General features: G+C 38.0%; 3 protein-coding genes across 10 annotated transcripts; all 3 read right to left on the reverse strand.

The window, feature by feature from the left end:
- Positions 1-18,674: 18,674 nt before the first annotated feature.
- On the reverse strand, positions 18,675-52,384 carry GRK7 (G protein-coupled receptor kinase 7). Of its 2 annotated transcripts, XM_027685949.1 has the most exons (5): positions 51,213-52,384; positions 40,257-40,996; positions 39,092-39,529; positions 24,980-25,251; positions 18,675-20,820 (listed from the first exon to the last, which is right to left on the reverse strand). In XM_027685949.1, the coding sequence occupies exons 2-5, from the start codon at positions 40,857-40,859 to the stop codon at positions 20,478-20,480; spliced, it is 1,656 nt and encodes a 551-aa protein (XP_027541750.1). In that variant the 5' UTR covers positions 40,860-40,996; positions 51,213-52,384; the 3' UTR covers positions 18,675-20,477. The 2 variants fall into 2 exon arrangements, with proteins under 2 accessions (XP_027541750.1, XP_027541749.1); XM_027685948.1 differs by lacking the exon at positions 51,213-52,384 and having other exon boundaries at positions 40,257-42,562.
- Positions 43,656-50,266, reverse strand: RNF7 (ring finger protein 7). 2 transcript variants are annotated; one of them, XM_027685950.1, is made up of 3 exons: positions 50,057-50,259; positions 46,864-46,911; positions 43,656-45,396 (listed from the first exon to the last, which is right to left on the reverse strand). In XM_027685950.1, the coding sequence occupies exons 1-3, from the start codon at positions 50,232-50,234 to the stop codon at positions 45,278-45,280; spliced, it is 345 nt and encodes a 114-aa protein (XP_027541751.1). In that variant the 5' UTR covers positions 50,235-50,259; the 3' UTR covers positions 43,656-45,277. The 2 variants fall into 2 exon arrangements, with proteins under 2 accessions (XP_027541751.1, XP_027541752.1); XM_027685951.1 differs by having other exon boundaries at positions 45,340-45,396; positions 50,064-50,266.
- A 1,485-nt stretch (positions 52,385-53,869) lies between the features above and the next one.
- RASA2 (RAS p21 protein activator 2) lies at positions 53,870-99,658 on the reverse strand. 6 transcript variants are annotated; one of them, XM_027685942.1, is made up of 25 exons: positions 99,556-99,658; positions 94,074-94,177; positions 92,935-93,029; positions 88,099-88,175; positions 80,495-80,578; positions 78,663-78,735; positions 77,512-77,588; positions 76,083-76,181; positions 73,972-74,128; positions 72,647-72,795; positions 71,252-71,366; positions 70,726-70,800; positions 69,879-70,002; positions 68,403-68,509; positions 67,106-67,192; positions 66,941-67,018; positions 66,418-66,491; positions 65,066-65,172; positions 64,699-64,781; positions 63,621-63,829; positions 62,759-62,862; positions 61,968-62,157; positions 59,263-59,348; positions 56,628-56,698; positions 53,870-53,975 (listed from the first exon to the last, which is right to left on the reverse strand). In XM_027685942.1, the coding sequence occupies exons 1-24, from the start codon at positions 99,630-99,632 to the stop codon at positions 56,661-56,663; spliced, it is 2,469 nt and encodes an 822-aa protein (XP_027541743.1). In that variant the 5' UTR covers positions 99,633-99,658; the 3' UTR covers positions 53,870-53,975; positions 56,628-56,660. The 6 variants fall into 6 exon arrangements, with proteins under 6 accessions (XP_027541743.1, XP_027541746.1, XP_027541747.1 ...); XM_027685945.1 differs by lacking the exon at positions 76,083-76,181 and having other exon boundaries at positions 53,955-53,975; XM_027685943.1 differs by lacking the exons at positions 53,870-53,975; positions 56,628-56,698 and having other exon boundaries at positions 58,701-59,348.
- Between the last annotated feature and the right edge of the window lie 5,958 nt (positions 99,659-105,616).

A 105,616-nucleotide genomic window follows, 5' to 3' on the forward strand; every position in this document is an offset into this window, starting at 1 on the left:
AAGACCGCGCCCGCCGTGCGCACGCCCCCCGGCGGCCCTCGCCGCCCGCTGCGGCCGCACGCGGCCCTGCCTCGCGCTCGCCTCGGCCCCGCGCGCGCCGGCCGTGAGGGGAGCCGGGGGGGGATACGGGGTGTCCGCGGGCCCTCGGCGGCGCCGGGTACGGGCAGATCCGAGAGGAACGGAGCGGAGCTGTGGCCACATCGCTTCCCAAACGACACCTCCCCCCCGTCCGCCCGGGGGCCTCTCTCCAGCCCCTCCGGTCCCCTGCCGGCCCGGGCTCCGGGCACTGCGGACCCCCGGCGGTGCAGGACAGGGGTGCTGCACCGCGGGGCGGTTCCTGATGCCTGACCATCTTAGGGAAATACCAGGGGACACGTGTAATACCCATTTCGGCATCCCTGTGATCCTGCACAATCCCGAAACACCGGCAGAAAAATCACGAATATGTCAGGATGCTCTAGAAGGACTATTACTAATACGACTTTTGGAGCGTAAGGCCTCAAAAGCTCACTTGCCTTCCTAAAGGTCCAAGTCAGAACAGCACATAGCCCCATTCCCCATCCCCCGGCTGGTAGCAGAGGAGCAGACTCCATTTACTCCCTGGCGTGGATCAAGATCAAAAGCCCTGAAATTCTCTTTCCCCAGTACCAAGCGCAGCAGTGCCAGCCCCTGTGCACACCCCCAGTCCTGAGGGTCAGCTCTAATGTGTTCTCCCTCATAGGGTCCTCAACCAGCATCAATAAAGGCATTACTTGGAGACTTTGCAAAACTCAAGTGTAACAGGAAAGTTCCTACATCAAAGCAGTTCTTAAAATAGTCAGAGATAAAACCCGAGTGAAAAAGCTACACCAGACTACATTTTAAAATGTAAGAGAAACAATATAAGAGAGAAACATATACATAAACCGTAGATAAACCATAAACAAGAGGACTAATTAATGAAAAGGAAATATATGTTTATCAGCCAGTGTGGCTAGTTTTAATCTTTATGATGGTTGCAGTATAATTCATGCCAGAAAGCAGTAAAGTATAAAACAGAATAAACCTATTTGCCTCCCGACTGTCTGATTCCAATAGCCTCTTCTGTTACAGTACATCATCCAAATCATTCTATTTGCTGTAAAACAACAGCAGAAAATAGCTATCACTCACTAATTACGCTGTGTCACACTGATCAGCTCACAGATTCCATTTCAGGCCAAAAATAAGCTTTCTCCATTTTTATTTTTCTTCTAAATGTCACCAAGCAAAAGACTGTCATTCCATTCTAACAACTGCTTTGCTGAATTATTTTTCCCAGCTAATTCAAATAGGTATCCTACACTATATGTCAGCAAAATGTACCTATAACCATCTTTTGGAATGGGACACCATACTGATTCAATAACATTAAAGTTTGCTAGATGCAAAGACTGGGGGAGTTAATACAGATTAAAAAAACACAGATTGTCTCTAAGGAACAACCAAGCCCTGCATTATGCAATGAAATGTCAACATCTAAATATATTCATATTAAAAAAAAATTAAAGAAAATGTAAAGCAAAGTATTAGAGGAACTAGTATTACCCAGCAACCACTGAAGCTTTTTGGTCTGGACATCATAAAACATAGGAATCTTTTTGTGTTCTGCTCCAGTGAGTTTCAGAGGCTTAGTTTTAGTGTAGTTGCTACTATGCTCATCTTTAAAATCAGTGATCTTACACAGCCCAGCCTGACCTGGATGGAGAGGTGGGTCCTCACCTCCACTGAAAATCAAACTGCTTCCGAGATGCAAAAGGGTCAATGTTCTGACTCATGGACATACAAACTCATTAGCTAGACACTGATCCCAAGTGAAATAATGGAAAGGCCCCTCCATACTCCAGTTAATACAAAGTACTGAATGAGGACAACATGATCTGCTATAGGGTTACCTGCAGGAGCCCTGGAGTTGGGGTCCAGATGGGCAGGGCCCTGGCCAGGTGTGGGCTCAGCCTGGGCTGGGGACCAGCACAACCCTGGCAGTGCAAGGTCATGGGAGATGGAAAAGAACTAATGCAACCAAATGTGCATAAAAAGCTGTCTTCTAGAAAGAAGATATCTGCACACACTGGTGAAGAAACGGTACAAAAACACCTGCAGCCACTTCTGGTATTTACAACAGCAGGAAAATATTAGTGATAGTTCAAAGAGTACTGAAAGATTATCCAGGGAGCAGAAAACATCTAACTTAGAATATGGAGCTTCCACATTTCAGCTTATTTAGCTTCTGAAACAAAAAAACCTGACAAGAGACTGGATTACTTTGAATGGGTACTTAAATATAGAGAAGAAATCTTGATAGTATGACCTTTCCAACCTCGCTGGCAAAGGCAATGATATCCATTTGCTGGAAACTGGAGCTAGACAAACCTAATGTTGACATTTCTTGACTGTGAGGGCAATTAAATATTTAAATACTTTCTATCAGGAGAGATACTGGGTACACATTTGCTTGCATTTTAATAATGAGATTAGATATACTTTTTAAAGACAGCTTTTAACTCAGCTTTGGAAGAAATCCAGTTGTGTGTGTCAGATGGTTACTGAAATATTTGAGTTGGTTCCACAGAGAAATGAGTGAGTGACACTGGTGGGTCTGAACGTGGGTGTCTGACCATTGACAAGTTTGGGCTGACCTCACAGACCATTCAGCACTAGGAATGCTCCTCAGAAACAATTTCCTGTTTCTCTGGAAAGGCCGCTTTATCTGCATGGCGGATCTTTGTGTAATTGGTACAACCAATTGTATTGGTGCTTCCCAAAGCACAGCAGGAAGAAAACCACCTTGACTCACTCTCAAGACAATAAGGTATGATGATGATAAAAATGTAAACCATTTAACACAAAAAAAATCCAAACTTTAAAAATTTTAATTGTCCAAACATACATGCTAAGTTCTTTTAAAAATTGTCATGCAGAACTTTGGGCAAAAAATAAAATATGATAGGAAGCAAGATTGCAGTCGTTTACTGTACAGAAACTCTGCAGAGGGCAGTTCTTCAGCCCAAGTTAATTTTTCTTGTGTTGCTAAAGGGAATTTCACTTTGGCCCATGGGAGAATTCCTGAAGACTAGAAAGCCACCCCCTTCTTTTATAGTTTGGGTCTAGGGTGGACCACAGCATGACACAACTTTGGCACCACTTGGATAGCTCCCTGGGGCTGCTGTAACCTCCACAGGAGCCTGCCCAGTCTCGTTTCAAAGCAGCTTTTGAATTGCAAGAGACGTATGCATCAGGCTCAAATCTGCTGCTTTATCTTCAGCTAAATTTTAAGCTGGAATTAGAAGATACATGATAAACTCAGGAAGGACCAACTTCAAAAATACTATGACTGAGAAATACTTTCCACTTCACTGTACAAAATACCAAGAAACATAAGACACACATTTTCATGAGAAAAAAAAATACAAAGGACTTCCCACTAAAAATGAAAAAGAAAATGTGTGTCATTGTGAGAGTACAGAAACAGTTCTTGTGTTTGGGAGTTTGCCAATGCATCAGAAAGGACTGGTAAAAATGCATTCATTGTGCAGAGCCCCCTCACTCTTGAAAAAACTCCTTTATTCACAGAGACAGGATTCTGCTCTCATATAGCACCATAACTCCTGTGAAGTCAATGGGAGTTGACTTGCATTACACAGAGGAGACTTTTGCCCAGATATTCAGCATTTGTTTACAGTAGGAACAAGAGTCTCTAACTATTGTTGAAAACTATTTCACTGCTTATTTTTAATACAAAGGGTTCAAAGTGAGGAAAGCTCAATTTGTAGAAATTTCCTAACTGTTAGGGTTTTCATCCATTTTATAACACATGCAGTCAGAGTTCAGTTTCAGATTTTTGTTTTCATGGACAAGTAAAAGAGCTTCTTAGTTTAAGCTGGTTTGAGAGAAGTTTATTAAAATGAGGTATCTGTCTTAATTGCTAAACATTTTTCTCTCCTCTTGAGCTAATACTTTGTAAACAGCAATTAAGTGAAGGACCACAGGCAGATACTGGTAAGGTCTGTCTGTGCAGAAAAAAGCAGCTGGGCAAGACAGCTGGCATTAGCTGATGGATGTCTCTGGGAAGAGAGCAGAAAGGGCAGGGGCAAATGGGAACCCATTCGGAAGAGGGGCTAAAGAGAGAAAATGAAGCACAGGAAAGACAGGGTGAGGAGTTTGGGGCTGAAAATTAAGTTTAATGATGAAAAAATCACATTAATTATCAAGTGCTGCTGTAAGAGAATAGTCCCTCCTCCTCTCCCTATTCCACTGTCCCTTCCAACCCTGACTGTGATTTTTAGCATTGGTGTTCATTTCACCCCATGATGACCTGATTTGGAGAGCTGAACTGAAAGAAAAGGATCTATACAAGTTTAGTTCCCTGACTCAGCTCACAGGGGAGATCAGGACAGACAGTAGGAGGAATGGGACGGACTACCCCTTTCAGTAGCAGCCCACAATTAGATTGGCAGAACCACATCCTGAGTTCAGCAGGGGACTTGGGCAGCAAGCCAAGGAGAAAGCCAGCACTGGCTAAGTCAGAAGACTGAGGCTGAAATGAAGAGTGTATGAAGACAAAAAACTGCTGAAAAATTGATGTTAGAGGGAATGAAAGGCCTAGAGAAGGGAGGTCAGGTTTGGAAAGAGGAAGAGGGTAGAAAGCAATTGCAGGAGTCTCTGTCCTTGCTGGAGCGTTATGTTCTGCCCTTCAAGACATATTAGAAAATACTAAATTTCACTATTCCTTTACCACCAAATTTTATGATGCCAATTGTGAGCTAATATGCTAATATGTCATTGCTTTCTGTTATCACAGAAGATGACAACTCCCTAATCTTATCAGTAATCAATGCACGCAGCAGGGAAAAGTCTTTTGCAGTCATCTAATCTTACTGAAAAAAGAAGTGGTATCATACTGACATGATAGTCTCATCATAGTACTGACATGTCTCTAGGTTGTTAAAAAATGGGAAAAGGAAAATATAATTAAACAACAACAACAAAGACAAAGGAACACCTGTAAATTAGAAAAGTCCTGGAAGAGAAACCAGTCTTTAAAGGTTGCCTAGTACATGACTATAGGCAAGCAAGAAAGACTCATTAAAAACTTTTCCTCTGAAAATGATACCTACAAAACCAAAAAGCTTTGGAAGACAAATTTTAATTTAAATTTTTCTTTTCTTTATCTGATGTGTCTATTAAGGTATCTATCACATGAAAGTGTTCATTTTTTTGTTCAGTTTTCCTTCTGCATCTACATTTTCCCACTGATGTAAATTTAGTCTATACAATGCAGCAGTTTGTGCAGATGACTCTGAAATACAATAGGTTGCCCCTTAATTTACTTAAATGCTACTGAGAAACTGTCCCACGATGGGAACTAGTATTTTCAGTTTTCCCAGTCCAACTTTCTTCCCCCAGTCAAGTCACTAATTCCCTTAGTGATCTTGAACAAATCATTTGATTTAATTGTACCCATATCAAGCCAGCTGGATAACTGGAGTAAAAACTGAAACCCAAATGCTGTGTCGGAACTGTGCCTTCTCCAGAAACCAGACACGAGTGAGAGTGACACATTTCCCCTTGGGACCACTGTGAGGGAGTCAAGCATTCCAAATGTGTTTCAAAATCTACAAGATGGGTTCAAGTTTGGTCTTGAAAGATATTCTTGCTAATCCAGTAATTAACGTGCTGGTTTTGCATAGAATAAAGAATCTTAAATATTTAGAAGCGTATTATTACAGTGTTTTTAAAAGAGTCACTATTTCTTAAAACATATTAATTTACTTGTTCACTTCAAACAGACTGGATCTCAACTGTTATGTTTTTTAAACTCTGGTGGCTTACTTAATGAATGCTTGTGACTCACAAGGCCTATTATTAGTCCTTCTGAGCATACATTAGCTAAAAAAAAATTATAGCAAGCCAGCTTTTATGTACTGTTTAGCAGAAAGTTCACGGTATTATATAAAGCATTGAAATGTAGTTCCCCTTTAACTGTTAAAATGTATTGTAATCTACTTGTTTTGGGTATGTTCTGTTTTACTTCCTAATCCAAATAGTGCGTGTTATATACATACACCTTAGTGATGGTGGCATCAAACTGAAGTTATAAAAATATTTAATATTTAATGGTGTATAGGAACAGCTCTTAACCAATGTATTTATCTGAGGTTCTTTATTAAGTCTTTGTAAGTATTTCTGTCCCTCCCTGAGAGCTAGAGTTGTTAAAAAGCTCACCACCTTCCTTCTCTACTTAACCACAAATGATACTGCAGATGCTCAGCATTTTTTCCATGAAGTCCTACGTCCATCTGTTCCTGATAAATTCATTTGTAGGGAGTATCCCTATAGTAAGTACAATTGTGGAATGTCCACAGAGAGTCACAAGGCCTACAAATTGAGATAATGTCCACTTTTTATGTTAGGCAGTCAATCTGTTTATTTATATGATTTTGAAAGAGGAAGTTGAAAAAAGAAGAACTTTTGAAAATGGAAAATGACAGTCAGCGTTTTCTTTCTAGTCTGAATGTTTGGGAATTCCACCATTACTCTATTTTTGGTCTGACTTTTTTACAGCATTTTTGGTAAGATTATACTACCTCCTTTCAGCAAACCATCAAATCCTTTTAAACAAAATTATAAACTCTCAGTAGTTGATTTTGGTTGATTTTTAACTATCTGTGATTTCAAAAGAGCAGTAGATACACTTTGTAGTCTATAACACAGGTTTATAAATAAATATTATAGGAATAATATAAAAGAATCAGAGCTACATTGGATCCATATGCCCATGTCTTTTGATTGTACGGGCTCCTGCATGTTTAATTCCCAGTAAATGCTAGCAGATTTTCCCCAAAGGGCCACCAATAAAGGTTTTAAATTAGTTTTAAAATGTATTTTCCAATTTCTCTCACACTTAAACAAGCAGATGCAAAAGGCCTCCCTTTCCATTGCTTCCTAATCATAATACAATCAAAAAATGTTTTTTCTGCCTCCTACTGCCAGATGCAGTCCTTTAAAAGGAAACTATACTTAAACCAGAAGATTTAGCTGATCTCTATATACTTTAAGGGAAACAGTGGTTATTACAAGATGATGGTAAAATACAAGTTTTTTTAATACATAGTGGCTGGGGAAGGTTTTTTTTCAGATTCATACTGCAGACAAAACCAACAAAAATCCACACTTGAGTGCTCACATAATAAGCAAAACTGCTGTATCTTCTCCACATGCTGGGAGAGATACTTCCCATACACAAATGGAAGTGTTTTGAGTAGAAGAAGCAGGATCTAATTCACTGAAAAATTGAAAGAAAACCCTGTCAAAATCTGTTATAATCACAGATACCTATAATCACAGAGCCTATGAGAAAATAAAATCTTAAACTAGAAACAAATCGTGAGTATTAAAACATAGACTGAAATGTTCTACAGTCTTTTTTATTGCAGTTCTCTGTTGCTGTAATTGTAATGGGCACTTTGTGCTCTAATACCATCAATCTTCATTTTTTATTTATCTGCTAAATTGTTTGCTATCAGAAGAAAGACAAGATAATTTACAATAAAAGCCCATCTGCATAGATGGGCAAACCAAATTGCACATTCTAATGCTCAGACCAAAGACGTATTGATTGTAACTGAGAGATCTATTTGTTAACAAATCTGGGGCCACAGGAATGGATTTTTGAAAATATAATTCCATAACATGAATAAAACAAAGTACAGCCATCCTAAGGAGCAAATCTGGTTGTGATTTCTGGCAGAAATCAGTGCAGTTTCTGTGTGTCAAAGGTGATTTGTGAAGCTGGTGAAGGAACTGTACTTCCCATGTGCTATGGAGACTAACACTGTTCTCAGCATTTCAACACAAACTAAGGTAGCTGGGCACTGCACTGCACACACCTAGAGTTTTAAGGCTGATGTACAGATACTATCCTTGCACTTCATGTCATGCTGCGTTTCTGATATTTGGACACAATAAAGGTTATTAACAAGGTTATTAAAAGTTAGTAACAAATACTTGAAAGGAATGACTGCCCTGTATAACTATAGCAGAAAAATAAGAGTTAATTGCATTTAAAACACTCAAGTGACTGCAGAGAAAACGGTCATTTGTGTAGACTGTAGGCAGTGAATTCATACTCTTAACACAATGTATACTATAGAGCTGATTTCTCAAATCTATTATATAATGCCCCAAACAGTGTTCAAATAAATACCACACCAGGAAATACTAAACATCTGCCTTAAGTTTGACCATGAAATACAATTTGGTCTGTTCCCTCCTCTTTGGTAATTGTCAAGTGGTTGAGATGATCTCAGTGAGAACAGATTTTTTGCTAGATTCTAAGTCATTGTGTCAATACCCACCGTGAAGTCAAGGTAGGGCAGCTAACATGTGTCTTGTAAATATGCATTCTGTATTTTAAAATATTCTTAGAAGGAGGACTAATTTCAAAGCTTTGTATTAAATTAGGTCACTTCATTTAATCATTAATAATTCATATTACCAAGATACAAACCTAGTTCATCTTATCTACACACGCTGCTGTATGTATACATACCCTGAAGTAAACTGGAAGACAAGTAAGCCACAAATTAGAAACTCTGTATTTAGGTGGGAGAGGAATTGTTTATGCAGCATACGAAACTGCCAGCAATTATTGCTAAACATTGTTCTTGAACACAGACCTAAGAAATTCTGGATTTGGGGGAAGCCAGTGGGAATTCAGTTTTCGTGTCTTTCTGCTATAGAAAGGGCGCCAATAGCAAAACCACATTTGCAATCTCAGCTGTTAACTTTGGAAAAGTTCGTATCTCTGTGCAAAAATAATTATAATTTTATGCATTGCATTTTTTTACAAAGCTTTGAGTATTCTACTTTTCTCATCATTGTCCTTCCATTTCAATTACATTTGGGGCAGACTTCTTAACCTGTGATTAATGTGCAGGTGGGAAAGTAACACTGAAGAGTTAATGATGGGGCAAAGATTGTATTTATTGTACTGGCTTTTACTTTGCTTGTGGCTTATGCAGAGATTGTACATGCATGTATTATCTGAATGGCACAGCAAGCTGTACTACCCTGTCCCTTATCCTGCAACCTTCTGGGGAGAGGGGAACAGCCTGGAGAAGCACTGACCTTTCTGGAGCAGCAGCTCTGGAGCAGAGGGTGGGGAGGTCAGAGGCACAGCAGGCAGGAACGCTGCAATGAACAGGGAAAGGACTCAGAACCAACCCTAGAAATAAGGGTGTTTCTCTAACAGGGAGCTGTGTAAACTATGTATGCATTAGGAGGCTGCTGAAAGTTGCCCAAAGGGAAGGCAAAACTGAGGAATTCACCCCATAAGGCACACTGGCCAGGAGGTTACTTGCCAACTTTTTAATCCAACTCCACTGATAAGCCTCAGCTTTCTCTGTAAAGAACTCTTGCTCGTGTTTGTTATTTTGTGTGCTAATATCATCTCACTTCAGAGATAGGAAGCTTTTGGGTTCTTTTAGCAGGTTCACTTTAAAAAAAGACTGAGTTGGTCTGCTTTAAAGCCTTTGGTGACTACAGGGTCTGTCAGTTAAAAGTGATAAATACACAATATATTATATGAAAATTATATTATGAATATGTAAATATAACAATCAGCTAAAAATACTAATGACATGCATTGTGGTCAATATTCCAAACAAGAGTAAATTTAATTTCTGAAATCTATTTAACCATACTTCTTCTACTGCAGATTTTTCTTCTCTATTGTAGTACATTCTCTGTTGAATTGTTCTTCAACAGCAGTTTAGTAGCAGAAGAAACACAGCAAGGTTCATTTAAAAACTAAACCCAGGAGATAAATTTCCAGCAGTGGATGTCTTGAACAGTCACATATGATCTCCATTGTTAATCATACAGACATTTCTCCTGGGTTTAATGCTAGAATTGTAAACTCTGAAACTAAACAGTGTATCTTATTTTCCAACTTGGTTTCTGTAATACCAACGAAGATAAAATCCCATTGTGACTTACATACTCTGCTGTTTCCTAGACATAAGATTTCCACTTCTTTTGGGTCAAATCATACATTATTAATCAATTTCTAGAGAAAATTATCTGATTAAGATTCCTATTAATTAAAAAATTCCTTCTTTCATATTACTCACTTTTCTAAGTTTGTGTGCAGTTTGAGTCAAGTAGTGCTGGGTTCAGTACACTTCTTGTTTTGTTTTTCAACTACTTATTTCAGAATAAATCAATTTGGCATCTAGAAATCTGAAGTGTTCTGTCACTAGAGCTTATGCCTGTTGCTCAAATCAGAACAGAGGGACCATGTTTTTTCAAAAGGGTATGTCCTCCCATATAGTTAAAAATATTTTTTTCTTTAAGACTTTTCCCTGCTCTAAAAAGGCTTAACATTAAGCAAAAAGTATATAAAAATGCTGCTGTCTGAACTCGAAGCAGCAGAATAGCCACAAAAATCCTTAGGGTATCACTTAGAATTACAGATAAGCATCTGTGACCACAGAGACTCTTGTAAAAAAGAAAGTATTTTTTAATTGAGTTCTTCTGAGCACATATACTGTGCTCTCAAGCTGTTTAAGTGCCTCCTTGTGTCTCCCTCCCCATTGCTTTGCTTCTTCAGTGAAATGAAAGCCCTTTAAGTTGACAAAACCATTTGTTTTCACTAGAAACAGAAAATGATACAAATGACTGCAGTAGTCTTTAAATTGTATGTTGAGCAACTGAGAAATGGGTAGGTAAACCAGCCCTCTGGGGATGGATACACAGACAATCATTGCAGTCAGCTGTGTGTGCACCATTAAGTTGGATGTTGCAGTTCTTGCCTGGTAGTTGGAGGCTTCATAAATGTTTTCACTTGGTATTACAAAATAAATTAGTTTCTTCTAAACAGTCCAAATATATTCATATCATTGAAGTGACCCAGAGATATGTGTCAAGGTCTGAAACATTATTTCTACATTCTCTTATCAGCTATATAAAGGAAAAAACAAATTAATAGAGGGTTGTTCACTTGATTTACTATAAGTTAGAAAGTATTTCCAAGGGGAAAAAAAGACTCAGACAGCATATCCTCTCTTGCTATTGGAAAAGAAAAAGAAAAAAAGTCATTGTTCATTTAAAATAATAGCTTTTACAGAATGGGTCTATTTTTTTCCTTACCGGAAGATTGCAGGAACAAAACACAATTAATGCATTTACTGCCACTCCTGATTAAGGTGAAGATTTAAGGTCCTGCATATCCTGTCTTAACTTGATTTTAAATGTCTATTTTTCAGATAATGTCAAGATCATGGTCATTTCAGAACAACAGTTTATAGTCTGGAGCAGTGACTGTTCCATGGATCTCAGAATAACAAATTATCCCTGTGTCCATCCAGACACAAACTGGAAGATGTTTGCTAATACAGCTCACTAATTACAATTTCCTCCCCCTCAAAATTAGTAATTTCCATTATTGTTTCAATTTATAATTTTCCAAATAAAAACTTTCCCTCTATTTAGTAGATATGGGTAGCTGATCAATGCCTTAATTAATTAGCCTTACATTACTATGATTGGGACAACAGGCTGAAGAGGTGCCCAGGATTTATGTTTTATTACTCCCCAGCAGATAATTTGATCACACATATCTGGTCCCAGGCCTGTTAGCATAATAAAACTAAAAACCTTGTGGTATAGTATCCTTGGCCAACCTTTGACTTCAGACCTTACCATCTTCATCTTCTTCTTCTTCTCACTGAAAAAAGATAAGCAAAATATCTAAGAACTTGTGCTCCACATCTGCTTAGAGACTGCTCTGAAATCACTTGTATCAACACCAAGGACATGATGTAACTGCAGTAACTCACCAGTTTTGAGGGAGGCCAAGTTTCAGAACTGATGCATTCACTTCAAATGAGCTCAGTTTCTTAAATTTGGTAAATCTCAACATTTAAAAAAAACCAACAAAAAACAGAATATGTGGAATCCTGAAAATCAGGGTCATATTTTATTCAACAGCAAAAGCAGTTAAATATTTTCTGTGCAGTAAGAGATCAACATTCACAACACCAGTAACTTTCATGTACTTGGAGAAAAAAAGTAAAATTTGGTTAGGGATCACCTGAGGTCACCCCTGCCTGGAACTGCGTGTGTTTTCTGGTACATATCAAAATTTGAAAGTGAATTGGTCCACACATTGACTAGAGCAGATTCTGCCAGCACTGCCATTCTGCAGAGCCTTCTCCTTCCCTGCTGTTAGTTTTATAGACAAAAAGGAGCTCTTTAAGGTGAGGAAACTGCTGGCAGCAAAATCAACCAGCTTGGCAAGAGATCAGGAGGTTTCAATCTCTTGGCAAGAAATCAAAGTTTCCTTCCTTTCTTTGTTTAAAACACTTGATCCACTATTCTCTGTACAAGGCATATGGAAAATTCTGAAGAGATTATCCATTTCTTTACTCTTTTCCCTGCCTGGAACTGGTGTAACATAGAGCCTTTAGAAGGACTGAATATTAGAGTACATACTCAGTTTTAGTTCTCTGGGAGTAGATCCTGCATTAGGGTTATGAGTTCATGAATTATAGGACTTTTCATCCAGCATCTGTCACCACATTTTCATTCACATCAAAAAGAACATAATGTTTTGATTTAGTATTGACACAGAAAGATGGGGAGAGGAGCAAAAATGTGAACTGCAGAAATGGGAAAATCACTTGGAGCACGGAATTTAGGAAAAACAGTATTTGAACATTAATCCATTGCTTGATTTAATGGAGTAGAATTCTCATTATGGGATGTCTTATACTAAGATAAAAGCATGAGAAACTACTGATTCTTAGGTTGTATCAGACAATACATCATTACTGGATTATTTTAAGCAGCGTACAAACTATCCTTACAATTTCATAAGAGCACATTTTCTGATTTCTTCCCCTGTACTTGATGAAAAGATGCCATTGAGCAATAGAGCTATAGAACATAGCTGCCCACATTTCTTCAAAAAGTACTGAGAATGTTGCTGCTTTTACTATTTATTAAAGAAAACCAGATGTGAGTATCGACAGACACAACTACAGAATCATTACACCAACTCTCAGAGAGTTCATCCTTTTTAGTCTGATACCTTAAACTTGAAAGGTTTTATGCAAGAGTGCTCTGACAGCTGATTAGTTTGGTGCTGGGTTCCAGATTCCAGCACTATCATTTCTCAATTTCACTAAGTAAGCGTGGGAAACCAAAAGTTTACATACTTGTACATGCTGCTGCCAGCACAGCTTAGCTGTTGTAATCAAATATCCAGCATTAAGTCTTTGCCTTCACTCTGGGCAGCAAGATATATAGATCAGTCTCTTCAAACCTTACTTAATATTAGGATGAATATTTATTATTATGTGGATGCTGATTAAAATAGCCTGCACCAGTGATACATTTTATTTATAGACATGTACAGTAATTGTACTAAGGAACTGATGTGAGTTAAAATATCTCCTCCTTGCTTTAGAAAATATTTCCTAAATTATAGCCTCATTTTTTATATATGTTGATTTCATATTTTTCATCTTTTTGGACACCAGTTAATTGCTGATGTGTCATTATCTTCTCAACGTAGCTCTGTTTTCACCAACTCCATCAAAGTTTTGGGGCCAAAAATAGCCTCTTATCTGTTCGCAGAATTGCATTAATGTATCAAGTCCTAATGGGGAATAGCATAGAAGTCAGTCTGGAGGAAGGAAGGAAACATACCTTGGAAAGAATAAAAAGAAAAAATTCCTGTATTCATCAGGAAAAACTTCTTTGCTTAATGACTGTTTTCAAATCAGCTTTGTAGTTCCTGCATAATTAGGATAGATTAAAACAGATTTACAAGCCAGATACCATATTTGAGATTACTATTCTGCCAATTGTCCTGTACAACTTCAACAGAGTTTCCTCCTGTTGTTCATTACATCCTGTTGGTATTATGTTTTGGGAATAGAATCAAAATTCTTTTGGGCTTGTTTGTAAATCAGGCATCTTCCTCCAGTTATTACAGAGAAACAGGCTAAATTGGTAATTGGTACTAGTGGTTCTTCTTTATGATCATGATGTTTTTGTTACTAATAATGATAAAAATGATCAATACTTTTTACTATTAATGTAATTCCTTTAGACAAGGAAGGGCACAAACAGGAATGCTTTAGGGTCCTCCCTTTGGTCCTGTTGCTGACATTATCTCACTGGTTCCACTCTGATCACTCCTGTCTTTCAAGAACCAGCTTTACTGCCACTTGATCCAGAGAAGCCATTCCCAACAGTGGGACCAAACTGACTCCATCCATTGGGCAATGGGACTTCTTTTGGTTTGCTTTCATACTCCCAAAGCCACTTCTTGCTTACATGCTGGTGATGTCAGAAGCAACCACTGTGGTGATATGCTCTGCTCTACATCCTTCTGAGAAGTCCAGGCTATGGAAAAAATTTCTGTCTTTGTAGTTCCATCAATGTATTTGCACAGACTGAGCTGTAACTAAGCACTGCAGAGCAGCAATGCAATTAAAAGAAACCTCTCACCGCTGTCCAAAAGGTGTTCAGTGGGAACAGCATGTATTGCTGTAGGAATGCTTGTGGACACGACTGATTAACAAATCTGTTCTTACTTGCAGGAGCTGTTTTACTCCAGCGATCCAAAAGTCACGAGACACGTCTAGCACATCCCATGTCATGCTTGCATGAAGTATTGCAAAGAAAACATGACTGAACATTCCTGTACAATAGCTGTTTTTTTAAACAGTTACTCCACTATTGTTAACTGAACTACAAGTTATGACAAGTGATATATCCATAGTCATCCCTTTGGCATTCTTTATAAAAACATGAATCACGGAAACATTCATCATGAGGAACTCCCATCATAAGGACATGTACACAGTGTGTCGTTCAGCCTCGCTGTATCTTTCCACTCTGTAAAATGTAACTGTCAGAACAACTTCAATGAATTGTATAGGCCAACATGTAGGTTTGGTAAAGAACAACTGATAAAGCACATGTCAGAATTAATTAGTTATGTTTAACTTCACTTAATGCTTGTGCACAAAAGAAAAATGAAAATTTTCTTTCTTTCTAAGTCATTCTACCAAACACCACAATAGCACCATATTGGTGTACATTAACCAGAAAACAAAACACTTGGAAGAACTGACCTACTAACAAAGCTCAGACATTGAAAAGCACGGATAAAGAGCATACACAGGACAAAATAACTACTAAACCAGACTGTGCTTGCACTTGGTCAACAGGAAAGGGAGGAATTAACCACTGCAGCTGCCCTGAAGTTGTCAGAGGGAAAGGAATAGACCTAAGATACCCGGAAGCCCTTCCAAAGAGACTCATGGGGTTTTTTTCCCATGTTTCTCCCTCCAAAAGCCTTTCACCACTTGGAGTAGCACTTGACTGCAATGGTGTTGACAGCTATTGTTTATGGCACCTTTTGTCTGTCCAAGCTACAGAAGTAACCTTAAGTTTCCCTGAAAGTTTAAGGGGCTTCATTCAGAACTGTGCCAGCCTTCAGGAGGTGACAGAAGAGGGCACACAACTGGGGTGAATGTAAGGACCATATGCTATGCCATACAAAAAGAAATGAACTTAAGAGAATGGTGCTACCTACAGACATCACCAGGCATATTTTCCCATGGATGAAGGTACTTGTATTCCAAGAGACACAGTGATACCCCCTGTGTTCTTGCTCTTCTTCTTTTCCAGGCAAGAGATGCCCAAAAGATTTCCACTCCCCTATGAACACTATTTATTCACACTTTTGCAAAGGCAGAGAGGTAAGCGGTAAGAATTTTATACTAGCTCTGCTCAGGTTCAGACAGTTATATAAATGAAATTCAGAGAAACACTGAACGATTTCCTATGAAACATTCATTTTTTGGCTATTTTTTGAAAATGAAATACTAGATTGGGAGTTATTTGCTGTAATAGTGCAGTACCTCATCATAAAAAGTCATATGCTTCATTGTTTTCAGTTCCTGTCCAGGCACTCCCCACTGTGCCTGTACAGCTCCCCAAGGCCACTGTAATGCAAAGCTTCAAATGCACTCCCTAAGCCACACTGACCATAGGGAACCTTTGCCCATCACATTATATGTGTCAGATCTCAGACTATAAAGCACCAGTATTTTCTTCTATCTGCAGATTTCAAAATTGATGTGTTTGTCATTTGGGAAAAATGTATGCTTTGCTTTTAGCAGAAGTCCCAGAACTGGTAGGCTTTTCAGTGCTTCTGTGGTGCTATGAGCCATAGTTGCTAAGATATTAATTCTTAATTGAAATCCTATTATAGAGAAAAAATACTATGCATAATGAAAACACTTTTTTGCAATTCATTACCGCATAAATAAAGGAGTTTAAATATTTTAGTATTAAAAAACTAATAATAAAAAGATAAAAATTATTGTCATAACATCAAAGAAGCAATTTATATTTTTTAAGGTAAATAACACGAACATACTTACTCATTCTAATCATAGATGTGGATATCCAAATGAGAAAAATGTTACATATATATCATTAAATGCTGTAAAAGCAACAGTATTTTAAATACAGTATTATAAGCATGTCATTTCTAAAAACTATGCTGATATTAAAAGTCCATAAAACCATGCATCACTTTATAACTACAACTGCACATTTACAGGCATCTGCTCTAACTGGAGATCTCATCTTACTTCTGTTTTGCATCTGTTTATGGTTGAAGAAATAACTACCTCAAGTATTATGTTTGCTAAGATGCTCTTAGCTGAATGTAAAGTTGCCTTCCCTAACACAGTTGCTACTCCATAGCCTGGAATTTGCCCACAGGTTCCAATCACTAAATCTCTTTCATATTGGAATAGAAAAGTGAATACTTGCTGCAGCACAAGGTATTTATTGACAAAATGAGCCTTTACTGTGAAACAACTGAAGGTACACAGTACCACTGAGAAATAATCTCTGTGAACAATGATTTCATTAGGTTAACATTAATGCCAAACATCATTTTGTCTCTGTGCTCAGTGAAATTAGTGGAATAATGGTAATAGGGATAGTATCAAAGAAAATTTGGACTTGAGATACAAGGGAAAGTTCTTCCTTTTATACCTCTCAGAGCCATCAGCGTTTATTCAGTGTTGTCCAGCTTTAAATGATGTTCTTACAAGAACAGATTTCAAGCTGCTACAAATCTCCCATTTCAGGCTTGTACAGTTCAAATTATCAAGCAGTTCTAAGAGCTGTACTGAGTAAAACTGGGCAGGACAGACAGCACTGGTAGTACAGTCCCTGCAGAGTGGCCAGGGCACTCCGTAACCTTACACAGATGGCATTTAATGCAATAGAGTTTGCAATTTAGTTTTTTAAATTAGATTAACACTTGAATGCATCTTATCTGCTGCAAAAAGAGGCAGCCAAGTGAGACACCACAAAGCTGGCAAAGCAGGAAAAAGAGAGACAGCTAGAAGAAAAAAATCGCAGTTTCAAATTACGTAATTTTCTTTTGCCACAAGAACTCAACTCACAACCACAAGGTTATTTTCCTCCCACAAATTCATCCCTCTTTTTCTACCATAAACATCCAATGTCTCGATCAATATTTTGTCTTGGGCCCTGATCTTGCAACACTTGTATATACATTCAAGTTTACTCACATGAGTAGCATCTTTGGTTGCAGTAAGACAGTTCATTGAACATGTAAATCTTTTGGGATTGCTGGCTTTGTTTTGTTAAGGTGAGGCAGGTTGTTAAGTAACTTTGCTCCTGAAAGTTTACCAAGGAACTCTACAGTGGCAGGAAGAAGAAAAGAACCAAGCATTTCACAGATTCCTTAAAAAGAAGTTGAAATTAATTTTTAAAGACCCACTGAAATTCTAACAGGAATACAGAAATAATCTTTGCCCTGCCCCCCTCTCCACAGTGCAAAGAGAAGTTGTCCATGTTGTGAAGGAGAATTTTAAAAATATTAAAATGAGTATTTCAAACTAACACATTCTTCTCTGTCACACACTGTGCCAAACTGTGCATTATCAGACTTCTGATGTGCTACTTTGAATGATTCATGAGACACTTAACATTATGGTATCTCAGTGATAAACATCCCGGGATTCAGTGACACCGTAACATTTCTAAAGCTAAATAACCTAATGTTATGTGCCCAGAGCATCCTGAATTCACACATCTCAGTACTGCAATACATTTGGAAAAACCCAGACTTGCAACACCTGGTATCACAGGGGATATGTGACTCAAACAAGACATTAAGTTCTGGTTCTGTCTATATATAACCTCTTTCCAAACGGGAACATGTATATAATGAAAAATTAGTTATGCAATGGAAAACCTACAGAGTATTGCTTTCTGGTTCTGGAGGATTTGTGGAACAGCATTTCTATGGATTTGAGGTGTATCAGTTCAGGACAAAAGTTTGATGCCATTAGCACTAACAGGTCTCTCCTAGCTGTAATAAGGTGGTGGGGGTGGTTATAGTTTCTGTGTGGTTTTGTGTTTTGCTTTGTTTTTTAAAAAATGTATGTATGATGAAGTTTTTGGTCTTGATTTCTTAAATATATTAGCCTAATACCACTCTGTGAGAGTTTTCTACAGATGGGAGCAATGAGAAATAAAATCAGTGGATGTCAGCAGTGGAAGTGCTCTCCTAAATCCATGCCAGAACCACATCACTCTCCTTTCAACTTCCTCTGCTTCTCACAATCTTTCAGGATCACCCTTCTCAATTAAAAGACCAAGTCAGAATTCAGCTTATATTGTTTTAAAGTCCCTGCTCAAAAGGCATATATATGCTCATAATTAATGAACAGAATTATCTACTAATCCTAAGTAGCACTGTTCTTCATGATTTTCATTTGAAAATTAAGTATATAAAGCACTGGAAAAGCAAATTTGAAAGGAAAAAAAGAAGAATTATATTTTTTTGCTTAGAACAACACATTGTATTACCAATGTATTTCTTAGCTGTGACTAAATCACTTAAAGTATTTAAAACTAAGGAGTTTTTGCTGCAATGTTTGGGATGAGCTATTAGATTATACATAAATACCAAAGCAATGCACATGACAGACCTGACTATAGAAGACATCGTATATACTGGTTTTCCTCTTCTAAAACAGATGTGTGGGTTCAATCCCAATGTCTCTATAATGGAAGTCTTTGAGTTCAGTAGGGGGTTTGCATATGAAAAATAGAAAACTGGGCATTAGCAGCCTCCAGAATTCCAAGGAATGAAGCAGGTTCAACTTCCACTTTAGTCAATGGAAATTGTGGCTGGATGGATGACATAACCAGCATGCAGGATCAGTTTTAGAAGTTGTGCAAACAACTACTGCCTATTTTCTTACCACAGAAAATCAGCAGGAGGCCTCTCATGAGTAATACACTTCACCAGTAGCAAGTATTCACAGAAATGTTTCCAATTAATTCAATTTAGGTTGTCATAAAATTGAAAAATAAAAACACATCAAAATTTGCATGAGAATCAATAAACATTTGAAGATAGTTTCAACTTGCATACATAACCTTTCCACCATTACAGCACTTAACAGTATAATGCATTTTGCAAGTACTGACTTAAAACCTATATTGCACTGAAATAAATGTCTTGTGAAAAGCCAATAACATATTGCTTTGGTCTATCTGTAGCTTAATTTATCACCAAAATACAGAAAAATTACCAGAAAACCTGATAAAAGTATAAAATTGTCAAAGAGAATGTGTACTTACAAATATATTTTCTTTGTGTATGGTATTATTACTTAAAAGAATACACATAATAATAATAAATAAATGCTTTATTCCATTAGATTTGGTGCAATCTTATCTTCACTTCATTAAAATCAACTTTGAAAATAGTCTGATCCTGTCGTTCTTATTTCCTAATGATATGTAGAGCTTTCTTTATATTTTATGACAACTTGAACATATTACAATCAAACCATCCAAAAACTAACAGAACTTAAGAAAACAACGGACAGACTGGCTAACCAATAAGATTCCAAGTTTGACATGGTACGTGAGCTCCACTGTCTACCTGAGAATATTACTCAAAAATTAAAAAATCCTTCCTGAAAACTGCAGAACAAGGAAATGTTAGTAGAAACAACAAGAACAAAGAAAGAAAACCAACAAATCATTGTATTCAAAACGGTAAACAGTCATTTTCAAAAGCTGCTGCCTCTTCACTCTATCATTGCTTTTTGTATTCCAGAATTTCTATTCTAAGTTTCTTGGAGAAATATGGTTCTTCATTTGATACATCTTCAATAACACAAAAATATTATCTCTTTTGTTAGAACAAAGGCAAATAATACAGTCTATACAGCTGGTCGTCCTACATAGCCTGCCAATGTCACATTACACTGGTTGCTTCTTCTCAAACAGGTGCACTGAGTTTCTGACACAGTGCCAGAACATGGAAAGTTCGGAGGTGGTTTCTACTCTTTTTGATAACGATACGATATTTACAACAACAAACAAACTCCTGACTTAGATTCACCTCCGTTGGCGTAACCTCCGGACTCGACTCTGTTGGGATCGTTCAGTTCGTCAAACAGTCCTGTTTCAATGATCTCCTCCTGCCAGGGTATAGGGACAGCACCTGTCGCAAACCTTTTGAAGAACTTCTTATCTTTGTCATCAAACTCAATTCCTCGTACTTCAGAGAAGTCAGCAATGTCTCCAATATCTTTGGCATAGACAACTGATGGATCTGGCACAAATGGAGGGTCAATAAGGTTTGCCTCTAGCCTGTGGAAATTTATCGTTTTGAAGAAATTATGTTTTCTTGGGTCATCGTCTGCATTTCTGCAACAAAGCAAAAGTTTGTTAATCAGTGGGATGTTTTGCTCTCAGAGAGGTACAGGTGCGTCTGTGTTTTATACATAAGGGTACTTTAAAATAAGGAGATAGATATATATAATACAACACAATTCCTTTTTTCCTAACCAAAGAATGTTGCTTTGCACAATATAAGCAAAGCTGAGAAGCAGAAAACATTCCGATCCCATTACTCACTGCTCCACCTCTCAGGGTAAATCAGTCCGGGCAAGGTGCCATGCAGGAGTTGCAGTGCTGCATCTCAGATACCCCTATCCAAAGATACATTCCCACCAGAACTGAACAGAGAGCAGGATGGGAGGGGGACTCTGGGATTTACTGTCCAAAAATGGCAGTTCAACAACTGCCTCTGTATTAACCAGGATAAGAATATCTATCCTATAATCTAGGGTAAGAATATCTATTAAACTCTAGGCTGGGGTACCTTGGGTTAATATATCAGGAGACTGGCTCAGAGCAACAACAGGAATCTGGTGACAAATGACATTTCTGGTTTCATCTGAATTCAAAGCATAAAACTGTTATGTCACTCAAACACTCCTGCTTTTAGTGACTCTGTTCATGCAAAATAAATACTCTTACAAATGAACAAAGATTTTTTTAGGCAAGAGATTCACAAATTATGACATTAACAAAAGTATGTGTGCCACTGTCACAAACACAATCCTTTATTAATATTGTTAATACCTAATAATAAAAACAAGAAAGGACTAAATAATTGTAAATGCATAAATGCATCTTATGAAAAACACCTGCAGACCTCAGAGAGAACTTTAGCTGTAAAAGAAACACTGAATTTTTTCACTGTAGACCCACAGAGAGACTAGTAGGATATGGTGATGTTAAGAATCATCTGAGCCTCAAATGTGTGCTCACTAAAGTGTGACCGAAGACCACAGCTTTTGAACCGTGCCTCTAGTGTCAAGGTATGCAAAGCCTGAGTTTTGAATTCTAGAGAAAGGAGGAGCAGACAGGAGCACTGTATTTTCCACACCTATGCATTCTTTTTTTAAATGTATTTATGAATGCACCACTCTTGAAAACAGTAATATAGGAAAACCAAATTTGTCTGGGTTTCGGCCTCAGAAAATGGTAGGTCCTAACACATTGCTTTTGCTTTTCCCACTTCCTTACAAAATCATACTGAGCAAAGTGTAAGCCCTCATGTATTTCTATACAATGTTCTATGAACAAAAGGTAATGCAAACATTTGGCAAGTCTTTTTATCTTTGCAAGTGTGCAGAAGCACCATATAGAAGTAGAAGATTTGTGTGACTATGGAAAAATCTTCATTTTTTAAGGCCTCAATACTATGCATGCAGAACAGCTTCTCCAGCTTGCTGCTACTGCCTGTTCCTGCCATGCTGTCCTGCCATGCTTCCAGCCTGCCTTGGTGCTACCCAGGCATGGCCAGGATGAAACCACCAGCTGCCCTTTTCAGCTCCCCTGCTATTGTCACTTTGCACCTCTGGTGCCCAGTTCCTCTGAGCAAGCCACCACCAACCACTACCTACTGTACACCACCACGACTAGGATGCTAAATCACAGCCTGAAGAATGAGAGAAGCTGCCATCCAGGCATGCTGAGCAACGAAAAAATGATATTTTCAACCCAAAAGAAGCATATGAACACAATTATACAGATTAAACCAACAGGGATCATGACCTCTGCATATATACAGTCTTGCAAAATCATCTCCTAACTTACCCAGTTGGTATCTAGTGATACCAAGTACCTGAGCAGCCTGACATGACTTATATATACTTTCACTGGTAGCCTGAAGTGCATTAGAGTTGCTGTTCCAATTAACTAATGTCCTGGGACACTCGTGGGCCAGTAGTACTGACATTCTACTGGGCAGATGCACTCACAGAAATTCCCTTTTATTTCACTTTTCCTTTCTGTAACAGAAACCAAAAAGCACTAGAAGCTGGTGGAGGCTCCAAAATGGATTGCCGCAGTGTTTCTCCTCCTGAAAACATAAAAAGTTAAAAAATGTAAAGCTACATGAATGCCATCTACTGGAACTGAGGCATCTTCCAAGTAGCTGGAGGTGAACTTAAGCTCTTCCTCTGTGAACTGCCTTTTTACGTAACTTTAACAGGAAGAGCAAATGAACTTATAGGAAGTTGGACAATTTTGCATTCTTCCATTAAAAAAAAATTTAAAAATCACTTTACAGGTTTGGGATTTGAGATGTCAATCCCAAAAAGCTTGCGTGGAGAAAAGGGGTTACATCTTTCCTTAGCTGGTGAAATTGAACCTTCAATAAAAGAGTGTTTTAAAAGGTCAGGTGTACAAAGTAAAGCTGTCTTTGAGCAGCTTTAACTTATGCAACAGGCACTTCTGTAGATAACCCAAGCTCTTGTTGTCCTTAGTAGATTTACAGTACTAATCTCTACAAAAGGATGAGCTGTCCTGAATAGTATTGCCCTGTTTAAGAGGTACATGCAGGCTTTTATTCTCTATCATGCCCAGGAAGGGAATACATCCTATTGCTTTCCTTCTCTAATTATGGCACATAAGAGTAAGGGTATCTTAAACAGCAGAAAATTAAAAATAATATGTGCAGTTACCTTTCTGTGTACATTTGTCCCATTGCTGAGAAGGAATGGAACAAAAAGAAGAGAGAATGATGGTAAATGACTCTCTTGGCACAGGGGATGTGGTTACAGGAAGTGAATCATGTGTTGCTGGTTTTGCTTCAGACTTGCTGAATGAACTTGACCAAGTCATTCAGAATCTCTCAATTCATTTTCTCCTACTCTGATATTTGTTTACTTCACAAAATGCTCTAAGTCTAAATGACTGCAAGTATGCTGACTTGTAAGTTAGAATGCTCCACATGTTTTTGTGTTAAATTTACTTTTAAAATAAGCTTTTAAAACAAGCTTTTAAAACATCCTCAAATCATACAGATTTTGTACTAAACATACTCTATGAGCTGGTGAAAATAACTTTTTTCTGCTGCCTGGCGTAGTTGTTGGGAAAAGTCATTAGGCACAAAGAGTAGCTGTCTTCATGTAGCACTAGAATATTAAAGATATATGTATTAATGATATATTATCTTTTATTAGAGTAAATTCTTTCAGATAAATGTTTGCCTAGCATTTTTAAAAACTGTTATGAAATATAAATTTAGAAGTCTACGCATTTTCAGTAAGATCCTTTGTCTATTCCACCATTAGACTGGAAAAGCACCTGATACACATATTTGTATTCATAGATGATTCAAATGTAGAGTACTCTAAAGATAGGTACTATCAGTTTCCTATTAATTTTTTACATTATTATTATATTTTTTATTTTGTCCACAATCTGTCTCATTGGAAATGCACTAAATGATTTACATATATATATACACACCAACACACCTCAAAGGCAGCAGAGATAGACAAGTTACACATTATAATGTTTAGCTTTGCAGTTTTCTTCTTATTGAACAGTTCCTTGAAATTTCTAAGTCAGGGACACATCCATCAGTCTTCATCAACCCAAAGCCACCTGTAAAGTCCCCAGAAATGTTTTGCTTTATAGGCATTTGTGCCAAATATTTTTTTCCTTCTTTTTCTCCCTGGGATGAGTCAGGAAGACCAAAATCTGTCTAAGGTTTTTTTAAAGCAGTTGAGCAAAGCAGAGGGGTTAAGGTCTGTTCAGCAAGAAGCCAATGACGCAGCCTTGCAAGTTAGATATCTGCAGGGAAGAGAATCCACATTGCAGATTTGGATTTCTGCCCACATCATTCCAGTAAGTGATACAGCCTAAGATTGTGTACTCAGTCTGCACTGGCATAGATGCAGGTTTCTACTTGAATATCTTATACCTTTAGGAAAGAATGTGCAACAAAAACGGGTTGCCCCCTTCTCCCCAAACCTATACAGAGTCTAACACAGAAAATGACAGAAGGGAACTCCTATGTCTGAAGTGAGGATAGATAACCACACTATTGCAACATTCCTTATTTCCATATTATCTTCAAAACTTTCCACCTCTCTCTTCCTAGAAATCAAAGGGAAAATTCAGTACTCTGTAGAAAGTGAAGATGTAACCCATTTTGTGTAATATGTAAAATAATGATGCTGTTTGCAGCTTTAATCTGCATTTTACTGAGTCTGAGAAGGCATACCTGCTTCCTAAACGGTCCTCTTTTTTCTTAGCCAAAAACAGTCGGCAAATATCTTTTGCTTCCTCTGTAAAGCTGGCATGTTCAAATTTCACCTCATCTTCCAGAGTTCTTCTTCTAACCTCATCCTTATTGACCTTTTCTTTGAAATCCTTGAATGGTGTTCGCCCAGCAACCATCTCATAAATAGAGCAGCCCATAGCAAACCAGTCCACGGGATAGCTGTAGTCTTCTTCCTTCAGGATTTCAGGAGCCATATAACCATTTGTCCCAGCCTATTGCAGACAGACAGAGGAATTACTATACAATGTCAGGAATGAAATGCATACAGTTAAACAGACTAGTCTATAATTCTTCCAAAATATTAGTAATACTACTGATAGATTTTGTATCTAGAAACTCTGCATAATTGACTTCTTTTTATCTGGAAACTGTAAGGTATAACTGTTTTAGCATATGGACTGTATCTGTCTTTAAACATCTTGGCATATGGGAAAAGATGCTTTTCAAAAGTGAAATGTCTGTGCAATTTCCACCTAAAAGTGGTTTATTTTTAAATTCATGTCTATCTTGCTTTCCTCTTCCATATTATTTTTTTTCTGTTGAAGGTAGTGTTGTTAGCTTTGTCCTGTAAACACAAGTAGCAATCAATTTGAAAAGATTTTTAAAAGAGACAAAAATCAGGCAAAACAATCACTGATTCCCACTCTATTCAGTGGTTATAACTGGTCCAACACAAGGGTCTCCTGCCAGTGAGAAAACTCTCATTGAGCTGTTAGCTGAGCTGCATGAGGAAGTTCTCACCCGCCTCCCTCTTGGTGTTTGGATGGAAGTTCAACCATCAAGGGCCAAGAAAAACTCCTAAAACCACTGTAAGAAAGTAAACCTATACATTATAATTCATAAAGGACACTCATTCGGGTGAAAGACGAGTTTGTATTTCCTGACTAGAACCAGCTGCCTGAATAAAGACTGCACAGCACTAACAGCCCCTTCTCCCAGAGAAGGGACCACTCTCTGGGAGGGGAATCTGCCTGCTTCCTTCCCAGACCAGGCCTGGCACATTCCCCTGGGGTGACAGGCTGCAGTGTCCAAAATAGCTCCTGCTGCCTGTCTCCCTGGAGAGCTGATTCACCTGGGAGGGAGGTGAGGGGATCAGGTTCTCCATGGGCTTTCTGCTGCACCGAGGACGTGAGGCTGCCATCGTACAGCATTCCCTCAGCTGACCCAACATTTACTGCTGCATTTACCAGACTCAGCCAACAATGACAGCTATGTCAGAAGTTGCCTGTTTTAAATACTGGGACTGATGTATTACTAGTATTACAATTTAAAATGAAAAACTGTGTTTATGCAAAATCCCACTAAAGGTTATTCGAGACTGTCATTATTACTGCTACCAGAATACAAGTAGCGACAGAGATTCACTCCAAAGTAAAACAGTTAGAAAAAGGTAACTTAAACTAGAGCTCATTTGGGCAAATTGTATTTAAAAAAAGCACAGCTCAACAGATACATTTTCTTTTATGGGGTTGGGGTAACTCCTCCATTTTGTGCAAATATAGGCACAATATTTCCAAGTCACATCTCCCTATAAACTTTAGCTTGTGTCACTACACATTATGACATATACTCTACTGTAAAAAACATGGGCAGCAGGGAACATGTTAGCATCAATTAAAACATGAGCTTAATGGACAGAAAATTAAATCCAGTTTGTTTTCCCTCTTTGTATTTTTTTTACGTTTAGGGATATAGAGTAAAATCCATTTCATTGAAAAACAGAAATGAGATGAGAAAAACAAAAATATCAGCTAGGTTGAAAGCAAATAAAAGGGTAAAAGAAAACTGGTGCCCTCACTAAAGCCACAGAAGTAGAAGCACTGTAGCAGCTGACATCATCCCCCAGGCAATTTGAACTGCTTACATTGAATTTCTCTAAGAAAAAGTTAATATTGAGAGATACCCTGACAGGATTATATTTTTAGGTATGATTACTGCTCTATTCAGAAAAGGGGACAAGTGCTCAAACACAGAGCACAGAACTCAGATCCCTCTGGCACCAGAAGAACCTGGAAGGGAGAGAAGAGGCTGAAAGCAGTAGAGAAGTTTTGGTACAGAAGGATGCACACAGAGCTCATTGTGGATTGGTGAACACAGCTCTAAAGAGGCTTCTGAAATATTTTTTCTTTTTTTATCCTCCTTCTGGGAAGCAATAAACATTCTTGTTTTTACTGAGGTGAAGCTGGGACACTAATGCCTTGAAGAATTGATGAGTCATATTATTATCAAAATGTGCCCTGACAGCACAGTGTGGTCTTTCTGATAAGACATTACTTTGCTGCAAGTTAGTATCATCATACAGGACCTGGATACATCTGACATGGAAAAGTCAGAAATTTATCACAAATGTGTCTCAAGGCAGCTCCTTCCAGATTGCCTCTCTTTCTTCCACTTGCGTTCTTTCTTCCATAGTTGTTTTTTCAAAAGAAATAGTTTCCAAGTAACCTCAGTCTCTTCCATGCGTGTTTTCCACACACCCTCCAGTAGGACTCACCATACAGAAGAACACTGTGCTTTGACATGGTGCTTGTGTTTCCCAAGGACAGAGAAAGCACGGCCGTTATCACAGACCAAAAAGACTCATGACCACAATTTAATGGAAAATAGAGATGGACCAACAACAGCCTCCCTTCAGACTGAAGTGACGGGCTGTGGATGAGCTGAACTATGAACAAGAACCAAACTTCAGAATTTTAAAGTAGTAGCACTGAAATCTTCTGAGCTCATATTGAGTTGATCCAACTCAACCTGAGGAAGACTAGAAACATATTGTTCCTCTGATATGCCAGACCATTTCAATTCAGAATTTCATGAGAGCTGGTTTTCTCATGGAATTTTATCCAAACTTGAATCTGAAAACAAATCTCCCCCAATCCTGAAGCTTTCCTACTATTCACAATGAAGGAACAGGCTGAGAAGCAGGAATCTAAACCTGATCTCATAACCCCTAAGACTCAAAATCTGCTAAAACACTACAATTTTATAGCAGAAACAAACACATTTCACAAGTAGTCAGCAGTGATGCTTAAGAGGGAAGAAATACAAAACAAGGAGGGGGAAGAAATACAGAAATATCTGCTATCTTTATCAAAACAGGTAGTTGAAGAAAGAAAGAGAATAGCATAAATTTTAGTCTTTTTCATCTATTTCTACATATGTGTAGCTTTGGCAAAATCATTTGGGAAGAACGATGTTGAAGCCATAAGCATTTCCTGTATTAGGGAAGACAGAAAAGGAAATATTCAGCCTCCGGAACTGGAAAAACATCCATCTTTCAAATGAAGATTTAATTCTCCTTTAATCTTTGGAGAATAGATAGCATTAGAGGAAAGCTAAAACCTAACATCCCCACACTAATCATTATGGAGAACAAGGTGTCCAAGATCAGATCACCTTTCAAGGAAAAGAGATCCTATGGCAACAGGAAAGGCAGCCTCAGTGGTTCAGGAGAGGTTCATGTAAGGAGGTAAAACAGCTTTGTGAAGGGAGTTTTTAAAGTGTACTCCTCACTAGCAGCGAGATTTGAGCAGCAAAAAATAGTGTATTAGGTAGAAAACTTATGCACTGATTCCCAGAGCAGAAGTGAATTAAAGTAATGAGTTAAATTACTCTCAGCAGGCCAAGAAATAAATAAGTATATATATACTCAAATGCAAAAAGGAAAAAAAAGACAGAAAGCAAAGGAATTAAATGCTACCAGAAAAGATAAATGCATTATTTTTGAGAATAGGTCTCTTTCCCATGGGCTGGTATTGAATATTTAATTTAGTTAGAATTATCTGACCATGTCTCAGAATGGATATCTCTGAGTACGGGATACTGGTATGTCTATCACACAAAAAATCACTAGGTTTGTATGATTCTACAGATGTTTTAATTCAATGTAATATATAAGTAAATTCAGAAGCTGCATATTAACTGAAACCCACTTTTTCATACTAGATCTTATTTTACATGGATAAATTTCACTCTTTTAATGGAAACAGGAAAAAATAAAAACCCACATTCAATTCCTTTGTTGTCAACTCTACACAACTAGGATGTCCATTGGATTTTGACTGAGACTAAGACCAAGCACATTATTTTCTTCTTTCCTGTAGAATTCCTAGTAAGACAAGGAACCATTTGAACAAATGTGTTGACTGCTCAAGCGATCTCACAGACACAAACACATGGTATTACACCTTCACTGACCTGGAAGCATCTAATGGGACACAGTAAATAAAAATATCACAAAGAAGACAAGGAATGTTATATTATCCCAACTTTTTACAGAAGGCAGAAATCATAAGCCATTGCAGAGGCATACAACTTCTTGAAGCATAGTCAGTATAACACTTGCTATTTTTTGCTTGCTCTCCATTTAATACTGTCTTTTGTGATGATGAGCAGGATGCCTTACTTGCATATGCTGTTTGAAATGTAAAAATAGTCATTGCATTTCAGCCAATTAAATTTTAATTGACTTGCTTTTGAAAAGGGTTCACAAATCTCCTTCTCCTTTTATTTCACTATCTTGAGAACAACACAAAATACAATTTTTCAATAATCCTCTAAAAAGTAATGACCAAATGTTGCCCTTGGATACATTAGTGAAGAAATTCTGTTAAGTGGAATTGTTGCTTTCAGTGTGGTTTGACAGGGCATAGTAGAAATGACTCATCTGAAAGTATACAAATTTTTCTTCTGTGAAATGCGATCCTGCATAAATTTTTAAAAGGTCACAAAATTATAATCTTTTAGTAGTACAAGATGTGATCCTGTGAAACACTAAGTGCACTCAGTTCCCAGTGCAGTCAACGGGTACTGGGCACAGCACAGCTCCGAGCAGAGTGAGGCCCACAGTGCCCACACTCACACATCCTCACACGCTGCTGGCCCAGAAGGGAAAGCCCCTCAAACATCACCATGATCCAGCTTCCAGCAGATGCAGGCAAGAAACAGAACTCTCTGGAGCTTTCAGCAGCACAGAAACAGGCAAATGAAGAGAAACGGGATTTAGATCTCTCTACCTTTTCCCACAGATCTCTGCAAAACAAACTCAATTGATATCATAAACCAAACAGTAAAGCAAATCAGAATGTCTATCTTTTGTTTGCCATGGCACAAGAACTGTTGAACAGAGGAAAAAAAACAAGCTGAGTTTAGCTCTATCAGCTGTTTCCTGGGGCTCAGTCCTTCCTTCCTCCAAGGGGTGCCACTGCCTGCTTTGTTCTCTTGTCCAGCTGTTCCTCCACTCCTTCAGCAATGGCCTTAACAGACCCTGCAGGAATGCAGGAACAGACCACAGAAATCTCTTCTCTGCACACAAGCTAATAGGCCCTAGATGTGGAGAACAACTGATCTGCCTCTGTCACTCACTTTACCATCTAAATTCTTCTCCCAAGAGCCACTGTGAGGAGGAAGGAGCGTAATTTAAATGTCACACAGAATTGCAGCTACTCCACAGTTTCTCACCACATGTTCATATAGTCACAAGAAACCTGCTGATCAAATTAATAGGCAACTATCCTTCAAAAGAAGATAAAAAATCAAATCTAAATAGGACAAAAAGTATTCTGGAAAGTCTCACAGGACAAAGATTTTGGCGTATTGTTAATGCTTAGCAAAGGGAAGGACCTTCCTTGAGGACAGCCATTCCTTTGGGATGGTCCATCATAAACTGATGGGCTACTGAGTCAGAAGAACACAAGGACCAACCATTCAGAATACCAGGAAGAGATAATGAGAAAGACTGTATAGGAGCTTAGTAGCTACTGAATCCCACATGCTTACACAAGGTTTGAAGACCAAACTTTTTTTGCTTTCATATAGGAACATAATTTTCATAGGGAAAGCTGTCTGCTTTAAAAAAAGCCCACACAGAAAAAGCACAAAAGGGACAAAACAAATTTATGTTATATTAGAAAAAAAAGAAAAACAAAATGGGTTCAATGTCACTAAATGGTATAGTAAAAACTCCACCATTGGTTTTTATTCTTTAAATTTGAAGGGAGTTTCACAAACGAAAGGGAAGGCCACTCTGTGCAGGAGGGACAGGCTGCCTCTGTGCTCCTACGCGGGAAGAGAAACAGGCACAGGTACAGCGTGTTTTTCACTTCAGATTCACACTCTATGGGAGTCAAAGGAATAAATGGCTTGAGGAAAGACAGTCCAGTAACTGGGGGCACCAATTTTAATTTTGGATTCTTGAGCATCTCCCCAATTTCTTCTGCATGATCTCACGTAAATCTTAGCCTCAGATCCCTACTGGAGATAGAACCTGCTAACATTCCCACTGTGGGGAAGTGTCATCAGAAGAAATACACATTCATAGATAGGGAAGCAATCAGACATTGTAGAGATGGAGCATTTTGGACAAGCAGAACACTTGGTACAGACTCATAACCACACAATTAGAATTCAATTATAAGGGTTCTCTAGTCTTCCTGTAACGTGATTTTCCCTTTAATTAACTTTTAAATTTCTCCTGACCATTTCCCATTTATAATGTGGGAATAATAATACTTCAGAGATGCTTACGGTTTCATTATTTAATGACGACAGAATATTCCATAAACACTGTTAATAAGGGAGAAAAGTCTTCATCTACTGAGCTCTGTCTATATTTTATGAAGCTCTTCATAATGAATGCAAACACTGTATCATGGCAGCACAAGTAGGCTGCTTTCTCAGAAAGGGGACACCCAAGAGAAATTCTGTGCTCTGTGCCAGGGGACTGCAGGGTGTCCTGGGAAGGAGATGGGCCCTCCAATGTGGGTACAGCCACTGTAGGTTAAGCAGTGAGAATCTCAGTGAGGCTTGGACAGTTCCTGCTGATCACTGAAATCCATGGGATTTCACCCATCTTATCTTTCAGGATTATAACTAATGTTGGAGGTACAATTCTTTAAAAAGTAAATCCAGGAAGATGAGTACTGGCTGCATCAGACCAGAAGCCCATATAGCCAGTTTTCACTGATGGTGAACTGGCCAAAGAATGGATGTATAGGGAGGTCTGTAAGAACCTGGTGTGTCCATTGAGTTACGCCAAGACTTCTCTAACACCTTCCTTAAACTCCAACCACTTGCAGTTTAAGGGCTTCCAGAGACAGAAACGGTTTCTCTCGGCAAAGTTGTTTTCCATCAATTGTCCACTCTCCCCCTGAACTAGATAAATTCTTAGACACTACAAGACCTTTTGCAAGAGAGTCCTGCAGCTTAACTACACTCTGTGCTGAGAACCACCCACCTGCCACCTTTCACTAGTAGATTTTAAACCAAGCCCACAGTTTTCACCTCCATGTGTCTGTAATTCTAGGATTTCGTCTTCAAAAAAAAAAGTAATTACATGTTTGTTAACTGAAATTATTCATGACAGTAAGTGGGATGTCACATGTGGTCCAGTAAGAACAGAAGTGCTACACTATCTCACAGCTTTCTGTTCATGCAATACTGCTTCTGGTCAAAGCTGTCAAATCAAAAGTTCAAAGAATTACATTGTCAGTCAAATGCTGCATTTCTTATCCAATGAAACAAAAACATCTTTGATGATGGTGAGTCAACAAGTGGCACACTAGATGATTTACCAGAAATCATTTCAGAATGTACACTATTTTTATAGAAAATGCTATATAGCATTTATTGTGAGATTAAACTGAATCAAAAACAACGTTAAAAGTCATGAAAAGACACCGCATGCTACATCATGAAGGGCTCCACTGTCTTTCCCAGACAGAAAAAACGTCGCATGAGTGACATGCCACGTGTAGGAAAAGCATTTCATGGGACATATTGCATTCTCAACATTTTAGATGACTACAGTATCCTTTCTGTCATCTCCAAAACTGCAGGAGGCAGAATGGTCCCACAAAATCATTTTTGCTCCCTTCACTTGCATAATCATGGTATTTATAGAATTATTTAGGTTGGAAGAGATCCTAAGATCGTTGAACCCAACCATCACCCCAGCACTGCCAAGCCTACCACTAAACCATGTCCCTAAGTGCCACATCTACATGACTTTTAGTCATGTAGACCTTTAGTGGTGGAATGGTGACTCCACTGCTTCCCTGGGCAGCCTCTTCCAACACTTGGCAATCCTTTTGGGGAAGAAACTTTGCCTAATATCCAACCTAAACCTCCCTTGGCACAACTTTAGGCCATTTCTTGTCCTGTCGCTTGTTGCCTGGGAGAAGAAACCAACCCACCCAGCTACAATCTCCTTTCAGGGAGTTGTAGAGAGCAATAAGGTCCCCCCGAGCCTCCTTTTCTCCAGTTCCCTCAGCTGCTCCTCATCAGACTTGTGCTCCAGACCCTTCCTCAGCTCCATTGCCCTTCTCTGGACACACTCCAGCACTTCAATGTCTTTCTTGCAGTGAGGGGCCCAGAACTGGATGCAGCACTTGAGGTGTAGCCTCACCAGTGCTGAGTACAGGGGGACGGTCACTGCCCCGGTCCTGCTGCCACACTATGGCTGATACAGGCCAGGATAACATTGGCCTTCTTGGCCACCTGGGCACACCGCTGGCTCATGCTCAGCCAGACGTTGACCAACAACTCCCTTTTCCCACTGGGCAGCTTTCCAGCCACTCCTCCCCCAGTCTGTAGCACTGTGGGGGGTTGTTGTGATCCAAGAGCAGGACCCAGCACTTCACCTCACTGAGCCCTGTACAATTGGCCTCAGCCCATCGATCCAGCCTGTCCAGATCCCTCTGCAGAGCCTTCCTCCCCTCCAGCAGATCCACACTCCCACCCAACGTGCTGTCATCTGTGAACTTGCTAAGGGTGCACTCAATCCCCTCATCCAGATCATTGATTGACATATTAAACAGGGCTGGCCCCAGTACTGAGCTCTGGGGAACTCTGCTGGTGACTGGCCCCAGCTGAATGTAATTCCATCCACTACCACTCTTTGGGCCCAGCCACCCAGCCAGTTTTTAACCCAGGGAACAATGCACCCATCCAAGCCATGAGCAGCCAGTTTCTCCAGGAGAATGCTGTGGGAAACAGTGACAAAGAATTTACTACAGTCCAGGCAGACACATCCACAGCCTCTCCCTTGTCCACAGAGTGGGTTACCCTGTCAGAGAAGGAGATCAGGATGGTCAGGCAGGACCTGCCTTTCATAAACCTGTGCTGGCTGGGCCTCATCCCTTAGTTGTCTGGTATGTGGTGCATGACAGCTCTCAAGATGATCTGCTCCATGACCTCCAGTACCGAGGTCAGGCTGACAGGCCTGTAGTTCCCTAGATCCTCTGTCTGGCCCTTCTTGTGGATGGGTGTCACATTTGCTCATGTCCAGCCAAAATGAGTCCCCCAGGGACCTCCCTGGTTTGCCAGAACGGCTGGTAAATGATGGGAAGTGGCTTGGTGAGCACCTCTGCCAGCTCCTAGCTGGCCCCCACAGACTTGTGTGGATAAGGCTACATTCTGTAAAATGTATGTTTCAGAGATGAAAAAAACCCAAAACACCTGTCATGGTGATGCAGTTCAAAACAACTGTGACTGTCAAAATTTTTAAGAACAAAGTTCTGCTAGTAAAAACACCAATCTTACATGTCATACTTAAAAAAGCATAAGCAGAATGGTGGTTTTGAAACTGCAAAACAGCAGCAAGTCCCTCTAATTCTGAACAAAGGAGCTGTCATTTTTCAAAGTGCAAAGGAAGAACAGATTTTTACAGAATCTTATCCAATAAGAATGCCATGTGATAATGAACAAAGGTCAACTGTAGAATAGCTTGCTGAGTTATTTTTTATTTCACAAGTCTAAACCCTCCTCCTGCTTCTCAACTGCCTTGAAATTAAACTGCAAGTTTCAGGAACATCTAAATAGATTTCCTTCTGTTTTCCTAAGAAATAGAATCTTATGATAAACAAACATACAGGAGGGCAAAAGGACATTTTGAGTAAGATTTTAACCAAAACATGTTTTTCCTATAAAAATATTATTATGTCCTTCAAATATATAAAACATAGCACAGGAAAACTGTGAAGAAGCCTGAAACCTCTGAAGACATGAATGCACTTTTATAAATACTACAAAAATATGTTTGTGTTATTTTTCGCAGTTATTATGTCAATATTTCAGCTCTCTGGCTCACACACATCTGCACAAAAGTCCTTCACAATTTACATGCAACGGTTGCTTCGCACAAAAGCCATACTCAGTAAGGGCAGAAAGTTCTTCCCGAAATAAACAGCAAATACACTCTGACTTCTGGAAAAATGGAATTAAGTCCTCTATATTTCAATATGCAGAGGATATGCGGGTACTAAACAGAAGAACACTGACTTTTCTCATAACCATTCTCAGGTTTAATTCAGGACTAATGAAGAAGTATCACTTTTTTGGATAAGGGCAGGAGCACCTGACTCACAAGAAGTGAATTTTGAGTAGTATGAGAAAGAGTTGCAGAGACTTCAAGAAAAAGATGACAGGTCAAACTGTTCAAGTGGAGAAACCTAGGATGAAAGCTTCTCATTTCTGTCATATATGAAAAAAACTAGTTCAAGAATCAATCAGGTACATAACTAGACAAAACACCTGGTCTATGGAAAAGCCACCTGTGCAGGCTCTCAGTTTCTCCTTGTTGTCTATTTCAATTTTGTAAGACAGAGAGAATAGCAACATTTTAAAAGTCATAATTTTAAGATACAAGCTAGTTTTTGCACAGAATGATCCACACATCAGATGAGATGCTACAGGCACATTTGTATGAAATCATGATATTTCTTAAAAGTCCTCAATAACTTTATTACCACTGGAAAAGAGTTTCTGTTTCCAGTGATGTCAGTAAGAGCTCTGCCTGAGGAAGTGTGAATATATACATTTCTTGGGAGATTGCACAGGTACATATATGTATCATGAGAAGATCCCATCTAATCCATGTTTGATGAAGAAAAAATACATTTTAAGTAGCTTTTAATTGCCTTCTACTTTCTTTTTTTTCCAAGACTGTTGTTATTTTAACTTGTGTGGGGTTTTTTTTTGGTGATTTCTCCATTCCAAAGCCAGTTAGCACTTCACAAGGACAAATTAGCACACATAGTGAAATTAAAGTTTCCTAAATTCTGTCATTATTATTGTATCAATTACTTACAACTGCCTGTTCAAAGTAACATTCACATGGAAAGTTGGATGTTTCTACTGGATGCTTTAGCAATTGAGAAGAAGGGGAGAAAACTAAGGCTGGGTATCCAACTCTTTCTAGATCTTTGTAAGGAGCATTGTTTCTGAAAGCAGGGTATTTTTATTTATAATAGTTGCAGGCAATTGGTACAGAGCACACAACTATTTTTCAAAAGAAGTATATGTAATGGCAGTGCTTAAAGAATAGCAAGGTTGTTACTTCAATTACATAAGTATTAAATCACCAGTTGCACAACGCCTTTTCTGCAGCATAAACACACACTACTTTTTAAGAAGACCACACTGAACTCACCCATCTAAAAATCAAAAAACCTTTCTACCCATAAAGAAAATTTGGTTGGTGAACAGTATATAAACATTATAGTTTCATAGACACCTTCACTGAAAACTTAGAAAATGTCTAAAACAGGAACTCATTAACTAGCTCATTACTTGTGCCATGTGACAACCTAATCACCTAATAAGATTTAGAAAAGGGATTAATGGATCCTCCAGGTGATGTGTGGGTGATGTGCATTTATTCATACATGAGGGGCTGGGAATTTTTTAATGCTTTGAAAGCATAAGAAATTTCATCTTTAATAGCTTGTACACCCACAAGAGGTATACAAAACTTTCAGAATTCATCAAAATAGTGTATTTTTTGCAATTTCTAATGAAATGAATACGCAGATAAATCCATATATCACATTCTATAGATCAGTAGTAATATCCCTTAATTAGTGACTGAAAATTGTAAGCCTTAAATTATCAGTTCAGACCATCATCCAAAATCTAGAAACAGCTCTCTGATGTTAGGCACTTCACTCAGACACCAGTACAATACAGATTTGGCCTGGAAGGAATATATTTTCTGCTTTGGCTTATAGAAATGCCTTATAAAACTGTGTCCACAAAATGATGAACTGATTAGATTTCATTTGATAAATCTGTCTTGGAGCCATATATCCATCTGGGTGAAAAAACTGAAACCTATACAAATCACTTTTTTTTAAGTGATAACAGTTTGGTAGTCATACTCAAAAAGCATGCTATGATGTAAATTTTCTGAGTCACAACAGAAGTGTGAACAAAAATTACTTTAACAGCACCATTTTTATTTTATCACAGAGGTACATGGTGAAGCTTAATATAAACTGTGTAAATCTGTTCTTTGGTCTTCCTGTGTATGACATTAGTATAAATAATAACAATATCTAGCCCTTATACAGTGCTTTTTAGGAGGAGCTTTCAAAGGATTAAAATATGACTAGTTTACAGAAAAGCAAAATGACACTGGGAATTATTATTGATTTAACTCACTCATAGTTATGACACAGAAAATGAAAAAATACCTTCTTTTTCTTTCTTCTTATTTCAATGTTCTGAATTAATAAAACTGCATTTAACAGAAATTCCTATAATGCATTACAATCATGTAGTACACTACTCATTGCAGTTTTTACCCTAATAAAAGCACACAATGGTGAATAGAGCTTCTAAAACCAGTGAACAACAGAAGAAGAGTCATTAACAACTTGATGACTGTCATAGGTGACCAATATTGCTTTGAGATTCAACCCTCACACCCACAGAAGTGGTCACACATTGCTAAACACAGTTTCATTTTAGTTTTTTCCCTCTGCCAAACTCCACTTATTTACAAGTAAGAAAAACTGCCCTTCAACAACATTATTTTTTCTGACTGTAGTAACTGCATGGATCTGGAACTTGCACAGCACAGTAAGTTTATAGCTTTGGGTTCACTGATCAAAATGCCATCTTCACAAACAAAACATCATTCCCATTTCATGTAAGTTCTACTTAAACACCTGCCTTAGCTTTCATAGAAACTGCATTTTTGTATCCAAAACACTATGCAGTCCCATTTCATAATTATTTACTATCTATACATTCAGCAGTTTTCATCTTTTCTTTCAGTGAGAACTAAAACCACTCATAATACAAACTTCCTAAATTGCCATAAAAGAAAATTTCCTTCAAAATTACTTTATTTACTGACATCAAAAAATGTGTACTTTAAGCATGATGCAAAAAGCCACTAGAAAGTCCTTTCTTCTACTGAATTTCTAGTGTGAAAGACTTGGGGAGTTTAACATAAGGCAGTTAGACCAAGTTATTATAATGTTGCTTCTGTTTCTTCATATTCTTAGTGTATTTCAGACACATTCTCTCATTATATATATATATCTTTAAGCTCCAGATACCTTGAGAGAAATAGGCCTTTTTCATAGTTAAGCTACCTACATATTTCTTGTGTAAACCTCCCGATGTTATTACTAATCCAGGTGAGTTTGGGCTGACCACAGGCACAGCTAAGTGCTGCACAATCTAATTCACACAGCAAAATGCAGTTGGTCATCCATATTTTTCTTCCTACACATGCAGACAGGCAGGTACATTTGCAAACTGTCAGATGTGCTAACTTTATCAGGATTTAATTTTTGGGGAGGAGAAGGTTGGCAATGGTTTATTGTGCAGCACCACGAATACCTGCAATGCAATCACTTAAGAGTAATGTATAAGAAATTGTATTCTTCTAGGAGCAAAAGTGGAATACAAGGAGTCATATGTTTGACTGCTGCTCATTAAACAAGTAACTGGTTACATCCCTGACTATGCAGGATTGCTCAAGACACAAGGCATCTGCCCCCCTAAAATGATTGGTTCAAGAGCTCAAGAGAAACAACAGGTCAGGTTGATTCTACTCTTTCCGTGCAAAATAAGTTATTTTACTACATGCAGCAGTTAGAGAGTTAATTAACTAAATCTTCTTACAACTCGTCTCTTAGAATGAAATGACTATGTAAGGTCTTTAGCAAAGAATAAATTGCAGGGAATTAAGTCTTGGACTTATCAGGCATTAGAAATAGAACAGCTTCACTTCCCACTTCCCATGTTCAACGAATTTGTACTCACCCTCTGAGTGATGGGTTTTCCCTCTTTGACTTGCACTGCCAATCCAAGATCAGACAGTCTGCAATTCCCATTATCATCCAGGAGGACATTTTCTGGTTTCATATCCCGGTACACAATGTTGATGGAATGGAGATGCAGAATCCCACAGGTGATCTGAGCTGAGTAATAGATGATCCTCTTCATTTCCAAACCCCGTTCTCCCACGTTGTAGATGTGATACTTCAGATCCCCTCCATTCATGAGGCTCATAACAAGACACAGATGGGTTTTGCTCTCATAGGCATAAGCCAGTGTGACTATGAAAGGGCTGTTGACCTTCTCCAGGATCTCTTTCTCCAGCAGTGCCATCTTCTCTCCACTTTTCTTTTTCAACCTTTTTTTATCCAGTTTCTTGCAGGCATACATCTTGCCAGTATTTTTCACCTGGATGGCACAAACCTAGAGAAGATGCATATGGAAAAGTAATGAAGCAATTTTACACAGGGACTGGAATATCAAGGGTAGTAGTAGGCAGAAACTGGGGAATCACTGATGCCTATAAGTAGCTGCTGATGCTAATTTCCATGGAAGAGTGTATTAGCAGAGAAAATAAGGGAAAAAACAAGAGTACAATCTGTTCTGTTCTGAACCAGTATATGGTTGACCTGATGCAAAGTTCTTGAGGACACCATTAGCAGACATGTATTAGCAAATAAAAGGAACAGGGACAAGAACAAAATTCTGTAACCAAGAGAATAAGCAGCGTATACAGATTGCATCTGTACAGTTTAACTCTCTTGCCTCTCAAAAAAGGTAGTCTCACTCATACTGTAATTTGGGAACAGATCATGCTATTCCCTACACTGCAGCTAGGAATTATCTGGGAGCTACCACAGGCTAAAATGGTGCCAAGGAGCATACTTAACTATATGGACAGTCATGCAAGCTTTTGTAAAGAAGCCTGTTTTTTTACTAGCATAGATACAGAATGTAAAAACTTCAAAGCAGCTCTTCACTAACTCTATCACAGTACAAATAACCCAGCCCAATTTTTGGAAAACGGGCAATCTGAAGGGGCAGTTTTGCAAATCTTTACACAATTTCTCAATGCACTGCTCTTTGCAAACCCACCTGCTGGTCTTGAAAGGGAAGGGATGACTCACATCCTTAAAAGTGCAGCTCTTACCTCTCCAAAGCCACCTTTGCCCAGCACTCGGAACTCATAGAAGTATTTATCAGTTACCGGTTGCTTCTCAAAAACTTTCCATTGGATGAATTTGTCATAGAAGGGGCTGGTCTGGAAATCCTGGAAGGGCTTTTCTTTAAGGAAGAGTTTGGTTTCCTCCTTAGCCAGCTGCATGACATTCTCATAGTCTTTTGCAGTAGCTGCCTGGCATTTGCTGACCAAGTCAGAGCTCATGAAAGACAGATAGTTTTTGGAGCCTTCCTTAAGAAAATTGGTGACCATATTTTCCATGGTACTGTTCTTGATGCTGTCCTCTGCCAGCTCCCAGTTTGATACCTCATCCAGGAAGTCCCTAGCTACCAAATATTCTGGCACCGTCTCTAAGAAATCTCTGAAGAATTTCTTGCCAATGGGCTGCTGCTCACAGATGCTTTCATAATCAGCAACAATGGACTCTCTCTGCTCTTTGCATTGGTCAAGTTTGGGCAGTGAAAGGCTCTTACGTCTCTTTTGCATCTCCTTGGTGTCTGCCTCTCCACTCTTCCTGGCCTGGAGGTAGGCCGTGTTGGCAATCAGGTTGTCGAGCCCCCCCATGTCACACATCTTGGCAAGCTCTTGGGGTGGCAGAGCCTGGTTTCACACAAAATGAGTAACTGGCCCAAGTGCTGTACCGGAGCTGCCCTGCACTTCTCCCTGCCAGTGGTGTGCTGAGGTCTTCTGAAAAACACCAGAGAGACCAACTGCTTTTGCATTAAATACCTCTCAAGGATTTTCCCTAAGTACCTTTAGATATATGCACCATTTGTGGAAAGTGACTGGTAAGAGGTTTCTCTGTAAGGAGCTTTGAGTTTGCTATGTATAGCCGAGGGATGACATCCTGGGCAAACCTTCCCAGAAGCACCAAATGCACGTGGTTCAGCTGGTGTTTTTCAGAATGGTCCCTGACAACCTTTAAATGTACTGAGATTCCCCCTACTTGCACTGTCCCCGGCTGCTGGGAACATGCAGAGATTCCTGTCTGCAATACATGCTCTCTCCAACTCAGGGGCATTTTGGCCACTGTCAAGACAGCCCTGGATCTCCCTCGCTCGACAAAGAACCCCAACATAGCCACAGTTCCATATGCTGGGATCTGATTTTATGAAAAGCTTTTATCACAAATATGCCAGGCCTGAAACAGAAGTTGACATAGATGAATATGAGATGTTGAGCTTTAAATTACCACACGATTTGAGCATCCACACTTCCAAAATTCAAGTTATACTCAACATCAGTGATGAGCTCCACAGACAGTTCATGCCAGCCCGGATGCCTGGCGCTGCTCTGTCTGAGCAGATTACGTGCAGGCTAAGGACCAAAAATAGTGATCCCTACATACGAAACAACATACACTTCTGACTTCATCTCCTACCCACAGAAAAAGGAAAAACACTTCACATGACCAGCCAAATCTTGCCAAAACACTTTATGTTTTGGCCTCAGTTTATTTTCTCTGCTGAGCTTTGTGACAGAAAGTGTTGGGATGAGAAGATGGCAACTGCATATAGCTGAGGTGACACCAACAAAGGGACAAAGCTGATTATAATCAAGTGAAGGCAAATTCCACTTGACTTTGTTTGCTGGCTGCCTACCAGGAGGTATTTTTTCCCCTCAAAAGAATAAGAATGATGTGTGGCACTTACTAGGCTAAGCCCCCTTCTGTTGTGGGGTCAGGTGACTTGGCTGTTAAAACTTTCTTTAAATATAAGGAAGGTATTATGGGAACAAGAAAAGAAGTTTCACGATTCTTCCAGTAGCACTGGGGTCAAGCTGAACTCTTGAGGTCAAGGTCAAGTTTCTTTGCTCCTCCCTCCCCCCAGCCTTAGAGCAAGCTGAAGAGCTGAATCACAAAAACTAAACATCAAGAGTAATAACAGGCACCTTTCAGACTCCCTACAGTAAGTGCTAAGCCCTTCTTGGCTGCTTTTTGCCACTCTACAACCATACAGTATTTTGTTTTTACAAGCATTAATCCTATCTTTGTTGAATCCATTTGACATAAAACTCATACTTAATCAAATTACCTTGGAGGTGTGTTTTCCAGGTGGGATTGAGGGGACCATCCATTGCAAACTGCTGTGTGTGCATGTTAACAGGGGTACTCTAAGGCAGAGTATTTGAAAGCCTGGCAAGTTCTGCTAGGTGAGAGCAAGCAGGGCCAGGAGGTGGTTACATAAAGGGCTGAACAGTGCAGTGTGGGTAAAGCTCAAAATAGCCAGAGGAAGGAATGGGGAATTCTCCTGGTGGCTTTCCTGAAAAGGGTGCCTACAGCAACATATTCCTATAATATCCTAGGTAGAGAGGAAAGAAAGGAGGTAACAAAGCTTTCATTTCAGGTCCTAAAATTCAGCAGGGTCTTCTTTACATTTAGCCCGAATGCCACCATAGCTCAAAGAGCAGAGCACAAATGGCAGGTAAGGCTGAACTCAAGCTTACACCAGCTATTGATATATTCAAGTCTAAGCAAATCAAGAGAACAACTAATGTTTATGGAACCTGTGTAAGACAAACATTTACACTCCAAAAACCTTCTATTCTGATAAGCTGACTCTTTCCTAGTTTCTATGGAACGTAAACTTTCACTAAAAGAACTTAATTTCATGAAAAGCAAAATCTAACAATATGATCATTCAACTCATATTAATTACTCCAGTCACTTTTGAGAGAAGACTCTAGCTAGATGTGCTTGCTGACTTATCCAAATCAGTATTTATTAAACACTGGAAAAAAGTAGCTCAGCATTAATTGATAAAAGCACTTTAAGATAGTGTAACCTACTCATAAAACAGTATGTTTGGGTGAGAAGCAAAACTGATTTATTTTGCAGGCACAAGAGGTGAACAATGATAAAACTGAAAATGGAGACTTACTAACAACTATGCTAATGGAATATCACGATATGATTTGGAAAAGAAAATTTCTCTGGTGCAAAGCTTATAGAAAGAGTGGGACCTAAGCTCATCTCTAAATCACAGACAAAATATGCAGGACTTAAAATTAATTACCTTATGTTCTAGCTGAACCTCAATTACTGGTCAACAAGATACTTATAATACACAAACAGATACACAAAAGTATCAGCTGCTTTGATTTCAACATTAACTTTCCTAATACCTCATTTGTTTCAATACCCCTTTGACCCAACACTTTGGAAAAACTTTTCTACAATTGTAATTCTCAGGTACTCTTGCCATGCACATGATGTGAACTAAAAGTAGGGCTTGTTACTCTCCATATTCACCTACAGACCAAAGAAAAATGAAGAAAGAAGTCCTCTGATGGGACTAGATGGCATTAACAGAGGTTACAGGATGGAGCCTGGGACCAAAGTCAGGCAGAGAAAATAGACAGTAGGTAAGATACAGTTCAACTTTGACAAGCTAAAATTTATTTCCACATCCATTCATATTTTTTTTTGCAAAAATTTTGGGAATATTTGTACACAAGCAGAAATACTCCTTAACAATGTAAATGCTATAGGCACTTCATTACTACTGTTGAAAGACAGATATCATCTGGGATAATGACAAGGGACGTGACACAGTGTAACAGTGACACAGAGGATTTGTTTGATCTCAGTGTGTAATGAGACAAAAGCTGTATTTAAAAAATTTAAAACATCTTAAAAACAAGATTACAAGTAATAAACAAAACCAGAGAAAACTCTGCATAAATGTTTGATGACACAAAGATTGCCATTGGAACTACTTTATACAGTGAAGATAAACCTCTTTAAATGTACTTAAACAGAACCAGATAGAAGTACATCTGTGGAGAAACACATTAAACATTTAAGATGATAATTTTGAAGTAAACAATGCATATAATATTGCTTCAATTTCACCCATGTTGATTAACCATTTTATTAATCCTGAATTTGTTACAGACTTAAAGCAGTAATTCTACCTCTCCATTACACATACTAAAAACACCCCACAGTGTATGTTCAGATTAATAGTAATTACTTTGGATATTTAGGGAAAAGACAAAAGTCAGAGGCAAGTACTTAAATATTTGTAAGAAAAAGATCACAATTCATATATAAAAGATGATATATTGAGGATTTCCACAAAAAAGAAACAATGTTTCCAAAACACTGTAATCAGTAAAAAGATAATAAAGAAATTTCTATTAACTGAATTTTCATGAAACCACAACTAAACATTTTTTACCACAGATTTAGTTAGTGCTTGTTTTCCTTGGGATATTTCAATTATCCATTTTGTTTGCTTCCTATATTAGTGAGCTAACCAGCAAGACTGTCTACACCTCTAGTTAACTGATATCAAATCCATGTCTTTGTACCAAATCTCTCTGGATTAAAAATACATATCTCCATGATCGTTAACAGAAACATGAATAAAAATTATTAATGTGGTTAAATTTTAATATTATGTACAGATTATTACAGAGCAGCAGATTTAGAGATACAACAAAAGTCATAAAGAAAACCTGAATTAGAAATGTTTAATACAGCGTGATGGAAAAAGCACATTGTAAATGTTTTACACACTCTTCATTTCAGATTAAAAACCAAAACAGTTCCTAAAAAACACACTGACTGTGTTTTTGTATACAATATTACTTAAAAATATTTTCTTTATCTTGACAGTAAACTATGCAGTGTATCAGACTTACAGGTAAGGTCACCCTTTCAATTAATTCATTTATCTACGGAAGAACATTACATTAGGGTATAATCTGCACCACCACACTTCTACGCTCTGCTAAAGGTAACACTTTATTTGTAGCAGATACATTTTAACGTAGTGTCCCTCCTTTCAGTTGCAGAACACCTGCAGTAAGACTGACCATTGCCTCCTCCTACAGCAAAGAGCACAAATCAAACCCACACTGACCTTTGCAGCAGATAAACTAAACAAGTCATGTTGTGATTGACATGTTCCATTCTTTTGCACTGAGCATATGGCATAAGACACACACTATTTCAACAAGTTCAACAGACAAAAAACTTCCAGTTTTTATTTGCCTATTCTCTGGACTACCCAGTCCTGCTGGCAGAGGGGACAGCGATTATTCTGTTTCACCCACAAGGACATGCAGCAATTGTGGAAGGAATGATTGCATTCTCCCCAAACCACTGAAAGAGAAGAAAGAACATGTTCCAGTCACACTCAGCCGTTCAATCAACACCTACAGCAAGGTCCAAACTATCATTATCAAATATTTACAGCCACTGGAAGCTTTAGAGACAAAACAGGTCATCAGTAATTTATCCACTGAAACTGGAGTATTATGATCATCCTGAAGATAATCAGTTCTCTGTCATCAACCTTTTACTTATTTACAATTATGTAAAAAGGAATTGCATATATTCTCACCTTCCTGTATTAAGTGACACAGTTTTGTGAATGTATAAACACATTTATCAGTTCTGGCCAGGAAATAAGTGCAACTATCTAAGTTCTTCCCTGTATCTTCCCCAGTACCAAAAAAAGGCAATGCACTACTGACCCACTATCACGGAAGAGGGTCTCACTCAATTCTCATGGGAAATGTTTCCACTGAGATGTATGAGACCAAGGAGGCACATGTGACACAGTATATAGCCTGAAAATGGGACCTTGGACCAGAACTTATCCACAGGCTGCAATTGTTTCAACACAAACAAAAGTGTTATCTGTTGGCCATTTACTCCTGAATAGTACTAGTTACTTTGCTTTTTTCCCTTATTAGCTCATTTTCCCCACAAGAATAGAAGGGTATCAACCAAAGGAGTGCTGTAAATCATGCTTTTTCCTCTCTATCTTAAATAGGACACTTAGCAAGCCAATTAAGATGTCTAAAACAGGAAAATCCTATTGTCTTTAAAACAATCATAAAAAACCAACAGTGGATTAAATTTGAGACAATATACTTCAAAACACAAAGCACAAGGGCATGGAAAGGTTTTCCACTGGTTTAAAAGTTGTCTTAAAGGTTTAAAGCAAACTCTTTGAAACAGTTTTCACTGTTTCCAGATTGAACATGTCACAATTAAGATTTTCTTTTGCATACATTGGTACTAAAAGTACTTTTATGCTTAAATAGAATTACAGCAAACTCAAATTATTGCACTTCTTAAAAAGGAAAGTGAACAAACAAGCCATGCCTCCACTATGTCTGAGTTAAGAGTGGGAAAAATACCACTTTGTAACCCAGACATACACGTATTTCAGAACACTGGATTTTTACTGCTGTTACCATTGTACCTTCTGGCATGCACCTCATAAGAAAAAGTAGCTTTTTCCTACCCACTTCAAAAATGCACATTAGGATCTCCTCAAATATGCTTACAGTGAAACTTAAACCTCTCAGCTGTGTACATGTTGACAGCAAATTTGACAGTTCTGTACATGTTTACAGCTCAACTGACGTGAAAACTAATTTTATTAGTGCTCAAAAATAAAGCATAAATTATTACTAATGTAAAAAGATGACACAATGTAGAATGAAACACCAGTTTACTTTTGAGCATTAATAAAATCAGTATTCCCTTCAAACTTTAACATGCACCATACTGAGAGAAGCTTCAATTGAAAAACAAGCGAATGAAATCACTACATACCAACACAATCTTCTTGTTTGTTTTCAGCTTGACATCTAAGACAGGCATCTAAAAGTAAACAAGAACAAGACTCAATTTGATTCTCAGGATTCCATCTTAAGAATAGGTTTGTCAGAGGAAAACATAAACTCTAAAACAAATTTACAGAGGTAAAAATCACAAGTTTTGATATCTGATTCAGCCCTTTAACATTAAATAGTCCCTCTTAAATTCTAAAACTGTGCAAATGACAATGAAATAAATATCTGAAAGAGATCAGAAGAACTATAAACTGTCCAACAAGTTTTGTTTATTTTCTATTGCTTTGGTATTTTCATAACTTTTGCTGAAAAAAAGCCTTCTCCATTTTGTAGATATAACAACCAGCAGATTTGTGCCAAGGCACTCAGGCATATTAAGAGTAGAGCAAGCACAAAGCCAAACCTTAATTACAGGACTTTGTTTTTCAGATGTTAGCATCTCCTTTTAAGGAAATCATTGACAATTTTGAATTTTTAGGCTTCATATCTCTCACCACAACTCCCACCTCCTATTACTTTTTATAGTAATTTTCTTTAACAAGTACCTGCATGTAATTTTCACAAGAATTACACACGTGCAAATACAGTGGTAAATTTGATAATATAAATTAACATATAAACATGGAACAATATCTAATTAAAAATATTTATCATCTTTATGCATTCTAGTCTGTGGCTGCAGGACCGGATGGCAGGTCCAGGACTCAATAAGATACAGAAGTGACAACTTCCAGGCTTCCCACTGTGCCACACACATACAGTGGAAAAATGGCTGTTTCTCCTTTGCCCTGACATGGGCTGCCACTGCACATACCATGCACACCAAAAAGTGTTCCAACAGTTCTGGGAGCAAACACATCTTCATCTCCCCCAAAGAAAAGGAAATAGTTTAAACAACTGTTCTGCAGGTTGGATCAGGCCTACTTGTCACTAGTTGGACCATACTCTCCTAGAAGACAGAAACACAATGTGCTACAGGAATTTAGATTTGAGCATTTTTGCTCTCTCTGCCAGATAGGGCCAGCACTTCTGTTTTAGATTTATCTGCCCAGACATTCCTCCTTTCCTCAGGTAACAAAGAACAAAGAAGAGAAAACTGAAACAGTTGCCCTTTTTCACTGAGATAAAAGCAGAACAGTAAACAGTTTCCTGTTGTCTGTTCCTGTACTTCATATTTCCACAGCAGTTAAGGGCCAAGGTGCAGGGAAGATTCTGCCAGACTGCTTCAACTTGTATCCTGGTCCCTGGGAGCACACTGATCTGGGGCCAGGGCAGAAAGCTGCGGCAGACTGGGAGTCCCAGTAAAAGCAGCTGTCCTATCTAGCCCCGGATTTGTATTTTTAGACAGAGAAGCAGCACAGAGCTGAGGGCAGAAATCAATGCCACCACACCAAAGTAAGCTGTCCCCTTCTTACATCATAACCCCAAGGGTGTGTCCGAAAGGGTAAGGAAAGCTAAGTCACTACTGCTGCAATCCTGCCCTCCCCAGTTAACACTTGCATTTTTGCTTCTTTCCCTTGTGCACTTTAAGACCACCTTGGTTCAAGGAGTTAAACTCAGTAGAAAACTGAGCCAGCTAACACCTCCTTCCCTTGTAAAAGTCAAACAAACTAACTTTCAACAAGTGCCAGTGTCAGTCTGGCACTGCCCCCAGCCTAAGGTTACTGCAGACGCAGTGGCTCTACAGGAGCCAGGCCGGGTCTGGCAGGGTCAGCACGAAATTACCGAACTGAGGTCAGTAACGATCAAGTTTCACGTTCTAACAATGCGGTTTGTTCTCAAAAATGGTTCCCAAATTTTTCTGCTAGTTTCGGATTAAAAGTACTCCCTTGGACTAGTTATGAAAAATATAACCTTTTAATTTTTTTAACTTTTGTAATAACTCTGGGAAAGATTTTGTTCATCTAAGACTTCTTTTATAGTGTCCTGTAACAGGCTAGTTATAATGGGGATAAATACATCTTTAAAATTATGGCTTACATGGCAAATGAAGTAAATTTCATTTTTCCACGGTGGTCTCTGTTTAGCACAGAAAAGCAAATAATCTAACACGCTTATGTTCAAAGGTGAATCTCCCATCACTTCAGTCTGTGATGTATCTTTTTTCCTCTAGTACACCTTTTGCCTCTTGTTCCACAGAAGGTTCTCAGTACAAACATATATGAGAAATCACAGCACTGCAAATTTTGTCTCATTTCTGTTAAACCAAATCCTGACTGGATTTGCAGTACCATGGTTCCTGGACTCAAAAAAGCAAGGTGCTCTGGAGGGAATCTTGAATCATTTGTCCTGCCAAACTGTACCAAGCCCGATTAAGAGGACAGTTATATCTAGGATGACTCAGCATAATAGTAAAAATCGGATTTACAAATACAGCAGAGGAAAAATTTAAACAATTTTTGAAGAACCAAGATAAATATCGTATTTGCAAAAGATGTCAGTAAAACCAGTAATGTCTGTCAAATACGAGGTTGCTTTGAAAGAGAGTCTCTGGAGTTCAAAACCAGGTAAATTAACCCCTTACTTTTCAATAGATTTCTCAGTACATTCATGTGTATTAAACAACACCAGTAATCAGGAGGCTTGTGGAATAGTGTTAAGACACTCTGGATTAACAGATTTGAAAAATGAATTTATATCTACACCCGGAAAGGCTTCTTAAAAAAAAATTAAAGAAACCCAAACCAAACCCAACAAAACACCACAAGCAGCAGCCCCGCACATGCAGCACTTGGCTCAGCTCGGCTGTAACTCGGTGCTTGCGGGGTTTGCCGGCACAGCAGCACAGCCCTCAGCCGAGGGCGGCCCTGCCCAGGACGGGCCGGGCAGAGCAGCACGGCCCCCCCGGGCCCGGCACAGCCCTGCCGAGGGACGGGCGGCCCGGCCCGGCGCTCTCGCTGCTTCCCCGACAGCGCCGGAGGGGCCGCGGGGCTCGTGTGGCCCCCGGAGCGCGGCGGCCCGGCCCCCGCGGGGCCCTCCTCCTCCTCCTCCTCCCGCTCTGGGGAAGGCGCGGAGGAGGAAGCGGAGGCGGGAGGATCAGCCCCCCCTCCCGCCGGAAACCGCGTCCCAGCGCTGCGCCCGCCGAGCCGGGGCGGCGGGCACGGCCCGGGCACGGCCCAGCGCCCGGCCGGGCCCCCCCGCCCCGCGGCCATGGCGGCCCGCCCGGCGCTTACCCATGACCTGCACCCGGCAAATGGCGCAGGTGTCGCACTCCACGTCCCAGCTCCACATGGCCACCGCGTTCCACTTCTTCAGCGAGAACATCTTGTCGGGGCCGCCCGCCTTGGAGCCCGCGGAGCCCGGCAGCGAGTGGGGGGCGCCTGGCTCGTCCCCGTCCTCCACATCGGCCATGGCGGAGGGGCGGGGACGCGGCGGCCGCGCGGGGCGGCAGCGCCACCCCCCGGCGGGAGCGGGAACGGCCGCGCGGAGCCAGCGCCGGCCGGGCTGGGATCGGGAATTCTGCACGGAAAGGGAGGGTAAACATCGGAACGGGCTGCCCGGGCTGGCGGAGCCACCGTCCCTGGAGGTGTTTAAGGAAGGACTGGACGTGGCACTCGGTGGTCTGGTTGACGGGGTGGTGTTGGGTCATAGGTTGGACTTGCTGATCTCAGAAGTCTTTTCCAACCTAATTGATAATGTGATTCCGTCTTGGATTCCTCTCAAAGTCTGCTGTCTCTGGTTACAGGGTAGCAATCTTTCTTGGAAAATGGTCGATTAAATACACCTACTTTGAAATATCGGAACAGGACAGTCTGAGTTTACTTGCCAGTTTATCAGCTTGAATTTGTGAGGAGACAAAAGAAATCAGCAGAAAAATAGATGAGTTGTGAAGCACTAGAGAACTACAAATTTTAAAGGGAATTTTAAAGTGGCCGATAGCATTAAAAAGTAAAATATCTACATATACAACTACATACACCTTAAAAAGTGGAGCTTCAAAGTGTGCGTAAGAACAAAGCTAAACAATATACACCATTAGTTTAAAAGACAATAGAAATTCATATTTATTTACTAATCTTTACCCAAAAAAAAGATACAAAATTGACTTTTCCAATACAGCACCGTCTCTTTAACCCTACTTAAAGTTTGTTAAATACTGTTGATTTCATGTACAAATTAAATTTAAAAGATACAATATTCTATTTGAAGTTAGAAGAAACAAATTAATGGAAGTTGTAAGAGCTAAAGTTCACCGTTTTTCCCCTTTCTCAAGACTTAGCAGTATTTAATCTACACAACAGTTCTATGACACTGCCAAACAAATCAACTCCATTCAGAGCACCAACAAATCATTTGCTTGGCAGCTTTAGAAACATATGCAGTATTTACATTTTATGTAGTCTAGGATATTTCCAGGGAGGTAGACCCAAAACCATTTACATACCAGCCCATCACACACCCCAAGCAGGAAGGACCAACAACAGGCCATAACAGATGCACATGGACCACACAGGTTCACCTCAGCTTATCCACAAAAATGCAAAATGCTTAAGGCAAAAGTGTTCTCTAGCACTGATTCTGACCCTTGTGTGCACACATCCACACACTCCCCTCCCTCTTTAGTTTCTGATTAGTTCACTGTTAGGTCTCTGATCACACTGCAGAAATCTCAGTATGTCCCCGTAGGTTTAGGTGGTTGGGCCAAACTTTGATCATCAGTTTGCAAAGCTGAATTACTCCAATCACACTTACATTGTTGGCTGAGGCAAGATCTGAAATGTGTATTGGGTCCCACTTGCACAGTAGAAAAAAATTCAGTTGATTCTCTATTCATTAACCCACTATCAGAAAAGTCATACCAATCAGTATTTATCCTCACTGTTCTGCACTACGACCACTCCAGTCCTGTGGACTGTGGTGCTAAGCTTCAAAAACTAGGGTTCAAAAACAAAAACATGCTGCTTACTAACATGAGAAATTTTTACTCTCACTACCACTTAAAAAAACAAACCTAGTATTGGTGCTCAGCAGAAATGCTGCCAAGTTGAGTTTTCAAAACACTAACTTGTTGTTTGTGCCAATATACCTTCAATAACAACTGCTGCTGATTGCCACAGCTGGGTTACGTATGATGAAAAAGGCACAGGAATAATGATGCGCAAAAACACAGCATAAATAAGGCAGAAAGTAAAAAATGAGATATTTTAAAGGAAAGGAAGGGCAGACACAGAAGCTGCGTTTCTTAATCTCCTTTTACCATTCAAAATCTAATTCCATCCAAATATGTACTTCTGCTTGTAACAGAAATCTGTAAATCAGCTCTTAGATGATAACAATAAAGTAATATGTAATACGTAAATACATAGGTAAATTTTGAAATTCATTTGAGAAAAGGCAATTTTGGATAACATGAATGTCACGATCTGTAATCAAGCCCCAATTTTCTTTACATTGAGGAGCTAGAGAATCTTTATTTGTAGAACTCTATTAAATACTCAAAATTGTAACCGTTCCTACCTTCAGTGACGCTGAATATAATCAGTGTTAAAACTCACATTGGTTTGATGCTCTAAACGTAAAATAATTTCCTGCTTGTCTGGTGTGGCAGAGTGCTGTACACTTTGCAAATTCAAATATAAACCATACTTAGATTAGCAGTGAAAGTAGAGCAAATATGATACAGGTACCTTTAACTCTGCTTTACAGAAATGATAGTTTCCCAACTAATAATTATTTTCTTGGCTATTTGATCACCTAAAGGGCCGGATAAAAATTTTCAAGCCATTTGGAGAAATAGTTCTAGAATTCACCTGTTACCTACAGCCACACAGGACATTAAGGAGGTTGCAACGGGAAAGTGGCACAAACCATGACAGCTTTTTCAGTGAGTTTTCTCTATGTAGTCACTGTCTTTACTGTAAATAAAAAAACATTATTTCAGACTGGGCATTTTCTCATCTCATTCACACATAACTGAAAACATTCTGAATGGAGTATCTAAATATGAGAACTTGAACCAAGTTCCTTTCAACCCATCAAGTGATTGTTCAGCAAGATTTAAAGCTGCTCAGCCAATTCTGTGCTGTAGAATGGGAAAAAAAACCAACTTGTGAATGGAGACATTCGTAACAGTAGGTATCCAAATCTGAAATATTGTTTTCTATTACACAATTTATAATCAATTAATTTACTGTAATAATTTCACAGGAAGAATGCAGTGTAATTCATCAAGGACTGATTCTGGGTTCTGATTGTCTCCATGTCAAAAAAATACTCAAAGCTCCAACCTAACTTACATAAGTGCCATAACAGTGTTCTTTTCATACCCCTACTCCCATTTCAAATTAATACACAGATGCATCTTCATCTTGTAAGAACATTTTCATTCTCTATACACCTTTCCAAATGCTGAATATTGCGCAGACAGTGGTTTGAAAGCATGTATAATGCTTTTCATAGATTTTCATGAATCTTTTGAGAATGGAGATGTCTGGAAATAACCTGATTTTGTTCTTTTTTTCTTCCTTCTTTCCTCTTACAACTTTTTGAAATTTTTGTTGGTTTTGGGTTTTTTTCCCCCAGTTTGTTTACTCCAAAACATAGAATTGAAAATTATTTTTATTAAAAACAAAACTGTTATGACAATGTCAGTTTTATGATAATGCAAAGAACAGTTATGTAAGTATGTGTGTATCTTGGCCAACTAATGCATGTGCTGGACTGTATTATCCCACTTACTGTTTGTTCTGTCAATAGACTAACATATATCAAAACACTGAAGGACTGTGTCCATTTATCTGCCAAAGAAAATAATTTAAGCATAGTTCTCTGCCAAAACTATTTGTTAAACTCTAGATGATCTGTGTCTCTCTCTGTGCCACTTTACCAATAGGAATATGCTACACAGGACTATGCATGACCAGCACTAAAACTACTGCTGTGGTTAGAGCTGAGACTTGGGCAGGACAGTGGGGCTGCAAAAGAGGAGGAGAGCACAGGAAACAGAACTCTATCAGCACCCTGACTCTCACCCCTGACAAACCCACCTGGAGTAGTTTTAAGGTTTTACTGAAGCTGCCAGATGCAATTGCCAAAAAGGAAAAGAGACTTCAATGTTGGAATGTACATCTTCTGTGAAACAGAATCATGAAGCTGGTGTGCAGAAATACAAAAGAAACCACAACAGGAATTAGGGAAACATAACAGCATTTGTGGAATAAACTGCATACTTTTACACTGGGAGGGCCTCACTGGGAGACTGAAGAAATCACAGAAATATATTGCTACCCAGACTAGCCAATGGAGATAAAGTACATCCTCACCATTTTCCATCTGTTCCCATTTACGTATGTGATTTGGCATGAACTTCACTGAAGGCCAGGAATGAGCTCAAAGACAGTCAGATTCTTAAAGGCACTGTGCTTTACTCATTAAGTAAAACAAATGAACATTCATGACACGTAATGCATAGAAGAGAAATCCTTATAAGTTTATAGGAACTTATAAGAAGTTATAAAAAAACCCTTAATGACCTCTGCATGGGAACCTTTCTACTTTCATGGGAAAACTGTGTCACAAAAGACTAAATAGATCCGGACTTTGTTGAGCTGCTTTAATGAAGCCTAAGCCTTTGGAACTTCTCCACTGTTCATACAACACCCAGGCTCATCCCTCTCTCTTGCAGCAGAGATTTAAAGCCAATGACACAAAGACCCCCAACTGCTTTAGAAATTCTACACTCTGTTTTTGTTTGCTAATTGTTTTACTCTGGAGTAAAACTCAGCTATTACTGTACCCCCTGAACAGTGTTAATTTTCAAGTTAGAGGCCTGTCTCATATTCCATTTATTAATTTAAAAAACCTGTGGAGATAAAATTATACATATTTTAACTGTGGTCATGGTTAGCTGTTTTGAGAATGGAGCTACATTCTGAATTGAAAACTGAAAGCCGATTTATGTTGTTCTGTTGTTGTGCGGGGGTACAACCCCTGTCTATTTGGAATATTGACATTTCCTATAAATTTGTGAGGTAGTGCAATTTGTCTTTGTATTTTTAACATCTCACTGATATTTGGATCCTGCCTTGTATCAGTATGGACCATAAGCCACTGTTAGCAAATCCTGCCCTTCAGTCAACATCACACTTCCCTTCTCCTCCTCAAAAAAATAAAAACACCAGCAAGAGGAGGCACATATAAACTTGTCTATGGAAACTCCCTTTACTCACACATTTAACTTCCTGGAAGGTATTGCATAGGTGAGCTTTATCTCCTCATCATTCACATTGCAGACATTACATCCTGTGTGCCATGTCACAACACACGTCTTGACTTTGACCCACATTTCTACTTTTAGATTTTGGCCAAGGTAGTACCAGAATAAATGCATATACAATTCAACTATATACATAAATAATAAAACCCCCAAAACTCATGTAAATGTCACAACATGACAGAATGGAAAAACTTGACTGGAACCTGAATCAACTACTCAGGAGGACGCTACATTAATTATTTTGGTTGTCACAGAAATCATCGTATGTTTTGTGTTTTAATAAAGTTATGGAGTGTTTCAGGAACTTGTCCTTCTGTTTTTCCACTTGTACAGCTTGACGCTTTATTTCAGATTTCATATCTAGGATTATTTCTGTTTCAGTTTTAAGATATGTGTAAAATCAATAAGGTAATCTGCAACATGTTTATTCTAATTTATACTAGGGTAAAACACCGAGATTAGAAGCAAAGGTGAGCAAGGGAAAGGTACAGGACTAAGCACAACTTGTGAGGTAAATTATAAGCTATAATGCATCATTTTAATATCACAGAATCACTGAATCAATTAAGTCGGAAAAGATCTGTGAGATCAAGTCCAACCTATGACCTGACATGACTCCATCAACCAGACCATTGCACTGAGTGCCTTGTCCAGTCTCTCCTTAAACACCTCCAGGGATGGAGACTCCAGCGCCTCCCTGGGCAGCCCATCCCAAAGTCTGATCACCCTTTCTGTGAAGAAATTCCTCCTATGTGCAACCTAAACCTCCCCTGGTGTAGCTTGTGACAATGAGAAGACTCAAATGTACAAATGCTTGCACAAACCTTTTGGCTTCTACTGTCACCCTCTGGGTGAGATAAAATAACCAAGAATTAGACAAGGCATTTTTGCCTGCATCAGGCACCTTTTAAATACATTTGAATTACAGAGGTTACAGGGAAATACTTCTTCCTCTTGGACTTTTTAAGTTTGCATTGCTATAAAAACATAACACTTTGTCCTTCCCCAGCATTGAGAGACTGAAATGTATATACTTACCCCCCTTTCATTAAGTAAAGGTCTGTGGATGAAATGCAACAAAATTGTCAGCTCTGAGCATTACTGTAGATCACTTTATTCATAAAGGGGAGTTTCCTTCTTACTAATTTTATCTCTGTTCCCTGCTTTTTGCTTGTTTCTGTATCCCTGGCAACAGTGTCACAGTGAGCAGGAAGAGCAAAGGCTGAGCAGGGGGTGTCAAACCCCGGGAGCTCCCAGCCCTGGGCTGCTCCCAGCTACTGAAGTGACCCTCTGGTGCAGTGCCTGCTGACCTGGGGGAAAGCACTGCTGGAGGGGGGGTCTGGCTGGCTTTGGGGCCTTCTGTTGTTAAATACACACACAGCATCTTCTCTCTCTGCTCCCAGACACAATGGAGTCTGTTACTGAAACACCAACCTGGAGTAAAGCAGGGGTTATCTTGGATTTTTTGAGAAATCAGAACCAAATCAGAATCTGCACTGTTTCAGAGGGACCAGATAAGAGATTTTTACCTTTAAGTCTTGTATTCAAGTCACACTGTAGATTTACTTTGGCTGTTCTATGATTCTCTCAGCTTTTTTCCCTGTGTATGAAGAATGACCAAAAACAGAGGATGAAAATGGGGAACAAAAAGCAAACTAAATTGTTTGATTGGATTCAAAAGGCCACATAATTTATGTTTCTAAAATCAGTGTAAATATTTACATTCTCTTTTTGGTGAAATTGTTAGCTAGACTTCATATACAACTACCACAGCATTTGCAATAGTAATTATGCTAAAATAATTATGAACTCAAACACTTAAAAATCTTGATCATACTTAATATGATCTTCCATAGAACTGTAAGATTTATACATATGGACGATTTTGTTATTTTCTGTAAAATTAATTAATGTAAAGAATGTTTTAAAAACATTTCAGCAAGGTCATCTTATTGCTTTTACTTAAAAAAAACCCCAACCCAAAATAGTCTTAAAAGTATATGCATTTCCTGAACACTGCAGCCACTGAATCTTTTTAAACCTTACTTACAATTATTAACCTTTTTGTCCTTGATTTAGGTATATAAAATGCCTTTTTAAACTTACATTTTAAAATTTAGTAATTTAGCTAAATTACAGTCTATATTCCCAGTCCTTATAGCTCTACTGTATTTTTTTTTAACAGTTGCTTACATTGATGAATCTCAGGAATACACAAGTATTTCAGCAGCAATCTCATCACAGCTGAATATAGTAATACTGACAGAGCCTCCTTACTGCTAATAAAGAATTTCTGGTTTATTTAATGTGTGTAAATCGTATTAAACCTTTTTTAAATATGCTTCTCTAAGTATTTGTAAGAACCTTAAGTAAATTGTCTGTTCTACTGGAAGTTGCTTATTACTGGGAGCTTATTGGCCTAGTTTTGATTTCATATGGATGCTCTTTTAAAAACAATACTGATTCTGTCCTTATCACACATTGAATGTTGCAAACATTAAAAATGTCTTCTACTTTTCTCATATATTATTCACAGAATCATAGAATCATTTAGATTGGAAAAGAGCTTTAAAATCACCAAGCCCAACTGTTCACCCAACACTGCCAAGTCAACCACTAAACCATATCCCTAAGTGGCACATCTACAGATCTTAAATGGGAATGCCCTTTCCAAGTCACAATTTAGGGAAAGCTCAGGCTAACGGAATGGTTAGAGAAGGTAGCATACTAGCAGTGAAAAGATCACCCTGCTCTAATCACAGAATCCTTAGAATACTTTATTGTTCACAGAAAAAAATTCCTCCTGTGCTTCCGATTTCATATTTAAATTCCTCTGCTTTCTAATCCCTGCTAAATGAATGTAGTGACCACACATATGGGGCCTTAATACAGTTTACCTCAGATTAATCAAAATTATTCCAAAATTGCTGGAAGGTTTGCACTGTAACTCCTAAAAAACGCTTCCATACCAGCAAAAAACAACAGGTCAGTTCTCTGCACAAGGAAACAAAACATCTCAAGACATTAAAATGTGCTTGTACAAAATTATCTTATAAAAAAATGCCATAAACATAGGAGGGGATAGCAGGTGGTAAAAAAGTGCCCAGATTACATAAAAAAAACCCCACAACAGCAGATTGATAAAAGTAAACATTTTTTCCATTTGCAATGTATTTAAAACAGTTCAGACAAATTCTGTAGCTGCTGCTGGTACATAGGACAGGTAATGGAAGACAAACCAGTAGGCAGGAAAAAAAATTAGTCATGTAACACTAAGAACTCAGCAGCAGGTATCCTTCAACACATCAGACTAATCACGGCAAACTTTTTAAACTGCCAAATCACCAAGACTTCTATGCATGCTGTTACACCCCATGGTGAACCAGCACTTCTCTCTCCAGTCACTGATCTTAGAACACAACAGTGCTCTAGATGACCATGCAAGACCCCTCACGTCAATCTTGGTGTTTTTTATTTCCCCCCCGTCAACGAGGTTTCTCTCTTTATATCCAAGTCCTGTACACGACCCCCTACTCATTCCGTCTCCAGATAAATGCTAACATTTTAAACAGCCAGGGCTCACAATAAACACACAGCATATCTCAGGTTTGTTGTCATTTATTTCTGAGTTATTCTCAAGCAATGTTACAAAACATTTTAATGTCTTGATACGAAAATAAAATTTAAATAAAAATACATTCAACAATACATCATCATAATAAAAATTAAAACTTTTACAATCCTAACAGAACTAATTACTGAATAACATCACCTTTCTAGACTAATCAAAACAAAGGCAACTTTTATTAATAATCATCCTACTTGTATCTAATTAAATTCTAGAACATCTACTGAATCTTAAAACATTATGAGAAATCAAATCCTAATGTTCACAAATATTCAATGGCCTCTGTTTTTTATTTCAATATTCCAGTACCAAAGCAAAAAAAAAGTGCATATTAAGAAAACCCAACAATGTTGCAAGAGTATACAACTCAATTTTTCATAAATTTGACTTGGAAAACAACAGGAAATGACTCCAAGGAACAGACAATTTGCCACAGGGTTAATCCATATATGACAAAACTTAACTTTGACACTCAACCACATTCAACTTTGTTTAATGGCAGCTTTTGATTAATGGCAATTAATCTTTATCTTTACCTTGGCAAAACACATTTCTTGGCCTTACTGTATTCTCCCTCAATTTTAACAGTTGGCAAATAAAAGTCCCTTCAAACACATCAAATCTGTAAAAAAGGAAAAGGCAAAAACAGCTGAGGTGATTAAATGATTGTGATGTTGCAGACACTACTACTGAATCCTGGATATTCTAAAATAGTTTGGTATTAAACCAAATAGTCATTCTAACAGGTTACATTCATTCCAAAAGAGATTTCAATCCTGTCTTGCCACCTTGCTTCTATTACAGAAAGTCTCCCTACAACAGTATAATAAATGTATGGTAATTTAAACAGCTTACTGTTTCAAGCATTGTGGATTTCTCTTCTAAGGTACATTTCTAATTAATCTGGCCAAATCATGATTGGAAAAACAATGCAAAACAAAAAACTAAAAAAACCACCCAGCAAAACAACATAAGACCCCACAGAAAATACTCCAAAAATAAAAGTACCACATATAACTTTTATTAAAAATAATATTCCAAGGAGTACCATTGTATTTAATACTGATGAAGCAAAGTTGCCACAGTAATACCTTTGCTTCTTCCTGGTTATATACATATATGTTTTCTCAGCATAAACCTAACTTCTCAGACGAAGTAAGCAAAAATTAATCTTACTAAAGTCAGGAATGCCAGTTTAAAATTGTGTTAAGTGGCAAATACAAATCCACATAACTAAAGATACAAAAATATTCACTGAAGCATTGCTTAAAGACAAAACAATGTTGATCATTCAACTGATCATAACAAGCAGATACTACAAAGTATCTAAAAATAATCTGGGGTAGTCCAGATATCTAAAGTGCTTTGAGTGATTATAACAGAGATTATTTATTAGATTTGTAGTCAAAAGTTGAGCTGGACGTAGTTATTACTTTTTATAAAAACAAGAAATAAAATCATACACAGGATGATGTTAATTGATCAGTACTTAACCACAATCTGTTCACATTTAAATTTTTCTATCTGTAGGCAAACCTATTTAAAAAGAATGTTACTACCCTGCATTTCTTTTTAGATTAAGAAAAAATATGTACCTTAAAAAATGCTAAAGAAAATAGATAGTGGTCTAACGTCACTCCATATATTACTCACCCCAAATGTAAACAAGAGGTACAACTTAAGTTCCCTGATTTCTTCTTTAGTACTTAATAACATAACTAACACTGGTATCTGCTGTCCAGATTATTTGCAGCATATACTGCAAGATTTTGTAAAACTTCACCTGTAGATAAATCAAGTCCTGACAACAACTAATACAAGGAAAAAAAAAATTCAAAGGTATCGAGTGTGAAGCTTTCGATCTTTTCCATGTCATGGTGTCCTGGGATTTCTATTTCAAGATCTGTATCAGCAGGGCAGGCACTCATGGTAAACTCATGCAAGTTTGCAGTGTATGTATTGAGAGATGTAATCCAACCAACAAATGCAGTGTGGATTTTCTTCCATTAAAAAGCTTATTTGTTTAGAAAGTTCTTTCCAATAAGACAACAATGGCAAAACAACATTTAGATTTATTCACACCTGTTACTCCAAGAACCTGGAACTTCAAGTTCTTCAGCAAAATGAGAATAAACCTTAAAGACCAGATTTCCAAGAAGATATTTTTCTTTTAAATATTAAATAGATTGTCAACACAACTAGCATTTACGTTCATTCTTAAATACTTTGCAAAAATGCTTATAATGAATTTAAAAAAACAAACAAAAAAAATGAAACAAAAAACCAAAACACTCTAGAATATTTCCAGTTTCTTTTTTTTCATCCACGTGTGCCACAGCTTGTTTTGGTTAGGAAACTTTTCCAACAATTGGATTTTCTCTGCAAAAAAATGAAATATTATATGTAAATATTTTTAAGGTTAACATTTTCTTTCTAGTTCTCATCATATAATTTTAATGTATTAAAAAAAATTTCTACAATTAATTGTGAAATTCCATGATTTGCAAAAACCTCATTTACTTTCACATGAGACCTCCAAATCGAAATAAAATTTTCCAAACAACTTGGATCAAACACTAACCTAAACAAACCAGACTGGGGTTTGAGTTTTGGTTTGTTTTTTTTTTTTGCCTGGTGAATCAATCCTTACTGATGGAAAGAAGAAATCTGAAAACTTGCTATGCTGTTCCACAGACATAACCCAGGACTGAAGAGAATTAAAGAATGTGCTCTGGAACAACAAAGTACTCCAAAGAACAGGTGTTCTGTTTTTTTTTTTAACTTCACCAGAAATAGTGTTTATCATTGAATATGGCAAGTGAAGTACAAACAGTAAGCCTACTGCCTGAAAGAGATGTTTCTGCAAGGTAATTTTTACAGTTTCATACAACTTGATATTTCAATTATTTCTTACACAAAATTTTGGAAAAAAAAATAAATTAAAAGGTAGGAATATAGTTAGGGATAAATTTTGGGTGCACTTCAGGTGTTAAGTTGCAAGGAAACAGTCATTGCACCCACTTAGAGGAATCTCAACAGGAACACAGATGAATCCCAGACCAGAACTTGTATCTTCTAAGCTGCACTACTACAAATGATGTACCTTATTTTCTCCATGTCTGTGTTGTCTAACTCTACCTTTATCTTTGTTATCTCTACCTCAACAAGCCTAGCCTTGTTCTGTGATTTTTTTTTTCCAAAATACACATTTATCTATGTCAAAATTACAAGAGATACTTACTCACTACCATATTTAGCACTAGATGATCTCTTCTTTTGGTATTTTTCATGCGATTCATTCAGCTTTTCTACTATATCTATTATCTGCTTAAGAGTATGAAAAGTTGCTACAGAGTCTTCAATGGTGAAGTTCGAATAATCATCTGGCTCTTTCCGTGGACCTTGATAGACCGCGATGCTTCCACAAGCCTCTACAAAAACGACCACAGTCATCCCAATTAGAATTTCAACAATTAACAAACACATCTAACTCTTACATAAATGATAATTCCAAAAACCTGAACAGTAAAGTTACTCTGGCTTTTACATAAAATGGAAGAAGACAAAAGCAGGAGACAGTATCAACTATGTGTATTTCCAGTTCTCTGGGTTATTCTCTGCTAGTTGTGTTCACCAACCAATAACCACGTGGAGCATCCAGTTCTCTCCTCTTCACATTAACAGAAGTCCAATGCTTTCTTGCAACTCAACCACATTCAACAGAATTCACCACAAAGCCAGGAAAGGGACAGCAAAGACACAAGAACAACCTGCTATAGTTGCAGTCTCTCTGCTTAAACTATTAAAGCTATTACATATATGGAAATTCAATTAAAGAACGTGCACAGCTCATATCTACTGTAAAGGAATGACTGAAGAACGTCAGACACCAGCGCACTGAGAAGACAGGAGTGCAATCTCTTGCTCTTCTGTTATTTTCAGGTAAATTGTTAAGACAAAATGATTTTATAGGCCTAAAGAATTAGAGCTGAATAATATCAGTATAATTCTTCTGAATTATCATTTGAGTACCTTCCAGCTTCTGTAGTTTAGATCTGTTGATAGTGAAGAGTGAGTAAATTCTTTCTGTCTCTCTGTCTCCATCAATCTCAATTTGTGTATCAGCAGGAACATCTCTAAAAGGTGAACAAAGAGACAGGTAGTCAAGATAAGTAATTCTTGAAAGCAAGTAAAAACTGATTCTTTTTCAATATACACATCCTTTTAATATACTTGTCACTCACATATAGCGTCACAAAACACAGTCTGTAATTTATGCAACCTATCCAGTTAAGGATAATTTTATTTTTAAAAAAGATCAAAGCATTTATTTGTTTTCAGAAATCAGCAGCTGACAGAAAGGCATTAAAGCATTACATAAGATGTTATTCAGTTTTCTGACATACCTACAAAACTCAAATGATTTATCAGAATCTACACCCAAGGTTATTTAGTTGATTTTCTTAAACACACCGTTTTAAAAAATGTGAGGTTCAACTAAAAAAGTGACTGTATAAAACAAGGTCATTGGGGAGAGAAGACTTCCAGGTTACCTCTCTGCAGCAAGGTATTTTAATTATTTCATTTAGATGATCCTATTTCTGCATTCACCTTGGCATCTGAATTAAATCTATTATTCTGCAGAAGAAGAAATCAACCACTGGATATTTGTGATTTACATGCTGAATTGATTACCTTAATTTCATACAGTGGCTGACAAAGTAACAGACTTACTGAAATTCAGTTCTTTGTTCCTTACACTAAGGCACATTTTTAGTACATAACTTGCTGAAGTAGATAGGGAAAGCCTTGCTTTCATGTTTTCAAGTCATAAAGTGAATCACACATTTCCTACAGAACCCGTGCACTCTCCTTTGAGGAAGGAGCAACTCACGCGGTGCAGCGAGCGCAGCCCATGCTGTTCTCTATCGTGGCCTTGCAGCAGAGCCAGTTCCCGTTCAGGAAAGCAGACGGGTGGTAGAAGCTCAGCCTCTTCTGGTTGCACCTCGTTACCCGGCAAAGAGCCTCTATCCACTCACTTGCTTCCACACAGTTATTTGCTTGGATATAGAGTGGCTTTTCTCCATGAAGGACCTGAAACATCTGTAGAAGAAACACAACATTATCCTGCTCAGTGAAAACATCCGCTTACTGAGCAACTTTGAACACGTCAAAAGAGATTTCAAAGCTCAGGCAATTCAACAACGTCAAATTGAGACAGAAAGCGAGACAAGGGAGAATGACAGACATTTCACCTCTTTCAAATACCCAGACCTACTTAGGAGAAAAACCCCACCCAAACAGCTCCCTGTGTTCCACCTACACCACTTCCTCATCCAAACAGGAATTCTTAAAAGAATGATGCATTTTCTGCCCTCTTCATTTACGTATCTTTAAGTGGGACCCCAGACTTCATGAAGCATGACCTTCATCCTTCCTATCCTGAGAGCAACAGAAGATTCCCAGAAGTCTCTCCTTTTAAGCCATCCTCGGCCTTAGCTGTACTTTTATCAGCTTTTATCACTGCCTCAGAATTCTGGATTAAAATAATAGAAATAACTGATATGTTACAGGACCAGAATGAGGCTGTGAGCACAGACAACTGTGTGAGCTGATGAAGGTACTGAAGGAAGTTCTCATCGAAAGGAATAAATACCTATCTAGTAGAACACAATGTAATTAAAAGTGCTCTGTAATAAGGTCATGTAGTTTTAACCTTCATTCCAGAAATTTGGCAAGGAGGACAGAAGTCAGAATCAGTCAGAAAAGTTGGTGCAGATTTCCATATTTCCAGGTTAACAATATTCAGAGTACTTGGAGATACTGCACATAGCTTCTTATTCTTGATCCATTAAAAAGACTTTTTGCTGAAATGTTTGGTAATGGCGTTTCATTAACTCTATAAACTAATTATAATCTTTTGTATTTAAGGAACACATCAAGAATTACATATAAACTATCTTTTGACCCACATTTTTCTTGTTGAAGGAGCTCTCATCAAGTTTCTCCACTGCAAGGATGTTTTTGATTGGAATAGTGAAAATTGGTTCTTTATCTGTAAAAAATTGTAAACAGAGGAGTGAAACAACCTGTAAGAACTGTTTTAGAACCTCAGTGCACTGACATTGCAGTTCAAGCTCTCAAAATATGCATTTTTATTATTGAGAAAATAGACATGAATCAGAGAGAAGCATTTATTAATCAAGGCAAAGGTAACTAAAATACATCATAGGTATTTTAGGAAAAGAAGAAGATGATGCCTTTTTAAAAGCACAAAGTAGATGCACACACTTAGAAAACACTGAAAAATAAAACTATCAGTAAAATAAACACAATTACCTTGCTGTTTGTGGTATGTGAATTCTCTGCTTGTTAAACAGAACCACCGCTTCTTGAAATTCTTTTTACCAATCCGAGTCCTCCCCTGAGCTCTTTTGTACATTTCTCTGTAAAGACACAATCAAATGAAATGCAATCATTACTCTTCAGAAGAGCTTTCAAAACCATTTATTGAGACAACACATTACTGTTCAGCAATATAAACATCTACTTCATTATACATTTAAAAAAAAAAAAAAAATCTATCTTTTAGTTCTTCAAAACAGATCCCCAAGATCACCTCCCAACATGGTGATCGTGCAGAGGGTTCCAAAAACTCCCAGAAAGGAGTCTGAAGAACACACAATTGAGACTTGTGTTTGTAGCAGTAAATCTGGAGGGGATATTTACTCATTCAGATCAAGAATTCAAAATTTTCCAAAAGGGAGTAAGGTGTATCCAACTACAAGATCCTCTCCTTCCTGCCACTTTCTCCATATGATTGTACTTGGCCTTACCTGGATCAGAAATTGAATATAAATTAAATGACACTGAACATCACTCAATAGCAAGGGCAGACACAAGCTGCATTCCGTGCACTTTAAGTGTACTCACTGCTAACTAATTTTTTGGTTTTGAGCAACAGCCATCAATTTATAATACCATAACTGAGTGTTGATCCACTTGAATTTCCTCCTTCATTTCTATCCAGTATCTTAATAAGACACACTCTTCTTTCTTGTTTGAAATTTGGATGCCTGTTTTACAGAAGATTCTTTACTTCCTATAAATCTACTTCTCAAATAAATTAAAATATTTTTCCCCATGAATGTTGTTTGAATAATCTATCAGCTAGTCTTGATCAACACCAAGAAAACGACAGTTTATTTCTTAGGATGACTTACTTTCACCTCAATAGTAAGTGATAGAATGCTGTTATAAAAATTAAGTATTTCAATTACAGAGTAATTTTTTCTCCTACTTTAAATGTAGAACATTTAGCTGGCTGAGCTTAAACAGCATGTAGAGTAATTCTAAATTAATACATTCTTCTAAAATACACTTTCACAATCCTCAATAAACCATCACAGAGCACATGCTGGACTGTGACAGTAATGCAGTCAGTTTTTAATAGGTTTTAAGCTGCTTTTAATTACTTTTTTCCCCGAAAGTATTTAAAAGATGTGTTAGCAAAGTTTACAGTTGTTCTTTTAAACTAATTCTGCAAACTAATAAAGAATTATCTTAAATTACAGATATCAGAATTTCTGCACTCTATCAAACATTTTAATAAGCTTTAATCTGACATTGGTATTAATGAAGAAACAGTAAAGTCAATTCTGTTACACGGTACAGATTCAAGATGTATTTACCCTTCCTTTAGATGCACTGGCTCGCTCAGACCACTGGGCTCTTTACTTTCAGTAGAGGAAACATCATCTAGGAACTTAAGGAAAAAATACAGGGAATATATACTATTCAGAAATACATTAAAAACAAAAGCTGTTCTGAAAATATACATGAACAGTTTCTCCTTGAACAGAGCAATTACTTTATGCAACAGATGAAAACAGATTGCAGGGACTGGAACAAGGCAACAAGAGATGCCCATAAGCCACACGAGCTTTCTTTAATTAGTTCCTGAACAGCAGATTCAATAAAGTCTGTCTCAAAAAAAGTATACTTTATTTTTTAAACTAAATTAGCTTAGTTTGCTATGTATAAAACTTTGACTGTGTTGACTTTGCTGTGTTGTTTTTTGGGGTTTTTTAAGTCTGAAATGGACCACAACTTTTCTTTTGCTGTCTAGTAGAAAACTGAACAATAACACAACCTTCTAATAATGAAGACTGATCAAATACACCAACCATTAAAAAACATATAGTTGAAAGGTACCTTTTTAACAGATTCAGTAAATTTTTCTTCTTGAAATGTTTTGAAAAACTCGCACATAAAGGTCTCCTTGAAACTTGACTGAAAGAAAACGTATATTGACATAAATAAACTTTCACAGAATGTTCATCATGTCTATTAAATAAGAAAGAATTTTAGCAGCCTTACAAGTTTGCTTTTGGTCAAACTTCCCCAACTCCCCAAAGTCTGGATGGCTTTTGATATAAGAGTTAATGTTCTAGAAGTTTGTGCATCCTAAAACAAAGAAACAAAATTCAGTAGTCACATTTTTTTATGATTATAGGTAAAACTGATTTGAAAATGAAAATGTCACAAAAATTACTATATTACACAATGTAGTAAATCTGACACATTTTCATTCCTTTCCTTTGCCCCAAGAGAAAAAAGTGCATATGAAATATTATACAGTTTATAAACTACTGCACAGTGCTCAGTATTTTACTCACTATCACTGGAATTTAGTATTAGTACTTGGAAAAATATTTTTACCTATAGAATATCTCAAACCCCTCAAATCCTGTAATCATTACTACACATCTAACAAACTCCTGAACAATAAACATAATGAACTATTGCTGGACAAATGGTATAAATTTTCATAATACAAAATGAATCTCAAATGTTGTCTTTAAGGCTTTTACTTAATTTGTTTGCTACTTCACTGCTTGCATTTTAGTACAGGATTATAAACACAGCCCCCAAATGCAGCCCTGCTGTTCTCTTTCAAATGTTTAACTCTCAAGTGCTAAAATCCTTCAATTTTTTTTACTCAATAAACTGGATAATCAAGGGAATTAATTAACATATATATTTTTTTCTTTTGAAAGCACAACACGCATTAACTAAATAAAAGAAGCTAACAAAGATAACCTTGGAAGTAGATTTCATATATGTTCTGCATTTCATAAGAAAAATACAGGTTTTTTAATCTCCATATTTCTATCTTTGAAAATTTTTTGTTATGTGTATCTACTTGACAACTGAAAATGGAAAATTTGGCAACTCACTGCAACTAGTGGAGTCCAGAATAAATACACCAACCAATTATTATTATCTACAACCTCTGCTTAAGACACAAACAGAAATAAACATAGAAGTGACTTCTGGATATTTAACTTCCTTGGTGGAAAGAACGGATGCAGTTGAGGCCCATAACTTAAAGAACCCTCAGTCATGTTACTATTTTAACCAAGCAGCACATATCTAAAAAAGGCACAGCATCTTTAGTATTAATAGCTCTGCCACATCATTTCAGAACACCCCAGAAAGACTGAAAAATCTGATGCTTAAAGAAATGCAAATGTCTTATTTCCTTTGAAAACTGAACCTAGAGATATTTAGTCATCTAATTTCCCACTCATACCCACTGAGAGTAACTGAGGCCTTCCCACATCAACAGATCTGACGGCGTGAATAAAACAGAACAAAGCGTCACGAAACTTACGGGATGGTGAGGTCGTAAATGAAAAGTATGAGGTGAGACTACGGCTACAGCAAAGAAACGGAGAAACACAAAGCTGCTCACTGCAGAATACTGTACATGAGGGTCATCTGCAGAGAAAAACCATGAAATGTAACATGCACTAAACTTAACAGGAAATAATGAAGACAGTTAACATAAAAATCCTTGAGAAGATAACATCAGAGGAGACATTTATATTTTAAAATAGAAGAGAAAAATCAATGAAGCGCATGAAATGGGAAAGGTGATCATGGTAAGAAATGTTCTACTTATAATGGAGGGTTTATTTCTCTGAGAAGTTCTGTTCCCATACAACGGGGTCATCAGCTCCACTGCTAGGAATGATGAGATGGCTGCAAGCATTTACATCCACAGTGTTCATGAGGTATGGCTGTATGCTGGGAGCAGACAAAAAACACTGCACAGTTGCCTCTAAACACTGGGGCTTACTGGATTTATTACCCTTGGAAAGCTACTCACACATCAACTCGCACACATTAATGCTGCATGACAAATAGTCAACACATATGAACAAGTTTAATTCCAGTTCTGAGTTGCTTCATAAAACCATAGTGTTATATAATTTTGACGATGTAAATGAGGATTTTTCATTTAATATTGTGAGTATATTTACACTTTTATATTGGGAAATACAGTGGGATCGCATTCTTACTCTAATGACCACTTGAATCTGATCTGGGAAGTTAGCTGTTCTAGAAAGACTGTCTAAACCAGAGCAAATCATGGCTTCAGTATCAGTGACAAATATGAATCTGAGAAATGTTCCACATTAGGAGAAGCATATTCTTCACCTGTAGCTTATTACATGACATTTCAGATTTTAATTGACTGAAGTGTGAGAGCATTTCAGACCTACCACATTATTCCTATATTAAAACTATTCTGTTCTAATACTGGTCATATTTACAAGCTTATTAAATACTTTTTTATTATCCCCCTCCTCAAAACTACCCATAAGTAGTACAGCTATAGCAGTAGTAAAGCTAGAGAAGTTATGGATGTGCTAGTCACAGTTAACAGAATGGTAGTTCATGTAAAGATGAAAACAGTGAATTTATTTTCAGGTGCACATCTTGCTTCTTTGGAAGCAATAAACAGAACAGCTCCTACAAATTTGACATATCTTTCAAATAAATCACTTCCTGTACTACTTGTGTTTTTCTTCTATTATCTTACACTTCTGTTGGTGACTTCTCATTTGCTGCTGTCTTGCAGTTTCTGACCTACTACGTTTTTGTATCGAAAATAGAAAATTCCTGCTGATTGACCACAAAGCTTCACTATAACTTACAGAAAAACAAATGCCTGACTGTCAAAGTAAGAAGTTCAGGGCACAGCTTTGGACAGGGCAAGAATTTTAACAATCCCCATATGGTAACTGCAGAAATAAAGTTTCACTCTGAATACCACTTTCAAAAGTTTTTAGAGAACACTTACTTGGAAATCTTTTGGCAGCCAGATGCCTCAAAGAATAAAAAACATCACACATTAGGGTAGGACAACTTATACTTGACTGCACTATTTCACGGAATACTTTGTCCACGTAATAGCGTAGATTGTCCTGCAAGTAGGAAAAAAGGCATTTTTTTTCAATCTATGAACATCCACATTTCTATGTTTGTTTTTTTTCCCTGAACACATTCATAACAATTATTTTTTTTTCCAAACACTGCCTGACTATTCAATTCTGAATTTTAGTACACTGCATATTTAAAAAGTCTCATAATATTTACATAGCATTACTAGTGTTAAAAGATAATTTAGTTCTCTTCATTTACATTAAAGTATATAAGCACTGTTTGGCAATATAGAACTATATATCAATACCTGTTTTGTAATCTGATAACAAGGAAGGAGCACTTCCCATGTATACCAAGTGAATATTAACTTTGTTGCAGCAACTATTGCCTTTAACATTATCCTCTAAGAACAGGCAAGCAGCAAGCAAAACTTCAATGAAAAATGCTGAAGCAGTTCTAATTAGGTACATCATAATCTAGACACTAAGCACAGAACATCAGGAATCAAAATACCCACAAAATCGGTAAGAAAGACTAATCTTTAGTTTCTCCACCCCATCCTGTTTTCCACTGGACTTTTCCATTGCTGTGTTCGTAAACAGGGATAAGAAAATACAGCTTTTTCTACTGAAATTCTCTGAAATCAGAGAATTATACTGCTACTGTAAGTTACTCACTTTCCATCACAAAGAGCTGCTTTTAAAATGCTTTTATTTCAGATTTTGAGAAAATTTAAATTAGTAAAAATCAATGAGGAAACTCACCATGTTACTTTCTACATTATCCCCTTCTTTTAATTTGATGGGATCTATTTCACAGGGTTTAGGAGACTCACAGATCTGAAACAAACAAACAAAACTACAGGAGGTCAACTTCTCAGACAGAAAGTAAGGAAATGCACCTATTTGAAGCCAGATTCTGTCCTGGGTTTAGGAAAACTCCAAATAGGGCCTAACTATCCATAGCACCATGTAGTGATCATCCTCACTTTTGTTTGTGTCTTTTTAATGGATCAATTACATAAAGTATCACGTGGGCAAATTCTGCAATGTGTTGGAGGCTGGAACAACTGCCATTGACTGTTTATTTTGAAGCATCTGCAACATAAATAACAAAAAGTAGCTCCTCCCACTAAACTTAACCCATTAGTGCTCAACTTAATTTTCCTCTAGAATTCCCTCACTTGAGTGATTCCTACCATAGACAGAGCTCTAAGCAGAATTCCTATCAAAAACACAGGATACCCCCGAGGGCTGAGGTCCTGAAAAAAGTTTTGGTAGGATAACCTACCTCATCAATAACAGGTTTCAAAGTAACCTTCAGGTAGTGCTTCCCCACTATTTTCATCATTTCATCTACACACCGAGTTGCTAATGAGTTGCCTCTGAAGATTGTGTTTGCTTCTCTGTAAAGAAAAGAATCGGTTTTACTTGAACAGGGAAAAAATAAGTTCGGCTACAAAATTCAATTAATACTTTATCTTGCTATTACATAATATTTTTTGAAATATTTTTCATGTATTTCAGTCAGAAATCCCAGAATCTAAATACTGAGCTTGCAATGGCAGGAACAGAAAGAGAATAAACAAGAATGTTATTAGAGCTATTACCAAAGCCAGAAATGTAAATAAAACCATAAGAAAAATCCTGACGTTTTAGACAATGGAAGTCACAGTGCAGTTTGGAATGTGAGCAAGTACAATCAGAGAAAACTCTGAAATAATGGAAGTTGTACCTCACTAATACACAATTCCTCCTCCAGCAGTCATGGTGAAAAAAAAAAAATCCTAGAGCTACAACACTGCTCCACTACACCAATAAACTCAGACACTTAAACCAAAACATATTTAATCCAGAGTTATGCTTTTTACTCATTATAGTTGTTGAAGAAAACTGAGAGCCAGCTGTGCAAAGTGTATCTTTCTAATCTGAGGGATTTAGTTTAAGCTTTCTTTGTTACAGTTCAGTTACAATGGAATGTGTGTACTAAAATGCAGTTTAGAAAATTATTTTCTGTGAGTCACTTCCTTCTACAGAGTTAAGCTGTCTCACCTTATTTAAATCAAGAGTAAGCCAGCCTTGAAATTAACTGTCCTGTGCTGACAGAATCCCTTCCACACCTGGACATGACCTGGCACCTCAGTGGCTACTACTCAGGTCTTCTTCATTTCTCCTCTAACCACAGAACTACAAATTCACAGCCCACACACCACTACTTGGAAAAAGTCCTGTGCTTGCTACTTTCAAGGCACACAGGACATGTTCTTAATTACAAGGAATTTTTGCAGAAAAATAGTAGCCCTCATTGAAGTCACATATTAAAGGAAACAGGATAAGATTCTTTGCAATATAAAAAATGTTCCATTCAATTAGTTCCATCTAAGTTTGTAAGTTCCAATCCAATGGCCAGTAAAATTTGAAGAGTGGCTAAATTAAGACATTTTAAAATAAAAACTGTATGCTCTTAGACAAAATTTTACCAAATTGCACACAACCATTAAGTCTGACTCCCAACTTCAAAGTGATTTTAATGGATGATTTTATAAAGTAGTATTAAAAGACAGATGTGTTTAGTCAGTTTTACATAGTGAAAGAAATCAACACGCTTACTTATCAATGTTGTGTCATGAAGCCCTTTGAAGAAAAATTTTAGAAGGCATGAAATCAATAAACATGCAATACATACTGAGTGTCCTTCAGATCCAGTTCTGCCACTGCAGCAACAAATGGAACCAGCTTATGGTGGTGTAGCAACAGTCGTACAAGGGGCAGAACAGCATCATACTTGTCTCGACAAACTTCACTCAGGATGTAGGCAGCAGATGCAGAAATGGGCTGTGAGAAAGCAGAACATGAAATCATGAGTGAAGTAGTTAAATATTTTTGTGTATTTGAAGACGTACAGATCAGATATAACATGACTACGGACATAGTTTCTTAACAGAAAGTTTCAACATTTGCTGTATAACATGGCAATTAAAAGCTTCTGTTCTACAGAGTTACTTAATTGAAAATTGATATTATCTACTCTATAATTGACATTTAAGAATGGAATTCAGCAGGTACTCACCCTTCTCATTCTCCCTAAAGGGTCAGAGTATGGCTTTGTCCCAAATCCAAGTAAGAGGCAGGAAGCAATTGCTTTACTATAATGTCATGTATCTTTATAGGACTTCTAAAACTATAATCAGGGGACATTAGAAGTTCCCACACTTCTAAAGTGTCTGTCGCCACTGTGCAGTTGGGAGCTTCAATACAAAAATTAAATTATTTCATTTAAGTAGAAAAGACAGCTGCTGACTGCCACTGCCTACATACTCAGCTATTCCTGAATTCCAGAGAAGCAGTATTTGAATATGGGCCAGCAAAAACTTCAGTCACATCTGCCTCCTCTTTATCTTTCTTCTCCTCTGCCAGTATTTCAGTAACACTGAAGTGATGAAAAGTTATAAAAGACCTAAGAATATCAAGCCTGGTTACTATAATTTGATTCCTGTCCCGATGTTATGCAAACCATCTACCACAGTTCCCTCTTTGTCACCATGTCCATGTGGAGAAATCCAGTCACCCTGATTAACGTGCTAGGGAAGGCAGAAGCAATTCAGAAGTAGATTCAGAAATTAATTCTGAAGCAGACCATTTTTTTCATTATCTGCCTCTTCAGTGCCAATAATGGATCAATGTCCCTTGAAAACCTCTAAATCCAGGAAGCCAACAGCAGCCAGTGGAAAAATACAATGTTGAAAAGAGCAACTAACAAAAATGTTTTATCTCCTCCAGTCACATAGCACAGGTTATTTCACTGTCTCTGCCAGTTCTTCTAAAATAAGAAGAAAATCCTGGTACTTTGCAGATGTAAAAGCTCTAGAAGCTTCTCATCCGGGTGTGACAAAAGTAATTACCTCAAAGGAACAAAACCAATTATCTACATACAAGTAATTCATACTGTCTCATACACGACTACGTAATTCATTTTAAGTTTTCACTTTAAAGAAATTTTCAAAAAAGTACCTGAACATCTGAAGATTTTAGCAGCAAGTTCCTCAGGGAAGTGTAGTATTCAGATGGAAGTACACAGTCTTCAGTGTAACAGATATTTAATCTAAGTGACCCCAAATCATCAGTTTTAGAAGACTTGTTTCCATTTTCTTTGGGTTGAAGTAAGTACCTGTAAGCAACAGGGTAATTCTAAAATATTAGATTCCCATTTCATTCATTTGACTAATTCTACAATAAAGTAAAGTATCACAATTATTTTAGTATACATACACTAAGTCTGAAAACTGGCAAAAAAATGCCAGTGCCTCAACCTTGAGACATGAAAGAAAAAAATGAGCAGCACTTAATACATCTTTAGCACATAATGAAACTTATGCTTATTTTCTCCTATCTTTCCAAACAGGAAAATACGTTATACTTTTTTTAGGCTACCTGGAATAGCAGGAATAGTTTGAAATTACACTGGACCATCTCATTTCACATCTAGGTTAAATTTAGGGTGTTGGACACTGCAGATGAAACAGCTAAGGTGAAGAATTTAAATGGTCTAGTCTGAAACCAGTAAAAATACATAATATTAGCAGGCTGCATTCTTGAGAAACAGGATAAAGGAAAAAAGTGGGTGTTTTTCTGCTCTTAATACAAAACACACTAAACAATTCTTCATTGGCTTTTGCTGTAGTTCCACTATGTTCCAACAGGAGGTGCAGCCCTACAAAAATTTTAACAGCTTTTAAGTAGTGTCAGTACAGCTTCAACACTCGCCCCAACAAACTTAAATCCTGTCTTCAAATATTCTCTTACAATCATATATATTTATGCTTCTACAATGAAGAGATCACACTTCTTTTTTTTTTAATAATCAGACACAGTGCCCATGAAGGCATGCTAATATAAAGTAAAACTGATTTATCAGGAGGACCTCAACTTACTGTTTTTGCTAGGCGGATCATAATTGGATATGGGGATGTTCAATGTAAGGTATTCCTATAAAGCATATTAGCAGACCCAAACCACTCTATTTACCAATCCTTCAAGTGAACTACATATGAGTCAGGTCAATCCAAAAAGCTACACAAACACAATACACTGGTAATGAGCCCATGCTGATTAATCTCTCTCTTAGCAGGTTGTTAACAGAGGCATGTCATTATGTTAATATGGTCATACAGCTGCTGATCAGAGCACTGGTAGAACAAGTCTGTGTCTGCAACACACTGTGTAAAAACCAGAAACTACCAACACAAACATTTATTATGTTTAGTATCACAGTCAAACACTAAGAGTCCGAGTTTAACTTTGACACATCCAAAACACTTGGGGCCTGAGGTGGGTACATGGAGCACAGCCAAGACCTGCATTACATTTAATTCCTATTTACCCACTTCCTTCCTATGCATTTTCTATGGGTGCACACAAGGGCTTCCTCCGTGCTTTTTTCTGGAGTGAAAGGTTCACTAAAAGCAGAATATTCTACACACTTTGAGGCACTCAAATCTCTTGCACTCATCACTTCCTGCTGCTGAGCATTAGGGTTAGGGATGGGTTTCTGCTTGCAAGAACATCAGAAAGGAGGTTGCTGCTATGTTACAAGCTGAAGTCTTTCTTTCCTGAATTCCCTTCATACCTTACCCTTCCAGCTCTGTGCCTGCTCCCCTGAAATGACGTTGGGTCGGTTCCAGAAGATACTTCCAGAACCTCCCCAAGAAAGAAAAAAAGTCATACTTAAGGATTAAATAAACTCTTCATCAGTCATTCTGGAAGTCCAACTTAGAAATTTAATTATAAGTGACGCAATTCTGAGAAACTCTTGGTTTGCTGGTTAGGCTGAAAAATATGCACATCCAGCAAGCAGACTGAAAGAAAGTTACAGTCAGTGTTCCCCCTCTGCACCTGCCCCTCAAACGCACCAACTATTCTGTGACCTTGGGCAGATGGAGGGGAAAAGAGCCAAATGTACCCCCTGGCAAGGTTAATTTATTGAGCAGGGAAACTCTAAAAACATGTTTTACCCTGACTACAACAGGAAGACATAGTTTAATGAATAGGTAGAATACAGCGTATCCTTTCCAAGGCAAAATGTGCAAGACAAGCAAATTCACTTCTGAACTACCATTTCTCACCATGCTTGAAAGGAATCATTTCTTAACACCTTCACAGGAACTTTAATTTCTCCTAGAAAGACGTCTTGTACCAGATTCCCATTATTCCACAGGTCAACCCTGAAAATAAGAACATTGTTTGATTTTTTTTTCCCCCCAGAGAGAAATAAGTTAACAATAACTGCCTTACAGCACTAATCCACACGCATGCAGGCAGCAAATGTTAGAAATCTCACTCCATTCTAAATAAGAAGAATCAAACAAGTGGTTTTTATTAACCCATAAAGAACAGATAAAGAAACAAACAGTGAAAGTTAGACTTGCAGACCTTGCATCAGTAAACAAAAGTGATATTGGCAATATGTATGGGTTCTGAGCAGCCTCCACCCCCAAAACTGTGCACATTTCTTCTGAGGTAATTCAAGTGAACTTTTTAACCATATATTTACATCTCTATCTAACTGCTAGAATCTGGCACACTGCAATGCCACACCAACACATGCGCTTGTTTTTCCAAGCAGCAGCTCGTATGCTTTACAATCTCAAAAGGAACCAGACTCCAGACATGCACCTTGGGTTTGTTCTATTACTTCTTACCTCTCTGACATTTCTGACAGACAGCAGTTGTTAAGAACGAAAAAAAAACAAAAACAAAAGACAACTAGATTTGTTGGGGCATGACTATTTTTTCTAAATATATCTATAAAGAAATATAAATTTCTAATTAATGACGCTAATAGTTAAAAATGCACATATCAAGTTAGTTCTATAACGGCTACTAAAATTAACTGCTAAATTCTCCTGATACCCATTAGGTAAACATGCTAGTCTTGAAGATTTCTTGTCATTCAGCAGATTTGGTGCATGTATGTGCAGGAGCACAATAAAAATGAGTATGGGGCTCTCAACTGTTCTGACTACATCAAATAAATACAGACAGACCTGCTCTGAGGGTAAAGGAGCAGAAAAGGGGACCATACTTTGAGTATTTGCATTTGCAAGGAAAAGCTGAAACACGAACGTTCCTCTAAAAAGCAATGTCAAATTGTAAGAATGTCTAAGAAGAGGCTTTTCCTTGAAACTACATAGTAGGATCAGGTCTGTGAAGGATATGCTGATATCGTTCAGTACAAGTTCTATCACCAATATTCTGCCCAAACTAATATAAATTGACAGGAGATCCTCAACCTCATGACTCACAGGCACAGGAAACAAGTTTAGGCTGCTAGGTACACTCTACCATTATTTACTTCAAAACAAAACTCACTTTCAGTAAGAAATACAATTTAAAAAAAAAAAGAGGCAAATTTTTTATGTCAGAAGGATCTTTTCTACAAGTCTGATCAGTAATTCTCTGAAGCTACTCTTAAACATATTTATTGTCTTGATGATAAAATACTATGAATTTTTAATGATTCTATGAAATCACTTTCTAATCCACATAACTTACCTGACTTCTAGTTTCTCAATATCTTCTTCTTCCACCTGAAACTGGGACTTTTTGGTGTAACTGCTGGACCTGGTTACCTGCAAGTAAATTCCTCCCATTAACACACTTTTTACTGTTGTATTGTAAGTGTCAAAAATCAAGGAAAACCCTGCCTCTAACACTGATAAATAATTATTGTTCCTTCTAAAAAGGAGAAAGGTCTATTGACCAAACTGCCTTTTGCCAGAAAGCAGGTGAAAAAACACAAGTAGTATGACATGACACAGGCAAAAATTTCTTTGGTTTTAGCATAAGCCCCAAGAAAGCATTAAAGTTAGTTCTGAAAGGTTTAAAGAAACAACAAATAAGAAGTCCACTCTTCTTGCCCTAGTTATAACACACTGACTGCATTCTCAATTTAAGTCCAATAAATCATAAGTCATAAAGTGATCAGAGTGGTTTGGATCACATTTTTATCCTAATACCTTCCTTCCTAAGAAATGACACTCAGTATCTTGAGCAGGTAACTGAGACACCATATGTTGATACTCTATACAACACACAGTAAATTATAATACATTTGAGGCACATGTAACAGTTGTACTCCTTCCAACTCTCAGTATAGCATGCTTAAATGAAAACACAGTTATTACCACCAAGACAAATCACATGAAAACTTAAACTCATAATTTATTGTAGGATAACTTCTATAAAAAATTAAATCAACTCCTAAATAATGACAATGTTAACTTTTTTAAAAATAAAATAAACCTTTTTTGGGTATAATCACTACATCACTTTATTAAAGATGTAAGTTGTTCGGATTTTTTAACTCAATCTTCTTGAAAATATTTAACTAGAATTCCACAGGATAAGTTAAAGCTGTCTCAGAACTACTCATGGCAACAGATAGCAACAGGTAATTCAAGATAACGAATTACCTTCACATATGTGCTTATGAGGAAGTAATTTTTCACACAGCAACTGAAGGGCAATGCTATCGTCTGGCAGACAGAAATTTAAGTATGTCATGCACTTACATTTGAGAGGCCAGTAAAAGCTCTTCACTGAAGAGAGCTTTCTGTGTTAGGTACTGCTATGCAGCTTGCTTAAAAATATTTGAGGGATTGCATAAAATAGATAGACAGGTAGAATACCACACAAAAAGTTACCTCAAAATAAAATGTTTCGTTAAACTGCGGATTGCTTGTTTTCTTCTTTACTTTGGTCTTCTTTTGGTCATTCCTGTTCCAATATGGTAAAATTTTTACCATAGACAACTTAAACACACAATTATAAAGACATTCTATTGTCAAGAAGGACCCATTCATTTAAGTTAGAACATTTTTTGTTATTTTAGAAATAGAGGAAAATCTTAAAATATAATTAATTCATCTTCACAATATAGTTTGAAGAGCTAAAATTTTAAATACTGTATCTAGTTAATTACGGATCTATCCAGCTCAAAGTTTGTACTTAATCTCACAAACAAGTAAAACTTACACACATCAATTAAAATACACCAACAATTTCTAGTGCATTTAAAATTTAAATTTCTTTACCACTGCCTGCAGTTTACAAGCTTTTCCCCATCTTGTTCAACTGCAATTTCTGTTTTTCCCACCCTCTTCTGTCAGAGAAATACCCACTACTTCTTTACAGATAAAGGCTTACACCCAAGACTGAAGGTTTTCTTTGAAAGCAATCACTGCCAGTGTTAGATACTGAGCAGTACAGGGTCAAACAAAACAACTGCTCCCCACTTCCTTGTGGGTTGGTTTTGGTTTTTTAATTTTACAAGTTTTATAAAAGAATACAGGGTTTTTTATTTAGCAAAGGCCTGTGATAGTATAAAAAGGTTTTTTTAAAGAAACATAAATATAAAATGTGGGGGGAAAAACAGATAAGGGAGAAGAATGTATCAACTACCTGTTTTCAGGCATTGGCCATACAAATATTCCAGTCATGGTACATGAGTCACACGTGCATGAGATTGGAAAATCTTAACCAGGAATTTCTGTCAGATTTGCACATATACCAACAGGCCAAATATTTTGTGGGACCAACATTCTCCCACTTCCATCCATATCACAACAATATATGTCAATTTGCCTTCTCTGGCAATCAGCCCCAGGCTTCCCCCAGGGATAATAGTCAAACCTCCCCAGTCCTCTCAAGGAAAACCCAACCATCCAAACCAAACCAAACGACCCTATCAAAAAGAACCCCAAGTCAAACCTAAAAAATGTGATCATGTATTACCAAGGAAGAAAAAAGCCCCATGCAGAGCTTACTCAGGGACAATCCTTCCACAGTCTTTAAAACAACCAAGTTTGCTGTAAGACATTCTGGCATTATGCTCACAATGGCAATTCCTCAGCACTGGAGAGGGGAGAGGGACTTAAGCTTCATGTTGCAAGAAAAGAAGCAACTGAAACTTAAGCTTGTTTATAGGGCAGGGACTTGCAGATATTGAATGTGTGGGATGTGGGATTTTTCTTAAATGAAAAACCCCAACACTTATTCAGGATTACTGATCCAAAACAAGGAGACATTTAAACTCTGGGGCCCTTGAATGTAGCGTCCTGCAGGTGTTCCAGAACCTCGACTCTCTTGCTTCCCCCCAGCTGCTAAACATTTGCTGGAAAGAAACTCCCACATTAAGAAAAACAAGGAAGAGAGGAAGGTAAGCAATTAACTGTATCATCCCATACAGGAATTTTACAAAAATTAATAGGAAGTGCAGAAATCAAGAAATCTTAAGAAAGAACTGAGTGACAAGTGGTTCTTGACTAGTGCAGGCCAATCAGACAGACCAAACACCATCCCAACCTTGAGATTACGGGGGAAGGCGAAAGAACAGTATCAATGGAAGGTGTGATGTAGGCATAAAAGCATTTTAAGATTTTTCTGTTTTAAAGATTTTGCTCAAAACCTATGACCTTCTTTTGCAATTCAAAAATCACAGCATTTTAGATTTATTAATTCTACACTAAAATGTTACCTGGAAGGCCCCACAAGAGAGACTGTTGCATAAGGGTCACAATTCTGTCCATTTATAAGAGGCAATCCATGGCACTCCTTTATGCTACAAGGAAAAGGCAAATAATAGGTCAGTGAAGCAATATATTTGGCTTAAAAAAATAAAACCTAAACAACCCTTTCTTTTTAAAAACTTTTTTCAAGTCCTGCCTTATTATACACTGATATATACATTGATCCAACATGATGTATGTACCTGAAGCAGACTGTAACTACAGCTCTCTGGATGGTAATTCAAAGTAATATTCAAGTGTATAGTCAAACTTAGGGGGCTCTGTGAGACCAAAAGTCTTGGAACTGCTTTGATAAAAGACATTCCAGTATCACACATGCATGACAAAATCCTAAGTAAAATGAACTGCTATATAAAGAGAAATTGCAGACTTCATTAACTTTTAAATTTGATTTCAAGGCCCACAAGAAGCTATCTGGCCTTATCCAATGGCAGCAACTACATCTGGAAGGTATTAAAATGGATTCAAATATTTTGTTTTGGACAAACTACATTCTGAGTTATGCTGAGAAATGCAAAGTCATACCCCGAAATATTATTTAAAATTAAGCATCCAAAACTATTAGCTTATAGTTCTAGCTCTACCTTTGAAATAGTGCTTAAGGTTTATTTTCAAATTCTTTTCACAATGTTCAGGGTTAAATGGTCCTTTTAAAAATACAGTTTTCTTCCATAATTCATACAGCAAGTGGTAAGGTGGTGTTTAACAGGTACACAGGCACACTGTTCACCACTCTTGATGTAAAAAGGATGGGACGGTTGGTAACTGATGCTCACAGGGACAGAAACACCTTTTCTGGACCTTTTCTGAAGGCTTGCAACCTCTGTCACACAGAGCTGTGACAGCAAGCTGCCTAACCTTCAGATGTACCCACATATGAGCATTAACTAAAAACAGCTGGAACAACAAAAGCAAAGAAGAAGAGGTTGTAAATTCACAGCAGAAACCAGACTTCGAGTAAAATGATGTTCTAATGTAACCATGTACACTGTAGCACTAACTTATTAAGTCTGGAAACAGTCAGCAGATTACAAAATTTCATAAACAAAACACAAAGGAGATCTGAATCTTATATTCCTGCTCTCTTTTAAATAATCTATTTTAAAAAAACATATTTCAGGAATTTAACTAAATTAATGCAAGTAAGTTTCAGGTGGCATAATTTGCCAGTTTGAATAAAATCCAAAACCTAGGTAACTTAAAGAGAAAACAGACTTCTCTAAGCTCATATAAACAATTATGTAAGTGTTCCAATGCTATAATGTGGAATCTACTTGTGCAGATGAAGTTAAAGTCACATAGCAGCAACAGCAGCTACACACACTGTTAAGTAAACGATTTCTGTACTGTAGAAAAACAGTGCTGAAAGAGTAACAGGAGCTGCAAACTCAAACTCAAGTGGAGAAACAACACACACTAACACTCCTGTGCTGACTCAAAACTCCACCCTCTTTGGAGTATGCACGATTATAAACCAGATGGTATTTTCCCCCCAAAAGTCCCTTTGTCTTAGCCAGTTCAGGGAACATTTAGTGCTGAACCACTGCACAATCATTTGTTATTTTTCTTCCAGTTATCAAGCACGTGGCCTTCAGCATTTCAATAATTTTTGAATCACAATGAACCCCACAGTGATTTCAAACCCACCATTTAAAAGGGTTCTTGAAACATCCAATTGTTTCATAAGCGTTAATTGATTCCTCCTCCAACACACATGAGGCACAGAAGAGCGGAGACAAAATTAAACTGTCTAGACTTTTCAGTCATTTGGGGGATCTGATTTGAGGTAGTTAGGACTTGATTCTTTCAGACTAATGGGCATTCTGTAGCACTGAACAGACTGTTTTGCAGCTCCTCGGGCTTTTCCATTTCAGGTGAGAGCAACTGAGTGTGCCTGTAAATGAGCCTCAACTTGAATCTCATAGGGAATTCATAGCAGATGGATCAGAGAAACTTATCTGAAGAGAACTGAACTGTTTTAACAAAAACAACACAATTTTTCTTCTTACAGTCTGTGTCATGTTCACCAAGCTCCTGGGTTTCTCTAGCAAACAGTCTGTTGGACTTTTGGTTACAGGTTGTTCTGTTCTCCCCAGGTCTTCTTACAGCTTGACCACAACATACGCAAACTAAAGAAAAGCTTGTTTGTGATTTCTTGCAAGTTGAAAAACATTGTACTGACAACTACACAGCCTTGCAGCAGAACCAGAATCTCTGGATTCATCATATGGATCTGTCACTTTGAACTGATTTCATGCTCCAGTCAGTCTCCCTGTGTGGGCAGCTCTGGCATTCCCTTTTCACCTCCTGCACAAGTCCCAGTTCTGTTGCCAGCAAGTGTGGTCTACCCAGCTTAGACAGCCTATCCTGGGCCAACATCTCCCCTGACCATCAACTCCTAATAGTCACAAATCTTTCTCTTTCACACCTATCAGGCTCAAGAATTTTTTCCTGATCTATCTCACCTCCTCCCCTTCCATCTCTCACTCCAAGCTAGCCCATCATACCCATCCCTTCACTTCAGGTCCTGCCTGGAGTCTGCTGTAGACGCAGGATCTGACAGCACAGCTGAGTCAACTGAGCTGAACCGACCTGGTGTTTCTGTTTACTAACCTTACACAAAGCTGTTTAGGTTTTGAGCCAGCTGTCAGTTTGGCAAACTGAGTTAACCTGGTCATAGAGGAGCCCTCACAAGCTCCAAAGGCAAGTAGCCAATAAGGGCAGGCAGCCATTAAATCAACTCAGCACCACCAAACCGGATTGTTACTCCCTCGGGACTGAGCACACGAGACTGAATCATTACAGATACTTTCCATTTGCTAAACAAACAGCCTCCAGTAAACATGTTTAAAAATTTTGAAGATGTTTTAAGTGGCTCAATTGGAGTAGACTTAACAGTAATGGAAAAGTGCAACCTCACTAAGTTTTCCAGCTAGCAAATTCCACCAGAATACTGCCTTTCCTCACAGAATCAGTGCTTAGAACTGCTGCCTCCTTAAACAGGAAAACAACCATCAAGAAATCCCATCAAAGGCAACAACAAAATGTCAAACACTTTGACCAATCAAAAAAAGAAGTAACAGTAAATATATAATCCAGTTCTGACAACCATAATAAAAACATTTCTAACACATGGTAAATATTTCAGCTTTGACAAATCATTTCATCTACCTAGGCTGGTACAAGCAATTTTCATTCAAAAGGCATAAATGCATAGAGTTTGAAGAAGTAGACAGGAACTTAGAAGCATTCTACTTTATATTTTAAAGTACTGTATCTTTATGTAAAGTCTAGGAAACAACTAACAGAAGGACTTTTGTTCTTTTCTCAATCTACGGATCAGTTCCAGTACAGTGTAAGATATGCTTCAATTTACATTAATTCTTGCCTTACATCTCAGTAGTTTGTTGTGCAAGAGGAGTTTCATACAGGAAATGAGAGCCTTTCAGATACAACTGGCATACATTCAGCTCATAAGATGAAAATAAGTCTTTAAAAAGACACAGCCCATAGTAAACTTCCTCAATGATTGAGGGACTCTAACTCCATCATTCAAATCAACTGAAGTTCTCTGAGGGCAAAAACTCACTAACTGCAACCATTAGGATATGTACACTTTAAAAAAAATTGTTAGGTTCCCTAGAACAACTTCATATGAGCAGATGAAGCATAAACTGGACAGTAACAAACTGACAGGTCAATTTAAGATAGCATGTGTATAAGTGATTTAGAAAAGTGCATGCAAAGAAGTCAAAATCTAGTTGTAATAAACCATTTCTGGGCTTTCAAGTATTCACACTGTAAACGCACGAAACCTTCTCTCAGAGCTGAAGTGCTGTTAAACACAGAGAAGGCAAGTACTACCATCCAATTGCCTAATTTGGCAAGAAACTGTTCGAGTATCATCTATTTCAGCAGCGGCAAATGTGCAAACAATGGTCATGCAAACTTGTTTTTACAGACTCCCAGAATGAATACCTGCAAACGTATATTCTGAAATGTGTTACTATATACACCATTGTGGTTTTGAAAAAAAGAGCCCACACTGAGTCAGCAGGTAATCTACTGCACTATCTTTTCCCCCTCCTCATTCACACATTAGAAAAGGAAACAATTAGTACAAGAGACAAAACAAGACTTTAATTCACAGTCTCTGATCTTAATCTGTATGGAACTTAACAGCAAGTTTGCAATTAATACAAAAATGATGTGTAGAATCAGGGTTTAGCCCATCTAAGTGATCTCTAAGACAGTCCTTCAACCAAAGGAAGATTAACTATGCTTGCATGTCAAAAAAAGTGACTGGAATTAAGTTTTCAAATCAATCCTCACCATAAAACCCATCTAGAAGACCAGCAAAAAAGGCTTCTACCTTTTAAAACCATGTTTACAGAATCAAAACCGCAGGAATCCACCCCCTAGTCAGTTATTGCTTCGGTTCTGCCACAAATAAAAAGGTGACAGGACTCCAGGTAATGCTCAGAATCACAGCCCTTGAATTACTTGCTATTGTGTGTGGGCTGAACATGATATTTAATCTCCTGTTATGGAAGTTGTAGCTATAATTTTTCACCTGAACTTCTGGACTCTCAGGGAACACACGGTGTAAATCCATTAGTAACTTACCTATGCACAGAAGCCAGCACAAGTATCTAGAATTCTCTTATCCTACAAAGAAATTAACTGGTGAAGGTTCAAAAGTTTCCCATTCTCACTACATTGAGACACTTAATTTGGATATGAAGTAAGACATCCACATTTTTTTTTCTTTCTTTAGCCAATACTTTTGTAGTTTAGGACAGGTAAAGAAAAGTCAGGGACAGAAATATACATATGTGCCCACTCCTTGTCTGTCTTTTACTCTATCCCAGCTCTGCTACTTCCTATCTTTCAGCTTTGTTAAAGGAGTTACTAATCCAGTGTCTTCTCAGGGCCTGGTAACTAGTGAAACGTAGCGATAAGTGCATCACTTACTAATTATCATGGAAAATTTACAAAATAAACAGATTTTTAAAGAGTTTAAATTTTTTTATTTAATAATCCCACATGTATTTTCTCTAAGTTCCTCATGCTTTAAGATCAAATGGTCTCAAAAATGCCCTCACATCCATTTCTATAATATTATATTCAGTGAGAGATTTATTTCTTATATTCTCACATGTACATCCAAAATATTTTTACGTACAGTGTATTACTAATGCATCCAACTATTTCAAGGCTATCAGCATGTGTGGTAAAATACTAATAAACATTTTTAGTTTAAGGAACTCTAATGCATTTCACAACCTCAGATGAAGACAAAAGCACTGATGTAACAGTGCAGTGTTTAACGCACAGTCCTCTCCCACATGTCAGTGAGTGAGTGAGTACAGCCATCAAAAGAGAACCCTGGTTTCCTTTTGATCAATTATCTCCGTCATAAAGACATCCTAAGAGAGGGCACGGTGAGCAAACCACTTCCTACTGAAATTTGCAACAGTAACTTTCTAAAGCAACTTTTCTTCCTGGCCTGAAAAACCCAAGCATGTTTTTACAAGAAATAAAAATACTTTAAACTTAAAAATGTATGAACATATAAAAAAATAAATTTAAAAAAGGACATCTATCAGAAAGTTAAGTTGGGAAAGTCATAAAGCTCCAGCCAACTTTTGGTGGTGAATAGTCTATGGGGAAAAAGCTGTTCTAATTCTGCTTTGTGCTGCAAGTGGGAAAAAATAAGAGCAGCACAACTCCCAATGAACCAAGTTGTTACCCACTATAAAAGTAGACACATTCCCAATTATCTTTAAGTTATAAAGATTCCTCGATGTACAGCAAGTTTCCACTTTATCTGAATTATCAGCCTGCAACAGCCGCTAAAGTATTACCAGTTTCACTGGCTTAGTGCTATCACAGAACCAGATTCCCTTTCCATACCAAGCAAATTAGCAATCAGCAGAGACTACTTTGCGGGGTCCTGCTCCAACTAAACTACTCCTCTTGGTTTAGATAGTTGACTAAAACAGAAAGAACATAATCTTCACTTCATAATGCAAACTACATTACCAAAATTGACAGTGTAGTGGTCTCCCCCCGCTCACTGAGTCTGATCTGAACATGACTGAACAAGTCACTACAAACAGAAGACCACACACCATTTCCTCTCCTCACAGTTTCGCAATACAACCCACTCTTTCATCTAAATGCTCAAAGAAGATTTTAAAAAAACCTCTCACTCAAATAAATCTAAGCTAATGAACAATGCTGGAAATCAAAATTAAAGAATCTTACTACTTTTTGAGTTTTTAGTTTTCCCTTAATCTTTATAACTCCCCAACTGTATCCTTTTCTTCACATGGCCTATCCCACAACCTGTCTGGAGACAAGTGTAGAAAAGCCTTTTTTTCTGAACTGCAGTAAGGCTGGCTTGTTCCTGAACCTCATGCTCAGACAAAAGAGAACACTGTCCACCTCCCTGATCTCCACAAGGTATTGGTTTGCACTGGTCTCTTCAATGAAAGCAGTCAATCTCTCAGAGGCAAGTAACATAGAGGGCTGTCAGACTTCCAGAAATAAAGGACAGTATTAGTATCTAGACACCAATATCCTCTAGTATGCCCTTATCAGACAAACTTTTTATGAGTGTCAAAACATTTTTGCACAGTTATATTTGCATTAGCTTTGTATCAATTTCTGTATTTAAATGTGTTGATTAATAATGAATAAAAACAAACAGAATGTCCAGTACATGTGGAATTTTGGCCTTCTGTGACTAACGGACTGTAACCTGTATATTCAGACTCCAAAGCCATCACTTTGGATCATTATCAAACACAGTTCTAAAAGTAACAATACAGGAGTTACTATTTTCCAGTATTTCTCATTCTGTGCTTTTGCTTTAATACCGGCAAAATTTGTCTTTTTGAAATAACATATATCAAAAATTAATTGTTTCTATGATGCTCTTTGACACACTTTAACATCTTTACACTTTGGAGTCAAAATTAAGTTTGGCAGTGAAAGCTTGTGACATTGTTGCTAAGAAGTTTTTCTGAAATGTGGCTGCTCCAGAACCACAACTCCCGTACTTTTTTTTTTCTATTAACATTCCTTATCATGGTTAACTATGAGAAACTTATTCTGAAGCAAAACTACGAGTGGATTTTCACATATCAACCCAAAATATTACTACTGAAAAAGTAATTTGTGTTCCCAACACCACCAGCAGCAGCTCAGTTCTGTCAGTAATAGCAGTACTACAAGTTCTGGCTGTCAGCTACACTGGACATTCCCAGCTTTCTCACCAGACCCAATTCAGTTGGAATTACAAGACACTAATCCTAACAGTCCTAATAAAAGCGAGTGCTTTGGCAGCAACAGCGATGAGTAGCTGTGAAAAGCTTCTGCAGGAGTTCCCTAAGCATATACCCATTCCCTCATAAGGTAGGCTCCAGGGAAAGTCACATAAAAATGCTATTGGTACAGGTTGTGCAGACATCCAGTATCAAGAGAGAAAAATCACATAATGTTCTAACAAACAAACAAATATTAAAGAATTGACGTATTTTCTTACTGTACTACTAGTTGCTGGCACACAGATCCATTATCTGTTATCAGTTCATTCAGTTTTAATTCAAGGTGAACTTTTCCCTGAAAAAAAAACCAAGAGAGAAACAAAATAGTTTTAAAAGCCCTTCTTTTAAAAGTAGGTATTAGAGCAGCAATATAGTTTACAGACAGAAGTTATTTAATGTATTTCCAACATAACCACTTTAAAAAAATACCTAATCTAAAGCATATATCCTGCAAGTAGGGTATGATAAATGCACTTGAACTTTGAGATAATGATACAGAGAAACACTATCTCCAACCGCAGACAGAATAGGAAGCCTCCTTCAAGCTTCCTTCAAGCCTCCACAAATTTAACATACACAAGTATTTCTTCAGCATGAGGAAGTATCAAGAGCAAGTGTCTCTCCCAGCTATTTTGTCCTAACCATGGAATGAACAATCCTTGCACAAACAGCGGATTTATGAACATTTCAGGAGAAAGTTCTAAAATTACCTTGGACTCTGAAGGTGGTTGGGTATATTTAGAAAAGTAGAATAGTCTGCAGTAGCCATAACCAGCAGCAACTAACATCCACCTGTGAAATCCTGTCCATCACACCAGACTGAAGATCATCTAGAAATCTACTGTGCACCCCACTGCAGCTCTCAACTATCTCATGAAGGCTGCTGATATACTCATGAAACAGCAAACACAGCCAAAGGAGAGGAAAAGGTGGCAAAAGGTGCTAAACCCAGCTTCCTCATTTTCTTTCTCTGATATGGTAGGATGTATTAAGAAAAATGATCCATAAATGATGGCACACCATGGATTAACTTCAGAACTCAGCAAGGGCCAACGTACCGTACCATGTCAATACAAGGCTCCAAAAACTTCAAACCATGATGTGCAACTATCTTGGGATGACCAAAATTTGATATCTTAACCTTACTCCAAACAGCTACTGCCTGAACAATACCTGCTACTCCTTTCAGTGCCTGGCTATTTGTGCTGGCTTTCATATCTAAGACAACCAGACACTGACAGCATCTTTCCTCTAACAGTGTTCTCCTTAGTATTCTTAGAATTTGTCTATTTGCTAAATGGAGCATCAGATGATACTGGTCTGTCCACAATCAAAATTCTCAGGGAAGGGATCCGGAAGTGATTTTCAAGTGTGGCAAAGGAAGCAAATCATAATCTGAACTGCAGCTTTGCTGTACAACACTAAAATGGAAGTAAAACCCTGAGCTGACCTTGCACACATTTCTACAGCAGTTATGTTTTGACATAGAACTGAAATGTTGTTATTGTAAATCCCCTGGGGCAAAGGCTGCGTTTCCCTCTCTGTACGTCACATGGGAGGAGAAGTGAAGCTTCTTTTACATGGCAGTTTTAAACGTAACTGTTTTGGGATGCCTGCCAAGTGTTTTGCAAACTGTTACCACATGGATTGGAACACAGGTATGTTAAGAAAGTATTTGTCAAGCAGAGAAACTCCATTACAAAAATAGATTTACGGATACTGATGCATGCCAACAGCCTTACAAGGCAAAGTTTTTGAATGACAAATGAAAAAACATCAGTAGTACTTATTGTAATAGCTGACTTAATTAGTTTTAGAAAACAGATCCTGCAAATGTCCTAAACATCTTTCTTTTGCTTTAAAAAACAAAACCCACAAATTGTGTTCTACACTGAACAGTAGCACTAAAGCAGCACCTTACTGCTCCTGAAAACTATCTGTGGATGTAGTTTGTTCAAAACCCACTGTCATGATGACTACTTCAATGGGGCTCTAAGTAAGTATTTCCCCAAAAAGCATGGAGAGTTTTGGGTACATTTCTGTTTTGTTTGTTGAGAGCAGCATGATGGTTTCCTCAACTGGCTGATCTGCAGATCTATATCAGAACTTGTGACATAACATGTAACCGGGTCTGAAAGGTGGCTGTACAGATGGGGTTTAGTTCAAAACAGAGAAATCAGCCATCCTTATACAATAAATAAACAAACTGCACTTCATGGGAATGCACTTTTCATCTGTAAATCTCAGGGTCGTTCAGAGGCAGGTAGGTACCATTTTAACTTTACAAATGGTCTTACAATCGATTTTCAGACACTGATCAGAGGAAGACAGACTTCATTACTTCAGTAATTATAAATCCTATCAATTTTAAGAAAGAGAACAGTGAATGTTAAAGTTATCTTGAAAAACCTTAGAAGTGCGTGAAAGACTTTGATCTTATCAATGTATTTTGCAAGTATAGATCAAATCTCTATAAATGTTTCTTGAATTACAAAGATCAAGGGCATGTTTAACCATATGACCCCATTTCAAAACAGATAAATTAAGATTTTATAAATAAAAAAGGGAGCAGAGCAGATGCTTTCTAAAATCTAAGTAATTTTTACATACTTTCAATGGCTGGGGAGAGGCCACTCTCCTCCCATACACACTTGAATGGAAACATCTATAATCCTTCTTTCATATATCAAGCTGATATTAACTCAAGCATAAAGTGCTTTACTCTGCTGAACTTTTAATCACCTCCACTTTAGACTAGCTGTGATCCAGAATAGAAAACAACTGGTTGACAGCTCCTGCATTAGGATTGAATTGTGACTCTAGAGAAGTCCTAAATTTATTACAAGTAAGGTGGTTTTGGAAAATAGCTGGTCTGTTTATTTTTCCACTGCCCCAATTCAGTTTTATTTTGTAGGGATCAGCAAGTTTAATTCTTGGTAATTCCACAGAAGACAAAACATATAACATACTTCTAAGCCTTTCTAGAAACTATCAAAGGTAAAAAACTCAAATGTCTTTGCTGTGACACTTTATTTGTCCTACCAAGGTAGAATTGACAATTTCTCATCCAGGCTACAAGACCTGATGAACTACATCTACCAGCTGTGTACCACAATACTCACATGTACCTCCACCACTAACGTACCTGCTACACAGGCTGCTAATGATACCAAAGGTGACCCATAAAGAATAGATGACTGGTACATAAAAGTACAGTTTTCTGGAAACAAATGCAAATTTAAGGGAAAAAAACCTAAAAAAATAACCAACAACCCCTCAACCAAGCAACTGCAAAGTGCCCTGAGTATAATCATGGAACACAAAATACTTCTACACTATTCTATTGCCTTGCATCCATCAAAAATCCTCGAAAATACCCACATGGAGGGGACCAGAGGAACAAAACAATCAGTTACATGCCATGAGGAGAAGAAAACATTTTTTTTCCTCCAAACTGTGATTTAGCTTTATAAACATTCATGCACTTTTTCTGCACATGTACTGTGTGAAAGCCTGCTACTTTCAGCCATGTCCGACCAACAATCTTGAGCATCTCCTAGGAATACATTTCAGTACTGGATGGCATATCCAAACCAACAAGATTTCAGCCAAATGTGGCAGATGGGAACTGGTCTCAGCTCTGCTCTTACAAATTTTATGCAAAAATAAATCAGGACAGTGGAGAAACCTACCCAAATGCTCTAACTCAAGGAAAGATAACCATGAGGAATGCACACCTTAGCAGAAAAGGTCATCTTTTAATGGAAGTGTCATGCAGGACAGTGCTTTACACATGTCCCAGCCACAGAAAAGTATTATTAAGAGCTTACATTCTGCTGTGAGCGACAAAGCCATGGAAAATTAAAAACTTTTTATTTCCAATATATAAGAAATCACTAAATTCTATCAATGGAATATTACAATTGAATTTTCACATCCATTTTTATGGCAGAAAAAACCAGCAACCATGACAATGTGTAAGTCAAAGCAGAAACTGCCTTTCAGTTTATACCTGGAAAGTACTCTCTAGAATATTCAGACTGATTACATGGAAGAATCAGAAGAAGAATAAGAAAAGTTGCAGCTGGACAAGATGATTTGTAGATCTCTTCCAAATGAACTCCTCTATTCCATTCTATCCTAACTGAACGAGGACTGATTTTCAACAAATAAGAGAAAGTGGTATTCAGACATTTTGAAAATCTGTCTTCATGTAAAGCAACCATATGCCCCTCCTATACACCCAACAGCTGCAGGCTAAACTTACAGCTCATAGATGATTAATCCTGGCAAATAATGAGAATTCTGTGCACATTCACTTCTTGTAGAAGTAGACAGGGTTCTCCCCACCCAGAGGGACTTTCAGGTTACCAGTAAAATATAAACGCTGACAAGTCTAAGACTTCTGCCCTCAGGCAAATCTGAAAAAAACTATTAAAATCTAATAGTTTATCACAGCAACAAGGCCAAGAGATTCTCAAGAATACTATTCTGTTCTTGAAATCAAAAAGAGAGCTGCTACAACTTCTAGAGTCGTCTCATTTTTAGCTATTACTAGGACAACTCTGTCCAAAGAATTTGAACCACAGACCAAAATACAACTCTGAAGTGCAAGTTATTCGATACTGAGTGCAAAAAGTATTTCAAGATAAGATAAATGAGTACAGTACAAGTACCTTCAAGTTTCAGAGACTAATCATTTCATGTCACATAATCAGTCACTGTTTCAGTTCACATCAAAAATGACAAAAGAAAAAATTATTCAGGAGTTTGGTAAATCATTCACCAGTCTCAAGTACATGGCTCCTCTTGCAAGCATTTTAGACACCAAAATACTGTTAAGACTCTTCCCACATAGTTGCTTTTAAGTACCATCAGGAACAATACAGCCAGCTTAGAAGTGTAGAATATGCATTATTCTCTAACCAAACTGAAAGATACAAATGTCTCATGAGAATTAGATGCTAAGCCCTATCTCCTACAGCTCAATACAAATTTCTACCATCACATGCCCTTACGTGTATTTAATTTTCAAAATGCAATTTAATAGTTACCTGAACCTCTGAATTAGAATCAACAGGTTGAAGCATAAACCAGTTTTCTTTTCCCGTGTAATTGCATAAATCTTCTTTTTTGATTGACACCTTTCCTGAGGGAGGGAGAGATAAGCATAAATATCACTTTCATCTGAATAGAACAAATATTTAAATAGGTTTGAAGTTTGATCTTTCCTAAACTCTATTTCTTTTAGGCTTTTTTTTAAGTTTATGATGTGATATAAAAAACGTGGAAACAAAGAATATCATGGATAAGTAAAGCAGAAAAATAATTTATATAAAGCCTGATGACGTTAATTACCATTTGTTATCTTGGATCTCACTAATAAGAAGATGAGGTAAAATAAAGAACACACTGGAGGCTGGAAATAACATAACAGATTTGAGAGAACAGAAACGGTGTTGAAGAATGTTTAAACAGGAAACTGAAGTAGATGCCTTCTACTTTTCTGATTGCTATTTGGAAAGCTGTTATTATACCAAATTATCTGGCATCCTGGTGCAAATTATTTCCTTCCTCAATTCAAGTAATGTGAAGGCTTCTTCCACAGCAGACTGTTAGAGCTTTATAGCAACTATATCCAAACATCAGCTGCAATAAAGCCATTATACAGCGGGAGAGAAAAAAAAATCCACCTCCTGTAATTTCTCAGGAAATTTTGCAGCTACATAAGTTGCTGCAAAATGCTTTGTAAGTCACTAAGTCACAGGCTGCACTGACAGGGAAAAAAATTATCTATAAATAGTTTTAAGAATTATTCCACAATTGTAATTATTGTGGAATTATTCCACAATTCATTATTTAAAGATCTACCAGTAGTAACAATTATTCAAATATTCCAATGAAGCAGAAGTGGAGAAGAAACAAGTAGAATAACAAAAAAAAAATCATATTCAGAACATAATAAGATTATAAAATGTCCTATTTGCCTAAAAAATAAACATATTTTATTATAACAGAATAAAGCAAGGAAACAAAATCCTGATTTTCAAAATTTAAAGAAACATTTAAGTGCACTATACACAGTGTATTGAAAAATGCATCACCAAAAACTGTATCCCTAATCCTACAGATAATGCTACTGAAAATGACCAAGTGTTATGCAAGATGCAGACAGCACCTCACAGACACTCACCAATACGCAGGTCTTTCTGCAAAACACTTTTATCATAAATGTAGAAGGATAACCACTGGAATGTTCTTGGAATCTCAAAGTAAAACTCTTCCCCAAAATAAGGGCTGAAAAGGAAGACTCAAAGTTAAAAGAGAAAACACTTTATGCCACTTATATCGAAGATGTACCTTAAAATGCTGCATTTTTACTGCTGTCCCAGACCATGGCCTGTAGCTCTACACTCACCTATCAAAGCCATCCACAGCCATTTCATTACAAGAACACACTGTACCACTGCAATGCTGCAATGCCTCAGGTATGCACAAGAAAGGAAAAAATCAGAGCACACACAGAGAAAGTGTTGTCTCCTCTGCAACTTCTATTTTATTTTTCTGTCCTGAAATTATTCTAGTCGGTTCTCTACCCATCTCAGATGACTTCCTGAGACACTCACAAGTTAAATTACATTAAAAGACAATTTATTTAATTACTGCAGTAACTGACATTTGCTTAGCTCTAACTTCCATGTCAAACTTGCTGCTCAAAGATTCAGACTTGTGGAAGGAAGTCCTAAGCATTAGAAACCATAAAATAGAACAGTAAAAAAAAGAATGTTAATCTCAAATACACATGTTCTCCCTCACACTGAAACGGTCACCACATTTCTGCATCTAGTGAAGTTCAGTATAATGGTTACAGTTCACCCTATTTAGTGCCATCTGCATGTCTCTCCAAAGAAAAGACTCTGGGTTCCTCTATGTTACACATCTTTCATACAATGTGTTGGTACCTTTACTCACGGAATTTATATTCCCACTAAACTTAAGGAGTACTTATTGATGCAATCAGAGCCAGCAGTCAGAATGCTATTTCAAGACTGAACAAAACCACAGTGCTCCTTGTGTCACTGCAAGTGGTGAGTTCTGAAAGTCAAGTGCATCCACAAACAAAACTGCTATTTTAGAACAACTGAATTCTTAAAAACCTTAAAATAGTTTCAATTCCAACGTATTAACATCACCAGGGAAATGTGTTCAGGTTCATGAAACTAATTTTATGCAGTAAAGTACTGTGATGACAGTTATACCACACCCAGAAACAAAGGTTGGGGGTTTTTTGGTTTCCCAGTGAAGTACCATTCTGACACTGTTGTATTACTAAACTAATACAAATACACTTATTTTTGGAACAAGGAGTTCACATTATTACCTACTCAAAGGATATCAGGAAAAATAGGCCACCATCCCTGTTCTCTTCCCTTCAAAATAATCACAGAAAAAGAAAACACCATCCAATGCTTAAGGACAATGGCTCATTAAAAAAGTTAAAAAGAAAAGCTTATAACTAACTTAAAAAAACTTTAAAACTTCTGGGAAAGAACACAGTTGAAAAATCCAGTAATGCAAATGTCTAGGATAGATATTTAGAAACAAGAGCTTTAACTGCAGGAATTCATGATAAGGAATTTCACAAGTGAAAATGTTCCTTTCATTCAAACACAAACCTTTACCACAGGCTTCAAAATAGGCAAATCAGTATTAGCCTTTGCACTACACTGAGAAATAATGTAAGAATTCTCAGTTGAAAAATTCACTTGCAGTTTTTCAGCTCCCCATTTTCCCCCCTTTATTAACAATTTCAAAACCAACGAATTCTGCTTTGATTTCAAGGGCCAGGTTCTTCTGCTCAGCACCACGACTAGAAGGTATAAATTCACAAGCATTACCTTTAGCAGCAGTGCAGCCCTAAACGGCCTCAACTTCCTTATTACCATCACTGCTCATTTTAATTGTATTGACACAGTAACTCAGACCAAAAAACGATGAAACAAAGGCTTATTTTAAACTTAGGTCAGTTCCATATTATGGTTTCCCCACCAGCTATACAAATAATAGTTGCAGCAGAACAAACAGAGAGACACTACAGCGGAAAGAGGGAACAGTGGGAGAACGAGCTGGCACTGCTGTCAAGGGAAACTGTTCCTGGCTCAGCTTCAGTCAGACATCCTCAGAGGAACACCAGACTGCACATCAACCACTGCCTATCACCAAGGGTTAAGTCCTTATTCTTGATGGATCTATGTGCCTCCAATTATAATTAGTCTGGGATGAAGACTATTAGCAGAGACTTCCAAAAAACACTTTACCACCTGTATCTCATGGCTGAAGAGAGCAAACTTCACAACTACATATATCCCCCCCTCCAGCCACCAAAGAATGAAAAGCCATTAACAATCACTATTATTATTTTGACTTCAACATTACACAAAGCCTCAGATGCTGCAAGCAAGAGCAGGTCGACAGTATGAGTAAAAACAGAAGGTAACACAGTTTTATTCATGTTGATACATTTTTCTTAGCCAAATTAACACCACTGCTTTATGAATCAGCTGTTGATTATTCTTTAGCAAAGTATGAGGCAGAGGGAGAGACTTATAAGGTAGAGAATACAAAGGATTAATAAAGAAATTCTTAGGTGGATACAGAACTGGCTGACTGGGTACAACATAGGTTAAACCAATGAGGAATAATTAAAATGGAGAACTTACTCATCCTGTTCCTCAGGGATTCAGTCAGTTTAGTACTTTCATTTGTGACTTTGATGCAAGAACTTTAAAGAGTGTGATGGATACAAAATTAGAAGATAGTGCTAATTCAAAGGAAGACCAGACTGTCATACAGGAAGAACTGGATTACAGTAACACAGGAGATTAAATTTCAGTGTGTGACACACTCCTCTGCTCTTCCCTTCTTTGCTGCATTAACTTGGCAGTTCTGTGACAGGAACTGACCAATGCCCCACGATCTGTCAGTTGATGAAAGCAACGGTTACATCAACAAGAAAATTCATTTGTGCTAAAACCTTGTATAACGTTGCACTGCCACAAAGTTCAGTTGGAAAAAAAAGAAACTGAATTTAGTTTAAATAAAAAAAAAAAGGAAAAAAAAAAGGACACATACATACCATAACTCCCCCTCCCCCAATTCCTCATATTTGACCACAGACATTTGAGGAGGCTCACGGATGTTTTTTAAACTTTCCAACGGAAAAAAATTCTCTTTCTTCAGAACACACAGAAATCCCACACCACGTCAGGAAATATTCTTGAGTCATTAGCCAAAATATCCCTCTTTCACTTCAGTATTAATGCTTGTTTTTCTAACTTTGGAAAGTCATTTGTTTTACATCTGCACTCTAACAACTCTCCCAGTGCTAATGGAAGCTCAAATCCATTTGCACATTTTAAAAAAATACACTTCTTGATAGTTTCCAATCACTGTAGCCAAAACTAATTTTAAGTCTATTGATAATTACTTCCACAGATGTTTAACTAGCGGATATTCATAGACTAAAATTTAGATTAGAGCTTGTATAAATTTGCAACCCATAATACAGTGACAGACTGTGAATTATGTGTGTAAGAAAAAGCAAGCAAATAATATAAAACAAAACAATGAAATTCAAAGTTGTATCTATCACTAAAATCATACTGTACTACACCTTACTGAAAAGCAACTTATAAAGTTTTCAGACTAATAAGAGATTGGAGCTTTCATCTCCTGTTCCAGTACCTCTAGGTTAATACAGTAATCTAGTTTAACACAGCAATAAGCACCAAGATGCCATAATTACTGCATACACACCAGCAATCAAGTGTAAGCATCCAGCTCTGGCTGCTGCTAACAGAGGAGGAGTTATTTTATTACATTTCACCAGTTCGTTTGGAACCCAACTCGTGCTGTGAATCCAACTTAGCACAGCTCTAATTCAGAGGATGAAAGAGTTACCTATAAAGGAACAGTGGGCTCTAACTCCTAATACAATGTTCTCAACTTCAAAATATTAATTTCTTATCACCTGAAAAATTCTCAATTTGAGAGGGAGGAGGCATAAGTGTTATTTGAGGCCTTTCTCTCCCCAACTATGTTTTGTTATAGTGAGATTTTCTTCTTCATTTCCTCTGCAAAGTACTAACATTGTTGTTCTCTTTTAATCAAGTTTCAGTTTTAAAACTTCAATACTATAAAAAAAAATTGGATGAATCTAAGGTGGTTTATCAAATGTTTTACTATGCAACTAATAGTTCTTTTATTATCGGGTGATGCAGGTATATAAATTTAATAACTCTTAAACAGGACACAATAAAAATGTCTGCCAAAATATCACATTTAACAGGTCTTGTTTCTAAGCATGGCAGTAACTTTCAGGGTTTATATGATTAAAATATCAAAAGTTGGACAGCAAAGTCTTTCTTTTTCAAAGATATGCTGGGTTGGGGGGTTTTTTTGCTCATCAGACTACTGTCTATTTTAAGGTGAAATGTTTTCTCCTTTATCAGTACAGTCTCTTTAACATTATTCTCTGAAGGATTACTCAGTTGAGTTTGTTTGGTAGTCAATCTCAACTGCAGACAGGAAAATTCTGAAAATTTTGAAAATTCTGAAAAATCTGACTACAGCAATTACAGATCAGGAAAAAAGCAAATGCCACATATATGCAATCAGGAGCAAAATATTTGTTCCTGATTGCATATATGTGGCATTTGCTTTTCATGCAGAAGCATAAAGAGGCTTTGAAACAATGTTCTGAAAAAGTAAAACTCCCTATTTAAGTTTGCCATGTGAGCAATATGCTGTTCCTCACCTGGAAACATCTGGAGTGACAGCTCAGAGAACAAACACCTACAATAAAACCCCTGGAAACAGGAATTAGGAAAACTTGCAAAAGTTTGAGCAGACTTTCTGGGTTTTAAGAGGAAGGTTTAATGTCACCTCCAGATAACTGAAGCTGTTGCTCAGACATTCTGAACAATGCAGCTGCAGTGATGCTTCAGTACGAGCCTCAGTGCACTTCAGTTTTGAGGCATAAAAGCACCTACATCCCTGCAGCTTTGTCAGCATGACTTTTTTGTTTGATTGTTTTTAAGGCTGTAAGACAGCAGCAGAATCTACAGGTCAGTGCTGCTCAGGGAGGCAGAGCAAACCATTCTCTGTGGGTACTGGTTACAGTTCCCAGAAGAATTTCAGGGAAGAATGAGGCCTATTCAGGGGGACATCCCACAGCATAGAAAACTCTCATACATGGAAAAGTTCCGGTTCCTTCATTCTAGAAACAGGTTTTACCAGAAAGACACTAAGAGCAGAATTCCACCAATACAGTCCAATTGCATGTCAGAAGTAGGAAATGACATAGAGAGTAAGTATCAAGTAGATTTCCCTTGAAAACAAGTTGGTAAGGAAAAGAACGTTATGATGCCTAATGGAACAGAATAAAGTTACAGTGTTTCAGTATGCTCCATTTTAAAAGCACCATTCTACTCACAAGCCTCAATTCTGTCTTCTTTCAACTACTCTTATGATTTACACATTGCTGTAACATCTGAGCAGTTGCCACAAGTCAGGTCTCATTTTAAAGAGGTACAAGCAGAAGCACATCCACATCTTGTTTTTATTCAGAACTCGGGCAGTCTTGCTTATCATATCCATTTAAAAATTGAGCTTACCTTAAAGATTTTTCAACTACTTGTGTACGAAAAACTTCTTCTTGGTCCAAGTTTATGGTACAGAAAAAGTCTCTCATTTTGTTGGGTACTAAGTGTTTGGCGTCATCTGTAATTAAAAAAAAAATTACTGCAAATACTGAAGGGGGAAAACCCGCAAAATATTAGGTATAATAATTTTACAGTTTTAATGTGTCCAAAATTAATGTTTCCATTCAGTTAGCACATGCATTTCCACATTAATTTTCAATTCATACGCTCCAAGAGGGCACAGCAATTGCTACATCCAGCTTCACGTGGAATGAGAGTCGACAGGACGAGACACTCAGTGACTCACAAGCACCACTTCCTGCAGCACCTGCACTTTCCCCTGAGAGGTCTCATCTCGGGCTTGACCCTGCACAGCTTGCTAAATCCCAGCAGCCTGAGGTGATGTGGCACTAGGTCATAACACCAAGACGTGATCTGGCTGAGCTACTGTTCACTTGGTATTTTCTCTGCAAATACTTTGGCTAAAAGAAGCTGATTAATAAGAACTTGCCCATCAAATCGTTATTTCATTTTCCACAATAAGCAGCGGATTTTAAGTTGGCTGAACCTTTGAAAATATACCAGTCATGAGTACTGTTTTACTTTTTCCTAACTGTCTGGTCTAGTAGAAGGGGGAAATAATCACCTCCTGACTCATTGTAATATAGATAAAAACAAGCAGAAAAGGAAGTTTCTAATGAGAAAGAAAGACTGTCAACACAAGAATACAAAGATTTTCTGGGTATTCAATCTAGGCCACTACAATAACAGGCTGGACATAAGGCAGCCCTTTCTGGAAATGGTTGCTCCTAAGCAGTCACATCTAAAACCAATTCCCAATGTTCAAATTAGAAAGCTCCTCTGAGATCTGAATGCCACAGACATCTACATCAAGTTATGGCAACACTGTCCTTCAGCTGAACAGTTATTTCCCCCCCCAATACTTCCTTCCCCTCTGAATGTTTTTGAAGACAGCAAAACAGACCCTTCTCAGCTTTTATTCTGCGAAAAACCTACAAGCTTTTCTGGAACTCTCTCCTGGGAGAGGCTCCTAATTGGTGAGCAGCTGCTCTCTGTCCCTGTTCAACTTTGCTGTCTAAACACTGGCAACCAGAACTGTGTTACTCTGCATTAGGTGTGAGCCAGGACCTTCCACATCCTTGCCTGCTACTGGAAATACTTTTCCCAACAAAACATAGAATCAGCATTATCTATTTATATAAGACATTAAAAAGTAACAGGATGAAAACTATGTCAAAGTATTGAATTTTAATAACTTATCGTGTCTGAATAACAAATGACCTTTCAGAAATCAGTTTGAAATTAGATTTGAAATGTCACACATTTCTTTTTAAAAAAAAATGCAGATATGAAGTACAGTGGAATAAGCTGTATTGCTATGCTGTTAAGATGTAAAATCAGAGTTCTGTTTTTTCTCTTCTCCACAGTCTTTTTTTTTTTGCGTGTGTTAAATGGTTAATTTAAGTTAAATTATTACAGTCTTGAAAGTTAAGTAAGTAATGTCCAGCATTGCAAGGACCACCTCAACTATATCAGAGCAGAGAACGTGACAGTTTAACGGGAACAGGGACTGAACCTTAAGCATGATGTTTTCCAAGTCAGGGATATGTACACTGATGGAAAGCATGAACAGACACTTAAGGAACTTCCACAGTTAAAACTTGTGCTCTCAGAAGCATCAATGAGCTTTTCATCAACTTGGGTGTGGGAGAGGAGGAAGTATACATGAAATTTTTGAACACTACACTTAATGTTGACAGATTGACAGACATGAACAGAACCTGTTCTTAATGCCATTAGACTCCAGAAAGGGACTAAACTCAAAGTTACCCTAAAGTGAGATATTGCAGAAGAACAGAGAGAAGCATCAGACTGAACATTGCCTTAAAATTTGGTGAGCTTTTTTTTAAAGCTACTTTAATAAAACATATGAAATACAAAAATCAAGTAATGAAAAAGGCTGGTAAACCCCAGAGAGCTCCTGACACCCTAAGTTTGTAATTAATAAGCATGAACTATGTGTCAGTTTCCCCTGATAAGAATCTTTATTTCTTAGTTAATACTCTGTAACTTCACCATCCTATTTTTATATATAATATTTAAGATACATTATTTAATCATCATTATAAGGGCACCATACAGTGGACTTTTGAATGGAAATCATAATTATTATAGTTTCATGTTTTGTTAGGAGGAGTTAAAATTAAATATTTCTACATAATTCACTATTTTTATGCCTACCACAGTTTTTCTACACTAAAAGAAACTTTTTACACAAGGAAACAGAAGAAATGTAAGTTTTGATTTCCTAATGAGATAAAAACCTTTATTTTGTAGCCCAAGTGTCTGGCTTTAAGGCACAGACAATTTATTGAGGTTTTTGGTAGGCAGAGGATGATTCTCAGTTCTGAGTTAAAAATAACCTCGGAGCACTTGCTCTGTACTTCACCTGACATGAGATTTCACATCTTTTCAAACACCATATCTGTGACTGTGGGAGACTCTTCATCCATGTAAGTGGTCCAACTTTTCCAAGGGGCTTATTTGCTTTAAGAAAAAAAGGCTCAAGTCTTCAATTACACTAAGTTTTCCTTTTTCTGAGAAACCTAAGGCTATAATGGTTGCATAAACCCCAAGTATTAACAACATCAGATATATGCTTGAATGTTTGGATTTTCAGTGCATATATGTAACATCCTCTGTCAAGTGAAAGTGTGCAATTAGTGTACATCTTCTAGATTTCTTTGTTATGAGTCCCTGTCAGAAGACATTAATGCACATAAACTCCAAAGCATTTCCTCACAGGATTAAACATTATATAGAACAATTAAATCCACTCCGGGAGTGCAGCATAATCCAAGATAACCAAGCAGTGTTAAAATCTCAGTGCAAGTTTGAAAAAGAATGCATCCTGAATTTTGTCAAATGAGCTCTAGGAGACGACAGGGACATTTTCCAAGTGCTGCACTAAGACAGGTTTCAGTAAACAATCCAAAAATCAAAGCAACTAAAAACACTTGCCACCTAAAAATGTACTACTGAATGCCATAAATGAAAACAGAAGCTAATTCTACAGCTTAAAACATTACACTACAAGATATGCCTAAAGCTACAGACATCCATAGACCTTTGTAAAGCAGCTTTGCCATCACCGTGACACATAAAATAGAGCCACCAAAAGAGTCATCATAAAGGAAAGACAGACTTTCGGTGGATTTTTGCTGAAAACCTGCTTAAGTGTAATACATTTTCCAAAGATATTTTGGGGTCTTAAACTGGTAAGACCAGTTCATCCTGCCTCTTACTCGAAAACCAGAGGCAGGAGACTGGCTGCAAAGACTGACGCCCCACAAAACCAGGGCACCAGGGACTGCAAATGTCTTCTTCCTCAGTATTTTCACTGCTACGTACGTCATGGCTACTTGAAACACCTCTAAGTCCATGTCCCAGTTCTAAATCTGGTGTGAGGATTTGTATAACATCACTAACTTTAAATTTTACTGCCTATTTGTGTATTGCAAAACAGTATCAATAACAACTCACTGCAGATGGTGTTTTCTATACATGCAGAATTTCACAGAACTGACATTACCTCATTAAAACTACCATGCTCTCTCATACAACACACATAAAATGAGTCAGTGTCAAGTCCTGTAGTAGTTTAATTGCCAAGAAAGTTTAGGCACAGAAATGTATTCTACTTGTAAGAAATGAGTTACAAGGAATTCCTTCAGACTATGAACTTCAGCTTTCCAAAGTGAGGTCTGCTACTGCTAATCCCTCCAGATCAAGGGGGATTACACTGTTACATTTGTTTATTATTGTTCATTCGAGGGTTTTTCCCCTACAAAACCCAGTATTAAAATACTAGCAAGAAGTGAAAATAAAACAGTATTTGTTGTGCAAAGAAGCCAAAAGAGCATCTAAGCATTAGAGGGTTCCCAAGCTTCCACAGCATATTTAACTCATCTATTTTTTAAAAAGAAGAAACAAGTGGCTTCTCAAAGTGATTTTCACACTATTTCAAGACACATCTTTTATTGCAGCTGTTACTTCCACTCATTTTCCAAATGGTTCTTACAGGTTCATCTTTAGCAATCAACTTCTTATATATTCCCTGGGAAGCAGGGCATAGTCCTCTGTTTTCAAAGCTACGATACAATCAGACGCTCAATCCAGAACACATAAATGGGACAATAAAACTAGTTTCAGTGTAAGTCTCAAGACATTTTGAGTTTTGCCTTTTAATTCTTAGTGGAAAGCTTTTATCAAGTTGCTGTGCAGTCCAATGTTGACAAAACCTTTTAATAAAAGACTGGAAAAATGGTGTCAAAAAATAAGTCAGCTTCAGTTATCTTCAGCAACCTACTTCTTATGTATTTCAGAGGAAGCAGGTCATAGCATTCACAGGACTATGACCTGCTTCCTAGGGCATACATAAAAAGTTGGTTACTGAAGATTACTGAAGGCAGGCTAAGAAAGTTGGGGCTGTTCAGCCTGGAGAAGAGTAGGTTGTGGGGAGACCTCACAGCAACCTTCCAGTATCCCAAGAGGGCCTACAGGGAAGCCGGAGAGGGACTCTTCCTCAAGAACTGCAGTGATAGGACAAGGAATAATGGATTCAAACTAAAAGAGAGGAAATTTAGGTCAAATATATGGAAGAAATTCTTTACTGTGAGGGTAGTGAGGCACTGGAACAGGATGCCCAGAGAAGCTGCGGATGTCTCATCCCTGGAGGTGTTCAAGGCCAGGCTGGATGGGGCTCTAGTGAAAGGTGTCTCTGACCATGGCAGGGGGGCTGAAACCAGATAATCTTTAAGGTTCCTTCCAACTCAAACCACTCTATGAATTCACGCTTTAACCCCAAACCCAACAGTATTCTTTTTTAAAGGTGATCTGATGTATTATTTCTGTGCTAATTGCTAACAGCAGATCTCGCTAAGTGTGTGCTAAGCCTCGCATACCCAGCAAGGCTCTATCACTAACACACCAGAGCGAGAGCAGCTCCAGCCCAAGCCCTCTGCTGTTTTCATGGCTCAGTCTATTTACTGAAGACTACGCCGCATGACGGTATTTAAGTAAACACGACTCCACTCCTCCACCAAAACTAATCCTTCAACACGTTTTCACAACCGGTTCTCAACCCCAGCGCCGTGCCCGAATCAACCCCTGTCGCTTCATTCTCAAAAAAGTCGATGGGCTGCGTGAGAAAGGAAACAAACGGGCCGCGTCCGAGCGGAATGAATGTGTTCCGATACCCCGAGGAAGCCGCCGCACATCCTGTCTCTCCCCCTCGCTTTGAAGCGCTGCCCCGCTCCCCGAGCGCTCCCCAGCGCCGCTCCCCAGCGCGGCCGCGGTTCCCACGTTACCGCCCGTGTCGGCGCCCGCAGTCAGCACTTCCGAACCACCAAAATAAAGCCACCGGCCCCTCTCTCCGCCCCCCTCCGCTCGCACACACGCTGCGCCGAGGCACGGGAGCACCAGTGACCGCTTCCAGAACAGCCCTCCACCACCAACTTCCTGCACATCGCGCTAATTTCGCAATTTCTGCCTGACAAACAGACTCCGGTGCCCGAGGTCCGGGCGGGAGGGGGCATTTCTGCTGGCTCAAGTGAACCCTCGCCGCAACGGATGCTTCCCAGCCCCTGCGGGCCTCCAGCGGCCCCGCCGCATCCACCCATGCATGCATGCATCCATCCATCCATGCACGCCCCCATCCCGCCCTCCCGGCCCCGGCCCCGCGCAGACCCCGGCCTGGCCCGCACGTGCCGCCGCTCCCGCCACAAAGCCCCTTCGCGGGGCCGCCGCAGCCCGACCCCGACCCCGCACCGGCCCCGCGGCCCCTCCGCGCCCTCCCACCCCCGCCCCGCCGCCTCCAGGGCCGCCGCGCCAGCGCCCGCCCGCCCGCCCCGCCGCGCAGAGGGAGCGGTGGAGCCGGGGCAGGAGCGGGCACCTGAGCGCGCCGGCCATGGGCGCCTGGCCCCGCCACAGTGCCGCACTTGGGCCGCGGGGC

The sequence above is a fragment of the Neopelma chrysocephalum genome, unplaced genomic scaffold (genome assembly GCF_003984885.1).
Source record: "Neopelma chrysocephalum unplaced genomic scaffold, ASM398488v2 Primary Assembly neopelma1_70, whole genome shotgun sequence".
Taxonomy (NCBI): Eukaryota; Metazoa; Chordata; class Aves; order Passeriformes; family Pipridae; genus Neopelma; species Neopelma chrysocephalum.

Excerpts from the sequence above, each read along its gene's own strand:
- GRK7 (XM_027685949.1), bottom strand. The coding sequence starts at position 40,859 with ATGTGTGACATGGGGGGGCTCGACAACCTGATTGCCAACACGGCCTAC. Across the intron at positions 39,530-40,256 it reads GCAAAGGTGGCTTTGGAGAG|GTTTGTGCCATCCAGGTGAA; the intron begins GTAAGAGCTGCA and ends CATCTTCTCTAG. Across the intron at positions 20,821-24,979 it reads GAGGACCGTTTAGGAAGCAG|AAATGCAGACGATGACCCAA; the intron begins GTATGCCTTCTC and ends GCTTTGTTGCAG.
- RASA2 (XM_027685942.1), bottom strand. The coding sequence starts at position 99,632 with ATGAGAGACTTTTTCTGTACCATAAACTTGGACCAAGAAGAAGTTTTT. Across the intron at positions 71,367-72,646 it reads CTGGATCTGAAGGACACTCA|AGAAGCAAACACAATCTTCA; the intron begins GTATGTATTGCA and ends TTTTCTTTACAG. Across the intron at positions 66,492-66,940 it reads TTACTGAATCTGTTAAAAAG|TTCCTAGATGATGTTTCCTC; the intron begins GTACCTTTCAAC and ends TTTTTCCTTAAG.
- RNF7 (XM_027685950.1), bottom strand. The coding sequence starts at position 50,234 with ATGGCCGATGTGGAGGACGGGGACGAGCCAGGCGCCCCCCACTCGCTG. Across the intron at positions 46,912-50,056 it reads TTGCCGGGTGCAGGTCATGG|ATGCCTGTCTTAGATGTCAA; the intron begins GTAAGCGCCGGG and ends GTTTACTTTTAG. Across the intron at positions 45,397-46,863 it reads CAAACAAGAAGATTGTGTTG|TGGTTTGGGGAGAATGCAAT; the intron begins GTATGTAGTGAT and ends CTTCTCTTTCAG.